The sequence below is a fragment of the Mustelus asterias genome, chromosome 17, assembly GCF_964213995.1.
Source record: "Mustelus asterias chromosome 17, sMusAst1.hap1.1, whole genome shotgun sequence".
NCBI classification, from domain to species: Eukaryota; Metazoa; Chordata; class Chondrichthyes; order Carcharhiniformes; family Triakidae; genus Mustelus; species Mustelus asterias.
The window spans coordinates 549,367-688,948 of NC_135817.1; the positions used below are offsets into that span (position 1 = coordinate 549,367).

The window sequence follows — 139,582 nt, forward strand, 5'->3', positions numbered from 1 at the left end:
CCATTCCTACCCTCAGCTACGCTCATATATCCCATGCAGACTGGGTAAATGTTTGACTTTATTGTGATGTAACATTTTGAAAGGGGTTAACTGCAGCTGTTTGTTCAGTGACTGATTAATTTGAGTCCCCATGGAACCTCACAGTGTCACTGGAGGTTTTCACTTGTCTATTAATGAGGGATTCCGTTCAGTGTGTTATCCCATAGAGTCAGTGGGAGCATCAACTCTGACACTAACAGAGATCAGCAACTGCAGAGAGTGAGAGGAGGAGGAGAGGTCAGTGTATCGGAACATTGGATTGGAATGTTACAACAATAGATCAGAACCTGAGAGCAATGGATGAGAAGCTGAGAACAATGCAGTGGAACTTTACAACAGTGGACAGGGGTGTATCTGAGGCCCTTCTCTTCTTGTCTGAAGATCAGATACCATTATCATTAAATGATCGGATTTATTATGCACTTCATGTTGTTCAAGCAGTTTACTATCCCCTCCTGGCGATTTTTGGTGCCCCTGGTAAGTTTCTCTACACAGTTATTAATTCTACAAATCAGGTTTAATTGTATTGCTGCCCTTATCAATTACATTTTGGAAATTATGAAGCTATTTTCCTCAGTTCCATTGCCTCTGCACTAGTTATGTAGCTGGTAAAGTTCAGTTTCTAGCCAATGCAATCACCAGTATGATGGTGCTGCAAGATTCAAGGAACAAAGAAAAGTACAGTACAGGAACAGTCCCCTTGGCCCTCCAAGGCTCAGTCAGGAAAAGCAGGATGAGAGAACATGGGTTCACACCTGTACCTATATAAGGGGCTGAATGGCCTCCTCCTGTTCCATATAAATGGATGCAGAATTGACTGATCTCCTTCTGTTCCTGTTTAACAGTTCGAGAGGCTGAACGGCCTCTTCCTGTTGCTGATGAACAGGATTGGGAGGCTGAATGGCCTCCTCCACTTCCATATTCCACTTTCTAGAGGGAGGAAGGACAGCATGGCCAAATGCCCTCTACTGTGATAGGCTCGAGGGGCATGATAAACATTGTTTTCTCATCAAGGGGTTGTTGGAGGGGATGAACGAACTGAGCCTTCCAAGAACCGTATACACCTTCAACAAAAACAGCTTTATTCAACATGCATGAGGGAGAGCAATACTCGGAGTTGTAATTCTAACTTGCCCCTGAGCTACTCTGCTAATCATAGGTTCTTACAGATTCTTGTACTTTATTGTGTTACAAAACACGACATTTCGATTAGGTCATCATATTGTTTCTTTAAACTTGCTAAAGTTCTGTTTTGATCACATTATGCTGGTGCATTGTCCTGTGTGCTTTATCTGTAATAGTTTTCTCAACGTATCCTGTCTACATGTTTGCAATCTCAAAGCTCTGCAATTTTCTCCTGGAATGCAAATTTCAACTGTGTACGTCAATTGCCCCATCTCCCGGATACTTGATTAGTTTTCTGGAGGTACAATGGAACTTAGATGTCTTCTTTAGACATTGTAGGGCTATGATAGGTGGTATTGATTCTTTATTGTTGCTGTAGTCTCCGAAGAGTATCACCAGGGGTGTGACTGTCTAGTGCTGTCTGGGAGGTAGTTAATTGAAATTTGCCATGTGTCTACCTGCAGTGAGTTTTGATACTACAACCAGGCTGCATATTTAACCCTTTCCATTCTTTCCTCTCCTGCTGCAGCCCATGCTCCCTGGGTCGCCCTTCTATAGGGTCATGTGGTCATGTGGCTGACCGTCTCCTGTTTCACTTCATCGAAATAGATGAGCTGAATGGCCTCTTTCTGTTATTATAGGATCATAGAGGTTTACATCATGGAAACAGGCCCTTCAGCTCAGCCTGTCCATGCCGCCTTTTTTTTATAATCCCCTAAGCTAATCCCAATTGCCCGCATTTGGCCCATATCCCTCTGTACCCACCTTACCCATGTAACTGTCTAAATGCTTTTTAAAATACAAAATTGTACCCGCCTCTACTACTACCTCTGGCAGCTTCTTACAGATACTCACCACCCTCTGTGTGAAAGATTTGCCCCTCGGGACCTTTTTGCATCTCTCACCTCTCACCTTAAACCTAAGTCATCTAATTTTAAACTTCCCTACCTTTGGGAAAAGATATTGACTATCAAGCTGATCTGTGCCCCTCATCATTTTATAGACCTCTATAAGATCACCCCTCAGCCTTCTACACTCCAAAGAAAAAAGCCCTAGTCTATCCAGCCTCTCCTTATAACTCAAACCATCAAGTCCGGGTAGCATCGTAGAAAATCTTTTCTGCACTCCTTCTAGTTTAATAATATCCTTTTGAGAATAGGGTGACCAGAACTGTATACAGTATTCCAAGTGTGGCCTTACCAATGTCTTGTACAACTTCAACAAGACGTCCCAACTCAATGTTCTGACTGATGAAACCAAGCATGCTGAATGCCTTCTTCACCACTCTGTCCACCTGTGACTCCACTTTCAAGGAGCTATGAACATGTACCCCTCGATCTCTTTGTTCTGTAACTCTCCACAGTGCCCTACCATTAATTGAGTAAGTCCTGCCCTGGCTCAATCTACCAAAATGCATCACCTCGCATTTATCGAAATTAAACTCCATCTGCTATTCGTCAGCCCACTTGCCCAATTGATCAAGATCCTGTTGCAATCGGAGATAACTTTCTTCACTGTCCACTATGCCACCAATCTTGGTATCATCTGCAAACTTACTAACCATGCCTCCTATATTCTCATCCAAATAATTAATATAAATGACAAATAGCAGTGGACTCAGCGCTGATCCCTGAGGCACACTGCTGGCCACAGATGGAAAAGGCTAAAAAGATACATTGCTATCCTGCTATTGCTGACTTACAGACTTTGATGGCTGAATAGCCTTCCTCAGCACCCTGCTCGTAAGCCTGAATGGCCTTCTCCTGAACTTATGTGATAGCCTCATGGGGTTGAATGGCCTCCTGCTGGTACTCCTCAATGGGTTAGAGGGGCTAAATGGCCTTCTTGTGCACCCAACAACTGATTCCAGATGTCGAATGGCCTCCTGCTTTTCCTGCACAAAAATCTTGATGGGCTGAATACACGAGAACACAGGAAGATCGCATGGCCCTTTGGGATCACGGCTGATCATGTTCGATCTTGTCAGCATTTTAGTAGTGTGGTGCAAAAGGCATATGGGACACTTGCCTTTATATAAAAGCAGGGAAGTCATGTTGGACTTGTATAGAACTTTGGTGAGGCCACAGCTGAAGTTCTATGTGCAGTTTTAGTCGCCACATTATAGGAAGGATGTGATTTCTCTGGCGGGGGTGCAGAGGAGATTCACCAGGATGCTGCCTGGGATGGAAAATTTAAGTTATGAAGAGAGGTTGCATAGGCTTGGATTGTTTTCGTTGGAGCAGAGAAGACTGAGGGGCAACCTGATTGAGGTGCTCAAGATTATGAGGGGCATGGACAGAGTGGATAGGGAACAACTGTTCCCCTTAGTCGAAGGATCAGTCACGAGGGGACATAGGTTCAAAGGTGAGAGACAGGAGGTATAGGGGGGGTGTGAGGAAAATCTTCTTTACGCAGGGGGTTGTGACGGTCTGGAGTGTGCTGCCTGGGAGGGTTGCTTCACATCCTTTAAAAAATATCTGCATGAGCACTCAGAGCTATGGGCCAAGTGCTGATAAATGGGATTAGGTCGGAGTTCAGGTGTCTCTAATATGTCGATGTGGACTCGATGGGCCGAAGGGCATCTTCTGCACTGTATGAGTCTATGATTCTATGATCTTGGGTTCCATTTTCCCAGCCACTGCCCACATCCCTTTGTTCCCTGAGAGACTAAAAATCTGTCTATTCCAGTCTGAAATCCATTAAATGATGGATCATCCAAAAGCCTCTGAGATGTAGAATTCCAAAGTTTCACAAATCTTTGAGTGAATAATTCTCTTCCTTATCTCAATCCTAAACGATTGGTCCTACATCCTGAGACTGTGTCCCTGTGGTTTAGATTCCCCGCCCATCAGAAACTGTGAAAATTGACATAATGGACTCAATCTCTCATCAAAGGTTAGGTTCCTCTACCCAGCAACTAATTTATTCAACCTTCACTGTACCAACTCCAATGTAGGTATATTCGTCCTCTGACATGGAGACCAGAAATGTTCAAGTCAGAAAACACACTTTCTTTTCAGTTTAAAAAAAAACACAAAGAAAGCAAAAAAATTGATAAAGAATAAATGTATGGACCCTGCTACTATATCGTTACCTTCCTGTGGAACCCGTTGGGAGGATGGAGGACGGATTTGGAGTGTGTTCAGAAAGGAAATGTTACCGTGTGGACAATGGACATTCAACACCTTGGTCACAGGACAGGGAGGGAGTTTATGATGCAAAAGAAAAACGCATTTTAACTGACATTCCACAACGGATATCATTTTTATGAAATGCTCCACAACTGACGATTTTATGAATGTCTGGCATTGAATTAATCCAAGCGGAGAAGATTCTGATGGAACAGATCTGACACCAGTAATGAAAAGAACATCCCAGGAATGAGCCTGGTAAACCTTCGCTGCAATCCCTCGATAACAAGGACATCCTTCCTCAGATAAGGACACAAAAACTGCACACAATACTCCAGGTTTGGCCTCACCAGCGCCCTATACAATTGCAGCAAAACATCCTGATTCCTATACTCAAATCCTCTCGCTATGAAGGCCAACATACCATTTGCCTTATTTACTGCCTGCTGTACCTGCGCGCTTACCTTCAGCGACTGATGCACGAGGACACCAAGGTCCCGCTGAGTATCCACCTCTCTCAATTTGCACCCATTCAATTAATAACCTGTCTTCCTGTTAATGTTACCAAAATGCATAACCTCACATTCATCCACATTATACTGCTTCTGCCCTGCTTATACCCACACAATCAGTCTGCCCAAATCATGCTGATGCATCACTGCATCCTCCTTACAGCTCATCCTCCCACCCAACTTTGTATCACCTGCAAATTTCAAAATAATACCTTTAGTTCCCTTTTCCAAATCATTGATATATAATGTGAACAGGTGGGGTCCGAGCAAAGATTCCTGCAGTACCCCACTTCTCACTGAATGCCAATCAGAAAAAGACCCACTTATGCCAAACCTTTGCTTCCTATCTGCTAACCATCTTAAGACATTACCTGCAATCCCATGTGCTTTAACGTTGCATAATGGTCTGTTCTTTGAGACATTGTTGAAAGCCCTCTGAAAGTCTAAATAAACCACATCCACTGGTTCCCCTCAGTCAACTCTACTGGTTACATCCTCAAAGAATTCCTAAAGATTTGTCAAGCATGATTTCCCCTCTGTAAATCAATGCTGGATTTGTCCAATTATACCATTGCCTTCCCAATGCTGAGCTATGAAATCCTCGATAATGGACTCCAGCAACTTTCCCAGCACTGATATTAGGCTTACTGGTCAATAGTTCCCTGTTTTCTCTCGACCACCCTTTCTGAATAGCAGGCTTCCACTAGCTACCTGCCCCCCCCCCCCCCACTCCGCCCCCCTCCCCCCCTCCCCCCCCCCACCCACCCCCGCCGCCCCCAATCTGTAGGAACTATTCCAGAGCCCAAATAATTCTGGAAAATAACCACCAATGGTTCTACCATTTTCAGGGTCATTTCCTTAACTACTCGGGGATGATTATCAGACTCGAGAGACTTATCCACATTCAATACCATCAAATTCCCCAAACCATTTCTCCACCTGATGCCATTTCTTTATTCTCCGCTATGAATTCTCTCATTTGTGAGAAAGAGTGCTTCACGCCTCCAGTGGTGTACTTTTTAATTACAGTCTCAAAACAAATTTAAAAATCAAATGAAACGATAAATATTTAGTTATTAAAAAACCCGAACTGCAAACCGTGAAAAGCATTCACTTCTCAAACACACAGACACAACATAATCGAAGATGATTTCTAGAAATATAACGTGCACTCAGAGTATTTGAAATATATAACAGAAACATGTCACTTATTTATACTCCTTAAGATTGTTGTTGAAGATGTTGCTGTCATGAGGCATTCTCTCCTCAATCCTTGAAGGGAGATGAAGGTTTGAACATTTCTGGATTCTCCATTGCTGAAGATCCTCTATAGTGAAGAAATGTAATATCAGGTAAAACGTATTACCCCATTTAAAGTTCCAAGTTTATTTGTTAATGTCACAAGTAGGCTTACATTAACACTGCAATGAAGTTACTGTGACAATCCCCTGGTCAATCCCCTGGTCACCACACTCCGGTGCCGGCTCGGGTACACTTGAGGGAGAATTTAGCATGCTCAATGCACCTGACCACCACGTCTTTCAGACTGTGGGAGCAAACCGCAGCGCCCGGAGAAAACTCATGCAAACACGGGGACAACGTGCAAACTCCACACAGACAGTGACCCAAGCCCGGAATTGAACCCGGGTCCCTGGCGTTGTGAGGTAGCAGTGCTAAACACTGTGCCACCATACCACCCTCAGAGTTCGAGGATAATGGGTAAAACTTTTAGAATTGAGGTGAGGAGAAATTGCTTCACCCAAAGAGTGGTGAGTGTGTGGAATTCACTACCACAGAAAGTATTGAGGCCAAAAGATAATCTGACTTCAAGAAGAAATTAGATATAACTCTTGGGGCTAAATGGGTGAAGGGATATGGGGGGGAAGGGGGATCAGAATATTGAATCCAATGATCAGCCATGATCATAATGAATGGTGGAGCAGGCGTGAAGGGGTGAATAGCCTACCCTTACTTCGAGTTTCTCTGTTTCTATATCTTATTACAATCATTCGAAAATTGGACAAAGGAGAATTTATCCCACATTGTCCCCGATCCATAACAAACCCTCTCCTCTGTGCCGTCCTTGTCATCATTCAATCCCATGGTTCTCCTGAGACCCACATCCTTCTCCTGTTGCCCCCCACCCCTTATTAACGACACACCCACACCCCTCACACCTCCAGTTTCTCTTAGGCTCCTCCCATCACCACTGGCTGCTCTATCACTCCTGGCTACTCTACCTTTCCATCTCCAGCTTCAGTTATTTAATCTCCGTCTTACTTCCATGCTATCACGTGCCTTCCCATTTCATCTTTCAGGTCCCGCAATTTCAATCAATTAAAGAATAGAGGAACAGATTTGATCATCTCCATCAGTCTGGTAAATGCTCCCCCAGAATGATGTGAAATTTCATTGTTGTTATCCCTTCCTTACAGCAAATGTAATCACAATTGTGACCCTGAAGAGCAGAAACTGTGGTCTCTCCAAATGTGTCACTTGTTACCTGGTTGGCATGGCAGCGGCGGATCTACTGACCGTTATCTTCGACCTGGTTCTGAGACACATTCCCATTGTGTTTGATGATCAATTTGATTTCCTGCTGTCCAGCCACCTGTGTAATATCCACGCCGTCCTGCTTTACATAGTAAATGACTGTTCTGTCTGGTTCACCGTCACTTTCACCTTTGATCGATTTGTGGCCATTTGCAGCCCCAACTTGAAAGGCAAATATTGCACCGAGAAAACGGCAGCTGTGGTTCTGGGAACAGTGACGGGGCTGAGCTGTTTCAAGAACATCTTCTGGTATTTTATGTTAACAGGGGGCTATATGCTGTCAAACACCCCCTGGTTTTGCATAGTCACAATGGATGTCTTATTCTCTCCAATGTGGATAACAATTGTGCTCCTCCACAACATTCTAACCCCCTGGATCCCATTTTTTCTGATTCTGCTCTTCAATGTTTTCACCATCAGGCACATTGTAGTGAGCAGCAGAGCCCGCAGGAGACTCCGAGCTCACAGCAGTGGGGAGAGCCCCAGAGACCCGGAGATGGAGAGTCGAAGGAAATCCATCATTTTATTGTTTGTAATCTCTGCCAATTTCATCCTCTTATGGTCAACGTATACACTTTATTCCATATGGTGGCGGATCAATTATTTGTTGTCTCAGTCTACATATCTAGAGTTATTTGTTGTGGAATTATCCTTCATGCTGCAGCTCCTGGGTTTCTGCACCAACACTGTGATTTATGCCGTGACCCAAACACAGTTCAGAGAGCAGTTGAAAAATGTGTTGAAGTTTCCCTTTACTCAAATTCTTCAATTCATTAAATGATGAGCATAAATCAATCACTGAGAATTTCTAGAGTTTTCTCATGTTGTTTCTCATTTCCAGTGGGAGAACCACCCCACTCCCCCTCCCCCACGCAGGCGCCCCCCCCCCCCCTCCCCCAACCCCGGACTCAACATCACTCTTCCCCATTAGCTGGACCACCAGTCCAGCATCCGCTGTTTCATACTTATTAGACAGGTATATTCCATCGACTGGAGCGCTGCGTTGGACTGCATTGGGTTAAACACAACAAAGATGTGGTTAGCAGATGTAGATTCAAAGTAACGGCTCTCCAACCTCACCTATGGCAAGGATTCTCTGGTCGCACTTAAAGTGAATGGAGATTTGGCTGGGTGCCTGTTGTCGGGTAACTGAGCTGACCAGTACTTTCAAGAAACCTCAGACAATAAAATACACACAACGTGAGCATTTCTCTGTCTAAAGATGTAACTTTAGTAAACCAGCTGCCGCCAGGCATAGTGCAACAGAACCTCTTCAATGAATCAAACAATACAATTGCAAAACAGGCCAATTGGAGATTATTTTCTTATCAATCATTCCCGGCTTACAATCACTTTAAATCAATTATCTTCAGGATAAACAAATCAATAATAGTAGCTGTCAAATACTCTGGCCAATTGCATTCCACTCCTCAACATAATGGTACTTATTAGACCCTGAAATCCAGAAGCTAACTCCTGTCTTCGCTGAACCCAGGTCCCTGGCATTGTGAGGCAGCAGTGATAAACACTGTTCCACCTCAGGCAAGATTCAGTGAAGCAGCATTGGATTCTCCGGAGTGAGTGTGGGGGTGGAGATTCATAAGTTGATGAGGAATCTGGCCACGCCCTAGAAACCAGGGGAGATTCCATTTGCAAAGTTAGTTGCTCCGGTGCGGAATCACCACAACCCAAAGCCCTCAGTGATTGCTCAGTGTTTCACATTTCATAGCCATTTTTGAAAATTGGGTTTTGCTTGCAGGCCACTCTCTTACAGACTGAAAAGCTCGCACTTGCTAAAAACGCTCAATAGATGCAGTAAAACAATGACACAGGAGAAAGTCAGATACTGTGCTCAAGGTGACATTTGAGTGAATCATTGCAAATGCTGTTTGTGACCAGTTCAACAAGAAGGAACATTTCACGATGAAATGCAAGGGTGTGAAGTGCTAGGTGAGGACTGAGCAAAAAAAAATGCTTCAATCAGCTATGCATCATCTAGACAGTTTGGAACAGCCAGATGGGCAAACCTCCAGCATGTTTAATGTGAATAAGACCATAGGCTCGAGGAGCAGAATTAGGCCATTCGGCCCATTGAGTCCACTCCGCCATTCGATCATGGCTGACATGTTTCTCAACCCCATTCCCAAAATTTTCCCCATAAACATTTCCACTTGTAAGAGAGGCTAATATCCAAGAGCACAGCCTCAGAGTAAAGAGGTAATCCTTTAGAACTGAGATAAGGAGGAATTTCTTCAGCCAGAGGGTGGTAAATCTTTGGAATTCGTTGACACAGAAGATGGTGGAAGCCAGGTCATTGAGTGTATTTAAGACAGATATAGATGTGTTCTTAATTGGTAAGGGGGTCAAAGGTTGCGGGGAAAAGCTGGGAGAATTGGATTGAGAAACGTATCAGCCATGATCGAACGGTGGAGCAAACTCGACAGGACGAATGGTCTAATTCTGCTCCTATTTCTTATGGTCTCGTGGTTTTAGGGCTTATGGGATGGGGCAGTGCTCGAACTAATCCTTGGGAATGAAGCCGGGCAAGTGGTCGTAGTGTCAGTAAATCAAGCATTTTGGGGATAGTGACCATAACTCTGGAAGTTCCAAAGACATTCGGGAATGGGGGAAGGATAGTCCAGAACTCAAGGGGGCGATTCTCCTGAAAGTGCTGAATTGGTGGGAAAACTGTTCTAGATCATGACAGTTTTTCTCAGTGCAGCTTCACACTCAGATCTCCGCACTCTGCGCACTGCAGAGGTCATCATCGGGAATCTCATGAGAAACACGGGGGGGGCAGGGCCTATTCGCACTGGAGTCTGACAGTTTTGGAATTCTGCGCATGCGCAGTGGTCGCGATCTGACAGTCTCCCCGTTTGCTGGAAAGCTCAATCCCTGGCCAGCCCGGGACCCACCAGTGCTGCTCCTCCAATCCCCCTCCATGGCCTGATCACGGCCCCCACAACAATATCCGTGCCAGCCCTGAGCCCCCGCACAACCCTGGAGCGCACCGAATGTCCAGCCCACCCCCTCCGCAGTGGCGATCCCCCCATCCCCTCACTCCGGCAGACCTCCTCTCCCCCTCCCGCCCCGCTGACTCTCCCCGGGGTCAGACCCCCCCCCCCCCCCCCCACCCCGCCCACCCCCGGAGGCAGGCCCCTCCGGCAGACCATCCCCTCTCCCAGCCCACCCCAAATCGTTGCCCTCCCTCCATCCCACACTGATCCTGTTTGCAGAGTGGCAGAACCCTCCCCCCCCCCCACCTACCAATCACCCTTAGGCCCCGCCCACAGTGGACCCCGCCCACCTGGCACTGCCCAATGCCAGGTGGGCAGTGCCAAGGAGCCCCCTGGGCATGATCACTTTGCCCCTTGGGCAGTGCCAGAGGGCATCACCCCCCCCCCCCTTCATTCCGGCGGGGTCTCCCGCTAGTTCTCCGAACGTGGGGAGCTAGTCTAAATCCCGCTGGAATTCAGTATTTCTGGCGGGGTGGGAGATTCCATCGGGACTGGTAAGTTCCCAATAATCACATTTAAAGGACATTAAAACCTATTTTAAAAAGATTCAAATGACTTACCTGCCTTCCCGCCGGTTTCCAGCGTGACCTGACCGGCGACTGTTCACCGGTCCTGGGAGATGCGCATGCATTCCCAGTGCATGTGCAAATCCCGGAACAAGGCTGATGACGTGATTCTCCTGACCAGACCCACGGGAAAAGTGGGAGAATCGGGCCCCGACTGTCTGAACTCGGGGAAGGCTGATTTCAATATCATTAGACAGGATTAGGCAAATACAAACTGGGATCAGCTACTTGCAGTACCACAAGCGGGTGATAGGATGATGGTAAAGGTGGGACCAGTGGGCAACAGTCTCCAACCACAGTGGCATGGGCTGTGCAAGGTAATTATGACAGGTGATGTGTGCACACTCATTGATACAAAGACAGGAAGTCGGTGGAAGCATTACGTCCATTTAAAAATGTATGAGGACCCTAACAAACTTGACAACCACGCGACTGCTGGGGTCCAGCATTAATGTTTTAACAAGTTCCCATTCACTCTCATGACTATCGTGGAATCGGTGGATGAACCGAGGGTGGACATGGGCAACAGCACATGCTTGCATCCCAGACAGTGCATTCAGCAACCAACCAGAGGAACAGGACAATGGGCCGAGAAACCTAACAACTGAGCATTGGATCGAGTAACTTCCCAGATTGTGGATACTCTGAGGACAACAGGATGGGAACCTGGTTCTATATCCTACATATCCATCGTATCGGGCAATGGGACCCTGTGCGAGAACCTCTCCGGCTAATCACACAAGTTTAAAAATCACATAAGCGGCTATGAGAGGAAACAGAGTTCTTTCTTAAAGTCGGCACAGATAAGTGTCAAGGGCTAGTTGTAGGTCTGTTCATCTTACAACGGCCCTTAGTCTGAGAGAATTTATTAAATCAGATATTTGGACTTGGGTGAGGTGACTGAAATCTACAAACTCAAACACAAGCTGGGATGTCAAGGATAACTTGTAACAATGATCAGCTTACATTAACAAACATTCACACTGATTGGATATTATAATTAAGCAGGCATGCTGCAGTGGTGATTGGTTTTAATATCTTAGATTTAGTATCATGTAATCAAAAAGGGTTGATAAATAGTCTTTATTGTTAAGGATCCTCTTGGAAAGTGTGATCACAGCATGTTAGAACTTCAGGTTCAGATTGAGCGAGAGAAGACAGAATGCCACACTGGAGGCCTGAGGAAAGAGTTGGCCCAAGTAAACTGAGCACAAATAATTGATGGCAGGACAGTTGAGGAACAATGGCGGGTGTCCATGGAAATATTGAGTATCTCTCAAATTAACATTCAGAGGGATCTGAGCCACAGTCTCCGAAAAGTGGCAACGCTGGTGGCCAAGGTGATTAAGAAGGCATATGGCATGCTTATCTTCATCAGCCGGGGCATTGAGTACAAGAGTTGACAAATCATGTTGCAGCTATCTAAAACCTTGGTTAGGCTGCATTTGGAGTATTGCGTGCTCTTCTGGTCGCCACACTACCGGAAGGATGTGGAGGTTTTGGAGACAGTGTAAAGAAGGTTCACCAGGGTGTTGCCTGATCTCGAGGGTGTTGAAAATGAGGAGTGTTTGAATAAACTAGGATTGTTTTCACTGGAAAGAAGGAGGCTGAGGGGAGACCTGATAGAGGTCTACAAAATTATGAGAGGCATCGACAGGATGGAAAGTCAGAGGATTTCTCCGATCGTGGAAGTGTCAGTTACAAGGGGGCACAGGTTCAAGGTGAGAGGGAGAACATTTAAGGGCGATATGCAGGGGACGTTTTTCATATAGACAGTGGTGGGTGTCTGGAACGCGCTGCCAGAGGAGACGGTGGTAGCAGGCACATTAGCAACTATTAAGAAGCATCTGGATGGGTACATGAATAGGGAGGGAATAGAGGGATATGGACAGAGTAAGGGCAGAAGGTTTTCTTTGTCGTTTAGTGAGAGCATCATGATTGACACGGGCTTGGAGGGCCAAAGGGGCTGATCCTGTGCTTTTCTTTGTTCTTTGTAAAGTATATTCCTGAGAGGAAGAGGGATTGTATAAGGAAGAAAAACTTTCCATGGCGAGACAAGGAAGTCAAAGAGGAAATAAAGGAAAAAACTGAGGCGTACCAAACTTCAAAACCTAGTGGTAAGCAGGAGGATTGGGAGAACTTTCAGTGTGAGCAAAAGGCCACTAAAGATAGAATCAAAAGAGCTGAGATGAATGACGGAAAGGAAACAGCAGGAAGACTGAAACACAGTTACCAAAAGCTTTGATAAGTGCATAAACAGGGAGAGAATAGCTCAAGTAAATGTTGGCCCTTCAGAGGAAGATACAGGTGAGGTAATAATGGGGAACACAGGCGGCTGAGGAACTAAACAAATATGTTGCCTCTGTCTTCAGGGTAGAGAATAATGAAGATTTTCCAAAAATTGTCGTTAATGCAGAGGAACTTGGTGCAATAACCAAGAAGGTATTGAATAAACTAATGGGATTAAACCATAGAACCATAGAAAATTACAGCTCAGAAACAGGCCTTTTGGCCCTTCTTGTCTGTGCCAAACCATTTTTTGCCTAGTCCCACTGACCTGCACTTGGAACATATCCCTCCACACCCCTCTCATCAATGGACCCGTCCAAGTTTTTCTTAAATGTTACAAGTGACCCCGCATTTACCACTGTATCCGGCAGCTCATTCCACACTCCCACCACTCTCTGCGTGAAGAAGCCCCCCCTAATATTCCCTTTAAACTTTTCTCCTTTCACCCTTAACCCATGCCCTCTGGTTTTTGTTCTCCCCGAGCCTCAGTGGAAAAAGCCTGCTTGCATTCACTCTATCTATACCCATCAAAATCTTATACACCTCTATCAAATCTCCCCGCATTCTTCTACGCTCCAGGGAATAAAGTCCCAACCTATTCAATCTCTCTCTGTAACTCAGCTTCTCAACTCCCGGCAACATCTTTGTGAACCTTCTCTGCACTCTTTCAACCTTATTTACATCCTTCCTGTAACTAGGTGACCAAAACTGTACACAATACTCCAAATTCGGCCTCACCAATGCCTTATATAACCTTACCATAACACTCCAACCTTTATACTCGATACTCCGATTTATAAGGGCCAATGTACCAAAGGCACTCTTTACGACCCTATCCACCTGTGACGTCACTTTTAGGGAATTCTGTACCTGTATTCCCAGATCCCCCTGTTCAACTGCACTCTTCAGAATCCTACCATTTACCCTGTACGTTCTACTTTGGTTTGTCCTTCCAAAGTGCAATATCTCACACTTGTCTGCGTTAAATTCCATATGCCATTTTTCAGCCCATTTTACTAGTTGGTCCAAATCCCTCTGCAAGCTTTGAAAACCTTCCTCACTGTCCACTACACCTCCATTATTTGTATCATCAGCAAATTTGCTGATCCAATTTGCCACATTATCATCCAGATCATTGATATGGATGACAAACAACAATGGACCCAACACTGATCCCTGCGGCACACCACTAGTCACAGGCCTCCACTCAGAGAAGCAATCCACCACAACCACTCTCTGGCTTCTTCCATTGAGCCAGTGTCTAATCCAATTTACTGCCTCCCCATGTATACCCAGCAACTGAACCTTCCTAACTAACCTCCCATGAGGGACCTTGTCAAAGGCCTTGCTGAAATCCAGGTAGACAACATCCACCACCTTCCCTTCGTACACTTCCCTGGTAACCTCCTTGAAAAACTCTAATAGATTGGTCAAACATGACCTACCACGCACAAAGCCATGTTGACTCTCCCTAATAAGTCCCTGTCTATCCAAATATTTGTAGATCCTACCCCTTATCACAGCTTCCAATAACTTGCCCACCACCGACGTCAAACTTACTGGCCTATAATTTCACGGATTTCTTTTGGAACCTTTTTTAGACAAAGAACAAAGAACAAAGAACAGTACAGCACAGGAAACAGGCCCTTCGGCCCTCCAAGCCTGTGCCGCTCCTTGGTCCAACTAGACCAATCGTTTGTATCCCTCCATTCCCAGGCTGCTCATGTGACTATCCAGGTAAGTCTTAAACGATGTCAGTGTGCCTGCCTCCACCACCCTACTTGGCAGCGCATTCCAGGCCCCCACCACCCTCTGTGTAAAAAACGTCCCTCTGATGTCTGAGTTATACTTCGCCCCTCTCAGCTTGAGCCCGTGACCCCTCGTGATCGTCACCTCCGACCTGGGAAAAAGCTTCCCACTGTTCACCCTATCTATACCCTTCATAATCTTGTATACCTCTATTAGATCTCCCCTCATTCTCCGTCTTTCCAAGGAGAACAACCCCAGTCTACCCAATCTCTCCTCATAGCTAAGACCCTCCATACCAGGCAACATCCTGGTAAACCTTCTCTGCACTCTCTCCAATGCCTCCACGTCCTTCTGGTAGTGCGGCGACCAGAACTGGACGCAGTACTCCAAATGTGGCCTAACCAGCGTTCTATACAGCTGCATCATCAGACTCCAGCTTTTATACTCTATACCCCGTCCTATAAAGGCAAGCATACCATATGCCTTCTTCACCACCTTCTCCACCTGTGTTGCCACCTTCAAGGATCTGTGGACTTGCACACCTAGGTCCCTCTGTGTTTCTATACTCCTGATGACTCTGCCATTTATTGTATAACTCCTCCCGACATTATTTCTTCCAAAATGCATCATTTCGCATTTATCCGGATTAAATTCCATCTGCCACCTCTCCGCCCAATTTTCCAGCCTATCTATATCCTGCTGTATTGCCCGACAATGCTCTTCGCTATCCGCAATTCCAGCCATCTTTGTGTCATCCGCAAACTTGCTGATTACACCAGTTACACCTTCTTCCAAATCATTTATATATATCACAAATAGCAGAGGTCCAAGTACAGAGCCCTGCGGAACACCACTGGTCACAGACCTCCAGCCGGAAAAAGACCCTTCGACCACTACCCTCTGTCTCCTATGGCCAAGCCAGTTCTCCACCCATCTAGCCACTTCTCCTTGTTTCCCATGAGCCTTAACCTTCTTAACCAACCTGCCATGTGGGACTTTGTCAAATGCCTTACTGAAATCCATATAGACGACATCCACGGCCCTTCCTTCACCAACCGTTTTTGTCACTTCCTCAAAAAACTCCACCAAATTTGTAAGGCACGACCTTACAACGGAACAACATGAGCCACCCTCCAATCATCCAGCACCTCCCCTGTGAATACTGACATTTTAAATATGTCTGCCAGGGCCCCTGCAAGTTCAACACTAGCTTCCCTCAAGGTCCCTGGGAATACCCTGTCCGGTCCTGGGGATTTATCCACCCTGATTTGCCTCAAGACAGCAAGCACCTCCTCCCCTTTAATCTGCAAAGGTTCCATGACCTCCCTACCTGTTGGGCCTATCTCCGTAGACTCCATGCCCGTTTCCTCAGTAAATATGGATGCAAAAAAACCATTTAGTATCTCCCCCATCACTTTTGGTTCCATACACAGTCTACTACTCTGGTCTTCAAGAGGACCAATTTTATACCTCACTATCTTTTTGCTCCTAACATACCTATAGAAGCTCTTTGGATTTTCCTTCACTCTGTCTGCCAATGCAACCTCATGTCTTCTTTTAGCCCTCCTGATTTCCCGCTTAAGTAGCTTCTTGCTCTTTTTATACTCCTCGAGCATCTGATCTGTTCCTTGCTGCCTGTACATTTCATACAACTCTCTCTTCCTCTTAATCAGTTTTACAATCTCCCTCAAGAACCAAGGATCCTTATTCCTATTTACCTTGCCTTTAATCCTGACAGGAACATACAAACTCTGCACTCTCAAAATTTCTTCTTTGAAGGCCTCCCACGTTCCATTTACATCCTTACCAGAGAATAGCCTGTGCCAATCCACACTTCCCAGATCCCTTCTCATTTCATCAAATTTGGTCTTTTTCCAGTTCAGAACTTCAACCCGAGGACCAGATCTATCCTTATCCATGATCAGGTTGAAACCAATGGCATTATGATCACTGGATCCAAAGTGTTCCTCACACTCACATCCATAACCTGCCCTAACTCATTTCCCAATAGGAGATCCAATATCACATCCTCTGTAGTTGGCACCTCCATATACTGATGTAGAAAATTTTCCTGAACACATTTCACAAAGACAGCTAAGTGTCTGAGACATGATGGTCTGCACCCTAGGGCATTAAGGGCAGCAGAGATAGTGGGTGCATTGGTTGTGATATTTCAAAATTCCTGGATTCTGGTAAGGTCCCAGTGGATTGGAACATGGTAATGTGATGCCCCTATTCAAAAAGGGAGAAAGGACCGAGGTAAGACACTATAGGCCTGTTAGCTTGACCTCTGTGATGAGGAAGTTGCTGGAATCAATCATTGAGGAGAAAATGACTGAATATTTGGAAAGACGAAGCTCAATCCACCATTATCAACATGGTTTTATCAAGGGAAAGTCATGCTTGACCAACTTGCTTGAGTTCTTTGTGGACATGACCAGCAAGGTGGATAGTGGGGAATCTATGGATGTGGTATATCTAGACTTCCAGTAGCCGTTTGACAAGGTGCCACATAAAAGACTGATCCAGGAGGTGAAATCGCAGGGGATTGGGGTAGAGTACTAGATTGGATTCAGGATTGGCTGACTGATATAAACAGAAGGTGGTGATAAATGGGTCCTTCTCTGGCTGGAGAAATGTGACTAGCGGGGTGCCACAGAGGTCAGTCCTCAGACCTCAACTGATTGCAAACTATATAAATGATCGGTAAGCAGGGACAGAGTGTAGCATAACAAAATTTGCAGATGATGCTAAAATAGGTGGGAACGCAGGCAGTGAAAAGGATATAAAGATACTACAGATGGATACAGCTAGGCTATGAAAATGGGCCAAAACCTGGCAGATGGAGTTTAATGTGGATAAGCGTGAGGTTGTCCATTTTGGCAGAAAAAATACAAAGGCAAATTATTACCGCAATGGAAAGCAGATTCAAAATGCATCGCAGCAGAAGGATCTGTTAATGTTGTATGATCATGAATTGCAGAACGTTGGTGTGCAGGTGCGGAATGTAGCAAAAAAGGTAAATGGGATGTTGGCATTTATTGAAAACAGACTGGAGTATAAAAGTAGAGAAATGTTGTTGCGATTGTATAGGGTGTTGGTGAGACCACATCTGGAGTATTGTGTCCAGTTTTGGTCTCCTTATTTGAGGAAGGATGTGGTCGCATTGGAGGCGGTTCAGAGGAGGTTCCCCAGATTGATTCCAGGGATGAAAGGGTTGACGTATGAGGAGAGATTAAACAGTTTGTCCTTGTACTCGCTGGAGTTTAGAAGGATGAAAGGGGATCTGATCGAGGCATATAAAATTCTAAAAGGGATCGATAAAGTAAACATAGACCAAATGTTTCCTCTTAAGGGGCAACCTGGAACCAGAGGTCACAGGGTATAGGTTGCAAGGCGGTAGATTTAAAACTGAGATGAGGAGGAACTATTTCTCACATTGGGTGATAAATTTTTGGAACTCGCTGCCCCAGAGCGCGGTGGTGTGTTAATCATTGAATGATTTCAAGAAGGAGATAGATACTTTGCATTAGTCTTCACGGTGGAAGAAGCCAGTAACATACCAATGATTCAAGAGTGTCAGGAGGCAGAGGTGACTGCAGTGGACATTGCTAAGGAGCAGGTGCTGGGAAAGCGGAAAGGTCTGAAGGTGGATAAACCACCTGGACCAGATGGACTACACTCCAGAGTTCTGAAGGGGATAGCTGACGAGATTGTGGGGCCATTAGTGGTGATTTTGCAGGCATCATTGGAGCCAGGGAGGGTTCCAGAGGACTAGAAAATCGTTAATGTAGCACCCCTGTTTAAGAAGGGAGGCAGGCAAAAGAGGGGAAAATAGAGGCCAGTTAGCCTGACCTCAGTTGTTGGTAAGGTTTTCGAGTCCATTATTAATGTTCAGATTTCAGGTTATTTGGAAGTGCATGGTAAAATAGGGTGAAGTCGCTGTGGTTTCATCAAGGGAAGGTTATACCTGACAAAGCTGTTAGAATTCTTTGAGGAGATAACGAACAGGTGAAACAAGGCAGAGCCAGTGAATGTTACCTGCTTGAATTTCCAGAAGGCCTTTGGCAAGTTGCCACACAGGAGGCTGCTGAGTAAGATAAGACCCAAGGTGTCAGAGGCAAGGTACTAGCATGGATAGAAGATTAGCTGATTGGCAGAAGGCAGAGAGTGGGGATCAAGGATTCCTTTTCAGGATGGCAGCCGGTGACCAGTGGAGTTCCAAAGGGCTCAGTGTTGGGACCACAGCCTTTCACTTTATACATCAATGATCTGGAGGAAGGAACTGAGGGCATTGTGACTAGGTATGTAGATTATACAAAGATAGATGGAGGGACAGTAGTATTGAGGAGGCAGGGAGGCTGCAGAAGGACTTGGGACAGATCAGGAGAGTAGGCAAAGAAGTGGCAGATGGAACACACCGTGGGAAAGTGTGATGTTATGCACTTTGGTAGGAAGAATAAAGGCATAGACTACTTTGTTGGTGGGGAGATAATTCAGAAATTGGAAGCGCAAAGAGACTTTGGCATACTAGTTTAGGATTCGCTTAAGGTAAACTTGCAGGTTGAGTTGGTATTTAGGAAGGCAAATATAATATTAGCATTCATTTCGAAAAGATTCGAATACAAAGCCGGGGATGTATTGCTGAGGCATTATATCTGGTCAGACCACATTTGGAATATTGTGATCAATTCTGTGCACCGTATCTAAGGAACGATGTGCTGGCCTTGGAGAGGGTCCAGAGTAGGTTCACGAGAATGATCCCTGGAATGAAGAGCTTGTCGTATGAGGAGCGTTTGAGGACTCTGGGTCTGTACTCGATGGAATTTAGAAGGATGAAGAGGGATCTCATTCAAATTTACAGAATATTGAAAAGCCTGGATGGAGTGGACGTGGGGAAGATGTTCCCATGAGTTGGAGAGACTAGGATTGAAGGGCACTGCCTCAAAATAAAGTGATGAGGAATTTCTTCAGGCAGGGGGTGATGAATCTATGGAATTCATTGCCACAAAAGGCTGTGGAGGCCGGGTCATCGACTGTATTTAAGACAGAGATAGATAGGCTCTTGATTGGTAAGGGCATCAATGGTTACGGGGTAAAAGTGGAAGAATGGGGTTGAGAAACATATCAACATGATCGAATGGCGAAGCAGACTTGATGGGTCAAATGACCTAATTCTGCTCCTTAATCTTATGGTGTTATGGTCTTCTCTTTCTTTAATCAAAGGAGAACAATTCCAGCTTCTCTCGGGAAGCTACTTTGTAACATATAGAAATTGATGCTCTAATACACGAGGTACACTAAAGTTTGGCTATGTTCATCACTGGTCAACCTGGAAAACCTTCCAAACACGCCATTGGCTGGCAGTAAGATTGGGAGAGGCTCCTGCTCAGCCACGCTGAGTGCCCCCTCTCAAGCAACAAACTTTGGCGACAAACTAGCGACCTGCTCCAAGAATTGCCAGCTATGGAAACAGAGGGAAGCCTGCCTTAAGGCATCCTCGGTGCAGGATGAGAAAGAAGAACTGACTGTGGCAATGAAGGGCTGTTCCACTCATTCACTTTAATAAGCAATCACTCAGTGCTGGAGACATGGGAAGGGTTTGCCAGTTGTTAATTGTGGGTGGCCTGGTGTCACATTAGTTAGCACTGCTGCCTCACAGCGCCAGTGACCCGGGTCCAATTCCCGGCTTGGGTCGCTGTCTGTGTGGAGTCTGCATGTTCTCCCCGTGTCTGCATGGGTTTCCTTCGGGTGCTCCTATCACAGTCCAAAGATGTGTGGGTTTGGTGGATTGACCATGATAAATAGCCCCTTAGTTTCAGAAGGACTAGTTAAGGTAAATGCATGGGGTTATGGGGATAAGGTCTAGGTGGGATTGTGGTCGGTGTGACTCGATGGGACCAATGGCCTCCTTCTGCGCTGTATGATTCTATGAATTATAGTTTTAGCTGATGCAATTGGTAACAAATTGATTTTTTTAAACTCTGCAACATCTAGGATAAACAGTAAATGTTTATCCTCGATGTTAGGATATCCTAAATGTGGGTGACTATCTGTGTGGAGTTATCACATTCTCCATGTGTTTCCTCCGGGTGCTCTGGCTTCCTTCCACTCTCCAAAGATGTGCAGGTTATGTGGATTTGCCATGGTAAATTGCTCCTTAGTGTCCAGAGATGTGCATGTTAGGTGGGTTAATCATGGTATATTGTCCCTTAGTGTCCAAAGATGTGCAGGTTAGATGGATTGGCCACGATGTGTTGCCCTTTAGTGTCCAAAGTTGCGCATGTTAGGTGGATTGGCCATGGTAAATGCACAGGTTTAGTGGGATAGAACACAGGGTTGGACCTGGGTAAGATGCTCTGCCGGAGTGTCAGTACAGACTAGATGGGCCGAATGGCCTCCTCTGTAGTGCTTCTATGGTTCTATGGATTCACTACACTCAGAGAGGAAATCCTCCTAATCTTTGTCTTAAATTTGTGACCTGTTTTGTTGGGGCCTTTTTTTGGTGTTCAGCCTTTTAATTTATTCGAACTTTATTCCCCTTGAAGTAGCCAGACCAAGTCACAGAGTTTTCACAAGAGCTGCTTCATGAAGCTATATAGCTATGACTCTGAAAGATCAGCTGCTGTCAGCTGCGGTCAGCCAGAGTCCATAGTACAGTCATACACAAGCAGATATAGTTTCAAATTCGATTACAGTTAATTGACAAATACAAGTCAAGGTATAGAACTTCCCTCCCACCACTCAGAACTGTTGATTAGAGTTACATCATGCATAGGATACAAATGTTACATAGGAACATATGAACATAGGAATTCGGAACAGAAGTAGGCAAATTGTGCACTTCGAGCCTGCTCTGCCATTCAATCAAATCATAGCTTATCTCGCCCTGGTCGCAAATCCACCTCCCCAGTGTTGGGGAACACTTCAGCAGTCAAGGGCATTCAGCCTCTGATCTTTGGGTAGGCATTCCCCAAGGTGGCCTTCAAGACACACGACAATGCAGAATCGCCAAGCAGAAATTGATAGCCAAGTTCCGCACACATGAGGACGGCCTCAACCGGATCTTGGGTTCATGTCACAATACCTGTAACGTCCACGAATGCCTGGGCTTGCAAAATCTTACTAACTCATAGATTCATACAGTGCGGAAGGAGGCCATTCAGCCCATCGAATCGGCACTGACCACAACACCACCCAGGCCCGATCCACATAACCCCATGCATTTACTCTAGCTAGTCCCCCTGACACTAAGGGGAAATTTAGCATAGTCAATCCACCTAACTCACACATCTTTGGACTGTGGGAGGAAACCAGAGCACCCGGAGGAAACCCATGCAGACACAGGGAGAATGTGCAAACTCCCCACAGATAGTGACCCAAGCCGGGACTCGAACCCGGGTCCCTGACACTGTGAGGCAGCAGTGCTAACCACTGTGCCACCATGCCGCCCCACTGTCCTGGCTTGAGACAATTCACACCTGGCTTGAGACAATTCACACCTCTTTAACCTGTGCTTAACCCTTTCATCACTTGCATTGTCTACACATGTAAAGGCTTGATTACCGGTTAAGACTCGCACTCCAACCATTATCTTGTAATTGAGTCTGTGTCTCAATGCCCTGTTTGTGAATCCAACTCTCCACTCACCCGATGAAGAGGCAGTGTTCCAAAAGCTCGTGCTACCAAATAAACCTTTTGGGTTTTAACCTGGTGTGAGATTTCTTACTAAACAGGAATGGGCTGTTGAAAAAAGGAAAACATGCATGAATCTGGGAAAAGAGCAGAGAGCGGGACTGACTATTTTTTCAAGGAATTGGCAGGGTTGCAATGGGTTGAATGGTCTCCTGTGTCGTGGATGATTCTATGAAACGGAAGGTTCCACATTAGCTTCAGCAGAACCACTCTGAGATAGAATGCAGAGTGTTTTGGATGGAGATGTGTTTGAGGATGGAGTGGAGGGGGGGCGGTGTAGGGTAACAGCAGATCACACATCCTCATCAATTGATCATTGCCTCGCACAGTGGTAAGCACTGCTGCCTCACAGGACTGTCTGGAGACAATACACATCTCTTTAACCTGTGCTTAATGCTCCCTCCACTCACATTGTCTGTATATTTAAGACCTGGTTGGCAGTAGAGATTCGTATTCTCATCAGTATTCTGTAACTTGATTTTGTGTCTCTGTGCCCTGTTTTGAGAGCAGATTTCCACTCCATCTGACGAAGGCACAGCGCTCCGAAAGCTAATGGCATTTGCTACCAAATAAACCTGTTGGACTTTAACCTGGTGTTGTTAAAACTCTTACTGTGTTTACCCCAGTCCAACGCTGGCATCTCCACATCGGATTCTATGATGCCATGGTTCTATGATTCTATGATTTTCAGAGCCGCTCCATCTGTGATTCTGCTATTCCGACAGTGATCACGAGTGACGGCTACTAAAGCTCTGACAGATTCTGACATTCCAAACAATGTTTCTTGCTGCCTTGTTCCCCCGACTGTGCTCAGTAACTGGCTATAATGGACATCAACATGATCTCATGGAGCATAAACGCTGCCACACCCCAGCACTCCCCAACAATCTCTGAAAACATCCTGGATAATTCACTTCTTAAATCAAGTCTCCTCCAAGGACAACCCAAGATTATGGCAGCTGTTTATCAATTTTATTTTACCTGCATTGGTAACATGAAGACATCTTCTGAATCATTATGATTAACACTTAAACTGAGGAATTTATTTTATGGAAGAAACACTTTCTTCGGCTACAATCGCTTTGACACCCGATTATTTTTCCTCCTTTTTCTGGCAGTTTCCCTCTCTCCGGCCACGAAAATGTTGACTCTTGTTGTGCTCTGGCTCAAAGTACCTGTGTCTAAGACTTTGCCAAACACACACTGTTGCCCCAGATTCACTGGTGATGCAGCTGTGTGTGGCGTTAGGGTTCGAGTGAGACTGAGGCTGATGCAGGGTTAGGGCGAGGGTTAGGACTTTGGCTAGGATTAGGGTTAGCGTTAGGATTAGAGTTAGGGTGAGGCTGATGCATGTTTAAGATTCGGGTAAGTGTTAAGGTTCGAGTGAAGGTGAGGCTGATGCAGGGTGAGCATTCAGGAAGCGTGCAGATGAAGCTGGAAAGCAACACGAAGGGACAATTTAGCACGGCCAATCCACCTGAGCTGCACATCTTTGGAGACTAAAGGGCAATTTACCATGGTCAATCCACTGAGCATACAAACCTTTGTACACTAAGGGACAATTTAGCATGGCCAATCTACCTGTCCTGCACACCTATGGGCATTAATGGACAATTTAACATGGCAAATCGAATGAACATTCCCATCTTTGAATGTGGCAATTTACCATGGCCAATCCATAGCCTCGACATATTTGTATACTAAGGGGCAATTTAGCATGGCAAATCCACCTACACTGCACATATTTGTACACTAAGGGGCAATTTAGCATGGCTGATCCACCTAACCTGCACATCTTTGGTGAGGAACCAGAACACCTGGAGGAAACCCACACAGACACAGGAAGAACAGACAGACTCCGCACTGAAAGTTACCCAAGGCTGGAATCAAACCTGGGTCCATGGCACTGTGAGGCATCAGTGCTAACTACTGTGCCACCATGCCAACAATAGCCACTATGTTATTTCCACCATTCCTACCCTCAGCTACGCTCATATATCCCATGCAGACTGGGTAAATGTTTGACTTTATTGTGATGTAACATTTTGAAAGGGGTTAACTGAAGCTGTTTGTTCAGTGACTGATTAATTTGAGTCCCCATGGAACCTCACAGTTTCACTGGAGGTCTTCACTTGTCTATTAATGAGGGATTCCGTTCACTGTGTTATCCCATAGAGTCAGTGGGAGCATCAACTCTGACACTAACAGGGATCAGTAACTGCAGAGAGTGAGAGGAGGAGGAGAGATCAGAGTCTCGGAACATTGGATTGAAATGTTACAACAATAGATCAGAACCTGAGAGCAATGGATGAGAAGCTGAGAACAATGCAGTGGAACTTTACAACAGTGGACAGGGGTGTATCCGAGGCCCTTCTCTTCTTGTCTGAAGATCAGATACCATTATCATTAAATGATCGGATTTATTATGCACTTCATGTTGTTCAAGCAGTTTACTATCCCCTCCTGGCGATTTTTGGTGCCCCTGGTAAGTTTTTCTATCCAGTTATTAATTCTACAAATCAGGTTTAACTGTATTGCTGCCCTTATCAATTACATTTTGGAAATTATGAAGCTATTTTCCTCAGTTCCATTGCCTCTGCACTAGTTATATAGCTGGTAAAGTTCAGTTTCTAGCCAATGCAATCACCAGTATGATGGTGCTGCAAGATTCAAGGAACAACGAAAAGTACAGTACAGGAACAGTCCCCTTGGCCCTCCAAGGCTCAGTCAGGAAAAGCAGGATGAGAGAACATGGGTTCACACCTGTACCTATATAAGGGGCTGAATGACCTCCTCCTGTTCCATATAAATGGATGCAGAATTGACTGATCTCCTTCTGTTCCTGTTTAACAGTTCGAGAGGCTGAACGGCCTCTTCCTGTTGCTGATGAACAGGATTGGGAGGCTGAATGGCCTCCTCCACTTCCATATTCCACTTTCGAGAGGGAGGAAGGGACAGCATGGCCAAATGCCCTCTACTGTGATAGGCTCGAGGGGCATGATAACCATTTTTTTTCCCATCAAGGGGTTGTTGGAGGGGATGAACGAACTGAGCCTTCCAAGAACCGTATACACCTTCAACAAAAACAGCTTTATTCAACATGCATGAGGGAGAGCAATACTCGGAGTTGTAATTCTAACTTGCCCCTGAGCTACTCTGCTAATCATAGGTTCTTACAGATTCTTGTACTTTATTGTGTTACAAAACACGACATTTCGATTAGGTCATCATATTGTTTCTTTAAACTTGCTAAAGTTCTGTTTTGATCACATTATGCTGGTGCATTGTCCTGTGTGCTTTATCTGTAATAGTTTTCTCAACGTATCCTGTCTACATGTTTGCAATCTCAAAGCTCTGCAATTTTCTCCTGGAATGCAAATTTCAACTGTGTACGTCAATTGCCCCATCTCCCGGATACTTGATTAGTTTTCTGGAGGTACAATGGAACTTACATGTCTTCTTTAGACATTGTAGGGCTATGATAGGTGGTATTGATTCTTTATTGTTGCTGTAGTCTCCGAAGAGTATCACCAGGGGTGTGACTGTCTAGTGCTGTCTGGGAGGTAGTTAATTGAAATTTGCCATGTGTCTACCTGCAGTGAGTTTTGATACTACAACCAGGCTGCATATTTAACCCTTTCCATTCTTTCCTCTCCTGCTGCAGCCCATGCTCCCTGGGTCGCCCTTCTATAGGGTCATGTGGTCATGTGGCTGACCGTCTCCTGTTTCACTTCATCGAAATAGATGAGCTGAATGGCCTCTTCCTGTTATTATAGGATCATAGAGGTTTACATCATGGAAACAGGCCCTTCAGCTCAACTTGTCCATGCTGCCTTTTTTTTATAATCCCCTAAGCTAATCCCAATTGCCCGCATTTGGCCCATATCCCTCTGTACCCACCTTACCCATGTAACTGTCTAAATGCTTTTTAAAATACAAAATTGTACCCGCCTCTACTACTACCTCTGGCAGCTTCTTACAGATACTCACCACCCTCTGTGTGAAAGATTTGCCCCTCGGGACCTTTTTGCATCTCTCACCTCTCACCTTAAACCTAAGTCATCTAATTTTAAACTTCCCTACCTTTGGGAAAGGATATTGACTATCAAGCTGATCTGTGCCCCTCATCATTTTATAGACCTCTATAAGATCACCCCTCAGCCTTCTACACTCCAGAGAAAAAAGTCCCAGTCTATCCAGCCTCTCCTTATAACTCAAACCATCAAGTCCGGGTCGCATCGTAGTAAATCTTTTCTGCACTCCTTCTAGTTTAATAATATCCTTTTGAGAATAGGGTGACCAGAACTGTATACAGTATTCCAAGTGTGGCCTTACCAATGTCTTGTACAACTTCAACAAGACGTCCCAACTCAATGTTCTGACTGATGAAACCAAGCATGCTGAATGCCTTCTTCACCACTCTGTCCACCTGTGACTCCACTTTCAAGGAGCTATGAACATGTACCCCTCGATCTCTTTGTTCTGTAACTCTCCCCAGTGCCCTACCATTAATTGAGTAAGTCCTGCCCTGGCTCAATCTACCAAAATGCATCACCTCGCATTTATCGAAATTAAACTCCATCTGCTATTCGTCAGCCCACTTGCCCAATTGATCAAGATCCTGTTGCAATCGGAGATAACTTTCTTCACTGTCCACTATGCCACCAATCTTGGTATCATCTGCAAACTTACTAACCATGCCTCCTATATTCTCATCCAAATAATTAATATAAATGACAAATAGCAGTGGACCCAGCGCTGATCCCTGAGGCACACTGCTGGCCACAGATGGAAAAGGCTAAAAAGATACATTGCTATCCTGCTATTGCTGACTTACAGACTTTGATGGCTGAATAGCCTTCCTCAGCACCCTGCTCGTAAGCCTGAATGGCCTTCTCCTGAACTTATGTGATAGCCTCATGGGGTTGAATGGCCTCCTGCTGGTACTCCTCAATGGGTTAGAGGGGCTAAATGGCCTTCTTGTGCACCCAACAACTGATTCCAGATGTCGAATGGCCTCCTGCTTTTCCTGCACAAAAATCTTGATGGGCTGAATACACGAGAACACAGGAAGATCGCATGGCACTTTGGGATCACGGCTGATCATGTTAGATCTTGTCAGCATTTTAGTAGTGTGGTGCAAAAGGCATATGGGACGCTTGCCTTTATATAAAAGCAGGGAAGTCATGTTGGACTTGTATAGAACTTTGGTGAGGCCACAGCTGAAGTTCTATGTGCAGTTTTAGTCGCCACATTATAGGACGGATGTGATTTCTCTGGCGGGGGTGCAGAGGAGGTTCACCAGGATGCTGCCTGGGATGGAAAATTTAAGTTATGAAGAGAGGTTGCATAGGCTTGGATTGTTTTCGTTGGAGCAAAGAAGACTGAGGGGCAACCTGATTGAGGTGCTCAAGATTATGAGGGGCATGGACAGAGTGGATAGGGAACTGTTCCCCTTAGTCGAAGGATCAGTCACGAGGGGACATAGGTTCAAAGGTGAGAGACAGGAGGTATAGGGGGGGTGTGAGGAAAATCTTCTTTACGCAGGGGGTTGTGACGGTCTGGAGTGTGCTGCCTGGGAGGGTTGCTTCACATCCTTTAAAAAATATCTGCATGAGCACTCAGAGCTATGGGCCAAGTGCTGATAAATGGGATTAGGTCGGAGTTCAGGTGTCTCTAATATGTCGATGTGGACTCGATGGGCCGAAGGGCATCTTCTGCACTGTATGAGTCTATGATTCTATGATCTTGGGTTCCATTTTCCCAGCCACTGCCCACATCCCTTTATTCCCTGAGAGACTAAAAATCTGTCTATTCCAGTCTGAAATCCATTAAATGATGGATCATCCAAAAGCCTCTGAGATGTAGAATTCCAAAGTTTCACAAATCTTTGAGTGAATAATTCTCTTCCTTATCTCAATCCTAAACGATTGGTCCTACATCCTGAGACTGTGTCCCTGTGGTTTAGATTCCCCGCCCATCAGAAACTGTGAAAATTGACATAATGGACTCAATCTCTCATCAAAGGTTAGGTTCCTCTACCCAGCAACTAATTTATTCAACCTTCACTGTACCAACTCCAATGTAGGTATATTCGTCCTCTGACATGGAGACCAGAAATGTTCAAGTCAGAAAACACACTTTCTTTTCAGTTTAAAAAAAAACACAAAGAAAGCAAAAAAATTGATAAAGAATAAATGTATGGACCCTGCTACTATATCGTTACCTTCCTGTGGAACCCGTTGGGAGGATGGAGGACGGATTTGGAGTGTGTTCAGAAAGGAAATGTTACCGTGTGGACAATGGACATTCAAAACCTTGGTCACAGGACAGGGAGGGAGTTTATGATGCAAAAGAAAAACGCATTTTAACTGACATTCCACAACGGATATCATTTTTATGAAATGCTCCACAACTGACGATTTTATGAATGTCTGGCATTGAATTAATCCAAGCGGAGAAGATTCTGATGGAACAGATCTGACACCAGTAATGAGAAGAACATCCCAGGAATGAGCCTGGTAAACCTTCGCTGCAATCCCTCGATAACAAGGACATCCTTCCTCAGATAAGGACACAAAAACTGCACACAATACTCCAGGTTTGGCCTCACCAGCGCCCTATACAATTGCAGCAAAACATCCTGATTCCTATACTCAAATCCTCTCGCTATGAAGGCCAACATACCATTTGCCTTATTTACTGCCTGCTGTACCTGCGCGCTTACCTTCAGCGACTGATGCACGAGGACACCAAGGTCCCGCTGAGTATCCACCTCTCTCAATTTGCACCCATTCAATTAATAACCTGTCTTCCTGTTATTGTTACCAAAATGCATAACCTCACATTCATCCACATTATACTGCTTCTGCCCTGCATATACCCACACAATCAGTCTGCCCAAATCATGCTGATGCATCACTGCATCCTCCTTACAGCTCATCCTCCCACCCAACTTTGTATCACCTGCAAATTTCAAAATAATACCTTTAGTTCCCTTTTCCAAATCATTGATATATAATGTGAACAGGTGGGGTCCGAGCAAAGATTCCTGCAGTACCCCACTTCTCACTGAATGCCAATCAGAAAAAGACCCACTTATGCCAAACCTTTGCTTCCTATCTGCTAACCATCTTAAGACATTACCTGCAATCCCATGTGCTTTAACGTTGCATAATGGTCTGTTCTTTGAGACATTGTTGAAAGCCCTCTGAAAGTCTAAATAAACCACATCCACTGGTTCCCCTCAGTCAACTCTACTGGTTACATCCTCAAAGAATTCCTAAAGATTTGTCAAGCATGATTTCCCCTCTGTAAATCAATGCTGGATTTGTCCAATTATACCATTGCCTTCCCAATGCTGAGCTATGAAATCCTCGATAATGGACTCCAGCAACTTTCCCAGTACTGATATTAGGCTTACTGGTCAATAGTTCCCTGTTTTCTCTCGACCACCCTTTCTGAATAGCAGGCTTCCACTAGCTACCTGCCCCCCCCCCCCACTCCGCCCCCCTCCCCCCCCCCCCCACCCACCCCCGCCGCCCCCAATCTGTAGGAACTATTCCAGAGCCCAAATAATTCTGGAAAATAACCACCAATGGTTCTACCATTTTCAGGGTCATTTCCTTAACTACTCGGGGATGATTATCAGACTCGAGAGACTTATCCACATTCAATACCATCAAATTCCCCAAACCATTTCTCCACCTGATGCCATTTCTTTATTCTCCGCTATGAATTCTCTCATTTGTGAGAAAGAGTGCTTCACGCCTCCAGTGGTGTACTTTTTAATTACAGTCTCAAAACAAATTTAAAAATCAAATGAAACGATAAATATTTGGTTATTAAAAAACCCGAACTGCAAACCGTGAAAAGCATTCACTTCTCAAACACACAGACACAACATAATCGAAGATGATTTCTAGAAATATAACGTGCACTCAGAGTATTTGAAATATATAACAGAAACATGTCACTTATTTATACTCCTTAAGATTGTTGTTGAAGATGTTGCTGTCATGAGGCATTCTCTCCTCAATCCTTGAAGGGAGATGAAGGTTTGAACATTTCTGGATTCTCCATTGCTGAAGATCCTCTATAGTGAAGAAATGTAATAACAGGTAAAACGTATTACCCCATTTAAAGTTTCAAGTTTATTTGTTAATGTCACAAGTAGGCTTACATTAACACTGCAATGAAGTTACTGTGACAATCCCCTGGTCAATTCCCCGGTCACCACACTCCGGTGCCTGCTCGGGTACACTTGAGGGAGAATTTAGCATGCTCAATGCACCTGACCACCACGTCTTTCAGACTGTGGGAGCAAACCGCAGCGCCCGGTGGAAACCCATGCAAACACGTGGGCAACATACAAACTCCACACAGACAGTGACTCAAGCCCGGAATTGAACCCGGGTCCCTGGCGTTGTGAGGTAGCAGTGCTAACCACTGTGCCATCATGCCACCCTCAGAGTTCGAGGATAATGGGTAAAACTTTTAGAATTGAGGTGAGGAGAAATTTCTTCACCCAGAGAGTGGTGAGTGTGTGGAATTCACTACCACAGAAAGTATTGAGGCCAAAAGATAATCTGACTTCAAGAAGAAATTAGATATAACTCTTGGGGCTAAATGGGTGAAGGGATATGGGGGGGAAGGGGGATCAGAATATTGAATCCAATGATCAGCCATGATCATAATGAATGATGGAGCAGGCGTGAAGGGGTGAATAGCCTACTCTTACTTCGAGTTTCTCTGTTTCTATATCTTATTACAATCATTCGAAAATTGGACAAAGGAGAATTTATCCCACATTGTCCCCGATCCATAACAAACCCTCTCCTCTGGGCCGTCCTTGTCATCATTGATTCCCATGGTTCTCCTGAGACCAACATTCTTCTCCGGTTGCCCCCCACCCCTTATTAACGACACACCCACACCCCTCACACCTCCAGTTCCTCATAGGCTCCTCCCATCACCACTGGCTGCTCTATCACTCCTGGCTACCCTACCTTTCCATCTCTAGCTTCAGTTATTTAATCTCTGACTTACTTCCACTCTATCACGTGCCTTCCCATTTCTTCTTTCAGTTTCTGCAATTTCAATCAATTAAAGAATAGAGGAACAGATTTGATCATCTCCATCAGTCTGGTAAATGCTCCCCCAGAATGATGTGCAATTTCATTGTTGTTATCCCTTTCTTACAGCAAATGTAATCACAATTGTGACCCTGAAGAGCAGAAACTGTGGTCTCTCCAAATGTGTCACTTGTTACCTGGTTGGCATGGCAGCGGCGGATCTACTGACCGTTATCTTCGACCTGGTTCTGAGACACATTCCCATTGTGTTTGATGATCAATTTGATTTCCTGCGGTCCAGCCTCCTGTGTAATATCCACGCCGTCCTGCTTTACATAGTAAATGACTGTTCTGTCTGGTTCACCGTCACTTTCACCTTTGATCGATTTGTGGCCATTTGCAGCCCCAAGTTGAAAGGCAAATATTGCACCGAGAAAACGGCAGCTGTGGTTCTGGGAACAGTGACGGTGCTGAGCTGTTTCAAGAACATCTTCTGGTATTTTATGTTAACAGGGGGCTATATGCTGTCAAACACCCCCTGGTTTTGCATAGTCACAATGGATGTCTTATTCTCTCCAATGTGGATAACAATTGTGCTCCTCCACAACATTCTAACCCCCTGGATCCCATTTTTTCTGATTTTGCTCTTCAATGTTTTCACCATCAGGCACATTGTAGTGAGCAGCAGAGCCCGCAGGAGACTCCGTGCTCACAGCAGTGGGGAGAGCCCCAGAGACCCGGAGATGGAGAGTCGAAGGAAATCCATAATTTTACTGTTTGTAATCTCTGCCAATTTCATCCTCTTATGGTCAACCTTAACGCTTTATTCCATATGGTGGCGGATCAATTATTTGTTGTATCAGTCTACATATCTAGATTTATTTGTTGTGGAATTGGGCTTCATGCTGCAGCTCCTGGGTTTCTGCACCAACACTGTGATTTATGCCGTGACCCAGACACAGTTCAGAGAGCAGTTGAAAAATGTGTTGAAGTACCCCTTTACCCAAATTCTTCAATTCATTAAATGATGGGGATAAATCAATCACTGAGAATTTCGAGAGTTTTCTCATTTCGTTTCTCATTCCCAGTGGGAGAACCACCCTCCCCCGCGCCCCCCCGTCCCCACCCTCCCCCCCCCCCCCGACCCCCCGCCCAACATGTCTCTTCCCCATTAGCTGGACCACCAGTCCAGCATCTGCTGTTTCATACTTATTAAACAGGTATCTTCCATCTACTGGAGCGGTGTGTTGGAGTGCATTGCATTTCTTGGAACGAAGATGTGGTTAGCACATGTAGATTCAAAGTAACGGCTCTCCAACCTCACCTATGGCAAGGATTCTCTGGTCGCACTTAAAGTGAATGGAGGTTTGGCTGGGCGCCTGTTGTCAGGTAACTGAGCTGACCAGTAATTTCAAGAAACCTCAGACAATAAAAGACTCACAAAGTCAGCATTTCTCTGTATAAAGATGTAACTTTATTAAACCAGCTGCCGCCAGGGGATGATCAAAATGCTAAGTAGCTCTGGCATAGTGCAACAGAACCTCTTCAATGAATCGAACAAGACAATTGCAAAACAGGTCAATTGTAGATTTATTTTCTTATCAATCATTCCCGCCTTACAATCACTTTAAATCAATTATCTTCAGGATACCCAAATCAACAATAATAGCTGTCAAATACTCTGGCCAATTGCATTCCACTCCTCAACGTGATGGTATTTATTAGACCCTGAAATCCAGAAGCTAACTCCTGTCTTCGCTGAACTCAGATCCCTGGCATTGTGAGGCAGCAGTGATAAACACTGTTCCACCTCAGGCAAGATTCAGTGAAGCACCATTGGATTCTCCTGAGTGAGTGTGGGGGTGGAGATTTATAAGTTGATGAGGAATCTGGCCATGCCCTAGACATGATGTGGAGATGCCGGCGTTGGACTGGGGTAAACACAGTAAGAAGTTTAACAACACCAGGTTAAAGTCCAACAGGTTTATTTGGTAGCAAAAGCCACACAAGCTTTCGAGGCTCTAAGCCCCTTCTTCAGGTGAGTGGGAATTCTGTTCACAAACAGAACTTATAAAGACACAGACTCAATTTACATGAATAATGGTTGGAATGCGAATACTTACAACTAATCCAGTCTTTAAGAAACAAAACAATGGGAGTGGAGAGAGCATCAAGACAGGCTAAAAAGATGTGTATTGTCTCCAGACAAGACAGCCAGTGAAACGCTGCAGGTCCACGCAACTGTGGGAGTTACAAATAGTGTGACATAAACCCAATATCCCGGTTGAGGCCGTCCTTGTGTGTGCGGAACTTAGCCAAGTTCCGCACACACAAGGACGGCCTCAACCGGGATATTGGGTTTATGTCACACTATTTGTAACTCCCACAGTTGCGTGGACCTGCAGAGTTTCACTGGCTGTCTTGTCTGGAGACAATACACATCTTTTTAGCCTGTCTTGATGCTCTCTCCACTCCCATTGTTTTGTTTCTTAAAGACTGGATTAGTTGTAAGTATTCGCATTCCAACCATTATTCATGTAAATTGAGTCTGTGTCTTTATATGTTCTGTTTGTGAACAGAATTCCCACTCACCTGAAGAAGGGGCTTAGAGCCTCGAAAGCTTGTGTGGCTTTTGCTACCAAATAAACCTGTTGGACTTTAACCTGGTGTTGTTAAACTTCTTACTGTGCATGCCCTAGACACCAGGGGAGATTCCATTTGCAAAGTTATTTGCTCTGCTGCGGAATCACCACAACCCAAAGCCCTCAGTGATTGTTCAATGTTTCACATTTCATCGCCATTTTTGAAAATTGGGTCTTGCTTACAGGTCACTCTCTTACAGACTGAAAAGCTCGCACTTGCTAAAAACGCTCAATGGATGCAGTAAAACAATGACACAGGAGAAAGTCAGATACTGTGCTCAAGGAGACAGTTGTGTGAATCATTGCAAATGCTGTTTGTGACCAGTTCAATAAGAAGGAACATTTCACGATGAAATGCAAGGCTGTGAAGTGTTAGGTGAGGACTGAGCAAAGAAAATGCTTCAATCAGCTATGCATCATCTGGACAGTTTGGAACAGCCAGATGGGCAAACCTCCAGCATGTTTAATGTGAATAAGACCATAGGCTAGAGGAGCAGAATTAGGCCATTCGGCCCATTGAGTCCACTCAGCCATTCGATCATGGCTGACAAGTTTCTCAACCCCATTCTCAAACTTATCCCCATAAAGGTTTCCACTTGTAAGAGAGACTAATATCCAAGAGCACAGCCTCAGAGTAAAGAGGTAATCCTTTAGAACTGAGATGAGGAGGAATTTCTTCAGCCAGAGGGTGGTAAATCTATGGAATTCGTTGACACAGAAGATGGTGGAAGCCAGGTCATTGAGTGTATTTAAGACAGATATAGATGTGGTCTTAATTGGTAAGGGGGTCAAAGGTTATGGGGAAAAGGTGGAAGAATTGGATTGAGAAACGTATCAGCCATGATCGAATGGTGGAGCAAACTTGACAGGCCGAATGGCCTAATTCTGCTCCTATTTCTTATGGTCTCGTGGTCTTACGGCTTATGGGATGGGGCAGTGCTCGAAGTAATCCTTGGGAATGAAGCCGGGCAAGTGGTCATAGTGTCAGTAAAGCAAGCATTTTGGGGATAGTGACCATAACTCTGGAAGTTCCAAAGCCATTCGGGAATGGGGGAAGGATAGTCCTGAAATCAAGGGGGCGATTCTCCTAAAAGTGCTGAATTGGTGGGAAAACTGTTCTAGATCACGACTGTTTTTTTTTAGTGCAGCTTCACACTTGGATCTCCGCACTCTGCGCACTGCAGAGGTCATCATTGGGAATCTCTTTAAAAACCCAATGGCGGGGGCAGGGCCTATTCGCGCAGGAGTCTGACAGTTTTGGAATTCTGCGCATGCGCAGTGGTACCGATCTTAATGTCTCCCCGATTGCTGGCCAGCCCGGGACCCCCCAGGGCTGCTCCTCCAACCCCCCTCCATGGCCCGATCACGGCCTCCACAACAATACCCGTCCCAGCCCTGAGCCCCCCCTCCCTGGAGCACACCGAATGTCCAGCCCACCCCCTCAACATTGACGATCCCCTCACTCCAGCAGAACTCCCCCCCCCCCCCCCCCACCCCGTGCTGACTCTCCCCGGGGTCAGACCCCCCCTCCCGGACGCAGGCCCCTCCGGCAGACCACCCTCTCCACCAGCCCACACCAAATCGCTGCCCTCCCTCCATCCCACACTGATCCTGTTTGCAGAGTGGCAGCAGGAACCCCCCCCCCCCCCACCGACCAATCACCCCGAGGCCCCGCCCGCAGTGTGCCCCACCCACTTGGCACTGCCCAATGCCAGGTGGGCAGTGCCAAGGTGCCCCCTGGGCATGGTCACTCTGCCCCTTGGGCAGTGCCAGAGGGCATCAACCCCCCCCCCCCACTTGACCCCCTGGGGGTCCCCGATTGCCCCCCCCTTCATTCCGGCGGGGTCTGCCGCTCGTTCTCCGAACGTGGGGAGCTCGTCTAAACCCCGCTGGAATTCAGTATTTCTGGCGGGGTGGGAGATTCAATCGGGACTGCGAAGTTCTCAATAATCACATTTAAAGGACATTAAAACCTATTTTTAAAAGATTCAAATGACTTACCTGCCTTCCCGCCGGTTTCCAGCGTGGTCTGATCGGCGACTGTTCACCGGTCCTGGGAGATGCGCATGCATTCCCAGTGCATGTGCAAATCCCGGAACAAGGCTGACGACGTGACTCTCCTGACCAGACCCACGGGAAAAGTGGGAGAATCGGGCCCCGACTGTCTGAACTCGGGGAAGGCTGATTTCAATATCATTCGACAGGATTTGACAAATACAAACTGGGATCAGCTACTTGCAGCATCACAAGCGGGCGATAGGGTGATGGTAAAAGTGGGACCAGTGGGCAACAGTCTCCAACCACAGTGGCATGGACTGTGCAAGGTAATTATGACAGGTGATGTGTGCACACTCATTGATACAAAGACAGGAAGTCGGTGGAAGCATTACGTCCATTTAAAAATGTATGAGGACCCTAACAAACGTGACAACCACCCGACTGCTGGGGTCCAGCATTAATGTTTCAACAAGTTCCCATTCACTCTCATGACTATCGTGGAATCGGTGGATGAACTGAGGGTGGACATGGGCAACAGCACATGCTTGCATCCCGGACAGTACGTTCAGCAACCAACCAGAAGAACAGGACAATGGGCCAAGAAACCTAACAACTGGGCATTGGATCGAGTAACTTCCCAGTTTGTGGATAGTCTGAGGACAACAGCATGGGAACCTGGTTCTATATCCTACGTATCCATCGTATTGGGCAATGGGACCCTGTGCGAGAACCTCTCTGGCTACGTCGAGGGCATCCTGAAACCCATTGTATACAAGAACTCCCAACTTTTGTCATGACACTACGGACTTCCTACAGAAACTCAGCACACATGGAGCAGTTGAACCAGGAGCACACCTCGTCTCAATGGAGGTCTCGGCACTCTACACCAGCATCCCCCACAACGATGGTATTGCTGCAACTGCCTCAGTACTCAACGCCGACAACTCATCTGCTTCATCCTGGACCACAATCAAGAAGGGTTCATATATAATCTTTATTGTTAAGGACCCTCTTATAGAGTCATAGAGGCATAGAGGTTTACAGCAGGGAAACAGGCCCTTCGGTCCAACTTGTCGATGTCACCCTTTTTTCTAAACCCCGAAGCTAATCCCAATTGCCCGCATTTGGCACATATCCCTCTATACTCATCTTATCCATGTAACTATCTAATTGCTTTTTAAAAGATAAAATTGTACTCGCCTCTACTACTACCTCTGGCAGCTTGTTCCAGACACTCATCAACTCACGTGTGGAAAAATTGCATCTCTGGATCCTTTTGTATCTCTCCCCTCTCACCTTAAACCTGTGCCCTCAAATTTTAGACTCCTCTACCTTTGGGAAAAGATATTGACTATCTAGCTGATCTGTGCCCCTCATTATTTTATAAACTCTACAAGATCCCCTCTCAGCCTCCTACGCTCTACTTTTCGTTGTTCTTTATAAAAAGTATTCCTGAGAGGAAGAGGAAATGGATAAGGAAGGAAAACATTCCATGGCGAGACAAGGAAGTCAAAGAGGACATAAAGGAAAAAACTGGGGCGTACCAAACTTCAAAAGCTGGAAGGTTGGGCGAACTTTAAGGTTCATCAAAAGGCCACTAAAAATGAAGGGCGAAAGGAAACTGGCAGGAAGACTGAAACACAGATACCAAAAGCTTCGATAAGTATATGAAGAGAATCATAGAAACCCTACAGTGCAGAAGGAGGCCATTCGGCCCATCGAGTCTGCACCGACCACAATCCCACCCAGGCCCTACCCCCACATATTTACTTGCTAATCCCTCTAACCTACGCATCTCAGGACTCTAAGGGGCAATTTTTAACCTGGCCAATCAACCTAACCCGCACATCTTTGGACTGTGGGAGGAAACTGGAGCACCCGGAGGAAACCCACGCAGACACGAGGAGAATGTGCAAACTCCACACAGACAGTGACCCGAGCCGGGAATCGAACCCGGGACCCTGGAGCTGTGAAGCAGCAGTGCTAACCCACTGTGCTACCGTGCCGCCTTCAAGAGGAAGAGAATAGATAAAGTAAATATTGGCCCTTCAGAGGAAGATACAGGTGAGGTAATAATGGGGAACACAGATGGCGGAGACACTAATCGAATATGTTCCCTCTGTCTTCAGGGTAGCGAATAATGAAGATTTTCCAAAAATTGTCGTTAATGCAGAGGAACTTGATGCAATAACCATCACTAGGGAGAAGGTATTGAATAAACTAATGGGATTGAAGGCAGCTAAATCTCTGAGACATGATGGCCTGCATCCTAGGGCACGAAGGGCAGCAGAGATAGTGGGTGCATTGGTTGTGATATTTCAAAATTCCTTGGATTTCTGGTACGGTCACAGTGGATTGGAACACGATAATGTGATGCCCCTATTCAAAAAGGGAGAGCAGACAAATGTAGCAAACTATAGGCCAGTTAGCTTGACCTCTGTGATGGAGAAGTTGCTGGAATCAATCAGTAAGGAGGAGATGACTGAGAACTTGGAAAAACAAAGCTCAGTCTACCATTGTCAACATGGTTTTATCAAGGGAAAGTCATGCTTGATAAACTTGCTTGATTTATTTGAGGTCATGACCAGCAAGGTGGATAGTGGGGAACCTGTGGATGTGGTATAGCTAGACTTCCAGAAGGCGTTTGACAAGGTGCTGCATAAAAACTGATCCAGAAGGTGAGATTGCAGGGGATTGGGGGCAGAGTATTAGATTGGATTGAGGATTGGCTGACTGACAGAAAGCAGAGGGTCGCAATAAATGGGTCCTTCTCTGGCTGGAGAAATGTAGTAAGAAGTTTAACAACACCAGGTTAAAGTCCAACAGGTTTATTTGGTAGCAAAAGCCACACAAGCTTTCGAGGCTCTAAGCCCCTTCTTCAGGTGAGTGGGAATTCTGTTCACAAACAGAATTTATAAAGACACAGACTCAATTTACATGAACAATGGTTGGAATGCGAATACTTACAACTAATCCAGTCTTTAAGAAACAAAACAATGGGAGTGGAGAGAGCATCAAGACAGGCTAAAAAGATGTGTATTGTCTCCAGACAAGACAGCCAGTGAAACTCTGCAGGTCCACGCAACTGTGGGAGTTACAAATATTGTGACATGAACCCAATATCCCGGTTGAGGCCGTCCTTGTGTGTGCGGAACTTGGCTATCAGTTTCTGCTCAGCGACTCTGCGCTGTCGTGTGTCGCGAAGGCCGCCTTGGAGAACGCTTACCCGAATATCAGAGGCCGAATGCCCGTGACCGCTGAAGTGCTCCCCAACAGGAAGAGAACAGTCTTGCCTGGTGATTGTCGAGCGGTGTTCATTCATCCGTTGTCGCAGCGTCTGCATAGTTTCCCCAATGTACCATGCCTCGGGACATCCTTTCTTGCAGCGTATCAGGTAGAAAACGTAACCAGTGGGGTGCCACAGGGGTCAGTCCTCAGACCTCAACTGATTACAAACTACATAAATGATCGGCAAGCAGGGACAGGGTGTATTGTAACGAAATTTGCAGATAATACTAAAATAGGTGGGAAAGCAGGCAGGGAAGAGGATATAAAGATTCTACTGGTGCATATAGCTAGGCTATGAAAATGGGCCAAAACCTGGCAGCTGGAGTTTAATGTGGATAAGTGTGAGGTTATCAATAGGAAGGCAAATTATCACCTCAATGGAAAGCAGATTCAAAACGCATCGGGGCAGAAGGATCTGTTAATGTTCTAAAATCATGAATCGCAGAAAATCGGTGTGCAGATGCAGAATGTAGCAAAAAAGGCAAATGGGATGTTGGCATTTATTGCAGAAGTACTGGAGTATAAAAGTAGATAAGTGTTGTTGCAATTCTATACTGTGTTGGTGAGACCACATCTAAAATATTGTGTCCAGTTTTGGTCTCCTTATTTGAGGAAGGGTGTGGTGGCATTGGAGGCAGTTCAGAGGAGGTTCACCAGTTGATCCCGGGGATGAAACGGTTGATGTATGAGGAGAGATTAAACAGTTTTGCTTCTACTTCCTGGAGTTTTGAAGGATGAGAGGGGATCTGATTGAGGTATATAAAATTCTAAAACGGATTGATAGAGTAAACATAGACCAAATGTTTCCTCTTGTGGGGCAATCTGGAACAAGAGGTCACAGGGATAGGTTGAGAGGCGGTAGATTTAAAGCTGAGGTGAGGAGGAACTATATCTCGCAGAGGGTGGTGAATTTGTTGAACTCACTGCCCCATAGCACGGCGGTGCGTTAATCATTGAATGATTTCAAGAAGGAGATAGATATATTTCTAATAAAAAAGCGATAAAGGGATATCGGCAAAAGGTAGGGAGGTGATTTAAGACTATGGAGACATCAACCATGATCTGATTAAGTGGCAGAGCAGACTCGAAGGGCACAATTTGCCTACTTCTGTTCTGAATTCCTATGTTCATATGTTTATATGTAAGATTTGTATCCTATGCATGATGTAACTCTAATCAACAGTTCTGAGTGGTGGGAGGGAAGTTCTATACCTTGATTTGTATTTGTCAATTAATTGTAATAGAATTTGAAACTATATCTGCTTGTGTATGACTGTACTATGGACTCTGGCTGACCGCAGCTGACAGCAGATGATCTTTCAGAGTCATAGCTCTATAGCTTCATGAAGTAGCTGTTGTGAAAACTCTGTGACTTGGTCTGGCTACTTCAAGGGGAATAAAGTTCTAATAAATTAAAAGGCCGAACATCGAAAATCCCTGCAACAAAAGGGGTCACTTATTTAAGACAAAGATTAGGAGGATTTCTTCTCTGAGTGTAGTCAATCCATAGAACCATAGAATCATTACAGAGGAGGCCATTCGGCCCATCTAGTCTGCACTGACACTCCGACAGAGCATCTTACCAAGGTCCAACCTTGTGTTCTATCCCAATAAACCTATGCATTTACCATGACAATCCACCTAATCTGCACAACTTTGGACATTAAAAGGCAACATATCGTGGCCAATCCATCTAAGCTGCACATCTTTGGACACTAAGTGGCAATTTAGGATGGCCAATCCACCTAACCTGCACACCTTTGGACACTAAAGGACAATTTAGCATGGAAAATCCACATAACCTGCACATCTTTGGACACTAAGGAGCAATTTACCATGGAAAATCCACATAACCTGCACATCTTTGGACACTAAGGAGCAATTTACCATGGAAAATCCACATAACCTGCACATCTTTGGACACTAAGGAGCAATTTACCATGGAAAATCCACATAACCTGCACATCTTTGGAGAGTGGAAGGAAACCAGAGCACACGAAGGAAACACAGGGAGAACGTGCAAACTCCACACAGATAGTCACCCAAAACCTGAATTGAGCCTGAATCCCTGGCATTGTGAGGTAGCAGTGCTAACTACTGGGCCAAGGTGCCGTCCCTGACCTGTGTAATTCTTTACCGCAGAGGGCTGTAGAGGCTGGGTTGTTAAATATGTTCAAGGCTGAGATAAACAACAAAAGCTAAGGAGAATATCAGCTCCAAAAGTTGGAACTCAAAGGGAGAGAGGAAGCATAAAACGAATCACTACTCGGGAAGTCTTTCTCTATCCCATGGCATCCCATCCAGACTGGATAAATGTTCGAGTTTATTGGGATATAAGTGTTGGATTGAAAGAGTTAACTGAAGCTGTTTGTTCAGTGATTGTAATTAATGTCTGTCCCCCTGGATTCTAACTGTGTCACTGGAGGTTTTCACGAGTCTATTAATAATGGATTCTGTTCAGTGTGTTACGCCAAAGAGTCAGTGAGAGCATCAACTCTGACACTAACAGAGATCAGCGGCTGCACAGAGAGGGAGAGGAGAGATCAGAGTCTCGGGACAATAGATTCGTATCTTACAACAATAGATCCGAATCTGGGAACAATGGATTTGAATGTTACAGCAATGGATCAGAACCTGGGAACAACGGACTGGATCATTGCAAGAATAGACAGGAGTTTATCCGACTGGGTTGACCGCCTTTCTGCTGATGATTTGTCAATAACATTAACTGATCGCATCTTGTTCTTTCTTTACGTTGTTCAGTACTTTTACTACCCCCTCCTGGCTATTGTTGGGGTTCCTGGTAAGTTTCTCTATCCAGGTATTAATTCGATTTTTAAAAGTGTCTAACTGCATTACAGTTCTTGTCATTTACCCTGCTCTACTTACTGCTATTCTTGTTTCTGCTGTTTCTCTGTATGCTGTTGTGAACTCCACAATCATTACTGAATGCCTGAATGTTTATGGTAACTCATTGTCTTCTCTTTAGTCCTGGTGAGAATCCTGGAAAATCTCTACATCCAACTATTATGTCTGTAATCCATCTTCTATTCTATTGGCCTCCTTGTTGTATAATTTGACGTCCATTCCTGTATCTGACCAAAATCTGAGGTTGAACCAGACAGACTGTTTACAGCCTCGGCTATCTGACTGATCCTGAGCTGATTTCTAACCCTGTATGCTCGCAGTCTCCAATCCTCTGACTATCACCTCCAGAATGTCACCCTTTGAATCAACCCGTCTGCCCTATAAATCTATGTGTATACTTATTAAATCCAGATACAATTATTCCAACAGTTGAGAGAAAGGTCTTTGCACAGCATTATCTTATTGTGCTGCAGTTTGCCATAGCCAGGTGAAAATTCTGAGCCACGAGATATCTGATGTCTTTCTTATGTGAGTAAAGCATTGAGACAGAGGCCATTTTAACCCCCATATGGAACACCAATCCCATGCTGACCATCCTTATTACTTGAATCCTTATCACTTGAATCCTTATTACTTGAATGGGTGTAAATTGAAGGTTCTCTGTGTTGGCATCAATCAGATGTATGGTAAAAGGTCTTGGGCCTGCAGCACTTGTAGAACCCATTGTAATCAGCCAGACCTTGATGTCCTCGTCCATCAGTCGCTGAAAGTAAGGGCGCAGATGCAGCAGGTAGTAAGAAAGGCAAATTGTATGTTGGCCTTCACCGCGAGAGAAGTTGAGTATATGGATAAAGATGTTTTGCTACAATTGTAAAGGGCGTTGGTGAGGCCACACCTGGAGTATTTTGTGCAATTTTGATATCCTTATCTGAGGAAGGATGTCCTTGCTATAGAGGGAATACAGCGAAGGTTTACCAGGCTGATTCCTGGGATGGCAGGTCTGCCATGCCAGGAGAGACTAAGTCAGTTAGGATTATATTCACTGGAGTTTAGAAGAGTGAGAGGGAATCTCATAGAAACTTATAAAATTCTAACAGGATTAGACACAGTAGATTCTGAAAGAATGTTCCCAATGGTGGGGGAGTCCAGAACTGGGGGTCATAGTTTGAGGATAAGGGGTAAACCTTTTAGACCTAAGGTGAAGAGAAATTTCTTCACCCAGAGGGTGGTGAATGTATGAAATTCACTACCACAGAAAGTAGTTGAGGCCAAAACATTATCTGATTCCAAGAAGAAATTAGGTATCGCTCTCGGGGCTAAAGGGATCAAGGGATATGGGAGGAAGGGGGGATCAGGATATTGAATTCGATGATCAACCACAATCAAAATGAATGGCGGAGCAGACTCAAAGGGGTGAATTACCTACTCCTGATTCTAGTTTCTACATTTCTATGTTTCTATCCTGCCAGTTGCAAAACTGGAGGAGCAAAGTTCATCCAAACTCTGCTGCCCTTATCTGAATCACACCAAATCCTATATACCCACTGTCACTTTATTCCCAAACCTACAACACTATCTGTTTAATTTAGGTAAATATATCCATGACGTTGCCTCTCTGTGAATCTATTTCCCATAATCCTGCTGAATATTCATTTCAAATTAACCCTTCACAGACCCCATCCTCCCAGTTTCTTTACCTGTTGTGTGTTTTCATTGCCACAACTTTTTTTTTGAATTATGCTATGGAAAACAGTATCCATGTAGATTTTGACTTGATTTGATTTAATATTGTCAAATGTGCGGAGATACAGTGAAAATTATTGTTTTGTGTGCTATGCATACAAATCATTCCATACATAGCTGGCAAAGAGGCACCAATGCCATCTTGAAACATGGATCTGGTCAATCCACAGTGAGATCAGTAACACCTCCCTATTCTCACTCCACTCCCTGCGTTATGGAGATTGGCTGCAAGTAATTTAAGGCTTTATGTCGAGGTTACATTATGTGAATTAAATGAACGCGTCCAACAGGGGAAATGTATGTTGCAAGCTGCACTGCTGGTTGCATACAAAGTGGCTGTTATATCTCTCCATGACAATCAGATAAAAACTCCGGGTGTACTCTGCACTGGCTGGTAATGTGAGGCAGGAGCTAAATGTGACAGCAACTAACCATTTCAAACAATTCCTCAGTGCTTGAATTTTAATATCATCATTCATGTTGGAGAAACTTTGTTTGTTCTCACTGGAGCGACGGAGGTTGAGAGGCAAGCTGATAGAAGTCTACAAGATTATGAGGGTCTGGACAGAGTGGATAGTCAGGAGCTGTTTTCTCAGGGTGGAAGAGTCAATTACGAGGGGGCATAAGTTTAAGGTGCGAGGGGCAAGGTTTAAAGGGGATGTACGAGGCAAATTTTTTACATAGAGGATGGTGGGTGCCTGGAACTCACTGCTGGGGGAGGTAGCGGAAGCAGATACGATAGTGAGTTTTAAAGGGCGTCTGAACAAATACATAGAAATCATAGAAGAAATCATAGAAACCCTACAGTGCAGAAGGAGGCCATTCGGCCCATTGAGTCTGCACCGACCACAATCCCACCCAGGCCCTACCCCCACATATTTACCCACTAATCCCTCTAACCTACGCATCTCAGGACTCTAAGGGGCAATTTTTAACCTGGCCAATCAACCTAACCCGCACATCTTTGGACTGTGGGAGGAAACCGGAGCACCCGGAGGAAACCCACGCAGACACGAGGAGAATGTGCAAACTCCACACAGACAGTGACCCAAGCCGGGACTCGAACCCGGGACCCTGGAGCTGTGAAGCAGCAGTGCTAACCACTGTGCTACCGATAGGAATAGAGGGATATGATCCCGGAAGCGTAGAGGGTTTTAGTTCAGTCAGGCAGCATGGTCGGTGCAAGCTTGGAGGGCCAAAGGGCCTGTTCCTGTGCTGTAATTTTCCTTGTTCTATGTGTTTCAATGCCCCTTGTAGCCTCATCCCTCCAATTAGCCACATCATCTTTTCATTTTCCACTGAATCGTATTCCCCGTTAAGTACCTACCCAATTCCCAGATGAACAAGATTAATATTTGTATTGAATTGTTCCCTGGTTTTGATTTTGGGCTCCATAGTGTTAGTGGTGGTAATGTAAAGGTGTTCAGTAAGCAGGCAACCCTGCGGGTTCTGTTCCCAGCATCTCCCAATGGCTCCTCCATGAATAGAGTCTTTCAAAATTTTTGACAAATGTCTCTGAAACTTGGTGCTTGCCTGTCCACTGAGAGCCACGGGATATTGCAAATATGTCGAGAGCAATGTTGCCATCAGGAACACCATATGTCAGATATTCATGAGCTGAAGCAATATTTCTGACTCCTAGACTGACACAGGTGTACATCCTCCCTTAAATGTTGAGTCCAAAGCTTTAAACATCAATCAGGGAACAGGCTTCCCTGTGAAAGAAATCAAAATATTGAGGAAAGACTAAATGTGTGGACTCTGCCACCATCACGTCATGTCCCAGAGGAACCTGTTGGGAGGATGGAGCAGAGATTCGGAGTGTGCTCAGATGGGGAATGTTACTGTGTGGACAATAGAAATCCAACAGCTTGGACACAGGACAGGGAGGCAGTTTATGATGTCAAAGAAGAACACATTTTAACATTTCACAATGGATATCATTTTTATTAAATGCTCTTCAACTGGCGATTTTATAGATGTCACAGGGCCTTCGAGGCAGAGAGCAATACAGCACGGAATCAGGGTTTTCAGTCCATGCCGACCATGGTGCCCTTCCAGCCAGCCCCAATTGCCCGTGTTTGGCCCATATCCCTCGAATCCTTTCCCATCCGTGTACTGATCCAAATGCTTTTTAAATTTTGCATTGAACCTGACTCAACGATTTTATCTGGCACCTTATTCCATATGAACGCCATCCTCTGTGTGAAGACGTTGCCCCTCAGGTCCCTTTTAAATCTTTCCCCCTCACCTTAAACCTATGCCCTCTAGTTTTCAATTCCACTTCCCTGGGGAAAAAGACTATGTGCATTAATCCTATCTATACTCCTCGTGGTTTTATACACCTCAGAATGTCACCACACATTCTCCTACGTCCCAATGAATAAAGTCATAGCCTGGCCAACGGCACCCAATAACTTAGGCCCGTTTAGCCTGGCAACATCCTTGTAAGCCCTCTTTGCATTCTTTCCAGTTATCAATATCTTTCCAAAAGCAGAATGTTATATATTTCCTATAACATGTCTGGAAGTCAGTAAATTGAAGAAGAGAAGAAGCTCCTAATGGAAGAGACCCAGCGTAGAAGGAGGTGTGTCAGGGAATAATGGGGAGACAGAGAGCTGGTGGGAGGGGTTGATGGCTCTGGAGAAACATGGGAAGAACCCTGATTAGAAGTCACCTACGGCAGTAAATGGGGTTAATACGTTTTTCCTGCTGTTACATTTCTTCACTACAGAGACTCTACAACAATTGAGACTCCAGAAATGTCCAACATTCATTCCTCTTCAAGCATTGAGGACATAAAGCCTCATGACAGCAACATCTTCAACAACAATCTAATGGAGTGGAAAGAAGTGACCTGTTCCTGTTACATATTTCCAATAATCTAAGTACATGTTAAATTTCGAGAAATCGTCTTTTCTTTTGCTGTGTATGTGTGTTTGGGGAGTGAGTCCTTATGTTTTGTAATAAGTGGATGATTACCCTTTCATTTGATATTTAAATAAACAAGAAAACATGTTGTGTGACTTTCCCCAAACATTACACCACTCCTTCTCAACAATACGTCTTCTTACAGTCAGTGGAGAAATGGGAAAAATCAGAAATGATGCTACATCACTCACCTGTCTAGAACAAATCATCATCCCTGTCACCAATGACCCCCATGTCTCTCCAGAGCTGTCAACCACTTCCACTCATTCTCTGTCTCCCCATTATTGCCTGACACATCTCCTTCAATGCTGGTTCCTCCCAACACCTCTTAATCCTTGGTCACCTGCAAACCAACTTTTTGTGATTCATGCACAAGGACACCCAGGTCCCTCTGCACAGCAGCATGCTGCATTTTTAACTATTTAAATAATAATCCATTTTGCTGTTATTCCTATCAAAGTAGGTGACTTCACATTTACCAACATTGTACTCCATCTGCCAGACCCTCGCCCACTCACTTAAATTATTTATATCCTTCTGTGGACTTTCAGTGTCCTCTGCACACTTTGCTCTGCCACTCATCTCAGTGTCATCGGCGAAATTGACACACTGCAATTGGTCCCCAACTCCAAATCATCTTTGTAAATTGTGAACAATTGCAGTCCCAACATTGAACCCTGAGGCACATCACTAATCACTGATCGCCAACCAGAAATACACCCACTTATCCCTGCTCTTTGCTTTCTGTTAGCTAACCAATCCTCTACACATGTTAATACATTACCCATAACGCCGTGCATCTTTGTCTGATGCAGCAGCATTCGTGCAGCACCTTGTCGAATGTTTTCTGGAAATCCAGATACATCACATCCACCGGTACCCCATTGTCCCCTGCACTTGTAATGTCCACAAAGAGTTCCACTAAATTGGTTAAACATGGCCTGCCTTTCATGAACCTATGCTGCATCTACCCAATGAAACATTTTCTATCTAGATGTCTTGCTATTTCTTCCTTGATGATGGATCCAAGCACTTTCCCCACTACAGAAATTATGCTAACCAGCCTATAAATACCCACTTTTTTTCAACCTCCTTTTTAAACATTTACTGTTTTCCAATCCGCTGGAACCGCTCCAGAGTCCAGCAAATTTTGGTAAATTATCACTAATTTCCCCCGCCATCTCTTTTATTACCCTGGGATGCATTCATTCGAGACCAGGAGACTTGTATACCTTTCACCCCATTAGCTTGCCCAACACTACTCTTTCGTGATAATGAACATCTCTAGGTCCTCACTTGTCATCAATTTTTGGTATGGTTATTTTTGTCTTCCACTGTGAAGACTGACACAAAATGCCTGTTCAAATCCTCGGCCATTACCTCATTTCCTATTATTAAATCACCCTTCTCATCATCTAAAGGACCAATGCTTACATTAACCACTCATTTTTGTTTTATGTACTTGCAGAAACGTTTGCTGTCTGTTGTTATATTATGAGTGTGTTTAGTCTCATAATCTATCTTAATTTTCTTTATAGCTTTTTTTCGTGGCTTTCTGTTGACCTTTAAAGTTTTCCCAATCCTCCAGTTTCCCACTTACCTTTGCCTCTTTGTATCCATTTTATTTCAATTTGATATCCTCCTTTATTTCCTTCGATATCCATGGCTGATTATCTCTTTTCCGACAGTCCTTCCTTTTAATGGCATGTAAATTTGCTGAGCACTGTGAAAGATCGCTTTGAAAGTCCTCCACTGTTCCTCAATTGTCCCACCATAAAGGTTTTGCTCCCAGTCTACCTTAGCCAACTCCTCCCTTATCCCATTGTAGTCTCCTTTGTTTAAGCACAAGACACTATTATTAGATTTTACCTTCTCACGCTCTATCTGTATTTTAAATTCAACCATACTGTGATCGCTTCTTCTGAGAGGATCCTTAACTGTGAGATCATTAATCATTACACAGGACCAGGTCGAGGAGAGCTTGCTCCCTCTTAGGTTCCATTACATACTGTTTGAGGAAACTATTGCGGATATGGTCTATGAACTCCTCCTCAAGGCTGCCTTCACCGACCTGGATGGACCAATTGACATGCAGATTAAAACCCTCCATAACTGCTGTTCCATTTTTACATGCATCAGTTATTTCTTTGTTTATTGCCCACCGGGATGTAATTATTTGATGGCCTGTAGACTACGCTATCAGTGACATTTTCTCCTTACTATTTCTAATTTCCACCTAAATGGATTCAAGCCTTTTCTCCATAGAATTTATGTCATCTCTCACTACCGCACTGACGTCATCCTTAAATATCAGAGCTACACCACCTCCCTTACCTTACTGTCCCTTCGTCCGAATAGTCTGATACCTCAGGATATTGACTCCCAGTCTTGACCACCCTGCAACCATGACTCTGTAATGGCCACTAAATCATACACATTAGATAATCTCCATTAATCTGAATGATGTGAAATATCATTGTTTACTTGTCTTCCTTACAGTGAATGTAATCACAATTGTGACCCTCAAGTGCAGAAACTGTGGTCTCTCCAAATGTGTCATTTGTTACCTGGTTTCCATGGCAGCAATGGATCTACTGATCGTTATCTTCGACCTGGTTCTGAGACACATCCCCATTGTTTTTGAGGAAGAGTTTGATTTCCTGCGGTCCATTCGTGTGTGTAACATCCACGCCATCCTGCTTTATGCAGCTACTGACTGCTCTGTCTGGTTCACAGTCAGTTTCACCTTTGATCGATTTGTGGCCATTTGCTGCCCAAAATTGAAAAGCAAATATTGCAGTGAGAAAACGGCAACTGTGATTCTGGGAACAGTGACGGTGCTGAGCTGTTTAAAGAATATTTTCTGGTATTTTATGTTAGCAGGTTGGTACTCACTGTCGAACATGCCCTGGTTCTGTGTAGTCACAATGGATGTTCTGTTCTCACCAGTCTGGATGACAATCGTTTTCCTCCACAATATTCTAACCCCATATTTCCCATTTGTCCTGATTCTGCTGCTCAATGTTTTCACCGTCAGACACATTGTCGTGAGCAGCAGAGCCCGCAGGAGACTCCGGGCTCACAGCAGTGGGGAGAATCCCAGAGACCCAGAGATGGAGAGTCGCAGGAAATCCATCATTTTACTCTTTGTTATTTCAGCCAATTTCATCCTGTTATGGGCACCAGTAACTCTTTACTCATTGTGGTGGAGGGTCAATTATTTGTTGCATCACACTACATATATAGATTTATCTATTGTGGAATTGGGCTTCATGCTGCAGCTCCTGGGCTGCTGCACCAACACAGGGATTTACGCCGTGACCCAGACACAGTTCAGGCAGCAATTAAAGGATCTGCTGAAACATCCTTTCACTCTATTTCTTCAATTAATTAAATGATGTGTATAAATCAATCACTGAGAGTTCCATAAATTGTTCTCATTTTCTATCTCATTTTTAGTGGGAGGACAGGGAAGGAACCTTCCGTTACCTCGACATGTCTGTCCTCCTATTGGTTGGACCCGCCTGTCCATTATCCCCTTCCTCAAAATGAACAGATAACCAACCCCCTAATATCACTCCTCTCCCATTGACTGGACCAACTGCCCAACACCCTGCTGCTTCATGCTAATTAGACAGGTATCTTCCATCTACTGGAACACTGCTTTGGGCTGCATTAGAGTGCTACAATTTGGATCTTGGCGATTGAGGGACTTTTAAGGTGAAATTTGTAATGAAAGCGAGTCTTTCTTTAAATTATCAGTGTAATGTCCAAACCATGTCGGGGTTGTGGGTGTTAAACAAAAAAGATGTGGTTTGCACATGTAGACTCAAAGTAACGGGTCTCCGACCTCACCTATGGCTGGGTTTCTCCCGTCCCACTGACAGTCAATATAGATTTAGCTGAGTTCCAAATTCTCCAATCTTGCTGTGAGCAGTGCTGGGGCGTCCAACATTGGAGAATTCCGGAACATGTGTGGGAATGTTCAACAGGTAATTCTAAAGTCACTGGGGGCGAGTCTCCCACCCCGCTGTGCTACTTTTACAGCGGGGTGGGAGAATCTCGCAGCTGGGCATGCATGGGATTCATGCATGCATTCCCACTGCGAGTGCATCTCGCCGTGCCAGATTTCCGGCGCCATCAGATCTTTGCTGGAATCCGCGGGGAAGAAAGATAAGTGATTTGAATCTATTTTTAAATGTAACTTAAATGTAATTACCGGCCCGGTTTCTGAAGTACCCAGGCCCACTAGCCTCTTCCCCCACTAGAGTGCTTCACTCCAGCGGGGGTTATACCAGCTTCCCACTTTTGGGGAAACTAGCAGCCTGACCCAGTTGCAGTGAAGGGGAAGCTACCGGGGCCCCCCAGGAGTTCAGGTGGCGGAGGGCGGTGCTCCATGAGCATGGGCACAATGGCAGTGCCAGCCACTGCCCCCGGCACTATCCAAGGAGCAAAGTAACCTTGCCATGGGGACACCTTGGCACAGCCCATCGGGCATGGGGCAGTGCCAAGTGGTGGAGCATATTGGGGCGGGGCCCAGAAGGTGGGGAATATGGGCAGAGGCCTAAGGGGTGATTGTTGGGGGTTGGGGGTCCCACTGCCACTCCACCATTGGGATTGATGAGGACAGGAGGGAGGCATCGATCGGTGGTGTCTGCTGGGGGATTCTGCCGCAGGTGGGGGTCTGCCGGGGGGATCTGCTGGGGGCGATACTGCTGGCGGAGTCTGCCATTGGGGGGGGTCTGCCTGCGGGGTGTTCTGCACTGCTCGGCGGTGGGGGGATTGGAACTGCGAGGGGGGGCTGGAGATCAGGGCGGGCCAGGACAGTGGGAGTCGAGGCTGGCCCGGGAATGGTTGGGGGGGCCACGATCGGGCCGTGTGAGGTGTTGGGGGGGGGGGGGGGTCAGAACTACAAGGGTCCCGGGCTGGCCGTCAAACAGGAGGCTGACAATTTGGCCTGTCCAGTGGGAATTGGCCCCACTCCCTGAAATCTAATGATATTCATGCTGGTGGTCTTTGCAGTGCAGAGTCTGAACTCCCACTGAAAAAAACAGCGTGAATTACTCTAGTTTTCTGGCAAATGTAATACTCAGAACTTTGGGGGACGAATTCCACCCACTGTATCTGAAAGCATGGAGTGTTCACAATAAGGTAGAAGAATTAACATCACAACTTATATGTAAGCAGTATGTCGCAGAGTGCCATTCTGAGTACAGAGTGTTCTTATAAAACTTTCCTTGATGTAATTGTGTTACTGCTGTCTGCTGAGTGTTTGGAACACATGTGGGTTTTGGAGGATTTTTCTGTCTGCAATAGGGTGACTGGTAAACAAGACCTGTTTTACTAGTGCTCCTGTTTTTTTGTTATTACTGTTCTGACGAGTTGTGAAACTTGGTTATTTATTATATCAAGAAGATCCATTCTGAAACATCACATTTGACAACTTCATTTTTGGTCTGAAATTACCACATTGTTTATCAACGAGGAGAAAACAACAAAAAAGGTAAACAACGTTTTTTCCGATGTTCACCGTGACAACACGAGGTTGCCCAGTTTGAGTGGTTAGTTTTCATTGTAGATTTATTCAACGCAATTACAAGTTAGCAGCACCAAAAGAGAAAATGCTGGAAAATCTCAGCAGGTCTGGCAGCATCTGTAAGAAAAGAGCTGATGTTTCGAGTCCAGATGATCCAAAGTTAGAGCATTGACAAAGGGTCATCTGGACTCAAAACGTCAGCTCTTTTCTCGCCTTCCAGATACTGCCAGACCTGCTGAGATTTTCCAGCATTTTCTCTGTTCATTTCGGATTCCAGCATCCGCAGTAATTTGCTTTTTAACAAGTTAGCAGCACCATGGCTATGTTCTGGGTGGTTGGATAGTTTAATGAGAGAAGCAATGACTGGGCTGAATATGTGGAGTGGCTGCAGTATCTCTTTTTGGCCATTCGGCCCATCACATCTGCACCAACTCTCCAAGAGAGCAATTTACCAGTCCTGATCCCCGTAACCCCATGTAAGTACCCATTAATCCCCCTAACCTACACATCTAGGGATATTAAGGGGACAATTTAGCATGACCAATCCCCCCTAAACTACACATCTTGGGCTGCGAAAGGGCAATTTAGCATGGCCAATCCACCTAACCTAACGCATCTTTGGACTGTGGGAGGAAACCAGAGTACCGGGAGGATAATGAAGAAGTTATCAGAAATTGGAATCAATTATTTAGTGATCTTCCAGAAGAAAATCAAAATGACCTGAAAGAGTTATTAAAGTCACATGGAGGGATATGTGGGATTAAGCTGGGAAGTACTAAAGTAATTGTAAATGAGGTAGTTGCAGAAAATGTTATTCCAATTGTCAAAAGCTTTCTGAAAGTCTAAATAAGCCACATCTACTCGTTCTCCTCGGTCAACTCTACTAGTTACATCCTCAAAAACTTCCAATAAAATCGTCAAGCATGATTTCCCTTTTGTAAATTCATGCTGACTTTATCTGATTATACCACTGCCTTCCAAATACTGAGCTATGAAATCCTTGATAATAGACTCCAGCAACTACCCCAGCACCAACGTTAGGCTCACTGGTCTATAGTTCCCTGTTTTCTCTCTACCTCCCTTTTTGAATAGCGGGCTTACATTAACTAACCTCCAATCTGTAGAAGCCAGTCCAGAATCCAAAGAATTTTGGAAAATAACCATCCTCTTATGGTCAACGTTAACCCTTTATTCCAAATGGTAGTGGATCAATTATTTGTTGCATCAGTCTACATAGAACATAGAACATAGAACATTACAGCGCAGAACAGGCCCTTCGGCCCACGATGTTGCACCGACCAGTTAAAAAAAAAAACTGTGACCCTCCAACCTAAACCAATTTCTTTTCGTCCATGAACCTATCTACGGATCTCTTAAACGCCCCCAAACTAGGCGCATTTACTACTGATGCTGGCAGGGCATTCCAATCCCTCACCACCCTCTGGGTAAAGAACCTACCCCTGACATCGGTTCTATAACTACCCCCCCTCAATTTAAAGCCATGCCCCCTCGTGCTGGATTTCTCCATCAGAGGAAAAAGGCGATCACTATCCACCCTATCTAAACCTCTAATCATCTTATATGTTTCAATAAGATCCCCTCTTAGCCGCCGCCTTTCCAGCGAAAACAATCCCAAATCCCTCAGCCTCTCCTCATAGGATCTCCCCTCCATACCAGGCAACATCCTGGTAAACCTCCTCTGCACCCTCTCCAAAGCCACCACATCCTTCCTGTAATGTGGGGACCAGAACTGCACACAGTACTCCAAGTGCGGCCGCACCAGAGTTGTGTACAGTTGCAACATAACGCTACGACTCCTAAATTCAATCCCCCTACCAATAAACGCCAAGACACCATATGCCTTCTTAACAACCTTATCTACTTGATTCCCAACTTTCAGGGATCTATGCACACATACACCTAGATCCCTCTGCTCCTCCACACTATTCAAAGTCCTCCCGTTAGCCCTATACTCAACACATCTGTTATTCCTACCAAAGTGAATTACCTCACACTTCTCCGCATTAAACTCCATCCGCCACCTCTCGGCCCAACTTTGCAACCTGTCTAAGTCTTCCTGCAAACTACGACACCCTTCCTCACTGTCTACCACACCACCGACTTTGGTGTCATCAGCAAATTTGCTAATCCACCCAACTATACCCTCATCCAGATCATTAATAAATATTACAAACAGCAGTGGCCCCAAAACAGATCCCTGAGGTACACCACTTGTAACCGCACTCCATGATGAATATTTACTATCAACCACCACCCTCTGTTTCCTATCCGCTAGCCAATTCCTGATCCAATTTCCTAGATCACCCCCAATCCCATACATCTGCATTTTCTGCAGAAGCCTACCATGGTGAACCTTATCAAACGCCTTACTAAAATCCATATATACCACGTCCACTGCCTTGCCCCCATCCACCTCCTTGGTCACTTTCTCAAAAAACTCAATAAGGTTAGTAAGGCACGACCTACCTGCCACAAAACCATGCTGACTATCACCTATCAATTCATTACTCTCCAAATAACTATAAATCCTATCCCTTATAATTTTTTCCAACATCTTGCCGACAACAGAAGTGAGACTCACCGGTCTATAATTCCCGGGGAAGTCTCTGTTCCCCTTCTTAAACAATGGGACAACATTCGCTAACCTCCAATCTTCTGGTACTATACCAGAGGCCAACGACGACCTGAAGATCAGAGCCAGAGGCTCTGCAATCACTTCTCTTGCCTCCCAGAGAATCCTTGGATAAATCCCATCCGGACCAGGGGATTTATCTATTTTCAGACCCTCCAGAATATCCTGCACATCCTCCTTATCAACTGTAATACTGTCTATTCTACTCCCTTGCAACCCAGTGTCCTCCTCAGCTATATTCATGTCCCCTTGCGTGAACACCGAAGAGAAATATTGGTTCAATGCTTCACCAATCTCCTCCGGTTCCACACATAACTTCCCTCTGCCATCTATAACTGGCCCTAAACTTGCCCTAACCAACCTTCTGTTCTTGACATACCTATAGAACGCCTTAGGATTCTCTTTAACCCTATCCGCCAAAGTCTTCTCATGTCCCCTTTTAGCCCTTCTAAGCTCGCTCTTCAACTCCCTCTTAGCCAATCTAAAGCTTTCTAGTGCACTACCCGAGTGCTCACGTCTCATCCGAACATAAGCCTCCTTTTTCTTTTTAACCAACAAAGAAACTTTTTTGGTGCACCACGGTTCCCTAGCCCTACCAATTCCTCCTTGCCTGACAGGGACATACCTATCACAGACTCGCAGTAGCTGCTCCTTGAAAAAACTCCACATGTCGGACGTTCCCAGTCCCTGTAATCTCCTAGTCCAACCTATGTTTCCTAATTCTCTCCTAATAGCCTCATAATTACCCTTCCCCCAGCTAAAACCACTGGCCCGAGGTTCATGCCTATCCCTTTCCATCACTAAGGTGAACGTAACCGAATTGTGGTCACTATCACCAAAATGCACACCAACTTCCAAGTCTAGCACCTGGTCTGGCTCATTTCCCAGCACCAGATCCAATATAGCCTCACCTCTAGTTGGCCTGTCTACATACTGAGTCAAAAAACCTTCCTGCACGCTTTGAACAAAAACTGACCCCTCTAACGAGCTAGAGCTATAACAATTCCAGTCAATATTAGTCAAGTTAAAATCCCCCATAACAATTGCCCTATTACTTTCACTCATAAGCAGGATTGACTCCGCAATCCTTTCCTCAACCTCTCTAGAACTTTTAGGAGGTCTATAAAAGACTCCCAACAGGGTGACCTCTCCTCTCCTATTTCTAATCTCCGCCCATACTACCTCAACAGATAAGTCCTCATCAAACCTCCTCTCTGACACTGTGATACAATCTCTGACCAATAATGCTACCCCTCCCCCTCTTCTACCTCCTTCCCTACTTCGACTAAAACATTTGAACCCCGGGACCTGCAGCATCCATTCCTGCCCCTGCTCTATCCATGTCTCTGAAATAGCCACAACATCGAAGTCCCAGGTACTGATCCACGCTGCAAGTTCACCCACTTTATTGCGAATACTCCTGGCATTGAAGTATACACATATCTAGGTTTATTTGTTGTGGAATTAGCCTTCATGCTGCAGCTCCTGGGTTTCTGCACCAACACTGTAATTTATGCCGTGACCCAGACACAGTTCAGATAGCAGTTGAAAAATGTGTTGAAATACTCCTTTCCTCTAATTCTTCAATTCATTAAATGATGGGTATAAATCATTCACTGAAGATTTCCAGAATGTTTTCATTTTCTCCTTTCCAGCGGGGGTACATGGAGGCGAACCTTCCTTTGATCTCCTTCACCCCAAGTGCTACATCTAACTGTTGCTTCAAAACAATGTTTTGACCTCAACTACTTCCTATGGTAGTGAATTCCACAGGCTGACCACTCTCTGGTGAAGAAATTCCTCCTAATTTCTGTCTTAAACGGTCTACCCTGCATCCTCAAACCGTGGCCCCAGGTTCTGGATACCACCCCCCTCGGGAACATCCTTCCTGCATCTACGCTGTCTAGTCCTGTTAGAATTTTCTAAGTTTCTATGCAAGACGCACCCCCCCCCCGCCGCCACCCCCCCCCCCGCCGCCGCCCCCCCCCCCCGCCGCCGCCCCCCCCCCCGCCACCGCCCCCCCCCCCCCCCCGCCACCGCCCCCCCCTGCCGCCGCCCCCCCCGCCCCTACTCCTCCCACCCCCACTTCCCACACTCAATCCTCCACAGCCTTCTGTGGCAATGAATTCCACAGATTCACCACCCTTGAGCTGAGGAAGTTCCTCATTTCGCTCTAAAGGGTCATCCTGAGGCTGTGCCCTCAGATCCTAGTCCCTCCTACTAACGGAAACATCTTCCCCATGTCCATTCTATCCAGGCCTTTCAGTAAGTTTCGAAGAGGAGGACTGGCAGAGGGAGGGAGTGGTGGAGGTAGGGAGGACTGGTAGACGGAGGGAGTGGTGGAGAGGGTGAGGTTGGCTGAGAGAGTTGGTGGAGGTAAGGAGGGATGGCAGAGGGAGGGAGTGGTGGAGGTAGGGAGGACTGGTAGACGGAGGGAGTGGCAGAGACCGATTCAGACAGCTCTGCCTTCAATTACAACCATGGCTGATCTTGGGGTCCAACTCCGTTTTCCCAATTACTCTCGGTATGTGGTGACTGCTGCAAAGATTCAATATATTTTCATTCCTGCTTAAAAATATTCAACAATGGAGCTTCGATAGCTTTCTGACTGAATCACTGCCCGTTGCAATGTTTGCCTGATTCAGGGTTCACTGCTGCAATGCTGCCCATCGCACTGCTCCCATGCACACTGGCGCCCAAGTGGATGCCCTCACAATGCACTGCTGCTCACTGCAGCGTTCTCTGTTGCAATGCTGACACACCCGCCTCATGTTCCATTCAAATGGCCGGATCTGTTACAGAACTTCACTTTTATTGTTTTCTTATGAATAACCAATATAAAAATACAAATACAGATTGAAAATGCTTCAACATGAGGGTAAAGGATAGTGGGCACCTCCCTCACCTCATCAGCAACACCCCCTCCCCCTCCTAATGTAGGGGGGGAATTTCCTCTCCATGCTCTCTGCTAACTCCCTCTCTCCATTGTGCCAAACCCTCTCTCCACCACTCTCTCCCTACCTCCACCACTCCCTCCGCCAGCCCTCCTTCCCTCCACTACTCCCTCCCTCTGCCAGCTCTCCCTACCTTCACCACTCCCGCCGCCAATAGTCCCTGCCTCCCCCAGTCCCTACTCCTCCCACCCCCCCCCACCCCTACTTCCCACACTCAATCCCTCCCTCTGCCAGTCCTCCTTACCTCCACCAATTCCCTCGGCCAACCTCACCCTCTCCACCAACTCCCTCCCTCCGCCAGCCCTCCGCCATTCGTCCCTACCTCCCCCAGTCCCTACTCCTCCCAACACCGTGCCCCCTACTTCCCAGACTCAATCCCTCCCTCTGCCATCCCTCCTCCACTCCACATTGCCTCCCTCTGTTCCCCACTCCCTCCCTGCACTCTGCCAGATCCCTTACCTCCCTACTCCCGCCCTCAATCTCAGTTCCAGACCCTCTAGTCTGCCAGTCTCTCCCCCTCCCCCACCTCCCCCCACGCTCCCCACCTCCCCCCCCCCACCCGCCCCATCATCCAGTCCGTTCATTCCTCCCTCCTGGAGATCGGCAGTGACTTCGGTTGGCTGCTGTCGATTTCAGTTAAGTCGCTTTGGCCCAGCGGAAGAAGTTGCAGCGTGACGCTGGGTTGGACAGGGGGCCTTCGGGGCGTGGGCAGATGTAGAACTGCCTGCCCTGGTTAGAGCCAGGCTTCCTGACTGTACGCAGAAGGCACGGCTCCTGGTGTCCCGAACAGTGCGGAGGAGGGGGCAACCCTTTCAATAGTGACTTCCAAAACCCAGCTTGCGACTCACTTTTCTGCTCCTTGGCCCCGGTGTCCTGATTAACCTCCTTGTCCTGGGCTGGCCGGTGAGTACCGACTGTCAAAGCCACTTGGCTAGAGAGCCTCAGGTCGTCGCGCACCTCCAACGCTGGGCTTGTGCTCGCGGGGGCTGGTTTGAAAAAGCGCAGGAGACTCCCCGACAGGCGAGGGTCCGCCTTCCCTCTCGTTCCCCTTCCTCTCATTAAACATCTCCCAGTCCGCCTGCCAGCCACCTTCCCCTCTTTCGTGCGAGGATCTACCTGCGGCTGCGAACGCCGCTCAGTTCCTGGATTATTCCAGGGCTCTGGGACCACTTGGCTGTCCTGAACATTTACCAGGAATTGGGAAAGTTTTTGCTGGAGGCCCGCGAATTCCGGCATGTACTTGGTACAAAGCGGGGGGCACTTGTCGGCAGGAACGCAGCGGGCTTTTAGGACGGCTCTGACTGGACAATGGTCTGACCCCTCAATCTCTGGCATCAGGACGCAGTCCTGCAGTATGGATTCTGCCAAGGATTTGTTCGCGAAGATGTAATCAATCCTTGTCCCGTAGTTGGTCTTGCGAGCCCCGGTGCTGGTCCGCCAGCAGGTGTACGCCTCTCTCTCCGATGGATGGAAGAGTCGGAACGCATCCACAAGGAGTCCACTGCCATTTCCCCCTCTCACTCCCAGTCCTGGCGCAGGATCGGAAATCTCATTCGCCTGATCCAATCGCGAGAGCTCAGAGGGACAGGAAAGGAACCCATTCAGCCACACACGATCGGGGTGCTTGTCAAAACAGTCCTGGGGGGGTAACAAGCATCACGTCACGGGGAGAGTTACAAAACAAAGAGATCTAGGGGTACAGGTTCATAGCTCCTTGAAAGTGGAGTCACAGGTGGACAGAGTGGTGAAGAAGGCATTCGGCATGCTTGGTTTCATCGGTCAGAACATTGAATACAGGAGTTGGAATGTCTTGTTGAAGTTGTGCATTAGTAAGGCCACACTTGGAATACTGTGTACAGTTCTGGTCACCCTATTACAGAGAGGATGTTTTTAAGCTAGAAAGAGTGCAGAAAAGATTTACAAAGATGCTACCGGGACTTGATGGTTTGAGTTATAAGGAAAGGCTGGATAGACTGGGACATGTTTCCTCTGGAGCGTAGGAGGCTGAGGGGTGATCTTGTAGAGGTCTATAAAATAATGAGCGGCATAGATCAGCTGGATAGTCAATATCTTTTCCCAAAGGTAGGGGAGTTTAAAACTAGAGAGCATAGGTTTAAGGTGAGAGGGGAGAGATGCAAAAGGGTCCAGAGGGGCAATTCTTTCACACAGAGGATGGTGAGTGTCTGGAACGAGCTGCCAGAGGTAGTAGTAGAGGCGGGTACAATTTTGTCTTTTAAAAAGCATTTAGACAGTTGCATGGGTAAGATGGATTATAGAGGGAAATGGGCCAAATGCGGGCAATTGGGGCTAGCTTAGAGGTTTAGAACAAAACGTGCGGCATGGACAAGTTGGGCTGAAGGGCCTGTTTCCATGCTGTAAACCTTTATGACTCTAACCAACAGACGCTGGGAGCAAGAAAAGGCAAGGGGACAGGCCCCAAGGACAGGGGGTGGGGAGACAGGAACCCAGGCGCTGGGAAGTCGAGCAGGGATCAGGGAACCCCGACAGCAGAAAGTTCTAGAAGTTGGAAGGTTAGTTGATTGTTAAAGGTCATTTACCAGTTCTCCGGGTTGACAGTGGTCGATGGGTCTGTGAGCGGTGTTCATGTCCCCCAATACAATCACATTCCTGAAGCAGTAAGAAGCAGTTAGCTCAGCGTTCAGTGTTACAGTGTACGAAACCCAAACCCAGAACCAGCAACAATGATTAATCTACAATGAACAATGCTCAGGAACAGGAGGAGGCCATTCAGCCCCTCTCAAGCCTGTTAGACAGGAACAGGAGGCCCATTCAGCCTCTCTCGAGCCTGGTACACAGGAACTGGAGGAGGCCATTCAGCCCCCCTTCTCTCGAGCCTGTTACACAGGAACTGGAGGCCCATTCAGCCCCTCTCGAGCCTGTTACACAGGACAGGAGGAGGCCATTCAGCCCCTTGTGCTTGTTATACAGGAACAGGAGGCCATTCAGCCCCTCTCGAGCTTGTTACACAGGAACAGGAGGAGGCCATTCAGCCCATCTTGAGCCTGTTACACAAGAACAGGAGGAGGCCATTCAGCCCCTCTCGAGCTTGTTACACAGGAACAGGAGGAGGCCATTCAGCCCATCTTGAGCCTGTTACACAGGAAGAGGAGGAGGCCATTCAGCCCCTCTCAAGCCTGTTACGCAGGAGGAGGCCATTCAGCCCATCTCGAGCTTGTTACACAGGAACAGGAGGAGGCCATTCAGTCTCTCAGATCTGTTCCATCAGTGAAAAGATTATGGCTGACCTTTGATTTAACCCCAGACAGCTTCCTCTGTCTTTAGCTGTTCATAACCTTTAGCTGAAAAAATTGATTAGTGACAGATTTAGAATTAACAGTGGATCTCACATCATTTGCTATTTGCAGCAACGAGTTCCAAACATCTCCCACCCTTTGTGTGGCAATAAATTTCCTCATCTCACTGCCGAAAGCTCTACCTCTAATTTTTAAACTCAGTTCCATAGATGTACGATGTGGAGATGCCGGCATTGGACAGGGGTGGGCACAGTGAGAAGTCTCACCTGTCTGTACCTGTAAAGACTCGCACTCCAACCATTATCGTGCAATTCTATCTTCACCTATATATGCCGTGGTTGTGAAACCTACCTCGCCACTCACCTGAGGAAGGAGCAGCGCCCCGAAAGCTCGTGATTCCAAATAAACCTCTATCATTACACTATATTACACTATCATTGACTCTCGGTTAAAACTCAATCTCACCCTCCTTCCTGTAGCAGAGCCTCCGTCCTGGCCTGCAGCAGCTGATAGAAGCGAAGTTTGAAATGACTGCGGTCCTCTCTCTCAGGATCTGCACGGGGACAGTACACATTAATCACCGTCAGTATCTCCTCTTCCTCCCCACACGTTCTAGAATGGAAAAATAAAGATTGATTTGGTTCGATTTATTATTGTCACATGTGTTAGTATACAGTGAAACGTATTGTTTCTTGCGCGCTATACAAAGCATACCATTCATAGAGAAGGAAAGGAGAGGGTGCAGAATGTAGTGTTACAGTCATAGCTAGGGGTTAGAGAAAGATCAGCTTATTGCGAGGTAGGTCCATTCAGAAGTCTGACAGCAGCAGGGAAGAAGCTGTTCTTGAGTCGGTTGGTACGTGACCTCAGACTTTTGTATCTTTTTCCTGACAGAAGAAATCATAGAAATCATAGAAACCCTACAGTGCAGAAGGAGGCCATTCGGCCCATCGAGTCTGCACCGACCACAATCCCACCCAGGTCCTACCCCCACATATTTACCCACTAATCCCTCTAACCTACGCATCTCAGGACACTAAGGGGCAATTTTTAACCTGGCCAATCAACCTAACCCGCACATCTTTGGACTGTGGGAGGAAACCGGAGCACCCGGAGGAAACCCACGCAAACACGAGGAGAATGTGCAAACTCCACACAGACAGTGACCCGAGCCGGGAATCGAACCCGGGACCCTGGAGCTGTGAAGCAGCAGTGCTAACCACTGTGCTACCGTGCCGCCCTGGTGGAAGGTGGAAGAGAGAATGTCCGGGGTGCGTGGGGTCCTTGATTATGCCGGCTGCGTTGCCGAGGCAGTGGGAAGTGTAGACAGAGTCAATGGATGGGAGGCTGGTTTGAGTGATGGACTGGGCTTCGTTCAAGACCGTTGTAGTTCCTTGCAGTCTTGGGCAGAGCAGGAACCCATACCAAGCTGCGATACAACCAGAAAGAATGCTTTCTATGGTGCATCTCCAAACGTTGGTGAGCGTCGTAGCTGACATGCCAAATTTCCTTAGTCTTCTGAGAAGGTAGAGACATTGGTGGGCTTTCTTAACGATAGCGTCAGCATGGGGGGACCAGGACAGCAATTCCTCTTACCCCCGCCAAAGTGAAAGACGTTATTGGTGGTGGACACAGAGTGAGTGGGTAACCATTCAAACATTAGCAATTTTCGTCATTTAGAGTCATAGAGGTTTACAGCATGGAAACAGGCCCTTTGGCCCAACTTGTCCATGCCACCTTTTTTTTTAAAATCCCTAAGCTAATCCCAATTGCCCGCATTTGGCCCATATCCCTCTCTACCCATCTTACCCATGTAACTGTCTAAATGCTTTTTAAAAGACAAAGTTGTACCAGCTTCTACTACTGCCTCTGGCAGCTCGTTCCAGACACTCACCACCCTCTGTGTGAAAAAACTGCCCCTCTGGACCCTTTTGTATCTCTCCCCTCTTCCCTTAAACCTATGTCCTCTAGTTTTAGACTCCCCTACCTTTGGGAAAATATATTGACTATCTAGCTGATCTGTGCCCCTCATTATTTTATAGACCTCTATAAGGTCACCCCTCAGCCTCCTACGCTCCAGAGAAAAAAAGCCCAGTCTATCCAGCCTCTCCTTACAACTCAAACCATCAAGTCCCGGTAGCATCTTAGTAAATCTTTTCTGCACTCTTTCCAGTTTAATAATATCCTTTCTATAATAGGGTGACCAGAACTGCACACAGTATTCCAAGTGTGGCCTTACCAATGTCTTGTACAACTTCAACAATTCCTGTATTCAATGTTCTGACCAATGAAACCAAGCATGCCGAATGCCTTCTTCACCACTCTGTCCACCTGTGACTCCACTTTCAAGGAGCTATGAACATGTACCCCTAGATCTCTTTGTTCTGTAACTCTCCCCAACGCCCTACCATTAACTGAGTAAGTTCTGCCCTGGTTCAACCTACCAAAATGCATCACCTCACATTTATCAAAATTAAACTCCAGCTGCCATTCGTCAGCCCACTGGCCCAATTGATCAAGACCCCGCTGTAATCCGATTTCTGTTGTTAAGAATGAAAACAGAAAATGGTGGATAGTGTTGCAAAGTTGAGTTTGTGGAGTGTGGTCCCTTTAAAAGCTGGTTTTGTGTTCAGTGCTTGGAGGTTTAAAATGCAGATGCATACAGGGTACACAGACTGCAACATTTGTAGCCAAGTGTAAGCATCAGAGTTACCTTGGTAACAGGCTTTGCACGCTTTTGAATTCAGCCAATCAGTTTAAAGAAGACACTCAGCTTGCAGGAACCTATCAAATTTGAATTTGTTGTTGTTGCTGACATCAGACCAATCCTGTTGTAGGAGTTGATTAGGTCATCACAGTTATGAAGAGGAGATCAACTGCCTGCCTGCAGTTCAACTGAAGAGCTGCCGCCTCTCAACACCTAGAGAGGGAAGAACAGCTCCCTACCAGCTTAAAATATCTCCTAAGAGAACTCTCCATCTATCTAATGAAGGGTACCAAAATCAGAAAGAGCTTCCAGACAGCTTACAGAATCAACCAAAGTACTCCAAAATTTTTCCAAAGCCACAAAACCTGGTTATATATTTTTGAGAGTGACTACATTCTATTATTAATTTTTTTGTTAATGAATGGACCTTGTATTTATTTGAACAGCATTCCAGAAGTATCTTACTTTAATCGGAATGTTACTTGTTTAAAGTTCCCAGTTAGTTTAAGTGTTCATTGATCACTTAAAGAGAGTGTCAGGTATTTCTGCTAATGACCTTCTAAACGTTACTGAAGGGCGGTTCACACCTTCCCATACAATTTTACCAGGTTATGAAGCGAGGGATTCCTCTTTGGGGGAATTTGACGGGCGGCACGGTAGCACAGTGGTTAGCACTGCTGCTTCACAGCTCCAGGGTCCTGGGTTCGATTCCCGGCTCGGGTCACTGTCTGTGTGGAGTTTGCACATTCTCCTCTGTCTGTGTGGGTTTCCTCCGGGTGCTCCGGTTTCCTCCCACAGTCCAAAGATGTGCGGGTTAGGTTGATTGGCCAGGTTAAAAATTGCCCCTTAGAATCCTGAGATGCGCAGGTTAGAGGGTTTAGCGGGTAAATATGTGGGGGTAGGGCCTGGGTGGGATTGTGGTCGGTGCAGACTCGATGGGCCGAATGGCCTCCTTCTGCACTGTAGGGTTTCTATGATTCTATGATTCTCAAAAGGCGTTAACCGCTGCATCGTAACAATGGACTCAGCAGGTCTGTGGACAGAAACAGAGTTCACATTTCCGGGCGCAGTGATCCTTTAATTCTGTTTCTCCCTCCACAGATGCTGCCAGACCAGCTGAATCTCTGCAACATCTTCTGTTCGTTTTTAAGATTTCCAGCACCTGCAGTATTTTGCTTTTCTCTGTTGTTAAGAATCTCGCCGACGTTAGATCCCAAAACACGGTATTTCTAACACCTGTAATTCTATACCCTTTTGTTCCTCACTTCATTTCGGTCAATATCGGTTTGCCTGCTGCTAGGCTCATTCAAAGGTCTTCCAGACGGCCGTGTTCTTATCAATCCCACTTTTATCCAATTCCTTAAACTTTACTTGCACCAAAACTTCTTTAATCTTCACCTCATTCGATTCTTAAATCTTCACTTTATTCAGAGATCTTGACATTGTGTTGACCGAAGATTCCTGAATAAACGAGAATGATCAGTAGAAACATAGAATTCCTACAGTGCTGAAGGCGGCTATTCAGCCCATTGAGTCTGCACCGACTCCTCCACCCTATCCCCGTAACCCTGCACATTTCCCATGTCAATCCACCTAACCAGTACATCTTTGGACATTGAGGGGCAATTTAGCATGGCCAATCCACCTAACCTGCACATCTTTGGATACTAAGGGACAATTTATCATGGCCACTCCACCTAACCTACACATCTTTGGACACTAAGGGACAATTTAGCATGGCCAATCCACCTAACCTGCACATCTTTGGACACTAAGGAGCAACTTAGCACGGCCAATCCACCTAACCTGCACATCTTCGGACACGGAGGAACAATTTAGCATGGCCAATCCACCTAACCTGTACATCTTTGGACACTAAGGAGCAATTTAACATGGCCAATCCACCTAACCTGTACATCTTTGGACACTAAGGAGCAACTTAGCATGGCCAATCCACCTAACCTGCACATCTTTGGACACGGAGGAACAATTTAGCATGGCCAATCCACCTAACCTACACATCTTTGGACACGAAGGGGCAATCAATCCACCAAACCTGCACATCTTTGGCGTCTGGGAGGAAACCGGAGCACCCGGAGGAAACCCACACAGACAAGGGGAGTACATGCAGACTGGAATCGAACCCGGGTCCCTGGCGCTGTGAGGCAGCAGCGCTAACTGCTGTAATAAAGGTTTCCAACGTCAGGGTAGTTTTCATCCACAATGGAGTCATTAGTGATTTGAAAAGTGTGCACACTTACTGACCAGTACCTGATCCGATGCTTTGTGATCATAGCTCGACCTTCACCATCCAACGCCCTCAACTCCTCGTCCGAAAACCCTTCCAGGACACATGAAGCAGGAGTTCCACCCTGGTTGGCCAGGATCCCGGACAGACCTTCTTCTGCAGCGAATGGTATAACGCTGTCTTTACAGAAGGTAGCCACACCTGCAGAACGCGAACCAATAATGATGCCGGGATTCATTCATGGGGATATGGACAAGACCCCACATTTATTGCCCATCCCTCGTTGCCCTTGGAGGCCAGTTGAGAGTCAACCACATTGCTGTGGCTCTGGAGTCATATGTAGGCCAGACCGGGTAAGGACGGCAGATTTCCTTCCCCAAAGGAAACCAAATGGGTTTTTCGACAATGGGTCATCAGTAGATTCTAAATTCCATATTTGTTTTTATTGAATTCAAATTCCACCACCTGCCATGGCGGGATTCCAACCCGGGTCCCCAGAACATTACCCTGGGAGGGGAGACGGGGGGATGGGGCGGGGGGGGAGGGGGAGGTGGGGAGAGGGAGTGAGGTGGGGAGTGGGACGTGGGGGACGAAGACGGGGGGGGGAGGACGGGTGGAGGTGGAGGGGAGAGGTGGGGGGAGGGGACAGAGCAAAGGGGGAGGGACAGAGCAAAGGGTGGGGGGGGACGGGAAAGGAGAGGGGGGGAGGGAAGAGGAAGGGTGGGGGGATGGGACAGAGGGAGGGTTGGGGGAAGGGACAGAGGGAGGGTTGGGGGGGGACGGGACAGAGGGAGGGTTGGGGGGGGACGGGACAGAGGGAGGGTTGGGGGGGGACGGGACAGAGGGAGGGTTGGGGGGGGACGGGACAGAGGGAGGGTTGGGGGGGGACGGGACAGAGGAGGGTTGGGGGGGACGGGACAGAGGGAGGGGTGGGGGGGACGGGGACAGAGGGAGGGGTGGGGGGACGGGACAGAGGGAGGGGTGGGGGGGACGGGACAGAGGGAGGGGTGGGGGGGACGGACAGAGGGAGAGGTGGGGGGGGACGGACAGAGGGAGAGCGGGGGGGACGGGACAGAGGAGGGGGTGGGGGGGACGGGACAGAGGGAGGGGTGGGGGGGACGGGGCACAGGGAGGGGTGGGGGGGACGACAGAGGAGGGGTAGGGGGGACGGGACAGAGGGAGGGGTAGGGGGACGGGACAGAGGGAGGGGTAGGGGAGACGGGACAGAGGAGGGGTGGGGGGGACGGGACACAGGGGGGGGTGGGGGGGACGGGACACAGGGAGGGGTGGGGGGACGGGACACAGGGGGGTGGGGGGGACGGGACAGAGGGAGGGGTGGGGGGGACGGGACACAGGGGGGGTGGGGGGGACGGGACACAGGGAGGGGTGGGGGGGACGGGACACAGGGAGGGGTGGGGGGATGGGACAGAGGGAGGGTCTGGGGGGTGGGATTGAGGGAGGGGTGGGACAGAGGAGGGGTGGGACAGAGGGAGGGGTGGGACAGAGGGAGGGGTGGGACAGAGGGAGGGGTGGGACAGAGGGAGGGGTGGGACAGAGGGAGGGGTGGGACAGAGGGAGGGGTGGGACAGAGGGAGGGGTGGGGGGTGGGACAGAGGGAGGGGTGGGGGGTGGGACAGAGGGAGGGGTGGGGGGTGGGACAGAGGGAGGGGTGGGGGGGTGGGACAGAGGGAGGGGTGGGGGGGTGGGACAGAGGGAGGGGTGGGGGGGTGGGGCAGAGGGAGAGGTGGGGGGTGGGGCAGAGGGAGAGGTGGGGGGTGGGGCAGAGGGAAAGGTGGGGGGGTGGGGCAGAGGGAGAGGTGGGGGGTGGGGCAGAGGGAGAGGTGGGGGGGTGGGGCAGAGGGAGAGGTGGGGGGGTGGGGCAGAGGGAGAGGTGGGGGGGTGGGGCAGAGGGAGAGGTGGGGGGGTGGGGCAGAGGGAGAGGTGGGGGGGTGGGGCAGAGGGAGAGGTGGGGGGGTGGGGCAGAGGGAGAGGTGGGGCAGAGGGAGGGGTGGGGGGGTGGGGCAGAGGGAGGGTGGGGGGTGGGGCAGAGGGAGGGTGGGGGGGTGGGGCAGAGGGAGGGGTGGGGGGGTGGGGCAGAGGGGAGGGGTGGGGGGTGGGGCAGAGGGAGGGGTGGGGGGGTGGGGCAGAGGGAGGGGTGGGGGGTGGGGCAGAGGGAGGGGTGGGGGGTGGGGCAGAGGGAGGGGTGGGGGGTGGGGCAGGAGGGAGAGGTGGGGGGGTGGGGCAGAGGGAGAGGTGGGGGGTGGGGCAGAGGGAGAGGTGGGGGGGTGGGGCAGAGGGAGAGGTGGGGGGTGGGGCAGAGGGAGAGGTGGGGGGTGGGGCAGAGGGAGAGGTGGGGGGGTGGGGCAGAGGGAGAGGTGGGGGGGTGGGGCAGAGGGAGAGGTGGGGGGGTGGGGCAGAGGGACAGGTGGGGGGGTGGGGCAGAGGGACAGGTGGGGGGGTGGGCAGAGGGAGTGGTGGGGGGTGGGTCAGAGGGAGAGGTGGGGGGTGGGGCAGAGGGAGAGGTGGGGGGTGGGGCAGAGGGAGAGGTGGGGGGTGGGGCAGAGGGAGAGGTGGGGGGTGGGGCAGAGCGAGAGGTGGGGGGTGGGGCAGAGCGAGAGGTGGGGGGTGGGGCAGAGCGAGAGGTGGGGGGTGGGGCAGAGGGCGAGGTGGGGGGTGGGGCAGAGGGCGAGGTGGGGGGTGGGGCAGAGGGCGAGGTGGGGGGTGGGGCAGAGGGCGAGGTGGGGGGTGGGGCAGAGGGCGAGGTGGGGGGATGGGGCAGAGGGCGAGGTGGGGGGGTGGGGCAGAGGGCGAGGTGGGGGGGTGGGGCAGAGCGCGAGGTGGGGGGGTGAGGCAGAGGTGGGGGGGTGGGGCAGAGGTGGGGGGGTGGGGCCACAGGTGGGGGGGTGGGGCCACAGGTGGGGGGGTGGGGCAGAGGTGGGGGGTGGGGCAGAGGTGGGGGGTGGGGCAGAGCGAGAGGTGGGGGGTGGGGCAGAGCGAGAGGTGGGGGGTGGGGCAGAGCGCGAGGTGGGGGGTGGGGCAGAGGGCGAGGTGGGGGTTGGGGCAGAGGGCGAGGTGGGGGGTGGGGCAGAGGGCGAGGTGGGGGGTGGGGCAGAGGGCGAGGTGGGGGTGGGGCAGAGGGCGAGGTGGGGGGATGGGGCAGAGGGCGAGGTGGGGGGATGGGGCAGAGGGCGAGGTGGGGGGTGGGGCAGAGGGCGAGGTGGGGGGGGGTGGGGCAGAGGGCGAGGTGGGGGGTGAGGCAGAGGTGGGGGGGTGGGGGGGTGGGGCAGAGGTGGGGGGGTGGGCCACAGGTGGGGGGGTGGGGCAGAGGTGGGGGGTGGGGGCAGAGGTGGGGGGTGGGGCAGAGGTGGGGGGGCGGGGGCAGAGGTGGGGGGCGGGGCAGAGGTGGGGGGGCGGGGCAGAGGTGGGGGGCGGGGCAGAGGTGGGGGGGCGGGGCAGAGGTGGGGGAGCGGGGCAGAGGTGGGGGGGCGGGGCAGAGGTGGGGGGGCGGGGCAGAGGTGGGGGGGCGGGGCAGAGGTGGGGGGGCGGGGCAGAGGTGGGGGGCGGGGCAGAGGTGGGGGGGGCGGGGCAGAGGTGGGGGGGCGGGCAGAGGTGGGGGGGCGGGGCAGAGGTGGGGGGGCGGGGCAGAGGTGGGGGGGGTGGGCAGAGGTGGGGGGGTGGGGGCAGAGGTGGGGGGGTGGGGCAGAGGTGGGGGGGTGGGGCAGAGGTGGGGGGTGGGGCAGAGGTGGGGGGGGCGGGGCAGAGGTGGGGGGGGCGGGGCAGAGGTGGGGGGGCGGGGCAGAGGTGGGGGGCGGGGCAGAGGTGGGGGGGCGGGGCAGAGGTGGGGGGCGGGGCAGAGGTGGGGGGCGGGGCAGAGGTGGGGGGGCGGGGCAGAGGTGGGGGGGCGGGGCAGAGGTGGGGGGCGGGGCAGAGGTGGGGGGCGGGCAGAGGTGGGGGGCGGGGCAGAGGTGGGGGGGTGTGGCAGAGGTGGGGGGTGTGGCAGAGGTGGGGGGGTGTGGCAGAGGTGGGGGGTGTGGCAGAGGTGGGGGGGTGTGGCAGAGGTGGGGGTGTGTGGCAGAGGTGGGGGGGTGTGGCAGAGGTGGGGGGGTGTGGCAGAGGTGGGGGGTGGGCAGAGGGAGAGGTGGGGCATGAGTTGGGGGGCGGGGCATGAGTTGGGCGGGCATGGGGTGGGGCATGGGGTGGGGGTTGGGGCATGGGGTGGGGGGTGGGGCATGGGGTGGGAGGTGGGGCATGGGGTGGGGGGTGTGGCATGGGTGGGGGGGGTGGGCCATGAGGTGGGGGGGGTGGGGCATGGGGTTGGGGGTTGGGGCATGGGGTTGGGGGGGTGGGGCATGGGGTTGGGAGGGTGGGGGGTGGGACATGGGGTGGGGGGGTGGGTGGGGCGTGGGGGGGTGGGACATGGGGTGGGGGATGGGGGGGTGGGACATGGGGTTGTAGGGGTGGGACATGGGGTTGGGGGGGTGGGACATGGGGTGGGGGATGGGGGGTGGGACATGGGGTGGGGATGGGACATGGGGTTGGGGGGGTGGGACATGGGGTTGGGGGGGTGGGACATGGGGTTGGGGGGGTGGGACATGGGGTGGGACATGGGGTTGGGGGGTGTTTAATGACTCAAACATGGGAGAGTGCGCGGCTCAGATGAACTCACCAGAATATCCACTACGTCCCCGGCTGTAGCTGAAATATGAATTGAAACCCTGAACAACTGCAGTCGGTTCATCCAGGAGATCACCTGCTGGGCAGAGAAATAGTCACAGATACCGGGGAGAGAGAGAGAGAGAGACTGGGATAGAGAGAGAGAGAGAGACTGGGATAGAGAGAGAGACTGGGATAGAGAAGAGAGAGAGAGACTGGGATAGAGAGAGAGAGACTGGGATAGAGAGAGAGAGAGAGACTGGGATAGAGAGAGAGAGAGAGACTGGGATAGAGAGAGAGAGAGAGACTGGGATAGAGAGAGAGAGAGAGAGACTGGGATAGAGAGAGAGAGAGAGACTGGGATAGAGAGAGAGAGACTGGGATAGAGAGAGAGAGAGAGAGACTGGGATAGAGAGAGAGAGAGAGTCTGGGATAGAGAGAAAGAGAGAGAGACTGGGATAGAGAGAGAGAGAGAGTCTGGGATAGACAGAGAGAGAGAGAGACTGGGATAGAGAGAGAGAGACTGGGATAGAGAGAGAGAGAGACTGGGATAGAGAGAGAGAGAGACTGGGATAGAGAGAGAGAGAGACTGGGACAGAGAGAGAGAGAGACTGGGATAGAGAGAGAGACTGGGATGGAGAGAGAGAGAGACTGGGATAGAGAGAGAGAGAGAGAGAGATTGGGATGGAGAGAGAGAGAGACTGGGATGGAGAGAGAGAGACTGGGATAGAGAGAGAGAGAGAGAGTCTGGGATAGAGAGAGAGAGAGAGAGAGACTGGGATAGAGAGAGAGAGACTGGGATAGAGAGAGAGAGAGACTGGATAGAGAGAGAGAGACTGGGATAGAGAGAGAGAGAGAGAGATTGGGATGGAGAGAGAGAGAGAGATTGGGATGGAGAGAGAGAGAGACTGGGATGGAGAGAGAGAGAGACTGGGATAGAGAGAGAGAGAGAGAGAGACTGGGATAGAGAGAGAGAGAGAGACTGGGATAGAGAGAGAGAGAGAGACTGGGATAGAGAGAGAGAGAGAGACTGGGATGGAGAGAGAAAGGGACTGGGATGGAGGGAGAGAAACTGGGATGGAGAGAGAGAGAGACTGGGATAGAGAGAGAGAGACTGGGATGGAGAGAGAAAGAGAGACTGGGACAGAGAGAGAGAGACTGGATAGACAGAGAGAGAGACTGGGATAGAGAGAGACTGGGGTAGAGAGAGAGAGAGAGACTGGGATAGAGAGAGAGAGAGACTGGGATAGAGAGAGAGAGAAAGAGTCTGGGATAGAGAGAGAGAGAGAGACTGGGATAGAGAGAGAGAGACTGGGATAGAGAGAGAGAGAGACTGGGATAGAGAGAGAGAGAGACTGGGATAGAGAGAGAGAGACTGGGATAGAGAGAGAGAGAGAGAGATTGGGATGGAGAGAGAGAGAGAGATTGGGATGGAGAGAGAGAGAGACTGGGATGGAGAGAGTGAGAGACTGGGATGGAGAGAGAGAGAGACTGGGATAGAGAGAGAGAGAGAGACTGGGATAGAGAGAGAGACTGGGATAGAGAGAGAGAGAGAGACTGGGATAGAGAGAGAGAGAGAGACTGGGATGGAGAGAGAGAGGGACTGGGATGGAGGGAGAGAAACTGGGATGGAGAGAGAGAGAGACTGGGATAGACAGAGAGAGACTGGGATGGAGAGAGAAAGAGAGACTGGGACAGAGAGAGAGAGACTGGATAGACAGAGAGGGAGACTGGGATCGAGAGAGAGAGAGACTGGGGTAGAGAGAGAGAGAGAGACTGGGATAGAGAGAGAGAGAGACTGGGATAGAGAGAGAGAGAGAAACCTGGATCTCAAGTTCCTGCAGCTGGCCGCCACATGTGGTTGTTAAGGACACCAGTAACGTCCATGACTTCCCACATATTACAGGCCCCACATTTCATGTGAGCTACTCGGCCATGTCTTCACTTTACTTCCCTCACATTAACTTTAAACATTAACTGCCTTATTTATATTACGTTATTATTCTGTCTCTAACGTTCCCTTATTCCTACTCAAATCCAATTCTTTATAAAAAACACACTTTACTAATTTACAATCCTTTCAGGACTCACCCTAACAGCAGTGTCTTACCAACCAATAAACCTTCAGTATTCCTGAAATGACTATATTTTTTTCTACTCTCCTTTCAAACTCAACACAAGCCACTAACTCCTCCCATAGTCCTCCTCCCACCCACTGCGAGCTGCTCCTGACTCTCTGCCTCAGGATCCTCCTCTCGCACTCTCATCACTCAGTGGTCACTTTCTCATCAGTCAGTGGTCAGTCTTCCTCAGACACGCAGTCATCAATCCCTGCTCTCCCTCTGGTCACTCTTGCCCGGTCACTCAGTGGTCTCTGTCTCTCTCTCACTCAGTGGTCACTCACAGGTCTCTCTCAGTGATCAGTCAGGAGTCACTCAGGTCTCTCTCTGTGGTCACTCTGGTCTCTCTCTCACTCAGTGGTCACTCAGGGGCCACTCGGTGGTCACTCTCTCTGGTCAGTCAGGTCTCTCTCTCTGGTCTCTCCCTCTCTAGTCAGTCAGGAGTCAGACAGGTCTCTCCCTCACTCTGGTCACTCTCTCACTGGTCACCCTCTCAGTGGGCACTCACTCTGGTCTCTCTGTGGTCACTCTCTGGTCAGTCAGGTCTTTCTCACTCTGGTCTCTCTGTGGTCACTCTCTCAGTGGTCACTCTTTCTGGTCAGTCAGGTCTCTCACTCTGGTCTCTCTGTGGTCGCTCTCTGGTCAGTTAGGCCTGTCTCACTCTGGTCTCAGTGGTCACTCTCTCACTCAGTGGTCACTCTCTCTCTCAGTGGTCTCTCTCAGTGGTCACTCTCTCTCACTCAGTGGTCACTCTCTCTCACTCAGTGGTCACTCTCTCTCTCTGTGGTCTCTCTCAGTGGTCACTCTCTGTGGTCACTGTCTCTCTCTCAGTGGACACTCTCTCAGTGGTCACTCTCTCTCTCTCTCTCAGTGGTCACTCTCTCTCTCAGTGGTCACTCTCTCTCTCAGTGGTCTCTCTCAGTGGTCACTCTCTCTCTCAGTGGTCACTCTCTCTCTCTCTCAGTGGTCTCTCTCAGTGGTCACTCTCTCTCAGTGGTCACTCTCTCTCTCAGTGGTCTCTCTCAGTGGTCACTCTCTCTGTGGTCACTCTCTCTCTCACTCAGTGGTCACTCTCTCTCTCACTCAGTGGACACTCTCTCAGTGGTCACTCTCTCTCTCTCAGTGGTCACTCTCTCTCTCTCAGTGGTCACTCTCTCTCTCAGTGGTCACTCTCAGTGGTCACTCTCTCTGTGGTCACTCTCTCTCTCACTCAGTGGTCACTCTCTCTCTCACTCAGTGGACACTCTCTCAGTGGTCACTCTCTCTCTCTCAGTGGTCACTCTCTCTCTCAGTGGTCACTCTCTCTCTCTCAGTGGTCACTCTCTCACTCAGTGGTCACTCTCTCTCTCACTCAGTGGTCACTCTCTCTCTCAGTGGTCACTCTCTCTCTCACTCAGTGGTCACTCTCTCACTCAGTGGTCACTCTCTCTCTCACTCAGTGGTCACTCTCTCTCTCACTCAGTGGTCACTCTCTCTCTCACTCAGTGGTCACTCTCTCTCTCAGTGGTCACTCTCTCTCTCACTCAGTGGTCACTCTCTCTCAGTGGTCACTCTCTCACTCAGTGGTCACTCTCTCTCTCACTCAGTGGTCACTCTCTCTCTCAGTGGTCACTCTCTCTCTCAGTGGTCACTCTCTCTCTCACTCAGTGGTCACTCTCTCTCTCACTCAGTGGTCACTCTCTCTCAGTGGTCACTCTCTCACTCAGTGGTCACTCTCTCTCTCACTCAGTGGTCACTCTCTCTCTCACTCAGTGGTCACTCTCTCTCAGTGGTCACTCTCTCACTCAGTGGTCACTCTCTCTCTCACTCAGTGGTCACTCTCTCTCTCACTCAGTGGTCACTCTCTCTCAGTGGTCACTGACTCTGGTCACTCACGGGTCACTTTGGTCTCCTGCAGACAGATGATGTCGGCCTGCAGCCGCTGCAGGAGGGGGAGGAGCCGCTTCCCCCGGGCCCGGATCCCGTTCACATTCCAGCAAACCAGGCACAGGCCGGGGCCACTCCCGGAGCGCAGCCCGGTCTCCATCACCACAGGCGGGGGGAACCGAGAGAGAGCGCCGCCCGCGGCTGGGAGGAGCCGGGAAACAGCGCCGCCCGCGACTGGGAGGAGCCGGGAAACAGCGCCACCCGCGGCTGGGAGGAGTCAGGAAACAGCGCCGCCCACGGCTGGGAGGAGCCGGGAAACAGCGCCGCCCGCGGCTGGGAGGAGCCGGGAAACAGCGCCGCCCGCGACTGGGAGGAGCCGGGAAACAGCGCCACCCGCGGCTGGGAGGAGTCAGGAAACAGCGCCGCCCACGGCTGGGAGGAGCCGGGAAACAGCGCCGCCCGCGGCTGGGAGGAGCCGGGAAACAGCGCCGCCCGCGACTGGGAGGAGTCAGGAAACAGCGCCACCCGCGGCTGGGAGGAGTCATGAAACAGCGCCACTCGCGGCTGGGAGGAGTCAGGAAACAGCGCCACCCGCAGCTGGGAGGAGTCAGGAAACAGCGCCGTCAGCGTCCGGGAGGACTAAAGACCTTGGAGTCAGGAAACAGCGCCTCCTGCAACTGGGAGGAGTCATAAATAGGGATACAGCGCCTCCAGCGGTCGAGAGGCGTCAGGAAACAGCGCCGCCCACGGCTGGGAGGGGTCCTGAAACAGCGCCGTCAGCGTCCGGGAGGACTAAAGACCTTGGAGTCAGGAAACAGCGCCTCCTGCAACTGGGAGGAGTCATAAATAGGGATACAGCGCCTCCAGCGGTCGAGAGGCGTCAGGAAACAGCGCCGCCCACGGCTGGGAGGGGTCCTGAAACAGCGCCTCCTGCGGCTTGGAGGAGTCAGGAAACAGCGCCACACGCGCCTGGGAGGAGTCAGGAAACAACGCCGCCCGCGGCTGGGAGGAGTCAGGAAACAGCGCCACTGCCGGCTGGGAGGAGTCAGAAACAGCGCCGCCCGCGGCTAGGGGGAGTCAGGAAACAGCGCCGTCAGCGTTCGGGAGGACTCAACATCTGGGAGTCAGGAAACAGCGCCTCCTGCAGCTGGGAGGAGTCATGAATCGGGATACAGCGCAACCCGGGCCGGGAGGTGTCAGGAAACAGCGCCGCCCGCGGCTGGGAGGAGTATGGAAACAGCGCTGCTCGTGGCTGGGTGGAGTCGGGACGCGGGAAACAGCGCTGCTCGTGGCTGGGTGGAGTCGGGACGCGGGAAACAGCGCTGCTGGTGGCTGGGAGGAGTCGGGACGCGGGAAACAGCGCTGCTGGTGGCTGGGAGGAGTCGGGACGCGGGAAACAGCGCTGCTGGTGGCTGGGAGGAGTCGGGACGCGGGAGACAGCGCTGCTGGTGGCTGGGAGGAGTGGGTCTGTTTTCATTTTTTGCATCTTTCATTGATTCTCTCGAGTTGGATTTATTTAAAATAACCTACAGTCCACTCTATCCAGGCCTCGCAGTATCCTGCAAGTTTCAATAAGATCCCCCTTCATCCTTCCGAACTCCAATGAGTACAGACCCAGAGTCCTCAACCATTCCTCATACGACAAGCTCTTCATTCCAGGGGATCATTCTTGTGAACCTCCTCTGGATCCTTCCCAAGGCCGGCACATCCTTCCTTAGATATGGGACCCAAAACTGCTCCAACCTACACATCTTTGGACTGTGGGAGAAAACTGGAGCACTCGGAGGAAACCCACGCAGACACCTCTGTCCCTCCGACCATCCCCGTCTGTAGTCTAAGATTTTCCTCCCCGCTATTTGCCCCACTTCACCTGCCAACTTACTGATCATTCCTCCTCTACATTTCGAAAGAATTTCACTCTGTAACATTAGTGACAGTGTTCTGAAAGTACTCCACCAGCTGAAACGCACGTTGGAAGCTCTCGGGCGAGTGAAAAGCATTGCCAAATAACTCTCTTCCATGTCAGAATCTGCCTCCCCCACTGCAGAGTGGAAAACCCATTTGAAGGACGATTCTCAACCAGCGACGCATCGCCAATCACTGACGGAGATTGCAGCAATTCATCAGGTTTTATTGTGTGAAATTACAGACAATATTACAGGAGATTTGCCGTTACACAGCAGTACCTGCAGTGTTCACAGGGTACAGAATCCAGCTGCAAATCAGCTCAAGACAGAGTTCCAGCGACACAGCCAATGTGGCTCGAGTAAGATGAGGCCCCCTGGGACGGTTTGGAGGGATGGGGGATTCTACAGGTCCTTGGGTCAAGGGGGAAGGAAGGTAACCTGTTCGTTTGCCTTGTGCTTATCTAAGCGTTTTCCAGCTTTAATTCTCCATCCATTTATCCGGTCAATGGGCACCTCCAGCTGGATAAATACCAGCCCAATCTTTTCGCGTTGTGTTCCAGGATTAAGGCTCCTTCAGTTTCGCCCTCAGCACCTCATTGTCCTGCCGAATAGCATTACTATCGGCCAGGATTTTCTCCAAGTTGGCCAGTGTCTTCTTTCCCATCTCGGACTCAATCTGCCAAAACAACACAGGCGCTTGCTCAGGTCACGGGATAGAGTAAAACTTCACTGGAGATACTGGGCACTAATTTACTCAGAGAACCTATTGTATGCACAAAAGAAATAGAAGCAGGAGTGGCCAACAGGCCCTTCAAGCCTGCCCCGCCATTCAATACAACCATAGCTGATCTACGCCGGCCCCAGCTCCTTCTCTGTGCCATTTCCCCACAGCCCTCTATCCCTCGATCTATCAAATATTTATCCATCTCCACTTTAAATATTTCTAATGATCCAGCACCCTTTGGGGTGGCGAATTCCAGAGATTCACCACCCTCTGCGAGAAGAAATTTCTACGCACCTCAGTATTAAATGACCGGCCCTTTATCTTGTGGCGATGTTCCCTTGTTCAAGACTCTCCCACTAATGAAAACGTCTCATCTGTCAAGCTCCCTCAGGATCTTATATGTTTGAATAAGGTCACCCGTCACTCTTCTGCACTCTAAGGAATACAGACTCAGACTATTTAGCCTGTCTTGATAGGACAACCCTCTCATCCAAGGATAGCCTGGTGAATCTCCTTGGGACTGCCTGAAATGTTACTACATCCTTTTTCGGTAAGAGGTCCAACTCTCTGCGCAGTATTCCAGCTGAGGCCTCACCAACACCCTGTACAATTGCAACAAAACCTCCCCATTTTTAAACTCCAGCCCCTTTGCAATAAAGGCCAAAATGCAGTTTGCCTTCTGAACCACTCGTCAGACCTGCCTGCCGACCTTTGTGATTCATGCACTATGGCACCCAGATCCCTCTGCACTTCACTCACCTGCAGTCTCTCCCCAGTGAGATAATAATCTGTCTTTTGGGGTCAAACCATAATCAAGCAGGGGGACGAGGCTACACTTGGGGTGTGCTGACGCCTGCGATGGTGGTTTGCCCAGGCTAGGGTCTGGTAAAGGACCAGGCTTGCCAATGAGGTTAAACCAAGGCTTTACCCGATGCAATTTTTCAGAGCAATCTCGGCCTTTTGGCTCAGATGAAGCGTTAGAATCAAGCTCGGGAGGGGGTGCAGTGCCTCATCCTGTCAGAATCAAGCTCGGGAGGGGATGCAGTGCCTCATCCTGTCAGAATCAAGCTCGGGAGGGGATGCAGTGCCTCATCCTGTCAGCTTGGATCGGATTTGTCCCTCACGTGGGGGCCATAAATTGGATTCAATGCGAATTGAGTTTTTTGGTTGGAAAAAAGATACCACAGGGGCATGACCTCACACTTGCCCACATTAACCTCCATTTGCCAGGTTTTTGCCTAGTCCCCCAATCTATCCCCATCGTATCAGCATAATTTGGGAATTCAGATGTGCACAGCTAGAACGCTGCCAGTATACAAGAGAAGAGACAGATCAACCATTCCTGGGACTGCCTTGAGGAGGAGAGGGGATCAGGCGTCAGCCATTCGACCCTGGCTCTGCCGTTCAACCAGGCGTTGGCTGATCCTCTGCACCAACGCCATTTTCTCCGCACTATATCCCCATCGGCAGTCATTGCTGGTTCAGACTTGATGGGCCAAAGGGCCTTTACTGCACTGTACGATTATGACTATATCCAATATCTGGAAAACGAATAAACTCTGCCTTGAATATGCTGAATAATCGAGTCTCTACAGCCCTCTGCGGCTCCAGAGATGCACCACACTGAAAGAAGAAATTCCTCCTCATCTCAGTCCGAAATGGCCTTCTCATTCTGAGTGTTCCCCCCACCAACCCTTTCTGTATCTACCCTGCCGAGCCCGGTAAAAATGTTGTACATTTCAATGAGAGCGCCTGATTCTTCAGAAGTCTAGAGGATACGGACCCAGTCTCCTCAATCTCCCCAAAGCATGCAACTCAAGCAGGCGGCAAAAAAATGGTCTGTTGACCTTCATTGCAAGAGGATTTGAGTACAGGAGCAGGGATGTCTTGCTGCAACTATACAGGGTCTTGGTGAGGCCACAGCTGGAGGATTGTGCGCAGTTTGTGTCTCCTTATCTGAGGAAGGATGTTCTTAACCATAGAATCCTACAGTGCAGAAGGAGGCCATTCGGCCCATTGAGTCTGCACCGACCACAATCCCACCCAGGTCCTATCCCCCATAACCCCATGCATTTACCCTAGCTAGTCCCCCTGACACTAAGGGGCAATTTAGCATGGCACATCTTTCGGACTGTGGGAGGAAACTGGAGCATCTGGCGGAAACCCACGCAGACACGAGGGAAAAAGTGCAAACTCCACACAGACAGTGACCCAAGCCAGGATTAGAACCCAGGCGCTGTGAGTCAGCAGTGCTAACCACTTGCTCTGGAGGAAGTGCAGAGAAGGATTACCAGACTGATTCCTGGGATGGCGGGTCTGTCATAGGAGGAGAGATTGAGTCGGTTAGGATTATATTCACTGGGGTTTAGAAGAGTGAGAGGGAACCTCATAGAAACTTATAAAATTCTAACAGGGTTCAACAGGGTAGATTCAGAAAGAATGTTCCCGATGGTGGGGGAGTCCAGAACTAGGGGGTCATAGTTTGAGGATACAGGGTGAACTGTTTAGGACAGAGATGAAGAGAAATTTCTTCACCCAGAGAGTGGTGAATGTGTGGAATTCACTCCCACAGAAAGTAGTTGAGGCCAAAAACGGTGAATGTTTTCAAAGAACAAAGAAAAGTACAGCACAGGAACAGGCCCTTCGGCCCTCCAAGTCCGTGCTGACCATGATGCCCTAACTAAACTAAAATAAACCCTCTGCCCTTACTCAGTCCGTATCCCTCTATTCCCTCTCTATCCAGGGACCCATCCAGATGCCTCTTAAATGTTGTTAATATTCCTGCTTCCACCACCTCCTTTGGCAGCGCGTTCCAGGCACCCACCGCTCTCTATGAAAAACTTCCCCTGCACATCTCCCTTTCCCCCTTGAACCTGTGCCCCCTTGTAACTGACCCTTCCACCCTGGGGGAAAAGCCTCTGACTATCCACCCTGTCTGTGCCTCTCATCATTCTGTAGACCAGATCTCCCCTCAGCCTCCATCTTTCCAGTGAAAACAATTCTAGTTTATTCAACCTCTCCTCACAGTCAACACCCTCGAGAAGCAGTTGGATACAGCACTTGGAGCGAAGGGAATAAAAGAATATGGGAGACTAGGAGAGGGAGGGGAGGGATCAGGCTACTGAGTTGGATGATCAGCCATGATCACAATGAATGGCGGAGCAGGCTCGAAGGGCCAAATGGCCTCCTCCTATTTTCTCTGTTTAATTCTGCCATCCCAAGAATTAGCCTGGTGAACCTCCATCGCACTCCCTCTACAACCAGTGTATCCTTCCTGAGACAAGGACCCAATATAATGCACAATACTCCAGGTGCGATCTCACTAAGGCCTCTATACAATTGCAGCAGCCATATATCCTAGATGGATATGGGCCAAACACGGGCAATTGGGACTAACTTAGTGGTTAAAAAAAGGCGGCATGGACAAGTTGGGCTACAGGGCCTGTATCCATGTTGTAAACCTCTGACTCTATTCAAATCCTCCTCGCAATAACTGCCAACATATCATGTGCCTTCAAATGCAGTGGCGTTAGTGGTACTGTCACTGGGCTAGCGATCCAGAGAGCCAGGTTAATGCTCTGGGGACCCGAGTTCCAATCCCATCATGGTAAATGGTGAAATTGAAGATCAATAAAAATCTGGAATTAAAATTCTATGATGACCATGAAACCATTGTCGGAAAGACCCATCTGGTTCACTAGTGTCCTTTAGGGAAGGAAATCTGCCGTCCTTACCCGGTCTGGCCTACACATGACTCCAGAGCCACAGCAATGTGGTTGGCTCTCAACTGCCCTCTGAAATGGCTGAGCGAGACACTCAGTTCAAGGGGCAATTAGGGATGGGCAATAAATGGTGGCCTTCCCCACAACCCATGAATGAATAATAAGTGCTCTCATTTCCGTTACTAACCTTGTGTGCGGAACTTGATCTAAAACCTTCTGAAGATCCAAATACATGGCATTCCCTTATCTACTCTGCTAGTTACATCCACAAAATACTCCAGCACGATTTGTCAAAGCGAAAACCTCCCACAAACACAAGATTCCCACCTGCTCTTCCAAGTCTCGCACTTCCCTCATGATGGTACCAGTGTCCTCGATCGTCTGGATCAAATGGCTGCAATTCTGCAAATAAACAGAATGAAAATAACCCAGTTTGGCAATTCTGCGGAAACTGCAAATACAGCGACCGCAATGTTAAAACTGGTTCTCCACTCACTGAACGCATGCTCAGTCTGTCCGCGGGTCACCTTAAAATCTCATTACACAACGATCGGCCACTCCACACACACACTGATCCATCCCCCATTACAGGACAGACGCCCCGCTTAACCCCAAACACACACCGTCAGAGAATCATAGAATCCCAACAGTGCAAAAGGAGGCCATTTGGCCCATCGAGTCTGCACCGACCACAATCCCACCCAGGGCCTGTAACCCCAGATATTTACCCCACTAAACCCTCTAAACTATGCAGCCCGGGACACTAAGAGGCAATTTAGCATGGCCAATCAACTATCCTGCACATCTTTGGGGCTGTGGGATGAAACCGGAGCACCCGGAGGAAACCCACGCAGACACGGGGGAGAACGTGCAGACTCCACACAGACAGTGACCCAAGCCGGGAATGGAACCCGGGTCCCTGGCGCTGTGAGGCAGCAGTGCTAACCACTGGGCCACCATTCCGTGTCCTGCCCCAAAATACACACCGTCCCATCCCCAATTACAGAACAGGCCTCCCCCTCACCCCACATTGTCCCATCCCCATTACAGGGCAGATCCTACCCCCCACCCCCGAAACACACACTGTCACACCTCCCATTACAGGACAGACCACACCCTCCCTCACTCCAAATGCACACTGTCGCATTACAGACCGAACGCACCCATTACAGACTGGGCACACGTATGCGCCCACATACACAAATCCGAGCCCGCAGTCCCAGATCCTGCCAAGACAGTGAGATCAATGGAGTGGCACAGTGGGTTAGCGCTGCTGCCTCACAGCGCCAGGGACCGGGGTTTGACTCCTGGCTTGTATCAGTCTGTGTGGAGACTGCACGTTATCCCCGTGTCTGCGTGGGTTTCCTCCGGGTGCTCTGGCTTTCTCCCACAGTACAAAGACGTTCGGGTTAGGTGGGTTGGCCATGCTAAATTGCCCCTTAGTGTTAGGTGGACTAGCTCGGGTAAATGCATGGGTTTATGGGGATAAGGCCTGGGTGGGATTGTGGTCGATGCTCGATGGGCTGAATGGCCTCCTTCCCTCACTGTAGGGATTCTACGAGTGCAGAAATGAAATCTATTACAGGCACTGGAAATCTGAAATTGAAACAGAAAATTCTGGAAATACCCGGCAGTTCAAGCAGTATCTGTGAGGAGAGAAACAGAGATCATGTTTCAGCCCAATGATCTTTCAGCAGAACCCTGAAACACCAGTTCTGTTTCTCTCCGCACGCGCGCGCGCACACACACACACACACACACACACACACACACACGGCCTGAGCTGAGAATCGCAGTGTCACTCCACGGCTGGAATTTATCTATCCGCGATTGGATTATTCTGCGTATTTCCTGAGAAGAGACTGCTCAAAACGTACGCTTTCCAACCGTACCTCATGGAGGGCCGCCAAGTACTTGTACGCTTTGCGAACTGCCTCATCACGCTTCGCATCCTGCAAAGAAAGAGCGGCAAAGTCAGTGATAATGCGGGGGCTGGATAGGGTGGAGGCGGAGAGATTCTTTCCACTTAGTAAGGAAGTTAAAACTAGAGGACACAGCCTCAAAATAAAGGGGGGTCGGTTTAAGACAGAGTTGAGGAGGAACTTCTTCTCCCAGAGGGTGGTGAATCTCTGGAATTCTCTGCCCACTGAGGTGGTGGAGGCTACCTCGCTGAATATGTTTAAAGCGCGGATGGATGGATTCCTGATCGGTAAGGGAATTAAGGGTTATGGGGATCAGGCGGGTAAGTGGTACTGATCCACGTCAGATCAGCCATGATCTTATTGAATGGCGGGGCAGGCTCGAGGGGCTAGATGGCCTACTCCTGCTCCTATTTCTTATGTTCTTATGACACCAGAGGGGCTCCGTTAATCACACAGGAGACTGAGGTGGCGAGTCACAGAGGCAGGAAAGGAGGCAGAGGGCCAAGGGGGGATAAAAGAAGCAGAACCGGAGAGGGAGAGAGAGGAAGTGGGGATAATCACAATGTTTTATTAAAGGGGAAATGGAGTGTAAAAGTCAGAAGGTCTTGCTCCAAGTGTGCAGGGCATTGATGAGAAGACACCAGGAGCGTACAGTCCCGATTTCCTGCAGGAATATCCAATAATTCCTTCTTTAACAGGTGGTTATAGTTCTGAAAAGCACAACTTTGACCAAAGTAACACTCAGTGAATCAGATTGTCCCCATTACAACCAATAGAAAAACCATACTTAGTTCCATAGAAACTTTCACCTCAGATAAACCAACATAGAAACAATTTAATAAGTGCTAATTTAACACCCATATCTGTAACTTCTATGAAAAAATTATCTGATTCTCCAGCTTCCGTGGCTGTCAACCCTCCCCTTCACCGCCTCTCCCTCGCCGTCCCGCCCCTTCACCGTCCCGCCCCTTCACCGTCCCGCCCCTTCACCGTCCCGCCCCTTCACCGTCCCGCCCCTTCACCGTCCCGCCCCTTCACCGTCCCGCCCCTTCACCGTCCCGCCCCTTCACCGTCCCGCCCCTTCACCGTCCCGCCCCTTCACCGTCCCGCCCCTTCACCGTCCCGCCCCTTCACCGTCCCGCCCCTTCACCGTCCCGCCCCTTCACCGTCCCGCCCCTTCACCGTCCCGCCCCTTCACCGTCCCGCCCCTTCACCGTCCCGCCCCTTCACCGTCCCGCCCCTTCACCGTCCCGCCCCTTCACCGTCCCGCCCCTTCACCGTCCCGCCCCTTCACCGTCCCGCCCCTTCACCGTCCCGCCCCTTCACCGTCCCGCCCCTTCACCGTCCCGCCCCTTCACCGTCCCGCCCCTTCACCGTCCCGCCCCTTCACCGTCCCGCCCCTTCACCGTCCCGCCCCTTCACCGTCCCGCCCCTTCACCGTCCCGCCCCTTCACCGTCCCGCCCCTTCACCGTCCCGCCCCTTCACCGTCCCGCCCCTTCACCGTCCCGCCCCTTCACCGTCCCGCCCCTTCACCCAATCCTCCCCACATTTGCTATTCAACATTAGTTTGGAAAACAACAAATGTGACGCCACTGTTTAAAAATGTCGACAAAAGGCGGGTAACGATAGGCCGGTTAGGTTAACTTCTGTAGTGGGGAAAATGCTTGAATCTATCAAGGAAGAAATAGCGAGACATCTTGATAGATATTGTCCCATTGGGCAGACACAGCATGGGTTCGTGAAAGATGGGTCATGATTAACTAATTTAGTGGAATTCTTTGAGGACATCACAAACGCAGTGGACAATGGGGAACCTGTGGATGTAGTTTAGCATTCAACAAGATGCCACACAAAAGACTGCTACATAAGATAAAGGTGCACGGTGTTACGGGTAATGTATTAGCATGGATAGAGGATTGGTTAACCAACAGAACGCAAAGAGTGGGGGTAAATGGATGTTTTTCTGGCTGACGATCAGTGGCCAGTGGTGTGCCTCAGGGATCAGTGTTGGGACTGCAATTGTTTACGATTTACATAGATGATTTGGAGTTGGGTTCGATTCCTGGCTTGGGTCACTGTCTGTGTGCAGTTTGCACATTCTCCTCGTGTCTGCGTGGGTTTCCTCCGGGTGCTCCGGTTTCCTTCCACACTCCAAAGATGTGCGGGTTAGGTTGATTGGCCAAGTGAAATTTTGCCCCTTAGTGTCCCGGGATGTGTGGATTAGAGGGATTAGCGGGTAAATATGTAGGGATGCGGGGATAGAGCCTGGTTGGGACTGTGGTCGGTGCAGACTCGATGGACCGAATGGCCTCTTTCTGCACTGTAGGGGTTCTATGGTACCAAGAATCTATAAGATTTGAATTTGTTGTTGAAAAAAATCAGACCAATAATATTGTAGGAAAATTGATAGGTCATCACAGGTATAAAAGGGAGTGCAAGAGGGAAAACCAGGACATAGCAACGGCCACCTCTCAAGCCTCGAGGGCGAGCAAATGCCAGCTTCCAAGGGCCAAGGGTTAACAGCTCTCAACCCTGTCAGCATATATCTGAAGAGAACGCACCATCTAACCAGCGAAAGTACCATAAAGAACTTACAGACCGAGAAATCAACCGAGAAACTCCAGAAGGTTCCAAAAGACACAAAACCTGGTTGTATTTTTTTTTTGAGAGTGACTGAATTCTGTTATTACTTTTTTAGAAACATAGAAAACTACAGCACAAAAACAGGCCCACCGGCCCCATAAGTTGTGCCGAACATATCCCTACCTTTTAGGCCTATCTATAACCCTCCATCCTATTAAGTCCCATGTACTCATCCAGGAGTCTCTTAAAAGACCCCATTGAGTTTGCCTCCACCACCACTGACGGCAGCCGATTCCACTCACCCACCACCCTCTGTGAAAAACTTCCCCCTAACATTTCCCCTGTACCTACCCCCCAGCACCTTAAACCTGTGTCCTCTCGTAGCAGCCATTTCCACCCTGGGAAAAAGCCTCTGAGAGTCCACCCGATCTATGCCTCTCAACATCTTATATACCTTTATTAGGTCTCCTCTCATCCTACGTCTCTCCAAGGAGAAAAGACCGAGCTCCCTCAGCCTATCCTCATAAGGCGTGCCACTCAATCCAGGCAACATCCTTGTAAATCTCCTCTGCACCCTTTCAATCTTTTCCACATCCTTCCTGTAATGAGGTGACCAGAACTGAGCACAGTACTCCAAGTGGGGTCTGACGAGGGTCTTATATAGCTGCATCATTATCCCCGGACTCCTAAACTCAATCCCTCGATTGATTCCCTCGATTTTGGTTAATGAATGGGTAGTGTATTTATTTGAACAGCATTCCAGTAGAATCTTATTTTATTCGGGATGTTACTTGTTTAGTTAAAGCTCCTGGTTAGTTAAATCAATGAATTGTTAAGTGTTCATTTTGCAGCGAGTGTGGGGTTAGTTACCCACTAAATGTGACTGAAGGATAGTTCACACCTTCCCACACACCTTTAACAGATTACGGAGCGAGGGACTCCTCTTTGGGGGATTCACCGTAGCTTCTCAAAAGTGGGACAACCTCCCTGAGCATTCCCAGCCTTGCCGGTCACTGAGCAAACAGACACACAGATGGGTCGAGTGGCACAGCTCCTGGACCCGTCGCTGCTCCTCGCTGTGGGAGCAACGTGACTGAATCCAGTCCTCGCTCCACATTTCACTGCTGTTTGCAGTCATACCTTAAACACCAGCTCATCCGTGACTGCGAACGTTCGCTCCAGCTTCCCCGTCAAGTTGTTAATCTCTTTCTGAAGCTCCTTAGTGTCCAACAGGATCTGAGGAAACAAGAGAGTGCGCACGGGATTGAACGGGACCCTCTTAACGATCGCACGTTCGAGCGAGGAAGCTGTTCCGAGTCCCACCAATACCCCCCAGGGCTCCAACATTTTCACACAGGGTCACCTCGCCCGGAGAAGGCGGTTTCAGCAGTCAACGAAAACTATGAACTTCCCGACTACAAACTGAGAAACAGGTTGGGACTGATAGAGGATAGACAGAACGAGAGAGGGGAAAAAGCGTGGAGCAATGTGGCCCTGGGGCAGGGCGGGGAAGAGAGTTGGCAGGGCCCCCAGCTGGGGGGGGGGGATTTTGCAGGGGCCTGAGAGGGGGGTGTCTGCACGGACTGAGGGGTATAGGGGAGGAGGAGTTGCTGGGTTTGAGAGCCAGTAGGTGAAGGAGGGGGAGTTGGTGGTTTTGAGGGGTGTGGGGCACTGGGTGAGGGAGAGGGAGTTGGTGGGTCTGAGGGGCAGTGGATGAGGGAGGGGGAGTTGGTGGATCTGAGGGGCAGTGGGTGAGGGGCAATAGGTGAGGGAGGGGTAAGTTGGTGGTTTTGAGGGGTGAGGGGCAGTAGGTGAGGGACAGTGGGTGAGGGAGAGGGAGTTGGTGGGTCTGAGGGGCATTAGGTGAGGGGGGGGGGGGGGAGTTGGTGGGTCTGAGAAGTGAGGGGCAGTGGGTGCGGGGCAGTAGCTGAGGAGGGGGGGGGTGGAGAGGTCTGAGGAGCAGTAGGTGAGGGAGGGGGAGTTGGTGGGTCTGTGGGGTGAGGGGCAGTCGGTGAGGGAGGGGAGTTGGCGGGTCTGAGGAGCAGTAGGTGAGGGAGGGGGAGTTGGTGGGTCTGTGGGGTGAGGGGCAGTCGGTGAGGGAGGGGAGTTGGCGGGTCTGAGGGGCAGTAGGTGAGGGAGGGGGAGTTGGCGGGTCTGAGGGGCAGTAGGTGAGGGAGGGGGAGTTGGCGGGTCTGAGGGGCAGTAGGTGAGGGAGGGGGAGTTGGCGGGTCTGAGGGGCAGTCGGTGAGGGAGGGGGAAGTTGGTGGTTTTGGGGGGGTGAGGAGTAGGTGAGGGAAGTGGGTGAGGGAGGGGAGTTGGCGGGTCTGTGGGGTGAGGGGCAGTCGGTGAGGGAGGGGGAGTTGGCGGGTCTGAGGGGCAGTCGGTGAGGGAGGGGGAGTTGGCGGGTCTGAAGTGCAGTCGGTGAGGGAGGGGGAAGTTGGTGGTTTTGGGGGTTGAGGAGTAGGGTGAGGGAAGTGGGTGAGGGAGGGGAGTTGGCGGGTCTGTGGGGTGAGGAGCAGTAGCTGAGGGGGGGGGTGGAGAGGTCTGAGGGGCAGTCGGTGAGGGAGGGGAGCTGGCGGGTCTGTGGGGTGAGGGGCAGTCGGTGAGGGAGGGGAGTTGGCGGGTCTGAGGGGCAGTCGGTGAGGGAGGGGGAAGTTGGTGGTTTTGGGGGTTGAGGAGTAGGTGAGGGAAGTGGGTGAGGGAGGGGAGTTGGCGGGTCTGTGGGGTGAGGGGCAGTAGCTGAGGGGGGGGTGGAGAGGTCTGAGGGGCAGTCGGTGAGGGAGGGGAGTTGGCGGGTCTGAGGGGCAGTCGGTGAGGGAGGGGAGTTGGCGGGTCTGAGGGGCAGTCGGTGAGGGAGGGGGAGTTGGCGGGTCTGAGGGGCAGTCGGTGAGGGAGGGGAGCTGGCGGGTCTGTGGGGTGAGGGGCAGTCGGTGAGGGAGGGGAGTTGGCGGGTCTGAGGGGCCTGGTGTCTCAGTAAATTAATCGCTCAGGTTTGGAAATCAGTTGCTGTGATTTTCTTCAAGAACGTTCCGATTTTATCACCAGCAACATTTCCACAATCGAAAAACAAAGTGATGGAAACACGAGGCAGGCCTGACAGAGAAAGGATTCGGCCTCCCCCTTGGAATCGCGCCCTCCTTCAGAACCGACCTTGGTGATCTCCTCTTTCTGTTTCTTGATATTTTCCACGATCTCCATTATCCTCTGGGTGTACGCCGATCGAGCCACTTCCTTCGACAGATTCTCATAGTCCACCAACTGCAATTTAAAAACATGTTTCACTCCCAGTTCATGGAAATTCCACCCCCTCCCCTGACCCCGAAGGTCGATGCGACAGGATCGCAGGGTCAGCATCAGGACAGGAATTTCAGAAGTTAAACTCAGGCTGACGCCCAGAACAGAACGGGAACATTCCAGTTCCCGACTCATGGGGGTTTTTCCACCGGCCACTCTGCCTTCCGTCCCACCAACACTCCCACACCTCCCGCCAGTAAGGGTGGGATATACACCACCATGGACAGTCGGTCCCTACAGGGAGTATTGACGAACAAAGGGACCTCGGTGTTCAAGCCCGCAGATCCCTGAAGGTGGCAGCACAGGTAGACAGGGTGATGAAGAAGGCATACAGAGTGCTTGCCTTCATTAGCCGGGGCATAGAATATAGAAGCAGTGAGGTCTCGGTTCCTAAAGCACTGGTTAGGCCACAGCCGGAGTGCTGCGTACAGCTCTGGTCGCCACACTATCGGAAAGAAATGGTTGCACCAGAGGGGGTGTGGAGGAGATTCACCAGGATGTTGCCTGGGATGGAGTGTTTCAGCTATGAGGAGAGACTGGATAGGCAGGGGTTATTTTCCCTGAAGCAGAGGGGGGGGTATCTAATAGAGATGTATAAGATTACGAGAGGTACAGACAGGACAGATGGTAAGAATCGCTTCGCTACGGCAGGGGTGTCTAAGACCAGAGAGTCAAGGTTAAAGGTTAAGCGGTTCAGAGGGGATCTGAGGAGAGATTTTTTTACCCAGAGGGTGGTGGAAATATGGAATGCGCTGCCCGAGGGGGTGGTGGAGGCGGCAGGTATTCTCGCAACATTTAATCATCTGGATGAGAACTCAAATCGCCAAGACGTATCAGGCTGTGGACCAAGCCCTGGTAAATGAGATGAGTATAGATTGGTGTTTGATGGTCAGCATAGACATAGTGGGCCGAAGGGCGTATGTTTGAGCTGTATAACTCTACCCCTGCCCACAGTCTCTTAATGCTCCCGCAGCACCGACCCTCCCACAGCACCGACCCTCCCACAGTGCGGCGCTCCCTCAGCACTGACCCTCCCACAGTGCGGCGCTCTCTCAGCACCGACCCTCCCACAGTGCGGCGCTCTCTCAGCACCGACCCTCCCACAGTGCGGCGCTCTCTCAGCACTGACCCTCCCACAGTGCGGCGCTCCCTCAGCACTGACCCTCCCACAGTGCGGCGCTCCCTCAGCACTGACCCTCCCACAGTGCGGCGCTCCCTCAGCACTGACCCTCCCACAGTGCGGCGCTCCCTCAGCACTGACCCTCCCACAGTGCGGCGCTCCCTCAGCACCGACCGTCCCACAGTGCGGCGCTCCCGCAGCACTGACCATCCCACAGTGCGGCGCTCCCTCAGCACTGACCCTCCCACAGTGCGGCGCTCCCTCAGCACCGACCCTCCCACAGTGCGGCGTTCCCTCAGCGCCGAGCCTCCTACAGTGCGGCGCTCCCTCAGCACCGACCCTCCCACAGTGCGGTGCTCCCGCAGCACTGACCCTCCCACAGTGCGACGCTCCCTCAGCACTGACCCTCCCACAGTGCGGCGCTCCCTCAGCACCGACCCTCCCACAGTGCGGCGTTCCCTCAGCACCGAGCCTCCTACAGTGCGGCGCTCCCTCAGCACCGAGCCTCCTACAGTGCAGCGCTCCCTCAGCACTGACCCTCCCACAGTGCGGCGCTCTCTCAGCACTGACCCTCCCACAGTGCGGCGCTCCCTCAGCACTGACCCTCCCACAGTGCGGCGCTCCCTCAGCACCGACCCTCCCCACAGTGTGGCGCTCCCTCAGCACCGACCCTCCCACAGTGCGGCGCTCCCTCAGCACTGACCCTCCCACAGTGCGGCACTCCCTCAGCACCGACCCTCCCCACAGTGTGGCGCTCCCTCAGCACCGACCCTCCCACAGTGCGGCGCTCCCTCAGCACTGACCCTCCCACAGTGCGGCGCTCTCTCAACACCGACCTTCCCACAGTGTGGCGCTTCCTCAGCACCGACCCTCCCACAGTGCGGCGCTCCCTCAGCACTGACCCTCCCACAGTGCGGCGCTCCCTCAGCACTGACCCTCCCTCAGCACCGACCCTCCCACAGTGCGGCGTTCCCTCAGCACCGACCCTCCCACAGTGCGGCACTCCCTCAGCACCGACCCTCCCACAGTGCGGCGCTCTCTCAGCACCGACCCTCCCACAGTGCGGCGCTCCCGCAGCACCGACCCTCCCACAGTGCGGCACTCCCTCAGCACCGACCCTCCCACAGTGCGGCGCTCCCGCAGCACTGACCCTCCCACAGTGCGGCACTCCCTCAGCACTGACCCTCCTACAGTGCAGCGCTCCCTCAGCACCGAGCCTCCCACAGTGCGGCGCTCCCGCAGCACCAACCCTCCCACAGTGCGGCGCTCCCTCAGCACCGACCCTCCTACAGTGCAGCGCTCCCTCAGCACCGACCCTCCCACAGTGCGGCGTTCCCTCAGCACCGAGCCTCCTACAGTGCGGCGCTCCCTCAGCACCGAGCCTCCTACAGTGCAGCGCTCCCTCAGCACTGACCCTCCCACAGTGCGGCGCTCCCACAGCACCGAGCCTCCTACAGTGCGGCGCTCCCTCAGCACCGAGCCTCCTACAGTGCAGCGCTCCCTCAGCACTGACCCTCCCACAGTGCGGCGCTCTCTCAGCACTGACCCTCCCACAGTGCGGCGCTCCCTCAGCACTGACCCTCCCACAGTGCGGCGCTCCCTCAGCACCGACCCTCCCCACAGTGTGGCGCTTCCTCAGCACTGACCCTCCCACAGTGCGGCGCTCCCTCAGCACTGACCCTCCCACAGTGCGGCGCTCCCTCAGCACCGACCCTCCCCACAGTGTGGCGCTCCCTCAGCACCGACCCTCCCACAGTGCGGCGCTCTCTCAGCACCGACCTTCCCACAGTGCGGTGCTCCCCTGGTTCTCCCCACTCCCTGTCCCTCCAACATTCCCGGCAAGCTATGGTTACCTTCACTGAAACAGAGGCAGTTCCCGTGGGTTTTTGGCTGACATGAAACTGCAAACCAACCTTCAAAAGTCACACGTTGGACAGAGAGGAATGAACTCACCAGCTGTTTGTACGTAATCTCTTTCCTCTTCATCTCTTCAGCCGACTGTTTGATCTTCTCATGTATATCTTTAATCTCCGTCAGTTTCCGTGACGATTCCAGCTGTCAGGTAAGGGGACGATTCGGAAGGTGAACATTGAACTGCAGGAAGGTAAGCAGCACAAAACCTCCAGCAAAAACTGAACACACTGCACTGACTGAGTGGAAATCCGATATGAACACAGAGCTTTCCCCAATGCACTGTGACAGAGGGGTCAATCCGACACGGAGCTGGGGTCACTGCGCAAACCTCAACATACGTGACAAAACCCCATTAAAACCGGGCATTCCCGGGACAAAAGGTGAAAGGTCAAGTCGCCACAATCCCAGATGACCATATGTTGTTCAACCCTTTGAGGGGGAGAGCTGACAGGTGGCGATTTAACCCGAGGGTCGCCACACGTCAGGCCAGGGGGCAAGGTTGAGAAGGCGGAGCCTTCAACAATAACCTCAACCAGTACAGGAATTGAACCCACACTGCTGATGTCAGTCTGCATCACTAACCAGCTGGGGGAGAGAGGGGGGAGGTGGGGGAGGGGAGAGAAGGAAAGGAGGGGGAGGGGAGAGAGAGGGAGGGAGCAGAGTGGGAGGGGGGAGCAGGGGAGGGGATGCCGTCGGCGCTCGGGGAGCAGTTTGTCGAGTGCTCGGTTACCTCGCGGTTATCGATTCGCTCCCTCAGCCGGCGGTGTTCCTCAATGAGGGGCACTCGACGTTTCTCCCACTGATTGGCCAGGTTGACAATCCTCTGGGCGCTGCTTTCTATCACACCCTGGCAAAAAGACACAACACAGGCAACATTTACCCAGCATGGTCACAACAAAGAGGGGGGCCATTCAGCCCATGGTCCCCGTGCTAGCCCGCTGCTGGAGCACATCACCTGGTGCCATTATTGTGCAATGATGCAAAAAAAAGACCTTGTTTTAAAAAGGAATATTAAAGTTAATCAAACACACCAGGAGAATATCACCAGAGTGAATAATTCCCTGTGGCGTCAGTTTGTTTGCGAGAAAACGTGATTCCCACTGGCCCAGGAAATCATGCGCTGAACAACTCACGGCCGGACACAGGATCTAGGATCCAAGCTGACGCTGGAGGGCTGGTGCTGCACAAGCGCTGCCTAAGGCCAGCATCAAATGAACACCACACTGAGGGCGTGCAAACATTCGAATTAGGGATGGGATGAGGCCACTCGGGGAACCCCCCCCTCCCCCCAACCCCCACTGTTCTCCTCGAGGAATTAAGGGCTATGGGGAGAGAGCGGGTAAATGGAGTTGAAATCAACCATGATTGAATGGTGGAGTGGACTCGATGGGCCGAATGGCCTTACTTCCGCTCCTATGTCTTATGGTCTTATGTTCTGGGAATCTAAATACATCCATAAGTGCCATTTTATCATGAATGTAGCCCAATCCATCACGCAAACCAGCCTCCCATCCATTGACTCTGTCTACACTTCCCGCTGCCTCGGGAAAAGCAGCCAGCATAATCAAGGATCCCACACACCCCAGACATTCTCTCTTCAACCTTCTTCCATCGGGAAAAAGATACAAAAGTCTGAGGTCACGCACCGACCGACTCAAGAACAGCTTCTTCCCTGCTGCCGTCAGACTTTTGAATGGACCGACCTCGCATTGAGTTGATCTTTCTCTACACCCTAGCTCTGACTGTAACACTACATTCTGCACTCTCTCCTTTCCTTCTCTATGAACGGTATGCTTTGTCTGCATAGCGCACAGAAACAATACTTTTCACTGTATACTAATACATGTGACAAGAATAAATCAAATCAAAATCAAATCTGTGACTCCTTCGAAGAACTCCAATGAATTGATCAAACATTTCTCCTTCACAAAACCATGCTGACTTCGTCCAAATACCTTGAGCTTTACCAAGTACTCTGCTTTAATAATAGTGGCATGTTACTCACCTCCTGACTCCCCAAAGCCTGTCCACCATCTCAGAGTGTCAGGAGTGTAATGGAACACTCCCCATTTGCCTGGATGAGCACAGCTCCGACATCACTCAAGAAGCTCGACACCATCCAGGACAAAGCTCGATTGGCACCACATCTACAAACATCCACTCCCTCCACCACCGACGCTCAGTAGCAGCAGTGTGTACCGTCTACAAGATGCACTGCAGCAATTCACCAAGGATCCTTAGACAGCACCTTCCAAACCCACGACCGCTTCCATCGAGAAGGGCAAGGGCAGCAGACACCTGGGAACACCCCCACCTGCAAATTCCCCTCCAATTCATTCATCATCCTGACTTGGAAACGTATCACCGTTCCTTCGCAGTCACTGGGTCAAAATCCTGGAATTCTCTCCCGAACGGCATTGTGGGTCAACCCACAGCACGGGGACTGCAGCGATTCAGGAAGGCAGCTCACCACCACCTTCTCAAGGGGCAACTAGGGATGGGCAATAAATGCTGGCCCAGCCAGCGACGCCCATGTCCCAAGAATGAATAAATTATCAGGACGGAGTGTAGGGTAACGAAGTTTGCAGACGACACAAAGATAAGTGGAAAAGTGAATCGTGTGGAGGACGGAGAAGATCTGCAGAGAGATTTGGACAGGCTGAGTGAGTGGGCGAGGATATGGCAAATGGAGTATAACGTTGAGAAATGCGAGGTTATACACTTTGGAGGAAATAATAACAAATGGGATTACTATCTCAATGGAAACAAATTAAAACATGCTACCGTGCAAAGGGACCTGGGGGTCCTTGTGCATGAGACGCAAAAGCCCAGTCTGCAGGTACAACAGGTGATCAAGAAGGCAAATGGGATGTTGGCCTATATTGCGAAGGGGATAGAATATAAAAGCAGGGATGTCTTGATGCACCTGTACAGGGCATTGGTGAGGCCGCAGCTGGAATACTGTGTGCAGTATTGGTCCCCTTATATGAGGAAGGATATATTGGCATTGGAGGGAGTGCAGAGAAGGTTCACCAGGTTGATACCGGAGATGAGGGGTTTGGATTATGAGGAGAGGCTGAGGAGATTGGGTTTGTACTCGTTGGAGTTTAGAAGGATGAGGGGGGATCTTATGGAGACTTATAAGATAATGCGGGGGCTGGATAGGGTGGAGGCGGAGAGATTCTTTCCACTTAGTAAGGAAGTTAAAACTAGAGGACACAGCCTCAAAATAAAGGGGGGTCGGTTTAAGACAGAGTTGAGGAGGAACTTCTTCTCCCAGAGGGTGGTGAATCTCTGGAATTCTCTGCCCACTGAGGTGGTGGAGGCTACCTCGCTGAATATGTTTAAAGCGCGGATGGATGGATTCCTGATCGGTAAGGGAATTAAGGGTTATGGGGATCAGGCGGGTAAGTGGTACTGATCCACGTCAGATCAGCCATGATCTTATTGAATGGCGGGGCAGGCTCGAAGGGCTAGATGGCCTACTCCTGCTCCTATTTCTTATGTTCTTATGTTCTTATCAAATTAACTTTCTCCCCATGACAGATGTTAAGCTAACAACTGGCCTGTTTCTTGCTTTGTACCTCCCTCCCTTTTTGAATATAGAAGTTATATTTGTTATTTGCTAATCTATTGCAGTCTTTACCAAATCTAGAAATTTGTCATCTAAAAGCAAAGTCTCAACGATCTCACTCACCAGCCACAAGCCTCTCGGACGGGGACCCCGGGACGTGTCAGCTGACAGACCCAACAATTACAGAGAGGTTGTTTCCCCTTGTGGGAGAGTCTGGGACCAGACTCTGTATCGGATTCTCAGGGGGGATTGACAGGGTGGATGCTGAGAGGGTGTTTCCCCTTGTGGGGGAGTCTGGGACCAGACTCTATATCGGATTCTCAGGGGGATTGACAGGGTCGATGCTGAGAGGGTGTTTCCCCTTGTGGGAGAGTCTGGGACCAGACTCTATATCGGATTCTCAGGGGGGATTGACAGGGTGGATGCTGAGAGGGTGTTTCCCCTTGTGGGGGAGTCTGGGACCAGACTCTATATCGGATTCTCAGGGGGATTGACAGGGTGGATGCTGAGAGGGTGTTTCCCCTTGTGGGGGAGTCTGGGACCAGACTCCATATCGGATTCTCAGGGGGTGTTGACAGGGTCGATGCTGAGAGGGTGTTTCCCCTTGTGGGAGAGGCTGGGACCAGGGTGAATAATCTCAGAGTGAGGGAGGGTCACCCATTGGAGACAGAGATGGGGAGGAATTTCTTCTCTGGGAGGGGAGTGAGTGTGTGGAATTCTTTCCCGCAGAGGCCTGTAGAGGCCGGGTTGTCCAGTATGTTCAAGGCTGAGACAGATAGATTTTTCATCAGGAAGGGAATCGAGGGTTATGGGGATAAGGTGGGAAAGTGAGAGTTGAGGGCTATCACATCAAATCAATCACGATCCAATTGAATGGCAGAGAAAACTCGATGGACCGAATGGCCTCCTTCTGCACCTGCAGACTAATGTGCTGAGTGAGTGCAGGACCAAGGGGGAGAGCACTGAACTGTCCGGGGTGGAGGAGAACAGGGCCGAGGGAGCGCCGCACTGTCGGGGGGGGGGGGGGGGGGGGGGGGGGGAGCGGGGCAAGACCGAGGGAGCGCCGCACTGTCAGAACAATCACAACACAGGGTCACACTCCAACTCCAGCGACACTGATTATTTAACACAAGGATTTCAATCCATCCGGGGTGCGTGCAGAGCTGCTGCGTCAGACGCACTTGGGCTAATCCCCCCCCGCGTCAGACACACACAGCTCCTGTGAGGTGCTGAAGGTACAATCAGAGATGTGTTAGTTCAGTGAGAGATCATTCATTCTAATTTTCTTCTCTTGGCCCTCGACAGAACTCATTCACTAAAACAACCAGAGGAAAAGTGGATTCCCGAGGATACAAATTCCTGGTTTTTGGAAAACCCACCTGTAATTTCACCAGGTTATTCCCTGCGTCTGGAAGGAGCTCCAATGTCCTCCGCTTCACTTTAATCAGCTCCTCCTTCTCGGAATTCATCTGTTCGACTACCCGGGCTTCCTCTTCAACCTTCAGTCAATCAACAAAACGTCTCAGAGGTAACAGAATCCACGTTGTGCCCCCTCCCCCAAACTGCGGCTCCCCACCCCCTCCCCAACCCCCAATCTGTCCCCCAAACCTCCAGCCCCCAGCTCCACACCCCCAGCTCCCGATCTGTCCCACAAACCCCCACCTGCAGCCCCAATCAGTCCCCCAAACCCCAGCCCCTGATCTGTCCCCCAAACCGGGGCTCCCAACCCCATCCCCAGCCCCGACACCCAGCACCTCAGAACTGTGGTTTCCCACCTGCTGTACAGACCCCCTCCGCCTGTCTCCCCCGCCATCTGTTACAGACCCCCTCCGCCTGTCTCTTCCGCCGTCTGTCACAGACCCCCTCCGCCTGCCTCTCCTGCGTTTGTCTCAAATCCCCTCCGCCTGTCTCTCCCACCATCTGTTAGACCCTCTCCACCGGTCTCTCCTGCCACAGACCCCCTCCACCCTGTCTCTCCGACCTCCTCCGCCTGTCTCTCCCGCGTCTGTCTCAAACCCCCTCCGCCTGTCTCTTCTGCCGTCTGTTACAGACCCTGTCTGCCCGTCTCTCCCGCTGTCTTTTTGACCTCTTCCACCTGTTTCTCCCACGTCTGTTTCAGACCCCCTCCGCCAGTCTCTCCCGCTGTCTGTTACAGATTCCCCCCGCCTGTCTCTCCCGCTGTCTGTTACAGATCTCCCCCCCCCCACGTCTCTCCCGCCGTCTGTTACAGATCCTCCCGCCTGTCTCTCCCGTCGTGTCACAGACCCCCTCTGCCTGTCTCTCTCGCCCCACTGCCAGATACCTCCCTGCTGTTTGCCGATGCAGAATGATTAGTGACCAATCACAATTCAATACCTGCGTGATGTTGACCATCAAATGCTTCATGTCCTGTGCCACCTCTTCATAGCTTCCCGTTAACTGGTCCAAGTGTTGTTGGAAAGATCTCACTTCCTTCTCCTGATGAGCTTTAATATCCTGCAAACAGTACATGAAATGGGCTAGCAATCAGCTGTTTCCCCTCCATTCAATGTCCATGCTTATAGAACGAGGCCATTCAGCCCTCCTCAAGCCTGTTACACAGAAACAGGAGGAGCCCCATTCAGCTGTTCACCAATCTCATAATTTAATATAAATTAGAACAGTAAATGCTGGAAAAGCTCAACTTGGGTGGAGAGAGAAAGAGAACTAATATTTAAGTCCTTATCATAAGTTCATAAGATATAGAAGCAGAATTAGGCCATTCGGCCCATCGAGTCCGCTCCGTCATTTGAACACAGCTGATATGCTCCTCATCCCCATTCTCCTGCCTTCTCCCCATAACCCTTCAACCCATTCCCAATTAAAAATCTGTCTAACTCCTCCTTAAATTTACCAGCACCCACCGCACTTTGGGGCAGCGAATTCCACAGATTCACAACCTTTTGGGAGAAGCAGTTTCTCCTCAACTCTGTTTTAAATTTGCTGCCCCTTATCCTAAGACTATGACCTCTCGTCCTAGAATGCCCCACAAGAGTAAGCATCCACTCCACGTCTACTTTAATCTTTTATCATCTTGTAAACCTCAATTTGATCTCCCCTCATTCTTCTAAATTCCAGAGACTATCGGCCTAAACTGTTCAATCTCTCTCCATACGACAAACCCCTCATCTCTGGAATCAATCTAGTGAACCCCCTCTGAACTGCCTCCAATGCCACTACATCTTTCCTCAAATAAGGGAACCAAAACTGTGCTGAAGAGAGGTAAAAAGGTGATGAATTTTATGTTCGCAGGGATCGGAGCACCGTGGAAGGTCAGAGATAGATGGGAACTTGGAGATATTTCAGGAAGATGTGTAGGGTACATTAAAGACAGTGTTAATGGCAGTGCAAGGACTAGTGAAGGAGCCAACAGTAGCACAAAGACAAGTTGGCATTTTCTATTTTTGTTCAGTATTCCAGCATCCGCAGTACTCTGCTTTCAATCAATTTTATTTTCTTGGAGATGAGATTATAGTTTTAGAGTGGGCAAGATGGAGGAATAGTGGCAATGTCACTGGACTCAATCTAGAGGCTCAGGTTAATGTCCTGGAGACATGGATTCAAGGTCTGGAATTTGAAAGCTAGTCTCAGTAACGGTGACCGTGAAACTATTGTTGCAAAACAAAACCCATTTCACTAATGTCCCCTTGAGGGAAGGAAATCTGCCACCCTTACCCGGTCTGGCCTACATGTGACTCCAGAGCCACAGCAATGCGGCTGATTCTTAACTGCCCCTCTGAAATTGCCGAGCGAGTCACTCCATTCGAGGGCAATTAGGGATGGGCAACAAACGCTGGCCCATCCAGAGACACCCACACCCCAAAACTGGGAAACAATTGTGACTCTTCATTCCACATCAAAATGGAGTCGTTCCCTGTTAACTTTAGTCTGCCCATTGTACCAATCCGCACGTTATCAGATCGTATCAGCACTGTTATATACTTAAATGGTTGCTTTAAGAGCTGATCACATGATTTGATGGCGATGTCATCGGGGTGTTGCACAGGCTGCTGCCTTACTTTGTTTGTCCTCTGTACAGGAAAAAGCTCCTCAATAAACCTGTTATTGTTAGTTCGAATCTCCGTGTGCAAACCACATCTTTTCTTTTTGTTCAAGACCCACAACCCCCCAAGATCGTTCGGACATTACAGGCACAAGTAGCAGACGACTGATTTCTCACCTCCTCAGATTCCCGCGATGATAAAGTGCTTCCAGCTGCCTCCAGCTGACAGACCATCTGCTCAGTCTCCTGGTAAAAACAAGCAGAGGGAGACAGTGTGGGACACAAGAGGCACAAACCAGTGGAGATTTACAGGTGACCGTGGGATGCAAAAACACCAGAAACAGGAGCAGGGGTAGGTCATTCGGCCCCTCAAGCCTGCCCCGCCATTCAATACCATCATGGCGGAGCTATGCTGGCCTCAGCTCCTTCTCTGTGCCAATTCCCCAGAGCCCTCTATCCCTCGATCTGTCAAATATTTATCCACCTCCAATTTAAATACTTCTAATGATTCAGCCTCCTTTGGGTCAGAGAATTCCAGAGATTCATCACCCTTTGCGAGAAGAAATTCCCACCTCAGTTGTGGTGACGCAGTGGTTAGCACTGCTGCCTCACAGCGCCAAGGACCAGAGTTCGATTCCCGGCTTGGGTCACTGTCTGTGTGGAGTTTGCACGCTCTCCCCGTGTCTGTGTGGGTTTCTTCCGGGTGCTCCGGTTTCCTCTCACACTCCAAAGATGTGTGGGTTAGGTCGATTGGTCATGCTCAATTGCCCCTTAGTGTCAGGGGGACTAGCTGGGGTAAATATGTGGGGATACGGGGATAGGGCCTGGGTGGGATTGCGGTCGGTGCTGACTCTGTAGGGATTCTGTGATAAATGACTGAACCTTTACCTTGTAGCTATGTCCCCTTGTTCAAGACTCTCCCACTCGTGAAAACATCTCACCATCTATCCTGTCAAGCCCCTTCAGGATCTTGTATGTTCAAATAAGGTCACTTCTCACTTTTCTAAACTCCAAGGAACTATTCAGCCTCTCTTGATAGGACAACTCTCTCATCCCAGGAATTAGCCTGATGAATCTCCTTTGGACTGCCTCCATTGTTACTCATAGAATTCCTATAGTACAGAAGGGGCCATTCAGCCCATCAAGTCTGCACAGACCACAATCCCACCCAGGCCCTATCCCCATACATTTACTCTAACTAGTTCCCCCTGACACTAAGGGGTAATTTAGCATGGCCAATCCACCTAACCCGCATATCTTTGGACTGTGGGAGGGAGCCGGACCACCCTGAGGAAACCCACGCAGACACGTGGAGAACGTGCAGACTCCACAGACAGTAACCCAAGCCAGGAATCGAACCCGGGTCCCTGGCGCTGTGAGGCAGCAGTGCGAACCACTGTGCGACCGTAGTATAAGGGGACCAAAACCGTACACAGTATTGCAGGTGAGGCCCCACAAATGCCCTGTACAATTGCAACAAAACCTCCTGCTCATTTTCTACTTTCTGTGCCCGTTTTGCAGAGGTCTCCCTGGTGAATCAGCGGCAGAAAATCCATCTCCTCACACAGCTACTAGCTGGAAATAAATCCCATTCTTACCTCGGTGAAGGTGAACTTCTCGGCGTGCGTGAAGCGGGAACCTTTGGTGCTGGCGGCTGCCTTTCCGGAGCTGTAGGACTGGAGTAGGTGCGTCAGGTCAGGGTCAGGAGGCAGTGAACTCTGCGCCCCATAGCCGTGCGGAATGTTCTGCTGCAAATGTTCCTGAATCCGTTTCTGCAGCCGCTGGCTTTTCCTTGCTTTGTATTCCTGAAAAAGGGAAAAGCAAGGGAAAATAAAAGCTTTTTGACGCACGGGAGTGTGTACAATAACCAGAAACAACTCAAACTGGCCACATAATACCAGAAGGAGAGGGGAAATTATAAACCCAAGTTACAGAGAAAAGAAACCAATACTGGGAGGCAAACTGAGCCAGTTAGGAGGAGGCTGTTAGCAGCGAAAAATGCCCAGATGCTGTTTGTCAACACAAAGGTTCAAAACTTTAAATAGAACAATCCCTTTAAAATTCTACTAAACACAGCAGGAAGCCTCGCGAGATCTCGGACCAATACTGAAGGTGGTGGCCTATGAGATTGGGGACGTTCCAGTGTAGACATCACAGAATCTATGCAGCACAGGCCATTTGGCCCATCATCTGCACACCGGGCTCCCCTAAGGAGCATCATGATTTGCTGCCATCCCCCTGCCTTTTCCCTGCACATTTGATTAGTTCAACAGAAACATCGACTCAAGAACAGCTTCTTCCCTGCTGCTGCCACCAGACTTTTGAACGGACCGACCTCGTATTAAGCTGATCTTTCTCTACACCCTAGCTATGACTGTAACACTACACTCTGCACTCTCTCCTTCTCTATGAACGGTATGCTTTGTCTGTGTAGCGCGCAAAAAGCAATACTTTTCAGTGTCTCCTAATACATGTGGCAATAATATCTGGGTGAGGAAGTGGAGGGACGGGTTGGTAAGTTTGCCGACGGCACGAAGGTTGGTGGTGTTGTGGATAGTTTGGAGGGATGTCAGAAGCTGCAGCGTGACATAGATAGGATGCAAGACTGGGCGGAGAAGTGGCAGATGGACTTCAACTCGGATAAATGTGTAGTGGTCCATTTTGGCAGGTCAAATGGGATGAAGGAGTATGATATCAAGGGTAAGACTCTTAGCAGTGTAGAGGATCAGAAGGACCTTGGGGTCCGGGTCCATGGGACTCTTAAATCGGCCTCACAGGTAGAGGAGGTGGTTAAGAAGGCGTATGGTGTGCTGGCCTTCATCAATCGAGGGATTGAGTTTAGGAGTCGGGGTATAATGATGCAGCTTTATAAGACAGTCCCCACTTGGAGTGCTGTGCTCTGTTCTGGTCGCCTCATTACAGGAGGGATGTGGAAATGATTGAAAGGGTGCAGAGAATATTTACAAGGATGTTGCCTGGATTGGTTGGCATGCCTTATGAGGATAGGCTGAGGGAGCTCGGTCGTTTCTCCTTGGAGAGACGAAGGATAAGAGGTGACCTGACAGAGGTGTACAAGATGTTGAGAGGTATAGATGGGGTGGATTCTCGGAGGCTTTTTCCCAGGGCTGAAATGGCTGCTACGAGAGGACACAGGTTTAAGGTGCTGGGGAATAGGTACAGAGGAGATGTCAGGGGTAAGTTTTTCACTCAGAGGGTGATGGGCGAGTGGAATCACCTGCCGTCAGTGGTGGTGGAGGCAAACTCGATAGGGTCTTTTAAGAGACTTCTGGATGAGTACGTGGGACTTAATAGGATTGAGGGTTATAGGTAAGCCTATATATAAGCCGAGGTAGGTAGGAACATGACCGGCGCAACTTGTGGGCCGAAGGGCCTGTTTGTGCTGTATTTTTTCTATGTTCTATGTTCAAATATCAAATCAAATAATGTCCTCGATTGCCTCGTTCGAACCTGCCTCCACCACACTCCCAGGCGGAACATTCCAGACCCCAACCACTCGCTGTGTGAAAAAGTTTCTCCTCGCGTCACATTTGCTTCTTTTGCGAATCTCTTGAAATCTGTGCCCTCGCCTTCTCGATTCTTTTACGAGTGGGAACAGTTTCTTCCTCCCCACTCTGTCCAGTTACCTCAGGATTTTGAACGTTTCCATCAAGTCTCCTCTTAGCCGCCTTCTCTCCAGGCAGAGCAGTCCCAACCTCTCCAAACTATCCTCATAACTGGAATTTCTCATCCCTGGAACCATTCTTGTAAACCTCTTCCGTACTCTCTCCAATGCGCTCACACCCTTCCTATTGTGTGGTGCCCAGAACTGGACACAATATTCCAGCTAAGATCTAATTAATGTCTTGTATAAGTTCAGCATAACCTCCTTGCTCTTGTACACTGTGCCCCTACTAATAAAGCCCAAAATACCATATACTTTGTTAACTGCTCTCTCCACTTGTCCTGCACCCTCAATGCTCAATCCACATATGTATCCAGGTCCCTCTGCTCCTGCAAACCTTTAAGGATTCTACCCTTTTACGCTGCCATGTTCTTCCTATTGTTCTAAAGCGGAGGTTGATCCCCCTCTCTGAGAGTTAACATTGAACCACTCAAAGAGGAGTCCCTCACCCCATAATCTGTTAAAGTGAGTGTGAGAAGTGGTACGATTCACTCTTCAGCAACTTCTAGTGGCTCAATCAGAATAACTAACTGACACTCCCTCTAAAATCAACAAGACAGACTTTATTTATCTAACTAGCAGTGAACAGGTTAACTAAACTGTTAACAAACCCAATAAAACACCATTCCAATGGAACGCTGTTTAGATATATACAATTCCCACTCATTAACAAAAAGAATAGAATTTTAGTCACTCTCTAAATTACAACCAGGTCGTGTCTCTTCCGGAATATTCTGGGCCTCCTCTGTTGATTCTTCTTTGCTATCCAGATGAGGCTTTGAGCTAAGAGCTGTCAGCTGTGGCAGTTGCTCTCTCCCCTTGTCCCACTGCCCCCTTCCTTTCATACCCGTGATGACATAGCAATATCCCCCATAATAGGATTGGTCCTCGGTGCCAAAACCATCAGATTTAAATTTAATAGGTCGCTGGTATCTAAGTGCCTGATTCAAGCTGATTGGCTAAATTCAAAAGCCTGTTGCCTTGGTAACACTGCTGCTTGGCCTTCCGCTACAAATGTTTCAGTTTGGGCTCTCTATATGCATTGGCATTTTTTTCTCCAAGCACAGAAGCAGCGCCGCCTTTTAATGGGACCATGCGATGCTTTCTCCTTCGCAACTTACAAATTTTCAAACACCAATCTACAATTACTCCTCCAAACTTCGTAACACCATGATACATTTCCAACGTTTCCATCAAGTCTGGAAACGATGGAAATGTATCATCTCCCACTTCATATTGAACTTCAGAAGTTCAAGTTTATTTATTAGTCACAGGTAGGCTTACATTCACACTGCAATGAAGTTACTGTGAACATCCCCTAGTCGCCACAATCTGGCACTTGTTCGGGTCAATCCACCTAACCTGCACATGTTTGGAGTGTGGGAGGAAACCGGAGCACCCGGAGGAAACCCAGACAGACACGGGGAGAAGGTGCAGTGACCTGAGCCAGGAATCGAACCCAGTCCCTGGCACTGTGAGGCAGCAGTGCTAACCACTGTGCCGCCTCATCTGCCACCTATCTGCCCATTCCAGCAACTTGTCTATGCCCTTTTGAAGTTCTACACTGTTTTCTTCACACTTCCAGGTTTGGTGTCAAACACAAACTTTGGAATTGCCCCCTCTACACCAAGATCTAGATCATGAATATAATCGGGTAAAGCAAGGGTCCCAATACCAACCCCTGGGGAACAGCACAACAAACCTTCCCCCAGCCCGAAAAATATCCATTGACCAGTACACTCTGCTGCCCACCATTCAGCCATTTCTGCATCGGTCTGAGGGTAAGTAAGCAATGTTGCGAAGGAATAGGATGACGTGGGCACTCAGAGGACAAGACAGGGCCCTGGACAAGATTGTGGCCAGGTTTCACTGGCAACTGCGTGTCCAGTTTTGGCCTCTTCAGTGTGGATGCTGCTGGGGTTCAGGAAGGGGTAGAGAGGAGAGTCGCCAGGACTAATTCCCAGTTTCAGATGACTGAAAAAATAATGAGGGGCACAGATCAGCTAGATAGTCAACATCTTTTCCCAAAGGTAGGGGAGTCTCAAACTAGAGGGCATAGGTTTAAGGTGAGAGAAGATACACCTAGAGGGCATAGGTTTAAGGAGATACACAAAAGTGTCCAGAGGGGCAATGTTTTCACACAGAAGGTGGTGAGTGTCTGGAATGAGATGTCAGAGACAGTAGTAGAGGCGGGTACAAATTTGTCTTTTAAAAAGCATTTAGACAGTTACATGGGTACGATGGGTATAGAGGGATATGGGCCAAACGCGGGCAATTGGGACTAGTGGTTAGAAGGGTGGCATGGACAGGTTGGGCCAAAGGGCCTGTTTCCATGCTGTAAACCTCTTTATGACTCTATTCGTAATTCCCAGTATCAAGCATTCCTTTCTCAAGGCAGGACGAAACAGTTTGCAGTGGTGAGGTTTGTATTGTATAAAACTGGATTCCTGGTCAGACTAGTTAGGGTAGGAGGTGACATTCCTCCCATAGAAGTGAGAATCTAAAACCGACTGGTGTCTCATTCAGTGCAGAAGGAAGCCATTTGGCCCATCGAGCCCCTGAAAGGGAGAGCTGGGCCAGTCTCTGGCTGAAGGGGAACATCACCTCCGACAGATCAGGGAGATCAGAACGGCAGAGGATTCAAGGTCAAGACAACCTTCTGGAATGGTTAGATGGCTCGGAGAAGAATCTCCAGGACTGACTTTCTTTTCACACCGACCCAGATCTTTAACCTTGCCTCTCCCAGATCATCACATTTTGAAGGTGGAGAGTTTTGCTGATACACAGGCTATCACAATCGTATGGGACAGGCTGGAGACAATGAAGGGCTTCTACCTGCCCCTGCAATGTTGACTTTTGAGAGAAGGAAGACACAGGTTTTCCCCGAGTCCTCAGGGTGTGGCCGAGAGGGGAATGCACTCACCTCGGAAGCAGAAGCTTCCTCCAAGTCCCCAACTCCAGGATTCGGGCACAGAAATCGAGAGCGACACCAGGGAGACAGTTACTGAGGGAGTCAGAGATGCAGGTCTTCCACTGACTATCAAACCGAGGCAACATCTGCCGGTTCCAGGGATAAGTTCTTAAGATATAGGAGCAGAATTAGGCCATTCTGCCCATCAAGTCCGCTCTGCCATTCGATCATGGCTGATATGCTCCTCATCCCCATTCTCCTGCCTTCTCCCCATAACCCTTCAACCCATTACCAATTAAAAATCTGTAACACCTCCTTAAATTTGCTCACTGTTCCAGCATCCTCTACACTTTGGGGGGAGTGAATTCCACAGATTCACAACCCTTTGGGAGAAGTAGTTTCTCCTCCACTCTGTTTTAAATTTGCTACCCCTTATCCTAAGACTATGACCTCACCCTAGAATGGCCCACAAGAGGAAGCATCCGCTGCACGTCTCCTGTCAAAGGCCTCAGGGGCACTATTTTGAGTAACAGTCAGGAGGGAGGGAGTCCTCCCCAGCATCCTGGTCAATATTTATCCTTCAATCAACATCACACAAAAAAAAACAAACAGATGACTGGATCATTATCACACCCTGCCTGTGGGATCTTGCTGTGCTCATACTGGCTGCTGCATTTCCGACACTGCGATAGTCACTACACTTCGAAAAGTTCCTCATCGGTTGCGAAGTGCTTTGGTGATGGTGAAAGATGTGACATAAACGCAAGAGAACCACGGGAGGATCAGAGAATCCCTGCAGTGCAGAAGGAGGCCATTCAGCCCATTGATTCTGTACCAACAACAATCCCACCCAGGCCCTACCCCCATAACCCCACTTACCCTGCAAACCCCGACAGTAAGGGGCAATTTAGCAATCCACCTAACCCCGCACATCTCAAGTTTAAACTTTATTTAGAATCGTCACAAGTCAACTTATATTAACACTGCAATGAAGTTACTGTGAAAATCCCCTCGTCGCCACAATTCAGCGCCTGTTCGGGTGCACTCGGGAAGAATTTAGCACGGTCAAAGCACCTAACCAGCACGTCTTTCGGACGGTGGGAGGAAACCAGAGCACCCGGAGGAAACCCACGCAGACACGGGGAGAACGTGCAGACTCCGCACAGACAGTGACCCAAGGCGGGAATTGAACCCGGGTCCCTGGCGCTGTGAAGCAGCAGTGCTGTGCCACCATGCCACTCCAATTTTTCTTGATATAAAGCCAGACAGCCTCTCCCAGCCACTGGCTGCTGAAACCATTGGGCAGAACGTTACTGAAAGAGGGTGGAACATTTACACTGACACGTACCCCTGGGGAAAGGCGGGACATCAGGCCCTGAGTGTTCCATTCCGCCTCCCACTCCTGAACCGCGCTCAGATCAGTGACAGCTCGCTCCAGCAGTGAGGCAGCGGCGAGGCGATGGTTGCAGAGCTGGGCCGTGACGGGAGGGAGGTAGTGATCGTAATACTCCTTCGCTTCTACAGAACAAAATACAATGCAATCGGCAGTCAGCACATTTCAACTGAGAATCTGATGGCAAGCTGAAATAACTTCTTGTGCATGTCAGGGTGTGGCCGAGAGGGGAATGCACTCACCTCGGAATCAAAAGCTTCCTCTAAGTCCCCAACTCCAGGATTCGGGCACAGAAATAGAGGCCAACACCAGGAGTGGGGGAGGCAGTTACTGAGGGAGTCAGAGATGCAGGTCTTCCACTGACTGTCAAACAGAGGCAACATCTGCCGGTTCCGGGGGGTTCATAAGTTCTTAAGATATAGGAGCAGAATTAGGTCATTCGCCCCATGTCCACTCCGCCATTCCATCATGGCTGATATAAGACCATAAGACATAGGAGCGGAAGTAAGGCCATTCGGCCCATCGAGTCCACTCCACCATTCAATCATGGTTGATTTCAACTCCATTTACCCGCTCTCTCCCCATAGCCCTTAATTCCTCGAGAAATCAAGAATTTATCAATTTCTGTCTTGAAGACGCTTAACGTCTCGGCCTCCACAGCCCTCTGTGGCAATGAATTCCACAGACCTACCACTCTCTGGCTGAAGAAATTTCTCCTCATCTCTGTTCTAAAGTGACTCCCTTTTATTCTAAGGCTGTGCCCCCGCGTCCTAGTCTCCCCTGCTAATGGAAACAACTTCCCTACATCCATCCTATCTAAGCCGTTCATTATCTTGTAAGTTTCTATTAGATCTCCCCTCAACCTCCTAAACTCCAATGAATACAATCCCACGATCCTCAGACGTTCATCGTATGTCAGGCCTACCATTCCCGGGATCATCCGTGTGAATCTCCGCTGGACCCGCTCCAGTGCCAGTATGTCCTTCCTGAGGTGTGAGGCCCTCATATGTTCCTCATCCCCATTTTCCTGCCTTCTCCCCATAACCCTTCAACCCATTACCAATTACGTTGTACCTACAGCAGACAGCCTGTGGACCCCGGGTGTTAACCAGTGAGGTACAGTTAGGCTGCATCTCCCCAGCAAGCCACCCCTCCCCACCCCCATTGCTGTCCGTGCCCCCAGCACCCTGTCATCATCGATGGAAGTGCCAGCGATCATGTATTTTCAGCCCGAAAGCTCTCTGAACCTCAGTAAATGCAGCTGAGCGCTCACGGAGGAACTTCGCCCAGCTACAGTGATCATACTCCACCTTTCGGAATTCTCTTCCCAATGTAATCATGTTCGGCTAAACTGAGGGGCTGAGATCGGAACTTCTGCATCAGGCGAGAACTCTGCAACAAAACCAAAAGCAGTTTTACAACCCCCTGCACGCAGATCGTGGCTTCTGTTACTCTTGGAGACTTTTTTATTATTCATTCGTGGGACATGGGTGTCGCTGGCCGGCCAGCATTTATTGCCCCATCCCTAGTTGCCCTCGAGAAGGTGGTGATGAGCTGCCTTAAAGTTTATTTATTAGTGTCACAAGTAAGCTTACGTTAACACTGAAATGAAGTTACTGTGAAATTCCCCCGGTCGCCACACTCCTGTTCGGGTACACTGAGGGAGAATTTAGCATGGCCAATGCACCCTAACCAGCACGTCTTTCAGACTGTGGGAGGAAACCGGAGCACCCTGAGGAAACCCACACGGACACGGGGAGAACATGCAGACTCCGCACAGTGACCCAAGCCAGGAATCGAACCCGGGTCCCTGGCGCTGTGAGGCAGCAGTGCTAACCCACTGTGCCACCGTGTCTTCTTGAACTGCTGCAGTCCATGTTCTGTGGGTTGACCCACAATGCCGTGAGGGAGAGAATTCCAGGATTTTGACCCAGCGACTGCGAAGGAACGGCCGATATATTTCCAAGTCAGGGTGGTGAGTGGCTTGGAGGGGAACTTGCAGGTGGGGATGTGGTTTCTGTGATTGGTGGCTGATTAGACAGCTTTACAATCAGTTCAGGGAAGGAACGAAGGAAGGAAGCAGTGGAAATGTGGGGGGTTCGCAGCATACTGACGCAGCTGGACAAAGTCTGCCCTCCGTAAGTCTGAACATGCAGGGCAGAGTGGGGCACAGTGCCACCCCCTGCATGGGGGCAGCAGCACGATAACCCCCCTCCTCCACCGCAGGGGCAGGGCACACTGCTACCTCCCCCTCCCTATCCCCTCCACAGGGACAGGGCACACTGTGACAACCCCTCCCCAGCCCTCCACCCCCACACATTCCATGGGGCAGTTCAGATTGTTGCCCTCCCTCTCCCCCCCACCCGCAGGAGCATTAGAACATTTGCAAACTCCATGGGAAAGGGTAAAATGAGATTACACGGAGTTTCTGAAACTATATCAGCAAAGACTGGAGTCATCAATGGAATATTTGCCAGAGAGATAGGGGAAGAGAGATTTACTTTCAGAGAGTCCGTGGGGACTGGAGGTGGGTTGGCACCAAAAGCAGGTGGGATTACGAAGGGCATTTGGGGGTCACTGGGCTGGCATGAATAATATGGGCCGAATGGCCTTCTTCAATGCGGCAACTTCTCCCCGGAGGCAGGACGGGCAGAGGAGCGCAGAGCAGCCCAGGCAGGGCGGGCAGAGGAGCGCAGAGCAGCCCAGGCAGGGCGGGCAGAGGAGCGCAGAGCAGCCCAGGCAGGGCGGGCAGAGGAGCGCAGAGCAGCCCAGGCAGGGCGGGCAGAGGAGCGCAGAGCAGCCCAGGCAGGGCGGGCAGAGGAGCGCAGAGGAGTGCAGAGCAGCCCAGGCAGGGCGGGCAGAGGAGCGCAGAGCAGCCCAGGCAGGGCGGGCAGAGGAGCGCAGAGCAGCCCAGGCAGGGCGGGCAGAGGAGCGCAGAGCAGCCCAGGCAGGGCGGGCAGAGGAGCGCAGAGCAGCCCAGGCAGGGCGGGCAGAGGAGCGCAGAGCAGCCCAGGCAGGGCGGGCAGAGGAGCGCAGAGCAGCCCAGGCAGGGCGGGCAGAGGAGCGCAGAGCAGCCCAGGCAGGGCGGGCAGAGGAGCGCAGAGCAGCCCAGGCAGGGCGGGCAGAGGAGCGCAGAGCAGCCCAGGCAGGGCGGGCAGAGGAGCGCAGAGCAGCCCAGGCAGGGCGGGCAGAGGAGCGCAGAGCAGCCCAGGCAGGGCGGGCAGAGGAGCGCAGAGCAGCCCAGGCAGGGCGGGCAGAGGAGCGCAGAGCAGCCCAGGCAGGGCGGGCAGAGGAGCGCAGAGCAGCCCAGGCAGGGCGGGCAGAGGAGCGCAGAGCAGCCCAGGCAGGGCGGGCAGAGGAGCGCAGAGCAGCCCAGGCAGGGCGGGCAGAGGAGCGCAGAGCAGCCCAGGCAGGGCGGGCAGAGGAGCGCAGAGCAGCCCAGGCAGGGCGGGCAGAGGAGCGCAGAGCAGCCCAGGCAGGGCGGGCAGAGGAGCGCAGAGCAGCCCAGGCAGGGCGGGCAGAGGAGCGCAGAGCAGCCCAGGCAGGGCGGGCAGAGGAGCGCAGAGCAGCCCAGGCAGGGCGGGCAGAGGAGCGCAGAGCAGCCCAGGCAGGGCGGGCAGAGGAGCGCAGAGCAGCCCAGGCAGGGCGGGCAGAGGAGCGCAGAGCAGCCCAGGCAGGGCGGGCAGAGGAGCGCAGAGCAGCCCAGGCAGGGCGGGCAGAGGAGCGCAGAGCAGCCCAGGCAGGGCGGGCAGAGGAGCGCAGAGCAGCCCAGGCAGGGCGGGCAGAGGAGCGCAGAGCAGCCCAGGCAGGGCGGGCAGAGGAGCGCAGAGCAGCCCAGGCAGGGCGGGCAGAGGAGCGCAGAGCAGCCCAGGCAGGGCGGGCAGAGGAGCGCAGACCAGCCCAGGCAGGGCGGGCAGAGGAGCGCAGAGCAGCCCAGGCAGGGCGGGCAGAGGAGCGCAGAGCAGCCCAGGCAGGGCGGGCAGAGGAGCGCAGAGCAGCCCAGGCAGGGCGGGCAGAGGAGCGCAGAGCAGCCCAGGCAGGGCGGGCAGAGGAGCGCAGAGTAAATGGTCTAGTATAGAGCTGGTGCCAACATGGGCCGAATGGTCTGTTGCAAATACATTAAACTCCGGCAGGAGAGGGAGCAGAAAAGTCAAACATTTTCAGAGATGCCACAAAACTGTGCGGAAGACCCCACCGTTCTGCCCAGAGACGGGAGAGAGCAAAGACCCACACTCACCTGAATCCACAGCAGGGAGGGAGTCCGGAGTGAAGGTGGAACCCACAGTGCAGATAGTTGCTGCTTGATTTGGGACGAAATGGAACGTTGTAGCACCACAGATTTCCCTGACACAGGAGCAGGACCAGGTTAGAAACAGAGTGCAGCAAACCACCACACACTCGCAGCTACTTCCCTCCTCCCCGTCTGCTCCGATACCCAAACCTTAAAAACACCAGGTCCCTTTCTCCACTCATCATTTCCAAATCTGCCCCATTTCTCCATCCGCAAGTCCCTTCTCTCACCAAGTAAGTGCACAGGTACAGCAGGCAGTGAATGAGGCAAATGGTGTGTTGGCCTTCATAGCGAGAGGATTGGAGTATCGGGATAGGGATGTTTTGCTGCAATTGTACAGGGCGTTGGTGGGGCCACACCTGGAGTATTGTGTGCAGTTTTGGTCTCCTTATCGGAGGCAGGATGTCCTTGTTATAGAGGGAGCCCAGCGAAGGTTTACCAAGTCGATTCCTGGGGTGGCAGGTCTGCCATATGAGGAGAGACTAAGTCGGTTAGGATTATATTCACTGGAGTTTAGAAGAGTGAGAGGGGATCCCATAGAAACTTATAAAATTCTAACAGGGTTAGACAGGGTAGATTCAGAAAGAATGTTCCCAATGGTGGGGGAGTCCAGAACTAGGGGCTAAGGACTAGGGGTCTCCTTGGAGAGATGAAGGATGAGGTACAGATCGGGTGGATTCTCGGAGTCTTTTTCCCAGGGCTGAAATGGTTGCTACGAGTGGACACAGGTTTAAGGTGCTGGGGGGTAGGTACAGAGGAGATGTCAGGGGTAGGTTTTTCACTCAGAGGGTGGTGGCTGAGTGGAATCGGCTGCCGTCAGTGGTGGTGGAGGCGGCAAACTCGATCGGGTCTTTTAAGAGACTTCTGGATGAGTACATGGGACTTAATAGGATTGAGGGTTATAGGTAAGCCTACATATAAGCCTAGGTAGGTAGGGACATGACCGGCGCAACTTGTGGGCCAAAGGGCCTGTTTGTGCTGTAGTTTTTCTATGTTCTATAGTTTGAGGATAAGGGGTAAACCCTTTAGGACTGAGGTGAGGAGAAATTTCTTCACCCAGAGGGTGGTGAATGTGTGGAATTCACTCCCACAGAAAGTAGTTGAGGCCAAAACGTTGTGTGATTTCGAGAAGAAATTAGATATCGCTCTTGGGGCTAAATGGATCGAGGAATATGGGGGGGAAGGGGGGGATCAGGATATTGAATTTGATGATCAGCCATGATCAAAATGAATGGTGGAGCAGCTCGAAGGGCCGAATGGCCTCCTCCTGCTTCTAGTTTCGATGTTTATGTTTCTAAGTTAAAGTTCCCCGAGCACACTCGATAGGGAAAGCTGTCAATGGTCGTTTTGACATTGCACCAAAGACCTGTTACATAAAATATTAATTTATAAAGTCATCTGCTGAAAAATACAGACTCATTGAACTGTTTCCAAAGTTCCTAAGCAAAGCTCACTAGTCTACAGCAGCTACTATGTTGCATCTGTGCAGGACTCAGAATCCCTGCAGTGCAGGAGGAGGCCATTCAGCCCATCGAGTCTGCACCGACCACAATCCCACACGGGCCTTATCCCCATGCGTTTTACCCATGCTAGTCTCCTCCACAAACACTAAGGGGCAATTTTAGCATGGCCAATCCACCTGACCTACACATCTTTGGACTGTGGGAAGAAACTGGAGCACGCGGAGGAAATCCACGCAGAATCGGGGAGAATGTGCAGACTCCGCACAGACAGTGACCCAAGCCGGGAATCAAACCCGGGTCCCTGGCGCTGTGAGGCAGCAGCGCTAACCCACTGTGCCACCATGACTCGAGCTGCATCACAGAGACCCAGAGCCTGTCGAGCGCAGAAGGGGCCACATCACCCAGCTTGGGTGTAAGATGTTGAATTTTCAATCGTCATGGCTGCCACAGAGACAATGGCCTCACTCCATCTCTTTCTCAGAAATCTCTCTCATCAAAGCAGCTTGTGATTTGAAGAACCCACCTGAAGACCTCATTGCTGCAAGTGAATAATTCCTGAAGGAAAACAACCAACCGCGATTACGGACAGCGGCCCCACTGTGAGAAGCTGCCATTCAGCTTTGAACATGCATTCTATTGCCTTTGCTTTTTCCCTTTATTCTTCCTTTGGGTGTGGGCGGATGGGTCAGTATTTCTTGCCCAATCCCAATTGTCGTTGTACTGACTGTCTCACTCGGGTCATTTCAGAGCGACAATTAAGAGTCAACCACATTGCTGTGGCTCTGGGGTCACGTGTCGGCCAGACCAGATCAGGACAGCAGATTTCCTTCCCTACAGGACACTAGTGAACCAGATGGGGTCTTTTATTAACTGACAAATCGGTGATAGTTGTCATGGTCACCTTCACTGAGACTCACTTTCAATTCCAGAATTATTAAATGGAATTTAAATTCCACCAGCTGTCATGGTGGGATTCGCACCCAAGTCACCTCAGATCACTGGCCTGGAGCCTCTGGATTAACCACCCAATGATATGAACACTAAGCACCATCTCCCTGTTACTTGGCTAAGCTTTTATATATGATACAATACAGTGTTTTATTTATTTTGGCATGTTTATAGACATTGTGAATGTGTTCTTTTCACATTTGAGAGTTGTTGGGTGGCACAGTGGTTTAGCACTGCTCTCGGAGTATCAGGGACCCAGGTTCAATTCCAGCCTCGGGTCACTGTCTGTGCGGAGTCTGCACGTTCTCCCCGTGTCTGTGTGGGTTTCCTCCGGGTGCTCCGGTTTCCTCCCACAGTCCAAAGATGTGCGGTTTAGGTTGATTGGCCATGCTAAATTGCCCCCAGTGTCAGGGGGACTAGCAGGGTAAATGTGTGGGGTTACGGGAATAAAGCCTGGGTGGGATTGTGGTCGGTACAGACTCGATTGGTCGAATGGCCTCATTCTGTGCTGTCGGGATTCTATGATTTCTACATTTCAAACCTTTCATTAATAGCGTCGGTATCTGTGAGTTTTAGCAGTAAACTAACCCTTTACTTGCCAAATTAAGAAAGCTGGCTTGTTTAATGTCCTGCACCCAGTTACACACAGTCAAATATATATGAAATTGGCAACATCACCTGTCTTTTAAATTTAAACTTGGTTATATCCAATTCAGGAAGCTAATGTTACCATGTGACTCCAGACCCCACCCTGCAACGTGCTTCACTCTTAACTCCCTACCCCCCCCCCCCCCTTCAAAATGGCCAAGCAAGCCACTCCGTTCAAGGGCAATTAGGGATGGACACAATGCTGGTTCATCCAGTGACACTCACACCCCACAAAATAATTTTTTTTTTTTTAAAGAGGGCCTGTACTGTGCGGTACTGTTCTATGTAAGTGTAATCTAGACCTTAACCGCTCGCTGTCTCCTGTCCTCCTTTTTCCAGTCACCTTAAATCTGAGACTCTCGCACTCTCGATTCTTTCACCGGCAGGCACGGTGTGGGAGAGAACTGAGCTCAGCGGGTGGCCAGGAAAATTAGGAGCACCCTCACTGCAGACTGGCTGTCTCTGCATATACCTGAAATAGTCAGCGCAGACAAATGGGATGCGTCACTATGTCAATCAACAGGACACAGCTGAATATCCTTGCAAACAGCGCCAAAACTGTAATGATGAGATGATTAAGTGACCATTGTCTGAATGGACATTCCATCCGTCTACCACTAAAGATTATGACATTACTGATGGGACGCGATTAAGCAGGTATTGTCTGGGGCCTACCTCTTTGTATCGTATGTAAATAATTTACCCGTGTGCGTGACTAGAAACAATTTCCTTTACTAGAAGTTGTGCCCTCTAAAAAGGCTGACCATACACAAATGAGCAGAGCAGACTGAAGAAGCCCGAGGAATTCTTCAGTTCTCCTCTCCTAATCGATAAGGTGGCAATAAAGGATCCATCACTCGCGAACGCAGTGTCTGAATATCCTTATAGCTCCGATAACGGGCCCTCTACCCAATCCAGACCTCCCGTAATTTTGAACACCTCCATAAACATCGGAGTAGAGTTCCATTCCGGATCTAACCTGCTGGCTGGTGTACGGAATCCACACTGTCCCGAGGCAGCTTCTCCACCAGGAACATGAGGAGACGACGGATCTCGGGTTCGTTACTGTACAGAAACGTCTGGTAGCCGATGTCCCCCTGATATCCCAGATCCTAAAGCCGGACAAACAGAACTGGAATTTATTCAGCCTCGATAGCAACACACAGCCCCCCCCCCCCCCCCCGACCGATCCACAGCGTCGGAGAGCAGTAAGTGGACAAATGTTCAACTGGGATCATAGCTTGGAGAGGTATGGGACTGGTCCCCTTGGAAGAGCTCAGAGGAACAGAGGGATCTTGGGGTAATTATTCACAGATCCCTGAAGTCGGCAGAGCAGATGAATAGGGTAGTTAAGGCGGCATTTGGGACACTTGCTTTAATCAGTTGTGGTCCAGAGTACAAGAGCAAGGAGGTAGTGTTGGAGCTGTACAGAGCGTTGGCTAGGCCACAACTGGAGTACTGTGTGCAGTTCTGTTCACCTTACTGTAGGAAGGATGTGATAGCAATAGAAGGGATACAGAGGAGGTTCATCAGGATGGAGCATTTGAGCTATAAGGAGACTGGATAGGCTTGGACTCTTTTCTTTAGAATCATAGTATCATACTTACAGCGCAGAAGGAGGCCATTTGGCCCATCGAGCCTGCACCGACCACAATCCCACCCAGGCCCATTCCCCGTAACCGCACATATTTACCCTGCTAGTCCCCCCGATACTAAGGAGAAATTTAGCACGGCCAATCAACCTAACCCGCACATGTGGGAGGAAACCCACGCAGACACGGGGAGAACATGCAAACTCCACACAATCAGTGACCCAAGCCGAGAATCGAACCCGGGTCCCTGGCGCTGCGAGACAGCAGTGTTAATCACTGTGCCACCGTGATTTAGAGCAGAGAAGGTTGAGGGGAGACATAATTGGTGTATAGGATTATGAGGGGTATGGACAGGGTGTGTAAGGAGCAGCTGCTCCCTTTGATGAGGGGTCAATCACAAGGGGTCACTCGGGTGAGGGGCAGGAGATTCGAGAAAACTTTTTCACTCAGAGGGTGGTGGGAATCTGGAACACTCGATGGGCCAAAGGGCCTTTTCTGCGGTGTATGACTACGAGAAGGCGGCTGAGAGGAGATTTAACAAGAAATATTCAAAATCATGAGGGGGCTGGACAGAGGCGATAGGGAGAATCTGTTCCCGCTTGGAAAAGGATCAAGAACGGGAGAGGACACCAATTAAAAATGATTCGCAAAAGAAGCAAATGTGATGCAAGAAGTGAGTGGTTGGGGTCTGGAACGTGGTGCAGGCAGGTTCACTCGGGGTATTCAACAGACCATTAGATGATTATTTGAATAGACACGATGTACAGAGTACGGGGGAAAAGACACGTGAACGGCACTAAGTCACGATGCTTGTTTGGAGAGCCAGTGCCACCACGATGGGCTGAATGAATCATAGAATCTCACAGAGAGGAGACCCTTCGGCCCATCGAGTCCGCACCAAGACAGTAGGAACACCCACCTAATCCCACTTTCCAGCACTTGGCCCATAGCCCTGAATGTTGCGATGTGCCAAGTGCTCACCCAGATACTTTTCCACCCTCCCAGGCAGCGCATTCCAGACCCTCACCACCCTCTGGGTAAAAATGTTTTCCCTCACATCCCCCCTGAACCTCCTGCCCCTCACCTTGAATCTATGTCCCCCTCGTGACTGACTCTTCAACTAAGGGGAACAGCTGCTCCCTATCCACTCTGTCCGTGTCCCTCATAATCTTGTCCATCTCGATCAGGTCGCCCCTCAGTCTTCTCTGCTCCAACCAAAACAATGTAATAAGAGCTTTAACAACACCAGGTTAAAGTCCAACAGGTTTATTTGGTAGCAAATAAAAAATAACCTGGTGTTGTTAAAACTCTTACTGTGTTTACCCCAGTCCAACGCCGGCATCTCCACATCATGACAACCAAAACAATCCAAGTCTACCCAACCTCTCTTCATAACTTTAATGCTCCGTCCCAGGCAGCATCCTGGTGAATCTCCTCTGCACCCCCTCCAGTCACATCCTCCCTATAACGTGGCGACCAGAACTGCACACAGTGCTCCAGCTGTGGCCTCACCAAAGTTCGATACAACTCCAACATGACTTCCCTGCTTTTGTAATCTGTGCCTCGATTGATAAAGGCGAGTGTCCCATATGCTTTTTTCACTACCCTTCTAACATGCCCTTCCGCCTTCAGAGATCTGTGGACAAACACTCCAAGGTCCCTTTGTTCCACAGAACTTCCTGGTGCCCTTCCATTCATTGAGTACTTCCTTGTCAAATTACTCCTTCCAAAGTGCATCACCTCACACTTTTCAGGGTTAAATTCCATCTGCCACTTATCTGCCCATTTGACCCTTCCGTCTATATCTCCCTGTAGCCCAAGACACTCCGCCTCACTGCTAACCACCCAGCCAATGTTTGCGTAAACCTTCTGCACCGTAACAATTCTGTGATTAACTAGGAGTCTGCAGTTGTGTATTAGATCTTGGGCTGGGCACTGGCCATCAGTCACGGTGAGGAGGGAGGGCACAGGTAGGAGTTCAGGGGAGGGAGTATGCTGCAGCCCTGGGTTGGGGTGGGAGGAGGGGGAGGGGTGGCAGGGTGTTCTGCACCTCCTAACTAACCACGAACCTTTGTGTAAGAGGCAGGAAGGAGTTCTGCAGAGACTCTGTGCAGCACTGACCTGACAAGCCTGTGCCAGGCTCATGCCAATCCTGAACCTGGCCGACATTCCCGGCGGAAGCAAGTGGCTGATGCCATTTCCCAGAGGGGGGTCAATGATTCGCAAGCATCGGACGACTGACTCCACGATTAACTCCGTGGAAAACTGTTTGATGCTTTCCACATCCTCCGGGATAGCACTGCGGAAGGAGAGATGGTTTAATGTACATCAAACATTGGTTTGCCCCTCGTCCCCACGCCAGGAAACCAAACACACAGGAATATCCAGTACGGGAGCCGTGGGGTGGGGGGATGGTTTGAAATTGGCGAAGTCTGAATGACTTTATTTTCCAGCTGTTCTAGGGACGTGACCATCTTTCGTCATTTATCCCCCATCCCCAATTGCCTCGAGGTGGTGGTGGATGAGCCGCCATCTCGAACCTGCTGCAGTCTCTGTGTGGTGTAGGTACACCCATGGCGCTGTTAGGGAGGGAGTTCCAGGATTTTGACCCCAGCCACGGTGAAAGAACGGCCAATATATTTCCAAGTCGGGATGGTGAGTGGCTCGGAGGGGAACCTCCAGGTGGGGGTGTTCCCAGGTATCTGCTGCCCTTGTCCTTCTAGATGGTCGAGGTGGCGGGTTTGGAAGGTGCTGCCTAAGGAGCCTTGGTGAGTCACTGCAGTGCATCTTGTAGACGGTACACACGGCTGTCACTGTGCGTCGGTGGTGGAGGGAGTGGATGTTTGTAGTTAGTGTGTCAAGCAAGCGGGGGGCTACTTTGTCCTGGATGGTGTTGAGCTTTTCGAGTGTTGTCGGAGCCGCACTCATCCAGGTAAGTGGAGAGTGTTCCATCACACTCCTGACTTGTGCCTTGTAGATGATGGACAGGCTTTGGGGAGTGAGGAGTTACTTGCTGCACGATTCCCAGCCTCTGACCTGCTCTGGGAGCCACAGTATTTATACGGCTGGGTCCAGCTCAGTTTCTGCTCAATGATAATCCCCAGGATGTTGATAGTGGGGGGGGGAATTCAGTGATGGCAATGGGCGATGATTAGATTCTCTCTGGTTGAAGGCTACACCTTTCACTCATGTGGGATGAACTTAGGAAGGAAGGAATCGGAGTAGGCCATTCAGCCCATCGAGCTTGTTCCACCATTCAATACGATCATGTCTGATCAAAAACGTCAACATCTTTGACACCAACGGTCCCCACAAAGCTTAAGAGTTCCTGTCGATCAGAGAATCATACAGTGCAGAAGAGGCCCTTCAGCCCATCAAGTCCGCACTGACACATTAGAAACACCTGAACTCCCACCAGAAAGGGTCAGTTGGGGGTGGGAGTGGTCTGTCTGTCTGGGGGAAAAGGGATCTGTCTGTCAGGGATGGGGGGCCGTCTGGGAGAGTAGGGGGTGGCGGGGTGCCTGGCGGTGGGGTTGGGGGGGGGGGGGGGGGGGGGAAAGAGGAGGAGAAGGGTATCTGGGGGGTACATGTTGGGGGGGGGGGGGAAGGGAGGGGGTGTCTCTGGGGGGGAGGGGGTGTCTCTGGGGGGGAGGGGGTGTCTCTGGGGGGGTGGGGGTGTCTCTGGGGGGGAGGGGGTGTCTCTGGGGGGGAGGGGGTGTCTCTGGGGGGTACATGTTGGGGGGGGGAGAAGGGAGGGGGTGTCTCTGGGGGGGAGGGGGTGTCTCTGGGGGGGAGGGGGTGTCTCTGGGGGGGAGGGGGTGTCTCTGGGGGGGAGGGGGTGTCTCTGGGGGGGAGGGGGTGTCTCTGGGGGGAGGGGGTGTCTCTGGGGGGGAGGGGGTGTCTCTGGGGGGGAGGGGGTGTCTCTGGGGGGGAGGGGGTGTCTCTGGGGGGGAGGGGGTGTCTCTGGGGGGGAGGGGGTGTCTCTGGGGGGGGAGGGGAGGGGGTGTCTCTGGGGGGTACATGTTGGGGTTGGGGGGGGAAGGGAGGGGGTGTCTCTGGGGGGGAGGGGGTGTCTCTGGGGGTACATGTTGGGGGGGGGGAAGGGAGGGGGTGTCTCTGGGGGGGGGAGGGGGTGTCTCTGGGGGGGGAGGGGGTGTCTCTGGGGGGGGAGGGGGTGTCTCTGGGGGGGGAGGGGGTGTCTCTGGGGGGGAGGGGGTGTCTCTGGGGGGGAGGGGGTGTCTCTGGGGGGGAGGGGGTGTCTCTGGGGGGGGAGGGGGTGTCTCTGGGGGGGAGGGGGTGTCTCTGGGGGGGAGGGGGTGTCTCTGACCTGCCGGTTTGCGCCAGGGCGCGGATCAGGATGCGGTCCACCTCCTCCATGGCCCCGAGCCGGCCCTCCCTCTCCGCCCCTGTCTCTCTCTCCGGAATTGATGTTTCTATCACTGGATATTATAACGTTTCTCTATATTTCGGCCGCCGCCTTTTCGCCGGAAGTCCCGAGACCGGACGTGGATCTCTGCCCCGGGCGCTGCCGGGAGTTGTAGTTTGTACAGTATCAGCGACAACTTCCCGTCTTAAAGGGACCCCGTCCCTCTGATCAGTCTTAAAGGGACCCCATCCCTGTGATCAATCTAAAACAGTAAGAAGTTTAACAACACCAGGTTAAAGTCCAACAGGTTTATTTGGTAGCAAAAGCCACACAAGCTTTCGAAGCTCTAAGCCCCTTCTTCAGGTGAGTGGGAATTCTGTTCACAAACAGAGTTTATAAAGACACAGACTCAATTTACATGAATAATGGTTGGAATGCGAATACTTACAACTAATCAAGTCTTTAAGAAACAAAACAATGGGAGTGGAGAGAGCATCAAGACAGGCTAAAAAGATGTGTATTGTCTCCAGACAAGACAGCCAGTGAAACTCTGCAGGTCCACGCAACTGTGGGCGTTACAAATAGTGTGACATGAACCCAATATCCCGGTTGAGGCCGTCCGCGTGTGTGCGGAACTTGGCTATCAGTTTCTGCTCAGCGACTCTGCGCTGTCGTGTGTCGCGAAGGCCGCCTTGGAGAACGCTTACCCGAATATCAGAGGCCGAATGCCCGTGACCGCTGAAGTGCCCGTGACCGCTGAAGTGCCCGTGACCGCTGAAATGCCCGTGACCGCTGCGGTCACGGGCATTTCAGCGGTCACGGGCACTTCAGCGGTCACGGGCACTTCAGCGGTCACGGGCATTTCAGCGGTCACGGGCACTTCAGCGGTCACGGGCACTTCAGCGGTCACGGGCATTCGGCCTCTGATATTCGGGTAAGCGTTCTCCAAGGCGGCCTTCGCGACACACGACAGCGCAGAGTCGCTGAGCAGAAACTGATAGCCAAGTTCCGCACACACGCGGACGGCCTCAACCGGGATATTGGGTTCATGTCACACTATTTGTAACGCCCACAGTTGCGTGGACCTGCAGAGTTTCACTGGCTGTCTTGTCTGGAGACAATACACATCTTTTTAGCCTGTCTTGATGCTCTCTCCACTCACATTGTTTTGTTTCTTAAAGACTTGATTAGTTGTAAGTATTCGCATTCCAACCATTATTCATGTAAATTGAGTCTGTGTCTTTATAAACTCTGTTTGTGAACAGAATTCCCACTCACCTGAAGAAGGGGCTTAGAGCTCCGAAAGCTTGTGTGGCTTTTGCTACCAAATAAACCTGTTGGACTTTAACCTGGTGTTGTTAAACTTCTTACTGTGTTTACCCCAGTCCAACGCCGGCATCTCCACATCATCAATCTAAAAGTGACCCCATCCCTGTGAACAGTCTTAAAGGGACCCTGTCACTGATTATCAGTCTTAAAGTGACCTCATCCCTGTGATCAGTCTTAAAGTGACCCCATCCGTGATTATCAGTCTTAAAGTGACCTCGTTCCTGTGATCAATCTAAAAGTGACCCCGTCCCTGTGATCAGTCTTAAAGGGACCCTGTCCCTTTGATCAGGCTTAAAGGGACCTCATCCCTGTAATCAGTCTTAAAGGGACCCCGTACCAGTGATAAGTCTTAAAGTCACCCCATCCCTGTGATCAGTCTTAAAGGGACCCCATCCCTGTGGTCAGTCTTAAAGTGACCCCATCGCTGTGACCCGTCTCAAAGGGACCGCATCCCTGTGATCAGTCTTAAAGGGATCCCATCCCTGTGATCGGTCTTAAAGTGACCCCGTCCCTGTGATCAGTCTTAAAGTGACCCCATCCCTGTGATCAGTCTTAAAGGGACCCTGTCCCTTTGATCAGGCTTAAATGGACCCCGTCCCTGTGATCAGTCTTAAAGTGACCCCATCCCTGTGACCAGTCTTAAAGGGACCCCATCCCTGTGATCAGTCTTAAAGTGACCACATCCCTGTGATCAGTCTTAAATGGACCCCGTCCCTGTGATCAGTCTTAAAGTGACCACATCCCTGTGATCAGTCTTAAATGGACCCCGTCCCTGTGATCAGTCTTAAAGGGACCCGTCCCTTTGGTCAGTCTTAAAGTGACCCCATGCCTGTGATCAGTCTTAAACGGACCCCGCCCCCTGTGATCAGTCTTAAAGGGACCGCGCCCCTTTCATCAGTCTGAAAGGGACCCGAGCTCTGTGATCCTGGAATCCCTGCAGTGCAGATGGAGGCCATTCAGCCCATCGAGCCTCCACCAATCCCACCCAAGTCCTATCCTCATAACTCTGTGTATTTATTGTTCTAATCCTCCTGACACTCAGGGGCAATTTCGCATGGCCATTCCACCTAACCCGCACATCTTTGGATTGTGGGAGGAAACTGGAGCACTCGGGGGAAACCCACGCAGACACGGGGAGAACGTGCAGACTACACACAGTCAGTGACCCGAGGCTGGAATCAAACATTGATCATTGGCGCCGTGAGGCAGCAGTGCCAACCACCGTGCCACCCATAAATCAGTCTTAAAGAGACTCTGTCCTTGTGATCAGTCTGAAAGGGAGCGTGTTCTTTTAATCAATCTTAAAGAGACTTTGTTCCTTTAATCAGTTTTAAAGGGCCCCTGCCACTGTGATCAATCTGAAAGGGACCCTGTCCCTTTAATTAGCCTTAAAGTGAGACTGGCCCTGTAATCACGCCTTCCAATGTTGACCTCTCTGAATGGCGACAAGGTGGCTCGACTGGTGGTGACATCGCCTCCAATTCTCAGTGTGCCTCCCAGGGAGGGAAGTTTACAGATTCTCGCTGTGAACCGCAATTATTCAATTTCCTCACCATGGTTCCATCAATGGCACCAAATCAATGCTAGATTGGTGTCAACACCACTGCTACCAGGTATCACAGCTTAGTCCTCTGCTGGGAAGGCTTCCCTCTGTACATGAGTAAGTCTGGTTGTGAAGATAGTGTTTGTAAAATTATTTTTAAAATTGTAAAATGCTAAGAGTTATAAAATTGCATGGTCTGTTAAAAACAGATACAGGTGCAAAACACACAGAGAGACCCACAGTGAAACATTGTGTTGCGAGGTTAGGCAGTAGTGTTGCTAAGACAACGGGCTGTTTGTGCATTTTAACTAATCAATTTAAACTAGGCATTTGAATAACAGCAGCCTATTAGATTTAAATTTGATGTTTTGGTAACCTGTAAACCGATCCTATTGTGGGGGATGTCACTATGTCTTCAGAGGTATAATAGCCAGCTCCCAGCTCCCAGCTCCAGAGAGCCAGACAGTAACTGTACCTCTGCCACAGTGCATAGAAAGAAGTCTCACAACACAAGGTTAAAGTCCAACAGGTTTATTTTGGTAGCAAAAGCCACTAGCTTTCGGAGCGCTGCCCCTTCATCAGGTGAGTGGGAGTTCTGTTCACAAACAGGGCATATAAAGACGCAAACTCAATTTACAAAATAATGGGTTGACCCCACGACTTGCCTGGGCTTGCAAAATCCCACTAACTGTCCTGTCTGGAGACAATACACATCTCTTTAACCTGTGCTTAACCCTCTCTCCACTCACATTGTCTGTACCTTTGAGACTTGATTACCTGTAAAGACTCGCATTCCAACCATTATTGTGTAAATTGAGTTTGTGTCTTTATATGCCCTGTTTGTGAACAGAACTCCCACTCACCTGATGAAGGAGCAGCGCTCCGAAAGCTTGTGGCTTTTGCTACCAAATAAACCTGTTGGACTTTAACCTGGTGTTGTGAGACTTCTTACTGTGTTTACCCCAGTCCAACGCCGGCATCTCCACATCACAGTGCACAGAGCACAGAGACATGCTCACACTCAGCCAACAGCTGCACTCTCTTTGCCACAGCACATAGCATTAGAACATAGAACATTACAGCGCAGTACAGGCCCTTCGGCCCTCGATGTTGCGCCGACCAGTGAAACCAATCTAAAGCCCCTCTAACCTACACTATTCCAATATCATCCATATGTATATCAAATGACCATTTAAATGCCCTTAACGTTGGCGAGTCCACTACTGCTGCAGGCAGGGCATTCCACGCCCTTACTACTCTCTGAGTGAAGAACCGACCTCTGACATCTGTCCTATATCTCTCACGCCTCAATTTAAAGCTATGTCCCCTCGTGCTAGCCATCACCATCTGGGGAAAAAGGCTCTCACTATCCTCCCTATCTAATCCTCCAATCATCTTGTATGCCTCTATTAAGTCACCTCTTAACCTTCTTCTCTCTAACGAAAACAACCTCAAGTCCCTCAGCCTTTCCTCATAAGACCTTCCCACCATACCAGGCAACTTCCTAGTAAATCTCCTCTGCACCCTTTCCAATGTTTCCACATCCTTCCTATAATGCGGCGACCAGAACTGTACGCTATACTCCAAGTGCGGCCGCACCAGAGTTTTGTACAGCTGCAACACGACCTCCTGGCTCCGAAATGCAATCCCTCTACCAATAAAAGCTAACACACCGTACGCCTTCTTAACAACCCTATCAACCTGGGTGCCAACGTTCAGGGATCTATGCACATGGACACCGAGATCTCTCTGTTCATCCACACTACCAAGTATCTTACCATTAGCCCAGTACTCTGTAATCCTGTTACTCCTTCTGAAGTGAATCACCTCACACTTTTCTGCATTGAACTCCATTTGCCACCTCTCAGCCCAGCACTGCAGCTTATCTATGTCCCTCTGTAACCTGCAACATCCTTCCGCACTGTCCACAACTCCACCGACTTTAGTGTCATCCGCAAATATACTAACCCATCCTTCTACGCCTGCATTTATAAAAATGACAAACAGCAGTGGCCCCAAAACAGATCCTTGCGGTACACCACTAGTAACTGAACTCCAGAATGAACATTTCCCATCAACCACCACCCTCTGTCTTCTTACAGCTAGCCAATTCCTGATCCAAACCACTAAATCACCCTCAATACCATGCCTCCGTATCTTCTGCAATAGCTTACCATGGGGAACCTTATCAAATGCTTTACTGAAATCCATATACTCCACATCAACTGCTTTACCCTCATTCACCTCTTTGGTCACCTTCTCAAAGAACTCAATAAGGTTTGTGAGGCACGACCTACCCTTCACAAAACCGTGCTGATTATCCCTAATCAAATTGTTCCTTTCCAGATGATTATAAATCCTATCTCTTATAGTCCTTTCCAAAACTTTGCCCACCACAGAAGTAAGGCTCACCGGTCTATAATTACCAGGGTTGTCCCTACTCCCCTTCTTGAACAAGGGGACAACATTTACTATCCTCCAGTCTTCTGGCACTATTCCTGTAGACAATGACGACATAAAGATCAAAGCCAAAGGCTCTGCAATCTCCTCCCTAGCCTCCCAGAGAATCCTGGGATAAATCCCATCCGGCCCAGGGGATTTATCTATTTTCACACTTTCCAGAATTGCTAACACCTCCTCCTTATGAACCTCAATCCCGTCTAGTCCAATAGCCTGTATCTCAGTATTCTCCGAGACAAAATTGTCTTTTTCCTGCATGAATACTGACGAAAAATATTCATTTAGTGCCTCTCCTATCTCTTCGGACTCCACGCACAACTTCCCACTACTGTCCTTGACTGGCCCTAATCTTACCCTAGTCATTCTTTTATTCCTGACATACCTATAGAAGGCTTTAGGGTTTTCCTTGATCCTACCTGCCAAAGACTTCTCATGTCCCCTCCTGGCTCTTCTTAACTCTCTCTTTAGGTCCTTCCTGGCAAACTTGTAACTCTCAAGCGCCCTAACTGAGCCTTTTCATAGAAAGATGAAGGCCTTCACGTCTCATCTTTACATAAGTCTCCTTCTTCCTCTTCAACATTAGAGAGAAAGAGAGAGAAAGAAAGAGAGAGAGAGAGAGACACACACAGAGCCAGCAACTATCTCTGCCACAGCTAATAGATTTTAGCTCAGAGCCTTATCTGAATAGAAAGGGTACCCAAAGAAAGCCTCACCTCAAAAGTGAAGACAGAATAAATCAGCAAAGAAGACAGAAGATTCCGGAAGATAAAACCTGGTTGTAATTTAGAGAGTGACTGAAAATTCTATTTTTTTGTTAATGAGTGGGAATTGTATTTATCTAAACAGCATTCCATTGGAATCATGTTTTATTTGGTTTGTTAACAGTTTAGTTAACCTCTTCACTGTTAGATAAATAAAGTGTTACTTGTTGATTTTACAGAGTCTCAGGTAGTTACCTTGATTTAAACACTATTTCTCACACTCACTTTAACAGATTATGAGGTGAGGGAGTCCTCTTTGAGTGGTTAGGTGTTCGTTCTCAGAGTGGGGATCATCCTCCCCTTTATAACTTTCTAATCCTACTCCGGCTGGTTACTTCAAGCGTCCTTTATTAACACTATGTACAAGATGGACTGAGAGGTAAATACACCTCCCCCCTGTCCAGACTGTTCCACATATAGAGTCTTCAGCACAGGACTGCTCCAATCACTGTTACAACATGGTACACATCACTAACTCATCGCAACAACTATTAACCATTCGCATGTGTTCCAGGTATCACGGGGAAATGGGATAAATAGATTCCCCTTTGTTTGGGGAGTTTGGACTAGGAGGCAGAGTTTAAAATGTAAAGCCGGGAGAGGAATGAGTAAAGGCTCTTAAACACAGAGGGTTACAGAAGTTCAGAACTCTATTTCACAAACGCCAATTGATGTTAGATGAATTGTCAATTTTAAATATCAAGATGTATAGATTTTTGTCATCCAGAGTATTGCAGGGGAGGGGGGGGGGGGGGGTAGCACAAAAGAGGGCAGTTGGAGTTAGACCACAGACCAGCTGTGATCTCACTGAATGGTGCAACACATTGAGAGGGGCTGAATGGCCTCCTCCTGTTCCTGTGTAACAGGCTCGAGAGGGGATGAATTGCCTCCTCCTGTTCCTGTAACAAGCTCGAGAGACAGAGAGAGAAGGGCTGAATGGCCTCCTCCTGTTCCTGTGTAACAGGCTCAAGGGGCTGAATGGTCTCCTGTTCCTGTGTAACAGGCTCGAGAGGAGATGAATGGCCTCCTCCTGTTCCTGTGTAAGAGGCTCGATAGAGAGAGAGAGAGGCAGAGTGGGCCTCATCCTGTTCCTGTGTAACAGGCTCGAGGGGGTGGGGGGGGGGGAGAAGAATGGGCCTTCTCTGGTTCCTGTGTAACAGGCTGGAGAAGGCGGCTGAAGGGCCTCCTCCTGTTCCTGTGTAACAGGCTCCAGAGGAGATGAATGAGCCTCCTCTTGTTCCTGTGTAACAGATAAGAGGGGCTGAATGTCCTCCTGTTCCTGTGTAACAGGCTCGAGAGGGGCTGAATAGGTCTCCTACTGTTCCTATGTAACAGGCTCAAGATGGGCTGAATGGCCTCCTCCTGTTCCTGTATAACAGAGGCTTGGGAAGGGATGAATGGGCCTCCTCCTGTTCCTGTGTGACAGTGTCGAGAGAGAGGGGCTGAATGGGCCTCCTCCTGTTGCTGTGTAACAGGCTGGAGGGGGGAGGGGGTTGAATGGCCTCCTCCTGTTCCTGTATAACAGAGGCTTGGGAAGGGATGAATGGGCCTCCTCCTGTTGCTGTGTATGCCTATGACAGAGTATGTGTTTACAGAGGTTTAGAGGGAGAAATATTAATGTCTGTGGTAAGTATTCCTTCTCAGTTGTCTCTGCTCCCAGTGTCTGAGGTAGTGAATGTCTGAGGTATATTGTCAGTACACAAGGCAGCAATAGCATGATGGAGATTCAGGCCTGTTGGTGTTTGCCAGTATGTTTCCAGGGAGATCTTGTCCACGTGGACTGTGTATCCTGGTCTGCAGAGCTCCATGGAGTGAAGGTGGGCAAAGAGCTGGGGGAATTCTGTCATCAGCTGGTACTTGGAGGCCAGCTGGAGGGTGTCAGGAATCTCCCCGTGTCCAGTGTGGGTGAAGGATGCCACAATGAATTTGGAGAGGTCTTGGGAATGAGTGACGGCCTGGCACAGCCTCTGTGCGATCATGGAGACAGCTACAGTGAAGCTGACTCCCTGGCTGAGGTCCTCTTGGCTCGCTCTGCGAGGGTCCGTGGGTCCCGTCTCCATCCCGGCGTCCAGCCCCCTCGAGGCGATAACAATGATGTAGTCCGACTCCTGGATCTGACAGCTCAGCCATTCCAGCTGACCCTCACAGCTAATGGCCAGCCGCTCCCACAGATCCAGAACAACCTGTACCGAGCGAGAGAGAGAGAGAGAGCACTGAGATGTAGCAACAATGTACACACTACCCAGAGGTAAGTATAACACCCGTCTGTCTGACACCTGTCTGTCTGACACCTGTCTGTCTGAAATCTGTCTGTCTGACACCTATCTGTCTGACACCTATCTGTCTGACACCTATCTGTCTGACACCTGTCTGTCTCACACCTGTCTGTCTGACACCTGTCTGTCTCACACCTGTCCATCTGACACCTATCTGTCTGACACCTATCTGTCTGACACCTATCTGTCTGACACCTATCTGTCTGACACCTATCTTTCTGACACATGTCTGTCTCACACCTGTCTGTCTGACACCTGTCCGTCTGACACCTATCTGTCTGACACCTATCTTTCTGACACCTGTCCGTCTGACACCTGTCTGTCTGACACCTGTCTGTCTGACACCTATCTTTCTGACACATGTCTGTCTCACACCTGTCTGTCTGACACCTGTCCGTCTGACACCTATCTGTCTGACACCTGTCTGTCTGACACCTATCTTTCTGACACATGTCTGTCTCACACCTGTCTGTCTGACACCTGTCCGTCTGACACCTATCTGTCTCACACATGTCTGTCTGACACCTGTCCGTCTGACACCTGTCCGTCTGACACCTGTCCGTCTGACACCTATCTGGCTGACACCTGTCCGTCTGACACCTGTCTGTCTGACACCTATCTGTCTGACACCTGTCTGTCTGACACCTATCTTTCTGACACATGTCTGTCTCACACCTGTCTGTCTGACACCTGTCCGTCTGACACCTATCTGTCTCACACCTGTCTGTCTGACACCTGTCCGTCTGACACCTGTCCGTCTGACACCTATCTGTCTGACACCTGTCCGTCTGACACCTGTCTGTCTGACACCTATCTGTCTGACACCTGTCTGTCTGACACCTATCTTTCTGACACATGTCTGTCTCACACCTGTCTGTCTGACACCTGTCCGTCTGACACCTATCTGTCTCACACCTGTCTGTCTGACACCTGTCCGTCTGACACCTGTCCGTCTGACACCTATCTGTCTGACACCTGTCTGTCTGACACCTGTCTGTCTGACACGTGGGATGTGATAATAATACCATTCTAAGAAATTGTACGTCCTTCACAAAACTAAGTAACCTTCCCCACAAACCCCGGAACCCCTCAATCCATGACCCACCTCTTCCCCCCCCCCCACTGCACCCACCCCTTTCCCCAGCACTCACCCCTCTCCCCCCGCACCCACCCCTTTCCCCCCCCGCACCCACCCCTCCCACCCCACACCCACCCCTTTCCCCCCCCGCACCCACCCCTCCCACCCCACACCCACCCCTCCCCCCCAGCACCCACCCCTTTTCCCTGCACCACCCCTCTCCCCCGCACCCACCCCTTTCCCCCCCAGCACCCACCCCTTTTCGCTGCACCCACCCCTTTCCCCCCCCGCGCCCACCCCTCCCCCCCAGCACCCACCTCTTTTCCCTGCACCCACCCCTCTCCCCCGCACCCACCCCTTTCCCCCCCCGCACCCACCCCTCCCCCCCAGCACCCACCCCTTTTCCCTGCACCCACCCCTTTCCCCCAGCACCCACCACTTTCCCCCAGCACCCACCCCTCCCCCCCAGCACCCACCGCTTTCCCCCCAGCACCCACCCCTTTCCCCCCCCCCGCACCCACCCCTCCCCCCCAGCACCCACCCCTTTTCCCTGCACCCACCCCTTTCCCCCACCACCCACCCCTTCCCCCAGCACCCACCCATTTCCCCCTGCACCCACTCCTTTCCCCCCAGCACCCACACCTTTCCCCCAGCACCCACTTCTTCCCCCCAGCACCCACCCCTTTCCCCCAGCACCCACCCCAGTATCATTCCCACACTGCATCTCTCTTACCCGACATCTGCAATGTTCCTGCAGGAATGCAGCAAAATGCAGGATCAGGTTGACAGCTTTCTCACCATCCCTGTTACAATAACAGAGAAAAACCTTGGGAATATTCCGGAATCCATCCGGCTCCTGCCACTGCTTTCCCTTATTCCCAAGCTCCATTTCGATGTTGAATTCTGGAGTGAGAGAATAAAGCCAAGATCACAGGGTCCACATTCTGGTGATATCAGACACCCTCCCTCAACCTGAAACTCTCCCCCCCACTCCCAGACACGTGTTCCTCCCCCACCCAGACACACATTCCTCCTGCCCCGACACGTGTTCGTCCCCCCCAGACACGTGTTCCTCCTGCTCCGACACGTGTTTCTCCCCCCGAGACACGTGTTCCTCCCCCCCGATATGTGTTCCTTCCTCCGACACGTGTCCATCTATCCCCCACGCAAACACATGTTCCTCCTCCCCAGACACGTGTCCCTCTTTTCCTCGCCCACACAGATACACACACAGAAAGACCCGCACACAGACAGGCACATACACCCACACAGATACACACACAGACCCACACAGAGACAGGCACATACACCCACACAGATACACACACAGACCCGCACACAGGCAGGCACATACACACACACAGATACACACACAGACCCGCACACAGGCAGGCACATACACACACACAGATACACACACAGACCCGCACACAGACAGGCACATACACCCACACAGATACACACACAGATAAACCCACACACAGACAGGCACATACACCCACACAGATACACACACAGACCCGCACACAGGCAGGCACATACACCCACACAGATACACACATAGATAGACCAGCACACAAACAGACACATACACCCACACAGATACACACACAGACCCACACACAGACAGACACATGCACACACACAGATACACACACACAGACCCGCACACAGGCAGGTACATACACACACACAGATACACACACAGATAAACCCACACACAGACAGGCACATACACCCACACAGATACACACACAGATAGACCAGTGCACAGACAGGCACATACACACATACAGATGCACACACAGATAGACCCACACACAGACAAGCACATACACACATACAGATGCACGCATAGATAGGCTGTTACAACGCAGATGTTGATCCCTTTTTGAAAAGCCACACCAAATCCCACAAAGAGGATTTCTGGCTTCATAGTCTGTTAAAACTGCTTGGAAAGGTGTGAACTGTCCTTCAGTAATGTTTAGAGGTTCATCAACAGAAAGAGCCGACACTCACTTTAAGTGAACAATTAACAAGTTGTTTAGTTAACCAACCGGGAACTATAACTAAACAAGTAACATATCGATTAAAGTAAGGTTCTACCGGAATGCTGTTCAAATAAATACAAGGATCATTCATTACCAAAAAAAATAATATTTTAGTCACTCACAAAATATATATACAAACAGGTGTCTTGGCTTTGGAAAATCTTTGGAGTTCTTCTGTCGATTCCACTGTCTGTAAACTCTTTCTGGTTTTGGTACCCTTCGCTAGATAGATGGAGAGTTCTCTTAAGAGATATCCTAAGCTGGCAGGGAGTCGCTCTTTCCCTCTCTAGGTGTTGAGAGGCGGCAGCTCTTCAGTTGAGCTGCAGGCAGAGAGTTGAGTTTCTCTCTTTATAACTCTGATGATCTAATCACCTTTCCTACACCAGGATTGTCCACGATAGGAAATTCAAATTGGATAGGTTCCTGATGGCTGAGTGTCTTCTTTAAACTGATAGGCTGTCAAAATTCAAAAGCCTGTTACCAAGGCAAGCCCGATGCTTGGTCCTCGTTACAAATGTTGCACTCTGTGTACCCTGTATGCACCTGCATTCTAAACATCCAAGCACCGAACACAAAACCAGCTTTTAAAAGGACCACACTTCACCAACTCAACTTCCACAACACTGTACACACATTCTCCTCCGAATCCTCACTCAATGTTTGTGTAATAATTACCTTCTGGACTCTCACACTTCTTCTTCACGCGGGTTGCGATGAAAATCCCAGAGACAATGCTCATGATGGCGATTGCTGCCAGGCTGATAACTAGCCATATCACAGGGAAGGTCACTTCATCGTCTGTGGAATAAAAGCCAAGTCTGGAATCAAGTCAATCTGTGAAGGATAGGGACGCCGCGGGGCTTGCCTTCGGATAGGGGACGCTCACTCCCACGGCATCTGAAAATGGCCTTCCCTGAAGCATAGGCAACGCTCGGAGGGAGCCACAAAGACAAGGACCGACAGCATCCCCTGTGACTGTGCTCAGCCCCTCCTCCCAATGGCAACCAGTACAGGCGAACATTGCTAATCTCAGGATTGTACCTCACACCCTGCATAATCACTGTCAGGACAGTGTTGGCAAGGAAACACTGACCTGTGCTGACAAAATGAGTAACACACCTCCTCCTGGCATTCAGAAAGTCAGAATAAATCTGCAAAAAATAACAGGGGAGATTGTGAATAATTCTTAATGGACACTGTGATACACAGATATCAGAATACACAGACCCTAACGCACAGATATCAGAATACACAGACCCTGATACGCAGATCTCAGAATACACAGACCCTAACGCATAGATATCAGAATACACAGACCCTAACACACAGATATCAGAATACACAGAGCCTAACACACAGATATCAGAATACACGGACCCTGACACACAGATATCAGAATACACAGACCCTAACACACAGATATCAGAATACACAGACCCTAACACACAGATATCAGAATACACAGAGCCTAACACACAGATATCAGAATACACGGACCCTGACACACAGATATCAGAATACACGGACCCTAACACACAGATATCAGAATACGCAGACCCTAACGCACATATATCAGAATACACAGACCCTGACACACAGATATCAGAATACACGGACCCTGACACACAGATATCAGAATACACGGACCCTAACACACAGATATCAGAATACGCAGACCCTAACGCACATATATCAGAATACACAGACCCTAACACACAGATATCAGAATACACAGAGCCTAACACACAGATATCAGAATACACAGACCCTGACACACAGATATCAGAATACATGGACCCTAACACACAGATATCAGAATACACAGACCTTAACACACAGATATCAGAATACACAGACCCTGACACACAGATATCAGAATACACAAACCCTAACGCACAGATATCAGAATACACAAACCCTAACACACAGATATCAGAATACACAGACCCTAACGCACAGATATCAGAATACACAGACCCTGACACACAGATATCAGAATACACAGACCCTGACACACAGATATCAGAATACAGAGACCCTAACACACAAATATCAGATTACACAAACCCTGACACACAGATATCAGAATACACAGACCCTGACACACAGATATCAGAATACACAGACCCTGATATACAATATCAGAATACACAGACCCTAACACACAAATATCAGAATACACAAACCCTGACACACAGATATCAGAATACACAAACCCTGACACACAGATATCAGAATACACAGACCCTGACACACAAATATCCGAATACACAGAACCTGACATACAGCAATCAGAAAACACAGACCCTAACACACAGATATCAGAATACAGACTCTGATACACAGAATACACAGACCCTAACACACAGATATCAGAATACATAGATCCTGATGCACAGATATGAGAATATACAGAGTCTGATACACAGATCTCAGAATATACAGACCCAGACACACAGCGATCAGAATACACAGACCCTGAAACACAGATATCAGAATACACAGACCCTAAAACACAGATATCAGAATACACAGACCCTAAAACACAGATAGCAGAATACACAGACCCTAAAACACAGATATCAGAATACACAGACCCTGATACGCAGATAGCAGAATACACAAACCCTGATACACAGATATCAGACTCTGACACACAGGCCAGACCAGGTAAGGACGGCAGATTTCCTTTCCTAAAGGACATTAGTGAACCAGATGGGTTTTTCCCGACAATCGACAATAGTTTCATGGTCATCAGTAGATTCTTAATTCCAGATATCTTTTATTGAATTCAAATTACACCATCCGGGATTCAAACCCGGGTCCCCCAGGACATTAGTGACGTTTCTGGATGAATAGTCCAGTGATAATACCACGAAGCCATCACCCCCACTTGGATGTGGAGTGAGCTTTGAGCTCAGATCCACAGCTGCTTCCCTGGGCTCTGACCCTGGTGATTTGTAAACCAGTCAGGGGTGGGGTGCAGGAACTCACCATCACACTGTAGTTGTAACCTGGCTGTAGATTTCCCAGTGAAGCAGTCACTGTGCGCTCATCCTCATGGGGCTGTGGAAATGAAAAAAACCCCAAACATTTATCAAAAGAATAGAAAACACAGACCCTGATATACAATGATCAGAATACACAGGCACTACACACAGATATCAGAATACACAGGCACTACACACAGATATCAGAATACACAGACCCTAACACACAGATATCAGAATACACAGCCCCTGATACACAGTTATCAGAGTACACAGGCCCAGACACACAGTTATCAGAATCCACAGACCCTACACAAAGATATCAGAATACACAGACCCAGAGACACAGTCATCAGAATGCACAGACCCTAACACACAGATATCAGAATACACAAACCCTGATATACAATATCAGAATACACAGACACTAACACACAGATATCAGAATACACAAACCCTGATATACAATATCAGAATACACAGACCCTACACACAGATATCAGAATACACAGACCCTGATATACAGTATCAGAATACACAGACCCTACACAAAGATATCAGAATACACAGACCCAGAGACACAGTCATCAGAATGCACAGACCCTAACACACAGATATCAGAATACACAAACCCTGATATACAATATCAGAATACACAGACACTAACACACAGATATCAGAATACACAAACCCTGATATACAATATCAGAATACACAGACACTAACACACAGATATCAGAATACACAAACCCTGATATACAATATCAGAATACACAGACCCTACACACAGATATCAGAATACACAGATCCTGATATACAGATACCAGAATACAAAGACTCTGATACACAGTTATCAGAATACAAAGTTCCTGATACACAGCGTCCTTGCTATAGAGGGAGCACAGAGAAGGTTTACCAGGCTGATTCCTGGGATGGCAGGTCTGTCATATGAGGAGAGACTAAGTCAGTTAGGATTATATTCACTGGAGTTTAGAAGAGTGAGAGGGGATCTCATAGAAACTTATAAAATTCTAACAGGGTCAGACAGGGTAGATTCAGAAAGAATGTTCCCGATGGTGGGGGAGTCCAGAACTAGGGGTTATAGCTGGAGGATAAGGGGGAAACCTTTTAGGACTGAGGTGAGGAGAAATTTCTTCACCCAGAGGGTGGTGAATGTGTGGAATTCACTCCCACAGAAAGTAGTTGAGGCCAAAACGTTGTGTGATTTCAAGAAGAAATTAGATATCGCTCTTGGGGCTAAAGGGATCGAGGGATATGGGGTGAAGGGGGGGGATCAGGATATTGAATTTGATGATCAGCCATGATCAAAATGAATGGCGGAGCAGCTCGAAGGGCCGAATGGCCTCCTCCTGCTTCTAGCTTCTGTGTTTCTGACACACAGATATCAGAATACACAGTACATTTGGAAAGTTTAACTGGGCACATTCCACAACGACCACCCCACCCCCCACTCCTTCTTCCCCACCCCCCCTCCACCCCCACGCACCCAAGTAACAGGGAGCATTCCTCCAATGGGCAAGTGTAGCTGGGAACATTCCCGCTGTGGGAGTGTAACTGTGACTATTACTCTCCACTCCCTCGACATTCCACCATCTCCTCCCCCCCCCCCGTCCCCCACCTCCACCCCGCACCTCCACCACCCCCTCCTCCCCCGTAGTTTCTCCACAGGGGGGCAGTGTATCTGGGAGAGAGTAGCAGGTTAATCTGGTGCCTGCCTACCACAGATATGTGCTGCCATCTTTCCGGCCTGAGTCTTCCCCTTGCTATTTGGCCATAGCTGATATGGTAGCCATGGAAGCCATAGTTTTCTGGTGCTGGTTCGAAGGTCAGGATTACTCTGGTCCACTCCTGTTTAAAGATGATATTCTCTGGTACCCAGCCTGAGAGGAGAGATGGAACAATGGACAGAATCGATTGCAATGTCAATAAGCTCAAAGGGATTGGAGTATAAAAATAGGGCAGTCTTGCTAAAACTACACAAGGCACCAGTTAGACAAACAAAGAACAAAGAACAATACAGCACAGGAACAGGCCCTTCGGCCCTCCAAGCCTGCGCCGCTCATGTGCCCAACTAGACCATTCTTTTGTATCCCTTTATTCCCAGTCTGTTCATGTGGCTATCTAGATAAGTCTTAAACGATCCCAGCGTGTCCGCCTCAATCACCTTGCTTGGCAGTGCATTCCAGGCCCCCACCACCCTCTGAGTAAAATACGTCCCCCTGACATCTGTGTTGAACCTTGCCCCCGTCACCTTGAACCCGTGACCCCTTGTGTTCGTCACCTCCGACCTGGGAAAAAGCTTCCCACTGTTCACCCTATCTATGCTCTTCATAATTTTATACACCTCTATTAGGTCGCCCCCTCATCCTCCGTCTTTCCAGGGAGAACAACCCCAGTTTACCCAACCTCTCCTCATAGCTAAGACCCTCCATACCAGGCAACATCCTGGTTAACTTTCTCTGTACTCTCTCCAAAGCCTCCACGTCCTTCTGGTAGTGCGGCGACCAGAACTGGACGCAGTATTCCAAATGTGGCCTAACCATCGTTCTATACAGCTGCAACATCATATGCCAACTTTTATATTCTCTGCCCCGTCCAATAAAGGTAAGCATGCCATATGCCTTCTTCACCACCCTCTCCACCTGTGCTGCCACCTTAAAGGATCTGTGGACTTGTACACCCGGGTCCCTCTGTGTGTCAATATTCCTGATGGTTCCGCCATTTATTGTATAGCTCCCCCCACACCTAGAATACTGGGGACAGTTAGCAGGGATTAGATACAGAGTAAAGATCCCTCTACACGTCGCCCATCAAACACTCCCAGGACAGATACAGCACGGGGTTAGATACAGAGTAAAGCTCCCTCTACACTGTCCCCATCAAACACTCCCAGGACAGGTATGGCACGGGGTTCGATACAGAGTAAAGCTCCCTCTACACTGTCCCCATCAAACACTCCCAGGACAGGTACAGCACGGGGTTAGATACAGAGTAAAGCTCCCTCTACACTGTCCCCATCAAACATTCCCAGGACAGGTACAGCACGGGGTTAGATGCAGAGTAAAGCTCCCTCTACACTGTCCCCCATCACACACTCCCAGGACAGGTACAGCACGGGGTTAGATACAGAGTAAAGCTCCCTCTACACTGTCCCCATCAAACACTCCCAGGACAGGTACAGCACGGGGTTATATACAGAGTAAAGCTCCCTCTACACTGTCCCCCATCAAACACTCCCAGGACAGGTACAGCACGGGGTTAGATACAGAGTAAAGCTCCCTCTACACTGTCCCCCATCAAACACTCCCAGGACAGATACAGCACGGGGTGAGATACAGAGTAAAGCTCCCTCTACACTGTCCCCCATCAAACACTCCCAGGACAGGTACAGCACGGGGTTAGATACAGAGTAAAGCTCGCTCTACACTGTCCCCATCAAACACTCCCAGGACAGGTACAGCACGGGGTTAGATACAGAGTAAAGCTCGCTCTACACTGTCCCCATCAAACACTCCCAGGACAGGTACAGCACGGGGTTAGATACAGAGTAAAGCTCCCTCTACACTGTCCCCATCAAACACTCCCAGGACAGGTACAGCACGGGGTTAGATACAGAGTAAAGCTCCCTCTACACTGTCCCCATCAAACACTCCCAGGACAGGTACAGCACGGGGTTAGATACAGAGTAAAGCTCCCTTTACACTGACCCCATCAAACGCTCCCAGGACAGGTACAGCACGGGGTTAGATGCAGAGTAAAGCTCCC

At 49.7% G+C, this 139,582-nt stretch overlaps 2 protein-coding genes across 2 annotated transcripts; both read right to left on the minus strand.

Annotated features, from left to right (window-relative positions):
• Positions 1-58,931: 58,931 nt before the first annotated feature.
• apex2 (APEX nuclease (apurinic/apyrimidinic endonuclease) 2) lies at positions 58,932-75,498 on the minus strand. Its single transcript, XM_078232122.1, has 6 exons — positions 75,242-75,498; positions 71,260-71,343; positions 66,617-66,794; positions 62,104-62,250; positions 60,922-60,991; positions 58,932-60,001 (listed from the first exon to the last, which is right to left on the minus strand). Exons 1-6 carry the CDS (start codon positions 75,390-75,392, stop codon positions 59,000-59,002), a joined length of 1,632 nt encoding a protein of 543 aa, XP_078088248.1. The 5' UTR covers positions 75,393-75,498; the 3' UTR covers positions 58,932-58,999.
• A 1,846-nt stretch (positions 75,499-77,344) lies between these two features.
• ccdc22 (CCC complex scaffolding subunit CCDC22) lies at positions 77,345-121,472 on the minus strand. Its single transcript, XM_078232123.1, has 17 exons — positions 121,270-121,472; positions 119,064-119,241; positions 116,330-116,462; positions 112,238-112,344; positions 109,311-109,392; positions 107,956-108,125; positions 101,613-101,819; positions 100,192-100,260; positions 98,349-98,468; positions 97,373-97,492; positions 93,150-93,266; positions 92,459-92,560; positions 89,242-89,349; positions 87,232-87,327; positions 83,478-83,537; positions 81,913-81,987; positions 77,345-77,815 (listed from the first exon to the last, which is right to left on the minus strand). Exons 1-17 carry the CDS (start codon positions 121,317-121,319, stop codon positions 77,702-77,704), a joined length of 1,908 nt encoding a protein of 635 aa, XP_078088249.1. The 5' UTR covers positions 121,320-121,472; the 3' UTR covers positions 77,345-77,701.
• Positions 121,473-139,582: the final 18,110 nt, after the last annotated feature.

Bases quoted from the DNA above. Each gene is read 5' to 3' on its own strand.
- apex2 (XM_078232122.1), bottom strand. From the start codon at position 75,392: ATGGAGACCGGGCTGCGCTCCGGGAGTGGCCCCGGCCTGTGCCTGGTT. The intron at 66,795-71,259 runs GTGAGTTCATCT...CGCGTTCTGCAG, and splicing joins GGGACGTAGTGGATATTCTG to GTGTGGCTACCTTCTGTAAA. The intron at 60,002-60,921 runs GTAAATGACCTT...TTACCCCCCCAG, and splicing joins ACTGTCAACCCGGAGAACTG to GACTGTTTTGACAAGCACCC.
- ccdc22 (XM_078232123.1), bottom strand. From the start codon at position 121,319: ATGGAGGAGGTGGACCGCATCCTGATCCGCGCCCTGGCGCAAACCGGC. The intron at 92,561-93,149 runs GTAACCGAGCAC...CTTACCTGACAG, and splicing joins AGCGAATCGATAACCGCGAG to CTGGAATCGTCACGGAAACT. The intron at 83,538-87,231 runs GTATGACTGCAA...CTTTCTTTGCAG, and splicing joins CGGATGAGCTGGTGTTTAAG to GATGCGAAGCGTGATGAGGC.